This window comes from Podarcis raffonei, chromosome 5, assembly GCF_027172205.1.
Source record: "Podarcis raffonei isolate rPodRaf1 chromosome 5, rPodRaf1.pri, whole genome shotgun sequence".
In the NCBI taxonomy this organism is placed as follows: Eukaryota; Metazoa; Chordata; class Lepidosauria; order Squamata; family Lacertidae; genus Podarcis; species Podarcis raffonei.
In genome coordinates, this window is record NC_070606.1 from 16,275,825 (window position 1) to 16,379,289 (window position 103,465).

The 103,465-nt window shown below is 44.1% G+C and overlaps 2 protein-coding genes and 1 long non-coding RNA gene across 4 annotated transcripts; all 3 read right to left on the reverse strand.

Moving 5' to 3' along the window:
* Nucleotides 1–19,357: 19,357 nt before the first annotated feature.
* MYOZ1 (myozenin 1) lies at nt 19,358–48,499 on the reverse strand. 2 transcript variants are annotated; one of them, XM_053388004.1, is made up of 6 exons: nt 48,281–48,499; nt 41,243–41,325; nt 35,936–36,117; nt 25,220–25,490; nt 24,049–24,214; nt 19,358–19,957 (listed from the first exon to the last, which is right to left on the reverse strand). In XM_053388004.1, exons 2-6 carry the CDS (start codon nt 41,316–41,318, stop codon nt 19,726–19,728), a joined length of 927 nt encoding a protein of 308 aa, XP_053243979.1. In that variant the 5' UTR covers nt 41,319–41,325; nt 48,281–48,499; the 3' UTR covers nt 19,358–19,725. The 2 variants fall into 2 exon arrangements, with proteins under 2 accessions (XP_053243979.1, XP_053243981.1); XM_053388006.1 differs by lacking the exon at nt 41,243–41,325.
* A 2,034-nt stretch (nt 48,500–50,533) lies between these two features.
* Nucleotides 50,534–58,229, reverse strand: LOC128413693 (uncharacterized). The gene is made up of 3 exons (XR_008330404.1): nt 57,341–58,229; nt 55,514–55,673; nt 50,534–51,626 (listed from the first exon to the last, which is right to left on the reverse strand). It is a non-coding gene; the product is annotated as an uncharacterized LOC128413693 (long non-coding RNA).
* Nucleotides 58,230–59,283: 1,054 nt separating this feature from the next.
* On the reverse strand, nt 59,284–99,821 carry SYNPO2L (synaptopodin 2 like). The gene is made up of 4 exons (XM_053388007.1): nt 99,124–99,821; nt 83,649–83,800; nt 78,573–79,240; nt 59,284–63,781 (listed from the first exon to the last, which is right to left on the reverse strand). Exons 1-4 carry the CDS (start codon nt 99,229–99,231, stop codon nt 61,446–61,448), a joined length of 3,264 nt encoding a protein of 1,087 aa, XP_053243982.1. The 5' UTR covers nt 99,232–99,821; the 3' UTR covers nt 59,284–61,445.
* Nucleotides 99,822–103,465: the final 3,644 nt, after the last annotated feature.

The window sequence follows — 103,465 nt, forward strand, 5'->3', positions numbered from 1 at the left end:
ATTGCTTGACAGTCCGAAGAGCCTAATGGATAAGATTATACCAACAGCTAAACGGAGAACCTGAAGTATGTACCTGAACAACTCTACACTTTTCACTCTCATTTGAGTGTGCTGATCTTGTTTCTGAGCGAGCATTAGAATTCTCGGTTTCAACTGTATTAACTGGTCTGACCTTTGCCTTACTTGAACTTTGATGGAAGTAATGAAGGGAGGGTTACTACACCGGCTTCATGAATCGGCTTATTGAATTACTGTTTCTGTCAAACTGTTTTCCATCTAAACTAAATAATTCAATAAGTGGCATACTCCTTGCTTAAACTAACTGTACTATCTATCTATCTATAGGTTTAAAAGCAAATCAATTTGTTCATTTTATCCCTTTCATCTGCGCAAGCTTTCCTGATGAATAACCGAAATGGCTCCTGATACAAGAAAGTTATTTAGACTAAACATTAAGAAGAACTTCCTTATTGTACAAGCCGTTTGACACAGGAGCCAACTCCTAGGGGCCAAGATCCCTTCGCCCCCCTAAAATATTTGAGGGGGGCCCCAAAGTTGATGGTCATTGCCCTTCAAACGGTGTGCATGCACCACATCATGTGATCGATTATGAGGGTGGGACTTACCTGCCCCTCCTTGAACATTTTATTCAAGTTGGCACCCTTGTTGTTTGATCAGCAAGGAAATATGCTGTAGTGTATTGGAATATGGTGGACTTTCCTTTGTTAGAAATTTTTATGCAAAGGCTGGATGGCCACCTTTCAAGGATGCTGCAGGAGCACATTTACTACATTGTCAGGGTAGGAGATAGACCACATGACTTCTGAGGTCCCTTCCCACTCTGATCCTACCATTAGCTACAGTGTATGTTTGCCTAATTCAGTTTTGACTTTGCTACAAGGGTTTACGCTAGGGACCATATTACAGTGTTTCAGAAACAAGGCGAGAAATCTTATTTGCGTGAGCATTTAATTTTAAGGGATAATCAGAAGATTCTGGAGACAAACTGTTATTACCTATCTCCAGTGCTATTTTTCTATAAAAAGTGGTGCCGGAACTCACCATGAACGTCTCCCTCGTTCTCTTAGAACGGCAACAGCACCCACCTGAGAAGTGCAGGAACTGAGTTTCCCTGAGCTCCTGCTGAAAAAAAAGCCCTGCCTATCTGATCTTTTGAGGATACATAAAGTAAAAAAATTAAAATCTGAAAATTAAATTATGCATACATTTTCTGTACTAACAATACTGAAAGCAATCACTTTATTATACCCATGATGCCCATAGCAATTCTCTTTTCACTGATTTACTGATCCAACAAAAGGAGTGTAGTACCTGCAAAATTTTAAGAGCTTTGTTTTGGTTTATTTTTAGGACTCTAATCCTTGGTTACAGAACAGCAGCCATAATCATTCCTCAGAACAGGAGACTAAAACCTTTAACAATGGAACCATGTAGCTGTATTCTAAAAGAGAAAGTGCCCTCCCTTTTGTGCGTTTGCAGGGAATTATGCTGTAAAGGGGAAATAATGTTTAGTTTCTATTACAGTTACATAAGTGATCCAAGAGTATTCATTTATCAGTATGATATTACAGTACTTAAGAGTATTTTTCCTGTTACTGAATAGTTTGAATATTGATGACATTTTCAAAACTTCCCTGCTTAGGTGGGCATCAGACACATGTTCTACCCTAATACAACAACATACTCTATATGATTAGGCCAATTAAAACCAGCATCCAGATTTTATGTTCATGCAATTCTGCTACAGTGAAGAATACATTATCTACTAGCAAAACAGACTGTCTTGGGCAGGCAGAATATGTAGCCCTGTTAAAGAACTCATTATCAGCCCAGCAAGAATACAGTACTACAGAGCTATCATCACTGAATCTCCTGAATAACATTTTTAGTTGCAAATTTCCAAAATAGTATTCAGACTTCAGTTTTAGTAATTAATACTGCTGTACTGAAATAACTAAGAAACAAGTTTTAAAGTAGCTATTCAAAATTATATTCCTGCAGAAAGCATCCTTAGCTGCTGTTAACAACACAGAAGCAACACAGTTTCCTCCCCTAACAAGCAGTCTTATTATTCCCTCATTAATCACATCCTGGATTTCAAGTATGTAAGAACATGTTGATTTTCCTCCTTTTAAACGGATACAACAGGCTTTCAAAAAAGAATAAGCCTGTCTGCTCAACCATACCTAGTTATTTGTGATCCATTGTCAGTCATGCAGCACAATCCTATGCATATTTGTTCAGAAAAAAGTCCCACTGTGTTAGCGGATGAGTCCCTAGTATCCATGAAGACTGAAAGAAAAACAACAATCTTGTCCATTTAAAAAGCTCTTTACATCCCTGATGTGTATAACCTCTGATTACATGAATCAGGCCAATTTTGTGCCAATACAAATACGGTAGCTTTTTATGTCAGGTGCATGCTTACACATAGTAAATGGCAAAGTTAGGTTCCAAGACAGCAGTTGGTTGTTCAGTGGAGAACAGTAATTAATAATTCACCCACATGATTTCTCCTGTATATCAGAAAAACTGTACAGGGTTGGATGATCTGGCAGTGCTGTCATTAGCACACTGTTCCTACTTGTGTGTGCCCACTGGTTAACTTCCAAGAAGGATGGGAAAGCAACAATCTTTCTCAAGATTGCCCCTGCTTAGCCTTATGACTTCCTGTCCTGTTGGTTGCATGCATGGATTTCACACCTGCAAACAACAGCACAGGAAACAACTAGTAAGCGGGCTGATAAGAAAGGGTTCTAACATGCTCCATCTCACAGCAAGCTGATGGGGAATCTGTCACGAAGGAGGAGGCTTCATTGTAAGGAAGAGCAAAACCCTCCCACCTTCTCCAGCCCCATGGCAGTGGTCTGACTTGCAAGAAGAGTGGAGCCCACTTTGTGATACAGCAGGAGTTGGAGCTGTTCTGGTGTCCTTCCTCAGAAAACAGTGTCTTGGGAAACATTGCTGAGGAAAAGCAACTCGCTTTCCTGCAGCCAAACTCAAAAGAGGAACCTGATTCAGCAACTCCAGCTGGTATTAGGAAACATTCCAGGAAAAAAAGCTGGTGTGAAAGCAACATAACTTGTAATGCAACAGGGTGCCACAACACCTCTTCCTTTGTTGAACCTGTGGGAGGGAGCAGACATAATCTCAGGCAGAGCTGAATCCGCCTACATCAGAGCTCCTTTCATACTAGGACTGTACTGTACTGAAGAATGACGTTTTACTGTCTAACAGTTTATTCAGCAGCTTTATGAAAATGTTTTGACACTGGTAAATCAAAACTCTTCACACGCGAGTCATTTAACTTCCTTCTAAATTCTGTATCTTGATCTTATTTGTCACTTGTCTCTTACATGCCATTTTATGTGTGCCCCAGATTTCTCTTTCCTTTTAACTCTGTTACAAAGATACTCTCCCACATGTGCCCACAGGCATTCTGGAGAAACCAAGGTAGAAGTTGCTGTGAAGTTTCTCTTCCCATCATCACATTCTGCCCCATCACAGTCCTGGCAACCCTATGGGAGACAGACAGTGAGGCAGGCAGCACTGGACAGTGGTGGCTCACAGCAGCAGGATGATGGTGCTCAGCCCAGCACTAAGAGAAGCGAAGCACTTGGCAAAACTCCTGCAGCAGCCACCATCATCTTCATTTTCCAGGGAGCAGAGGACTCTTTGCCAAACCTCTCTCAAGCCCAGCAGAAGTCCTGTCCTTATTGAATATTAAGAGATACGATTGAGCTGCTATCCTAGCAAGTATTTTTTTAAAAAGAGGATAGGTTTCTGTAGATAGTTGGAACAGATGAGACTAAATTGCTCACCCTCTGCATGCTTTTTATTGTATAAAAGCAATCAGTACATTTAACTAAGAATAAAATACAGCTCAGGGGAAAATTTTCTCTTTGGCTAAATAATACAAAAGTTGTCTAATGTACCATTTCCCCTGTTTAAATTCATGAAATTTGAAGCTGCATTCAATGGAAGATGGCTGTTGTTTTTATACATAGAAGGAATCTAACTTTCTGAAGTTTTCATGGGGACCTCTCCTGACCAAAAAGACTTTTTATACAAGGTGTATAATGTTTGATGGAAACTGGCAAAATAGAATCTACTCCTAAATTACAATGACAAAGATCTCTAAACATTCAAACTATGCTTCAGTCCATGGACAGGCATTATGAACCAGGCCCATGCAGAGCTTGACTGAAGCAAGAGTCCCCAGTCAGCTATGAGGCCCAGGGTGTTCTTGGCATGACAGCGTAAGTCCAGTAGGCCCTTGGTGAGGGCCCCTGGCCAGCTTAGCCCACCACGGCCCAAGACAAGTGTACCCAGCTGCCCCCCGCTCTTCATGGGCAGGTAATGAACCACATCAAATTGCACTGCATAAATATTCACAGTATTTTAGATGTGATATTATATACTACTTACATTACAGAGAAGATATAGTGATTTAATTGGTGCATATCTAGTGAGACTATGAGGTCACTCAAAACTAATGGAATTTTTTTCCTATGTGTCAAGGATATTATTGAATACGAGATTCCATTCATGCCTATACTGGAGTCAGTTTGAATGGGTGTGCTAAACATCATGTTAGATGAGGACAGAGGAAGCTAGTTGGTACTGTAATAATAAATGCAGGTAGACTTCTTTAATTTTTAAATTCTGAATTCAAGATACTGTAATTTGTCAATGCCTTCAGAAAATGCTCAGCTTGAAATACCAGCTATAGTTTAAGATGGATTTGAAATGAATTACACACTGATAAATACAGTACCTGATTTCCCACAACCCTTCAAAAAAATGTTTCTCCAGGGTCCCTTCAAGAACCACAAAACCAGTGCAGTGGTACCTTGGGTTAAGAACTTAATTCGTTCTGGAGGTCTGTTCTTAACCTGAAGCACCACTTTAGCTAATGTGGCCTCCTGCTGCTGCTGCGACACCGCGGTACGATTTCTGCTCTCATCCTGAAGCAAAGTTCTTAACCCGAGGTAATATTTCTGGGTTAGCAGAGTCTGTAACCTGAAGTGTATGTAACCTGTAGCGTATGTAACCCGAGGTGCCACTGTACTAATAAAATGCAGTAGTCAGCCCCACTATGTCACTATGTTCAGTTGGACTTGTTTCCAGATAAGTGTGCCTAGGACTACAGTGAGAGAATTTCTGCAAGTTTAATCTTGAAAAGGGATACTAGAGGCATTGTGTTTCTTTGCACGTGTATGTAGATGTGACTACACAGTAACAAGAAATACAGCTATTTTATATGCTAGGGTGGCTTTCGTTGAGCTGTTTATATAGCATATTGCAAGACAATAATGTATTTAAACTACAGTTTTTTAAGTGGGAACAGAACTGCAGTAAAACAGCGTCCCTAACCCAGACAATGAATCAAAAAGATACCACAGTTGATCGTATGAAAACCCACTGAGAGGTCTGGGGAAATAAACTGGGTCCCCCTGTCAGGGGAATGAAATTTTAGAACTTAAATCAGACCTGAGATCAAACTCATCCAAAAGATCCTGGAGTTGCACAATACATTTCAGAGTGCACACACACACACAAGGTGTTCATCACTGCTCTTTCTGAATAGAGAATACTGTACATGATACTCTCTTGCAGCTACAAATCATGAGGGAGATGAGATTTCATTGTATGGAAGAGCAAAACCCTCCCACCTTCTGCAGCCCACTGGCAATGGAACTACTTGCAGGAAAAGACTAGAGCCTGCTTTGCAGAAACTTAAGGAACCCTGGTTGCCATTACTCATTTTCCCATTGAGAAAACCCTGATAAACTTGTAAATAACTCAACAATCTGCATAATAGTTTGGAAGCCAATGCCATACAGTATGATGAACAGCCTTTATTTCAAAATACCCCTGCCTTGTTATTAGGAAGATGAGGAAAGTGAATAGCTCAATACTGTCTATATATTGTAATTTCAGCCTTAATCCACGGTTTTCAAATTATAAGATTCCTAAAGGTTACCAGGCATTTCTAGTAATGCATAACGTGAAGCAGGAAACCATGAAAGAAGCATGATCCTTCAGAATGGAGCAAAAGAGATCTGTGGAACCTTAAAAACAGGTTTATTGTCGCATAAGCATTGTAGACCGCAGTAGGCTTTCAGATGCCACAAAGATAATCTATTCTTGCCAGATAACACACACACACTCATATAGAATTGTGGGAGGTATTTTAAAAAGTTAGGTTCAGGCTGCAGGAGGCCTTAAAATGTTAAGTAGCAGTAGCTGGCCTGCTGAAGCCCAAATTTATACAAACAAGGATAACGAAATAGCCCATACCAACAGAGCCAATGTTTTGCCGGAACCCATATGAACATGCCTGACAAAATGAGGATAACACTTTTCTGCATCTGATGAATCCGAGTCCTTAAGATTATTCAACAGGATGTGTTTTGTTGCAGTTTCGGGGTGTGGGTATGTGTCTGTGTGTGACAACTGCATTCTCCAGCTATGCTGTGCCCATTTAACACCTGTAGCGTGACAAAGCAACAACAACAAAAAGGTGCCCACACCGGGATGGGGGGGGGAATGGGATTAAGAGTCTAGTTCAGCATTTACACGATATTGGGGGGGGGTGCCCTGAAACGACGGGGGTGGGATCAATGCCCCCCAAAAATGTGAGTGAAAATGGAGGGGGATTTACCTTCCCCATATTTCGAGGGAATTGGAGGGGGGAGCTTATCCCCCCCCAAAAAAAACCCTCCTCAAAGCCAGGGTCTCGCGCCGCCTTACTCCCCGCCCCCCCCCCCGAGGTCTCTGGGCTCCCCGGCTTCGAGGCACCCGGCTTCGAGGCGGGCTCAGGACCCGGCCCAGCTTGAAGCAAGGCCCTCTCGCCGGCCCGCTCCGAGGAGTTTCAACGGGGTCTACCAACTTATGCCTACTCACCGCCGGCCAACCCTGCCCGTTCCCCCTCAGGAACGTCTCTCGCGAAGAGCATCGCCTCGCCTCGCCTCCTCGGCGGCTTTGCCTCCTTCCCCGCCCCCCTCGCCCTTCGGGCCGCTGTGTCACTACTGCTATAGCTACCGGGAGCCAAGGCAACCGCTTCTCGCGATAGCTCAGGCGCGAGGGGACGCGGCCCGAGAGAGAGAGAGAGAGAGAGAGAGAGAGAGAGAGAGAGACTGTTGCCTCGGCTCGCGGACGGGGCGGGGGGGGGGAAATGTGGCGGCGGGAATAAAGGAACCCAAGTATCGCGAGAGCGAACGAGGCCCACCGCCGCTACTGCGGAGCGTACATAAATGATAAAGAGTTGTGGGGTTGGAAGGGATATTAAACAGCTGGTTAATAGCCAGATGCGCTGGCCCATTACGCCCCTGGGGGCGGGGTGTTTGTGGTTTGGCTGCTCGGGAGCGCCCTGTGACAATATTCAATATTCAATAACAATATTCTTTTCCTTTTCTTGTGGGGGCGATCTGATTGCATCCGCCTGATGCAATTAGCCAGCAAAGAGCTTCTCTCCTTAGCTATTGTTTTCATTTATTATTGAATTTATATACCGCCCTATACGGGGCAGTCTCAGGGCGGTTCACAGAAAAGATCACAATACTGTATATAAAATCAAAATAACATCCGCTCCAAAAGAGCCATATTTTAAAAGGGTATATAATATGTCAATCAGGTCAACCAAAGGCTTGGTTAAAAAGGAACATGTTTGCCTGGCGCCTAAAGGTATACATATAATGAATGAATAAAAGACTGAATAACTGCAACATAGGATTCTACCTCAAACATCATTTCCACCTTTGCTTTCTTCAGGCTGGCGGCGAAAGCTTGCTCTCTAATGTGCAGGTGGTCCTTGAGATGAGATTATTTTTAAATTCTGTATATGTCTTAGGATTCTATCTCAGAAATGTATACTGGCAACATCTGTCTCCAGCAGGCCTGGTGCCCAGGGCTGAGCTGCATACAGCAGGGATGGCGGATGATGCAGCAGCAGAACTTTGCACCTGCAAACCCAAAATGCTCTGGCACTGCCATCTTACTTGTATCAGCCCCTACACCAAATGTGTGTACGTCGGGGAGAACAAGTAGATAGATGGTCAGGCCAGGAAATTCAGACGTGGGCATAGAGCTTCATTCAGCAGCAGCACACACAGACTGACCGTGATTCAGACTAGGGAGGGCAGTCTGGCAACAGTAATGGCCTGCACATCTCAACTTGGCAGCATCCACCATGCCATCTCTGTTCCCAGAATGTATTCATCACACGCCTCTCCCGGTATGCCCCACGAAGAGCCTCAAGGTCCATAAATAGCAACACCCTAGTGGTCCCGGGCCCTAAGGAAGTTAGATTAGCTTCAACCAGAGCCAGGGCCTTTTCAACACCGGCTCTGCCTCATGAGACCAGGGCCCTGCAGGATCTGATTTCTTTCCGCAGGGCCTGTAAGACAGAGTTGTTCTGCCTGGCCTTTGGCTTGGAGCCAATTTGATTCCCTCCCCCTCTTTCTTTTTCCTTTTTCCTTTCTCCTCCTGTGATGAGGCTGCATTTTAATATTTTAATGTTTCAATATTTTAATGTATTTTAATCTTGTTTTTAAGTTGTATTCATTCAACTTGTTTTTATTATTGCTTGTTAACCGCCCTGAGCCCGGCCTTGGCTAGGGAGGGCGGGGTATAAATAAAAATTATTCTTATTCTTATTCTTATTATTATTATTAGGGGCAAGTTCTGTATTATTAAGACGGGTGAGGCTTTAGCAGTGCTATTTTTCTAGAAAAAAAGGTGCCAGAACTCACCATGTCATGGTGCCCACCCTGAAAAGTGCCAGAACTGAGTTTTGGTGAGTTCCAGATGAAAAAAAAAGCCATGGGTTTTAGGTGTGTAGGCTGGAGCTCTGCTCAGCACTGCCACCATGGACAGACAGGCCACCCAACCTGCTTTCCTGCCCCTGATCTAATAAACCAGGAGAACTGGGCCCACTATCCAGTCGTAACCTGCCTTGTTGTAAACTGCCCTGTGATGTGTGCAAAGGGCGGCATATAACTCATCTAAATAAATAAACAAACGGTGCATTATGCTTCCCACAACTGAGTGCATCAACATGCTTCAGGCTGAAAGACACATTTGCTAGAAGAATGCCAGGTGTGTTCTCTTGTTGACCTCTGAAGAGGATTGCTGTAGTTATGAGACTGATAACCTTAAATCTGTAGAGGAAACAAAAATATTATACATACAGTGGGAAATTTGATTAAAATCTCATTTGCTCACTCCCCCCCTAAAATGGTATGTCTTTAACAAGACGTCTATATTGCAGATTTGTTTTGTTCCCTTGATGAGTCTCCCCTGTTCTTGATGTATTTCCCACCCATATTTTTTGAACTGTGGATTATTCCTCAGGTTGAGAAATTTAAAATGGAAGGAAATAAAACACCAGAAGGTGAAAAAGCATATAACTTCAAGTACCTGGTGGTACTCATAATTTATTTACAAAATGCACTATGTTGAATACATTTCAATTTTTAAAATTTTCAGGAGCACTTATCCAAATGTTTTTACCGAGTGAAGCAGTTTTAAGATCCTTTCATCACCAAGTAGTGTTACCTCAGGATTGTGGGCTTTTCTTTGGCTTGGGTACTTTAATACATCTCTGTGGCAGCTAGGCCCACACAGTATCAGAAGAACAAGAAACAAATTAAATAGCTTCTAGAAAGGGCCATGGCACCTTTCATCTCACTTGTGGCCTCCCAGTGTGCAGTTTGTATACCGCATGAGGTGTCACATGGCTGGGTGTGGGTCCACACATTATCCTGTTCTCTTTCATTTCCACATTGGCATGGCAAGAGGCAGGAAGACAGCTTTTTAATTTTAATTTTTCTTTGTTGACTTCAAAGGGAGGAAAAATATTTACACCCGCCTTTGATCTGGCCTGAAGTTGTGTCATCGTTGTCAGTAAAAATGAAGGAGCTTAGGATAAAATTGTAGCTCTGCCACATCCCCATCCTGTTTTCACCTGTTCTGCTGGTGTAACTTGGCTAGTGGGATATTATCTAGGTGGATCATATTTTTATTTCATCACCATCACACACATGAGCAACCTCTCACTTATTCATTCATACAGGCATGCAACCCATTCATTCATTCATTCATTCATTCATTCATTCATTCTCTCTCCCTCTCTCCCACACATACCGCCACCAGATCCTGACGGCAATCAATAAGTTCGTCCCAAATTAATTTCCTACCTGGAGATTGCCCCGAGTCAATTTTTCCCACCTCAAAAATATTCGCCTAGATCCCTTCAATAAATTTGTTCCTCTTGGGCATATTTTACTCAGAAATAAATCACACACACAATCAGTCCTTCATGTGTGAATCTGTGCAGCAGTCGTTCCATCGGTCCCTGTTCTCGCTCTTGATCGTCTGGGGAATGAAGGGCAGCTTAATCTTTCTTCCTCCTCTGCCTTCTCCTAGGCAGTGTTCAGACAGGATGATGGACCGGAAGCAGCATGTGAGCTGGGAGAAGAGCCAGATACAGCCTGGAGCCCAGTGGAGTCCTGTATTAGAGGACTGATCTATCAACGACTATTAGTTATGACAAGTGAGGCCTTGTGTGTATGTGCGGAAGACATTGTGCCTCCAGATTCTTCTCTACCAGCTATCTCTCCAAGACCCTTTATTTCTCTCTGCTGTTGCACCATGTCTCTTGGGTGCCGCTGCTGCACTTGTTATCCTTCCCTCTCCCTCGCTTCTTCCTGGATCCTCACTCACCCCACCGCTTCCTTGCCCTAATTTCTCCTACCTCCAAGATCCAGCACAATTGCTTTCTCTTCCATTGTGATTAAAAGGTGGCTTGTGCTATGTGCGGACAGCTTAGCTGACTGCCCCGCCACTTCTGCATTTGTTCCAAGCTCTCCTTTTATGCACCGTCCTAGACCAGGCATAGGCAAACTCCAGCCCTCCAGATGTTTGGGACTACGATTCCCATCATCCCTGACCACTGGTCCTGTTAGTTGGGATGATGGGAATTGTAGTCCCAAACATCTGGAGGGCTGGAGTTTGCCTATGCCTGTCTTAGATCCACCTAGTGGCCGTTTCATGTGCAGTCTGGGTGGGCTGTTTGTTTCTGTTAGGGCCATGTGGCTTTCTCACTTTCGTTTTTTGTATTTTGTGAAACCGCAGAGTTTTGAACATGCAGAGTTCCCTCTCCTGTTCACAGCTGAGGCCATTTTGCCTAGCATGCCATCAGTACATTCTGCCCAAGGTCAGTACTAGTGAAAGTGATGGCTATAGTGAATCATCCTGGTTCAGAGGCAGTACAGTACAACATTAAATATCACTTGATGAGGAGAAACAGCAGAAAAGGTCTAATCCCCTTAATCCCTGCTTGTGAATTTCCTGGAGGCCTCTAGTTTGGCCACTGTGGAAAGCAGGATCATGAACTTTGGTCTGATCCTGTAGAGGTCTTCTTTTTTCACCCTCTGTGAAAAGGCTCGGGTTTCTAACATTCCATTTAATTTTATTACGCTATGTTTAAAACTGTTGATTCAGCTGCCTTGGGTTCCTGTGTGGGGCTGAAAAGCAGGATAAAAATTATTTTATAAATAAATAGGGAGATCCTGTATCTTTTGTAGCCACAGTGAATCAGCAGAGCATGAATGGTTAGGTGACATCCATTCTTCATCACCTCCAGCCCACAGAGGAAGATTGCAACTTTTTTAAAAAATGGAGGAGAGGGATTGAAGTCCATATCACATGCACTGCTTAATGTCACTGCTTAATTCTAGCTTTGTGCATGTAATTGCTCTTAACCAGTCTTCCCATATCTGGTTCCCTCCAGATGTTTCAGGCTTCAGGTCCCATCAGTTCCAACCAATACAGCTGTATGTGTCTCAGCCCACGTTTGTGTCCAGAGTGTTTGGGATCTTTTGCTAGAGTTAGGATGTCCGTTGGTTATGAATATTTGTATACCTTTAACCTGTTGTAAACGAAATCTGCCCTTATTCCCTTATGGGGTACACAAGAGCCCTTACAGAGTCCTTTGTAGGTTCTCCATCGGTAGGAGAAAATAACAGAGGCCAAGCAGAGAATATTGAGAAGCAAAGCAGCTAGTAAGCCTGATCTTTATTAAAGCTGTTGCAACAGGGAGCTCCCCTCACACGCAGGAGAGAGGAGGAGGACCCAGAACAAAGGTGTGCCCGCCCTTATATAGACTTTTTAAATTGCCCACCCTCAAACTCCAGACCACCCCCAGAAATATCATACATACATCACAGAAGGGGTGTAGCCCAGGACCACCTCCCCCAATATATCACACATACATCATAGGGCGCAGTCTAAAACAGAATCCTGAGTATGTTGTTTATCTCCTGTCTGGCAGGTTACCTGATTGCATTATCTGGGTTTTGGCCACTCTTTTGTTATTATAACAACTTAATTCCTGAATCAGAATTAAGTGCCTGGCGTGCTCTGGTCCATGGGGTCACGAAGAGTCGGACACGACTAAACAACAACAACAACAATTCCTGAATCCAGGTCACAGGTCACAGGCTCACCCTATTCACACCTTAAATGTGCCCTTAAGGCAGGATTTCTGAGCACAGAGACAATGGAGAGGTTTTTTTCATTTCCTCTCTCCTTGCAGAGAAACATTTGGTCAGTTTGGGAGAGTCAAAATGGTTTCAGGACTGTCTTCCTGTACTGTTTCAGGCATGTAGTTTATGTATTTATGTATGTGTTTGCTTTGTACATTTAATTTATATATCTGTGTCCTTAAATTCTTATAACAAACCTTACGCCCACAATAAGTCCTTACACAAAATGAATAAAGAAAGCTTGGTTAATAAACCATTTGATATAATAATATCAAATGAAAGGGACAGAATATATAAATGCTGCTTCAGACAGCAAAATTACAAAGTAAGCAGGCAGCAAATCCTATAATATAGACACACCTTGAGCTAAAGAGTGAAAGAATCTGTACTATTCTCGTAAGCCTACAGAAGTGAGTGTGGCAATTTTGCTACAGAACTCACGCTAATAGAAAGATGAGAAGAAGAGGAAGGAAAGGGTATATCTGTCCTTAAGCGGGTGTTGGGATTCCTTGAGAATCCTGCATAAATTCTTTGTGGGAGCTAGGAGAGCTAACTAAGCATTCAAAATCTAGTGTTTTTTGTACTGTTTTTAGTTGGTGCATTCCAAAGGAGAATGCAGTGGGCTTTGAGATTAGCAAATCCTATAATTTCCACAGCTTTACACTGCTATTGAAACTTATCCCAGAGTTTCCTGCTTCCTTCCCAACTTTGCCCATCTTGCTTAATTAGCAGTTGAAAGAACAGGGTTCTAGCGATGGATTGACAAAACTGGCCATTCCTGTCCGCCTCCTGTCTCAAAATTATCCCACTATGATCTTGATAGGTATCCATTCAAGTGGTAAATAAATTTTAATGGTAGCTAGATTTACATGTGCTGACCTTTATGCAAAGTATTAGAAGCTCAGGGTGTTTCTAAATGCCTTCCAGGACATGTTTTTGAAATCAGGCTGGTTGCCTGAGTCAGGAAGGTTCTCCTGTCATACTAAGTTATGTCAACCTTTTTACTTATGCAATGACCTACAGCGGTGCTTTTTTCTGGGGTAAGCATACCCCTAAACATTTTGTGAATCTAAGTTTAGCCTCATTGAGGGGCAGTATTTCAATATGAGTAGGAAAATGAGAGTACTGATAAACATTTTTTAGGAAAAAAGCACTGATCTAGAGTAATAAACCATAGAAAAAGTTCAGATTGACACACACACATATTCACAGAAGTCCATGTGGAGGCCACCAGTTTCAGGAAGGTTGCCCATGGTAGAGCCTCTCAATGCAGAGCGGCAATGGTTGTTTTCAGAAGTAATGATTAAATGGGTTTTGCATTTATCCTCATACGCAATTAGAATATATAATCTCAAATAGATGATTTAAATGTAGCTGCCATCTACTTTCAACCTTGCATGCAGGACTAAAGAGGCTCAGTGGCGCTTGTGAGATTGCTATAGGAGTCTTCTCCAGCACAAGCTGCCTCTGTTCTGCTGGCCTAGGCAGATCTTTCAAAACCCCAGGACTGGTATGTTACTTCCCCAAGGAAGGATTCCTCGCCTGCCTCACAGGTGAACCCAGATCAGAGTGCAATCGTGGATCACTTCTGCTTTTGAGCTTCCCCTGTACACAAATGTACAAGAACGTTGCTGCAGATGGAGTTGGATTGAAGGATAACTTACCAAAAGTTCTGTTGTTGTTTAGTCGTTTAGTCGTGTCCGACTCTTCGTGACCCCATGGACCAGAGCACGCCAGGCACTCCTATCTTCCACTGCCTCCCGCAGTTTGGTCAGGCTCATGTTTGTAGCTTCGAGAACACTGTCCAACCATCTCGTCTTCTGTTGTCCCCTTCTCCTTGTGCCCTCCATCTTTCCCAACATCAGGGTCTTTTCCAGGGAGTCTTCTCTTCTCTTGAGGTGGCCAAAGTATTGGATCCTCAGCTTCAGGATCTGTCCTTCCAGTGAGCACTCAGGGCTGATTTCCTTCAGAATGGAGAGGTTTGATCTTCTTGCAGTCCATGGGACTCTCAAGAGTCTCCTCCAGCACCATAATTCAAAAGCATCAATTCTTCAGCGATCAGCCTTCTTTATGGTCCAGCTCTCACTTCCATACATCACTACTGGGAAAACCATGGCTTTAACTATTCGGACCTTTGTTGGCAAAAGTTCTGTATATGCATGCAATGCTTAAATTAGAAGGATATGCAGATCTCAAGAATGACCAGAGGTAGATCAGCTTGAAGAATGGCATTTTATTTATTTTTCTTCTGTTTCAGCTGTTTATGAAATACTATCATGAAAACAAGAATTAAATTCTAGAAATTCTAGAATATTTCTATTGTGGCTGCTGGACTTGCTGGGCATGGTTTGGATTGATTTGGGTAGTGCTGCAAAGTATTCTGTTTTGTATTGTGTTTATTAGTTAAAAAATAATCAGTGAAGCCTATAGGGGGCAGTCTAAGCCTCATCCAGCTATCTTTTGCTTACTGCTTTTGATAGGGCTGGGATTTTTAGTATCCGCAATATGTTTTAACTGCAACACCAAGTTTTTTGTTTTTTTTTTAAGTATATATGTTTATCTGAAAACTACAAGGAGATGCACATATTTTTCAAAAGATTTGCCTCTTCACCACAAGAGTCACTCATTTCTCTAAGTCATCGTGTTTGTGTACTGACCCGTTCAGAAACTGAAGCTGCCGTGAAGGCGATGCCTTGAGATTCTCTGCGGGACCCAAAATAATTAAGGCAAACACTTAACAAGAAGAAATAGAATAAAGCCCCGAGTCTGCACTTGCTTCAGGGCTACTGGAAGATGCTTGTGTGCTTCCAGTAGAATGTGGAAGTAATTACTCATCCAATATGCACTGTGGAATTTGGCTGAGGTGCTGTGTAACTGAATTTGTGTGGCAACTGTGAGCAGTCTGACTTGTTCTGCTAAAATCCTTTCCAGAGCTTGTGGGTGTTCCGTACTCCACAGGTCTACCAAAATAAACACTCTTTTTGCCTACCTTTGCCTTCTTACACATTAATAAGAAGTAAAACGTAAAAAGGTAAAGGACCCCTGGATGGTTACGGTAAGTCCAGTCAAAGCCGACTATGGGGTTGTGGCGCTCATCTCGGTTACAGGCCGAGGGAGCTGGCATTTGTTCACAGATAGCTTTCCTGGTCATGTGGCCAGCGTGACTAAACCTCTTCTGGCACAACAGAACACTGTGACAGAAGCCAGAGTGCACGGAAACAGCATTTACCTTCCCACCACAGCGCTACCTATTTATCTACTTGCACTGGTGTGCTTTCGAAATGCTAGGTTGGCAGAAGCTGGGACAGAGCAACAAGAGCTCACCCCACCGCGGGGATTCAAACCGTCGACCTTCCGATCGGCAAGCCCAATAGGCTCAATGGCTTAGACCACAGCGCCACCCGAATCACGACGTTTCTGTGCTTTGAAGTTTCAATGCATGGAAGACATTAGCTCAATCCCTGTTTCTGTGTAAGGCAAACACAGCAGGCCTTTCAGATATAATTGATGAAAGGTGCTTTCAAGCTGCCCAACTCCTTTCAAGGAACAGAACTAGCTTCAAGAGTAAGGATATAAGAATTTAAGAAGGACCCTGCTGGATCAGACCAAAGACCCATCTGGACCAGCATTCTGTGACCAACCTGATGCTTATGGGGAGCCCACAAGCAGGACTGAGGGAAACATCACTTTCCCTGCTCATAATTTCCGGCAACTGATATTCAGAAGAGGTACAACATAGTCACAATGACAAGAAATCCCACGCTGAGAATCTGCTTTAACAGGGTCACTGTAACATGATGCAGTTTGCTAAATAAAACAGTTTTCTTGACTTAATGTGTATACCATGCCTCAGCAAAGCTCACAGGGTGGTTTACAAAAGCACAAAACATTGAAATAAAATAAATTGCATGTTAAAATCCCAAAACACACTTGATTGGTCTGAATTTCTTACATAAGTAGTTTAGAAACCCATTTTGGGGAGAACTATGCATTATCTAATTTATGCTCTGTGTCTTCCCTATAAGTTCGGTTTAATGACAGTACTGAACTTTTCCAACCCATCTTCCAGCACGAATTGTCTCACATGCCCACCTCTCTGTTTCTTTGTGCAATGCCTCTGGACTCATTGATAAATAACACAAGATATTCTCTCTTCAGCCGTAGGACCAAGCAGGCAGCGTGGCTTCTTAGGATACCATTCTTCTCCAGTACTGCACTTTCACACTCTAGCAGAGAAGGTACTGCCGTACATGCAGACTTGGCAAGCATACTGCATTGGGCAGTAGCCAGTGCATAATAGATCTAATTTACCACCCTGTTACCTTTGAATCCTATGAGTAAGCATACTGCTTAGGCACCTTAGTAATTGCCAACTGATGTTTTTTTCCAACATATAAGATTCTGAAGCTTATGGGACTAGCAACTTAGTCCTAACTATGTCTACACAGAATTGAATCCAGCCAAATTCACTGGAACTTACTCCCAGTTACATGTGTCGATACTGAGTGACTCCTTGAGTTTTTAGGCAACAACACAGGGATGGAAGAATAAGGGTCCTAATAGATGAAAAACGAAATAGGGTGTTGGGAGGGTAAGCAAAAACAGGCTGCTTTCTCTTTCTTTGGAGAAGGCAAAGCATGCAACATCGCATTATTGCAATGTCTTCCTTCTTCTTTGGCGATCACTCGTTGTTATGTACTGAAGTTCTCACCCTGGGCCAGCAGGGGGATACTGTAGATAGTTATGCAAATGAAGGATAGAAAGTGACGTTCAGTGATTGGATAGTGTTAGAAAGTTGCTACAGTTACGTTGTTCTGGAGCTCTATATAAGCAGGCTGACTGAGCTCTTCAATTCAGTTCTGTTCCAGCTTACAAATAAAGAGCTGCTTTGGAAGAATCGCTGTGTCGTCTGATATGTTCGCCCACAACTTAACACTCGTAGCCGAGTAAGATGGTCTTCCATGAATATGGTCTTAACAGTGTGTCCGTAGATGACTGTGGAGGCCAGTTCTGGATCTGCACGTCCTTCCACAATGGGGACATAGGTTTCTGGGCAGGAGTTGATCATGGTGAGGGTTTGCCAAATGTGGGGTAGTGATGGCTGCTTAATAGACAAATGCTGCTTAATATTCACTTACATCTGACTGCACTAAGCACGGGATTCCATGAAAAAAGTCAATGAATTTGTAACGTTTTGAAGTGCAGCCAGCATACCTGGGGAATTTCCAGTCTCCCATCTCAGTGTGATTTTTATATCATTCACAGGAAGTGAGGCTCCAAGGCAAGTGGTTGCATGCTATTACCATTGAACAGGAACTGAGAGGTGTATTGAGTAAAATCTGAAATCCCAGCTAGGATACGATGACTCTTGGTCAGATCCAAATTTGCACTCTGCCTCGGTACTGTATTGTGTTTCTGGCTTGCTTGTGAGGTACATGACACAGGCCCCCAACCTGAAGTAATACTGCAACTACTGACCCTTTATTTCAGGATTCTGCAGCCTACTTTTATGGTGACTTTGTTGAGTTGTTGCTTTTTCCTTCTGCAGTTCAGGTCACGTCAACCACCTGCATGACATTAATACGGACAGGAGTGGTGTCAGTCCTGCAAAACCAGCTAGGTACCCTTTTTCCTCACCTTCTGCCCCCACACCATATTTGGGTTCCTGTTTCTTGGGCATGCTTCCTGCTGTGCTTGCACACAGCTTATGTGGCAGTTAGGTGATGTCAGGATTCCCCCCCTCCCCATGTTCCTTCTGATTTGTTTGCAGGTTGACTATATGACAATGAAGATTCATCCTGATTTCCTTTCATAAGTGGTTATACATCTTCTCATTAATCAATCATTTCCCCCACACTTTTTAGTGCATTATCCATCACTTTCCTAACAGCAAAAAGTTTGGCGCTATTTAAAGTAGATTTCTTGTGTCAGACTACTTTAGTTTTTTTGGGAGGGGATAAATCCCCAGTACAGTGGTACCTCTGGTTACATACTTAATTCGTTCCGGAGGTTCGTTCTTAATCTGAAACTGTTCTTAACCTGAAGCACCATTTTAGCTAATGGGGCCTCCCACTGCTGCCGTGCGATTTCTGTTCTCATCCTGAAGCAAAGTTCTTAACCTGAGGTACTATTTCTGGCCTAGCGGAGTCTGTAACCTCAAGCGTATGTAACCCGAGGTACCACTGTATTCAACCAATTTCCTTTTTGCAAAATAGGCAGCTTGAAATTGACTTTTAACCTTTCATCTCAGCTGAATAGTTCTAGGAATGAAGTTTTATTCTCCATTTTATTCTCAATACCAAATGGCTATATATTTTTTTTAAATGAGCGGCAATTGCATTTGTAAAAAACAACAACAACAACAACCTAGTACAGCAATACCTTGCAACTGTAAGGGGCTGCAGTGTGGATCCAGCCATTACGTGGAAGAGGGAAGAGCCTTTAGACTGTGGCTGGTCAAACAGGAAGTTGATGAGTAAAAGGTTTAAATTTCTTCTTGGACTGCTAAGCAGATGAGCAGCATAATTCCACAAGACCTGCACAACTTCAAAAGCTACCTATTGGCAGTTGATGCGCAACTGAACCGGTTGTTGGTGCCAGTCCCATTGGTGCATCCTGACATGCCAGAGCCACAAATATATTTGGCAACCTTGGATCATGGCAAAGCTGAATGGTAGTTCTTTGTGCCCTGTTAGATTCCCCCCACCCTCACAATGTAAAGTAGGATGTGGATGTTTTAAATAAACTGTGAACATGAAACAAAGATTAGAGAATCTTGTCTTCTTTCTTTCTAGATGCTTTATTTGTTTTTGCCAAATGATAAAACAGGATCAAACCCGGTACAGAGCAGGCAGGCGGCTTAAACATTCCAAGACTGTCCCTTTGTTTTGTTTTGGAGGGCAGATATATAAGTCATTTATCTCCCCCTCCCCACACCATCTCTCTTTCTTCTTTCCTACTTTAGTACTTTCCTTCTTCTACCTCTGATATGGATAAATACCACAGCAAAGATACGTTTGAGAACCTAGTGGGAACTTGGCTGTTCTAAGGACAAAGATTAGGAATCTCTGGGACTGGAAGTGCATTTTTCAGCTCCTTGTAACAGACTTGCATGTGGGCAGATGCAGAAAAGAGGGGGCAGGGAAGGAAGGTTCTATAATTCTTCTGTTTCACCTGCAACTGGCACGTTCACTTCAATGGTGTATTCAGTAGGCTCTCCAGACCCCAGCCAGGGTACCGGGGTTCTGTTGAAAGACGGTCTATTGGTGACTTCTTGGTTGCACACAATGATAGGTTCGGGTACCAAAGGGCCAGCATCAAATTCGGGCATTTGGAAGGTCATCAGCTTGGCTGCCTTCTCATATCCCCCATACGGCATTGCAGTCCTAGGGAGAAGTAGAATTGGCAATCAAGGTTTTGGCCTCAGCACCAGGGACAGTTCAGTGCATAGGGAAGCCGTAGCTCAGGCATAGGCAAACTCCAGCCCTCCAGATGTTTGGGACTACAATTCCCATCACCCCTAGCTAACAGGGCCAGTGGTCAGGGATGATGGGAATTGCAATCCCAAACAACTGGAGGGCCGGAGTTTGCCTATGCCTGCCCTAGCTATACGTGACCCAGGGACAAAGCCAACCCAGCCACTACTTTGATAATGAAGATGCTTAGCTTTGTTTCCCAGCTATCCAAAGCAAAACATGTCTGAAACCTGGAAATAAAAGGAAGGGCACATAATCAGGTGATTTGGAATGGAGACACGGTGGGCAGAAAAACCCCTTCTCTGTTCCACACTACCAAAAAAAAAAAAAGACAAGGACAATATGAAATTATACAATTGAATATAAATATAGATGGGAAACGGCTATGTATAGTGAATACTTATCTACTTTTAAAATTTTTCACCTATGATCCTTTTCTTTTACTTCTTTATTTTTTCTTTGTTCTTTTTTTCTTTTTTCTGATATCTTATCTTTCATTTTACTCCTTTATTGTGAATAGCATTTTATAGAGGTATAAATAACTGTAAATATGAAAAGAGGCAAAGTATTCTCTAATTTTTTTCCTTGGTTATATGTATTTTCTTTTTCCTTTGTATTTTCTTTTGTATGTTTTCTAATTTGTACTTAATAAAAAATATTATTATTTTTTAAAAAAAGAAATTCCAAAATAGGGAAGTATGAACAAATCAACATGGAGACAAAATCTTTGTTAATAAATGTATTGAGACCGGGTTTGCAGGCCTCATCTCAAAGTGTTGAAGAAAACAATAATCAGAAAATAATAATGTCACAATACAGATTGTGTTTGATCATAATGTTAAACAATCAGAATTTTATTTAAAAGAGAAGGTGGTTGTGCCCAGTAGAACACCAGTCTGGCTTACCCCATGTCTTCTACATGACTGCATCCTAGAAGACCAGAGCTTTGTAACAAATATAAACTGATTTGCCCCTTCATCCACTCACCTTTTACAGAGAAGTCTGATGATGCTCTTGTCAACCCTTAGCAGTGGCGTAGCGTGGGTTGTCAGCACCCGGGGCAAGGCAAGTAATTTGCGCCCCCTAACCCGTGGATTTTAGCACTCGAGTGCGAGCGCGCCCCCCCCATGTTGCGCCAGTGCGGCCGACCCCCCCTGCACACCCCCACGCTACGCCACTGGGGCTGGGGGCGAGCGAAGGAGCCAAGGACCCCCCCCCAAAGGCTCAGTAGGAATTTATTAAATTTATTATTTGCGGAGCCCCCGCGGGCCGAGGCAGCCGAAGCCCCCTCCCCTCGGGCGCCTCCCCGCCCCCTCCTCTCCTTGGGCTGTAAGTGGAGCCCGCGCTCCGAGGCGCTCCAGATCCGGGCTTGGCGAGCGCCTCTCCTCCTCCCGGCCGGATCCGGGGGCTTCCAGCCGCGCTCCGTCCTCCCCCCCCCCGCGGCTGAGACTTGCACTGAGAGCCGGAGCCAGCGGCGCCCCCTTCCGCCGGGAGACCCTCGTCCGCCCGCCGGCTTCCTCTCGGAGGGTTTTGGGGAGCGCAGGGCACAGCGAGGCCCCTCGGAGCTCTTCGTCCCTCCCAGGCGGCAGAAGCAGCCGCCGCCTGTGGCTGGGCCGAGGGGATGGCGGCGGCGGGGTGCGGAGGCTGCCCGTGCCCGGCCAGGCATCGGTGGCGGCGTCGGCGCTGCTGCAGCGGCTGCTCCTCCTGCGAGCAGTGAGTGGAGCGCAGCTGCAGCGGCGGCGGGGGGGCGCGCGCGCGCAAGGCTGGCGGTTGCGGCGGGGAGCCCGGCGGAGAAAGGAACTTGTCCCTTCCCTCTGGACTCGCGCCCCCCCCAGATGTTGCGCCCGGTGCGGCCGGCACCCCTGGCACCCCCCACGCTACGCCACTGACCCTTAGCATTCCAGTCTTTTTGTGTGTCTCTCTCTGTGTGTGTGGTCCTGCTATCTTTTTACAGACCCAATTTGTGGCAAACTTCCCCCCACTTAAAATGCAGTTGCGGCACCAGCTGGTCTAGTCTGAATTGGCAAAGTGCTGTTGAGGCCTTTCAGGGCTACTGTACCTTTCATTAGAAGTGTCCTCATTGAGTTCCCCTCTCTCTCATTGCTTTCTAGGTCACTCAAGATGTGTGCAGTGATGAGCTTCCCCTTAATAACATGGAAATGAAAGCCTCCCTTGTCCCCATGAAAAAGGGAAACAAATGCTTTGTGGGACAATTAATTACTACTGCTGTATGGTGCTGAACAGAAAGCAACTAGAGGTTGAAACTGGAAGGAAGAAGCAGAGGACTTCTTCTGAATTGGAATGACTTCTGAGTACACATGATAGAAGGATCTTGGCCAAGGGGACAAGCCTTGGCAGATAATATAACATGGTATCGTGCCCTGTGGAATCATTGTTTTAATTCTGCTTCCGGTTAATTGAGGAAAAGCAATGCTCTCCCAAGGGAGAGTTGCTTGGCGCCTTTGTTACATGTTTTTTTTTGGGGGGACTTCATCTTCCCCTTTGTCTAATTAAACTGTTTGTGGTGGTTGAGCGTCGCAACCCCAGAGTCAGTCACGACTGGACCTAATGGTCAGGGGTTCCTTTATGTTGGGACGCAGGTGGCATTGTGGGTTAAAGCACAGAGCCTAGGGCTTGCCGATCAGAAGGTCAGCGGTTAGAATCCCTGCGACGGAGTGAGCTCCCGTTGCTCAGTCCCTGCTCCTGCCAACCTAGCAGTTTGAAAGCAGGTCAAAGTGCAAGTAGATAAATAGGTACCGCTCTGGCGGGAAGGTAAACGGCGTTTCCGTGCGCTGCTCTGGTTCGCCAGAAGCAGCTTTGTCATGCTGGCCACATGACCCGTAAGCTGTACGCCGGCCAATAAAGCGAGATGAGCGCTGCAACCCCAGAGTCGGCCACAACTGGACCTAATGGTCAGGGGTCCCTTTACCTTTACGTTATGTATTTTTGCATTTTTATACTGTTAACCACCAGAGGTGTACCTAGGGTCCTTTGCAACCTTGGCAATGGGCTGTATCAGCACTCTCTCCCTTAAAAAAAATCACTTTACCACACGCCTTTGTGCCACAGTGTGAGATGGACGGGAACCTTATCTTATGTTTGTGTGCCACAACAGCACACACACATATGTGTCACACTCTCCACAGTCTGATAGGTGACTCCTTGGAGGGAGGCCTGGGCCTACGCCCCGAGTGGAGGCCAGTTTCGCGTGCGCCCCCTGAAGTATGCCTCTGTAATCAGCCCTGTGATCCCCAGATGAAAGGCAGTATAGAAACTGAATAAACAAACAATCAAATATCTTTCCCTGCTGTCGTACTGTCCACATTCAACATACCCTCCCCTCCCCTGCCACTTTGTCGCGCAGTTTTCCTCGTAACAACTCCCTGTCATTTTCCATCTTTCCTCCTGCGATGAGGCTACATCTTAATATTTTAATGTTCCATTATTTTAATGTTGTATTTTATTTTTGTTTTTAAGTTGTAATCATTCATCTTGTTTTTATTATTGCTTGTAAGCCGCTCTGAGCCCGGCCTTGGCTGGGGAGGGCAGGGTATAAATAAAAAATTATTATTATTATTATTATTATTATTATTATTATTATTATTATGTGTACTCTCTGCATCTTCTCTGCTCAGCCCTTCACAGTTTATAGGATCATCAATTTGGAAGAAACCAAAATGCCATTTTGCATGGGGTTCAGGTCTACCCCTTGGCTTCACACAATGGGTGGAACCAGAGCCTGTTTCAGTCCCAGCAGAGAACAGGGATTTCCAGTATCAACAGACCTTGGCTATTTTGTCTTGTACTCGCAGTATTATTTCCCTAATTACCAAACAGCTCATTTCCCTTGCATTTAAGGGGAAAGGGTCTTTTTCCTAATACGAGAGTCTTACTTCCTTTTGCTGAAGCTCCAGATCAAATCCATTTTCCGTTTAACTCACAATAATCTTACTTACCATCCACTGTCAGCCTCCACCAATATATCAAAAGTTTCCCCTTACCTGTTGAAAGATTTATAATGGCAGAGGTCTGCTTTGGAGCCATAAGAAAGGAGGTCAATTGTGAATTCACTTTTCTCTTGTGGGGTCATGCCTAGAGCTCTTTCCCATGGAGAGATGTAGGTTTTAAAAATGGAGACATGTTTCCCACTTCCACCTTTGCTGTCACCTGAAATATAACAACAACAACAGATGATTTAGGTCATTTTTTAAAGGCAAAACAGAGGAACACATAAAAGAATGCCAGTGGGGCAGATAAATGTTATGAATTATAAAGTCAAAAGGTGGTAGTAGGTTGCTTCAAACAAAATCCAAATTCTGTACCAAAGAATCAGAAAGCCTCCATTCAGAATAAATTACGCAAGTTGTGCCATTCTGCGTGAATTTACCATAGTGCCACATTATCATTTATTTGGATGCAGCTGGAATAAGTTAGTAGTAGAAATAATAATGCTGTAATAATAATAAATAATAATAATAATAATAATAATAATAATAATAATAATAATAATTTTATTTTTTATACCCAACCCCTCTTTCAGTGGTGCCGAAATGTCTGCAAACTTGTCCTTTTCCTGGACCAGGAAACATAAACAATTGAATGTTTTATGACTTTCAGGGGTATCCAGATTTTGGGAAAGATACCGCAGGATGTGGATTGCTTCTCGCTCAACTGAAACACGTATTTTGATCTCTGGAGCAATCGCCCCCAAACCCTGGCATCTTTCCTCACTTAAACTTGTATGTGTGTGTGTATGTGCCTAAAAGGTAAAGGTACCCCTGCCGGTAGGGGCCAGTCTTGCCAGACTCTAGGGTTGTGCGCTCATCTCACTCTATAGGCCGGGAGCCAGCGCTGTCCGCAGACACTTCTGGGTCACGTGGCCAGCGTGACAAGCTGCATCTGGCGAGCCAGCGCAGCACACGGAACGCCGTTTACCTTCCCGCTGGTAAGCGGTCCCTATTTATCTACTTGCACCCGGGGGTGCTTTCGAACTGCTAGGTTGGCAGGCGCTGGGACCAAACGACGGGAGCGCACCCCGCCGCGGGGATTCGAACCACCGACCATGCGATCGGCAAGTCCTAGGCGCTGAGGTTTTACCCACAGCGCCACCCGCGTCCCCATGTGTGTGTGTGTATATATATATAAATATACCATATGCTCACAGATACTTGCCTTTCCCGCCAGTGGTGTCACTTCCTCCACTACCATCCCCGCCTCCTCCTGTGCCGGCAGATCCCTCGGTGTGGCCTCCTCCTGTTCCTCCTGTTCCTCCAGCTCCACCTTTGCTCCCAGGTTTTGGAGGAGGAGCAGGAGGGTATTGCAGTTTACTGGATCCATACTGCCCTACAGTTACACCGCCCACCATCCTCCCACTGCTGTGTGAATAACCGTGAGAATCAACTCCGTAGTGTCCCCCAGATGGGATGAATCTCTGAAAATGATCCTGGAAGGGAGGAGGGAGAGAGAAAGAGAAAGAGAGAGGGAAAGAGAGAGAGAGAGAGAGAGAGAGAGAGAGAGAGAGAGAGAAAGAAAGAAAGAAAGAAAGAAAGAAAGAAAGAAAGAAAGAAAGAAAGAAGTGTGAACATCAAGGTGCAGATTCATTACACCTATTCCCAGCTAACAAAATTCTTAGTGGGCCCTATTGCTGTTGGCAGGGTGGATAAAAATCAATCCAATTTTTTTTAATGTACTGTATTTTTTGCTCCATAAGATGCACCAAACCATAAGATGCACCTAGTTTTTGGAGGAGGAAAACAATAAAAAAAAAAATTCTGAATCCCAGAAGCCAGAACAGCAAGAGGGCACAGCAAAAGCAGTGATCCCTCTTGCTGTTCTGGCTTCTGAGATAGCCGCTCAGCGTGCATTCGCTCCATAAGATGCACACACATTTCCCTTTACTTTTTAGGAGGGAAAGGTGAGTCTTATAGAGCAAAAAATACGGTAAATTGGATTTTTAAAATAAAATGCTTTTGGAGGAAAAATCTTTCTAAAGAAAGTTTTCTATTTAAGTTACATTATAGTCCAAATACAAATCATCAGGAAAGAAGGATTTGTTCATGTTTTTCATATGTGCTAAAACTCAGTCTAGGTTTTGTTTTTGTTTTTTTAATTGCTTAACCACATCAGTTAACAAACATGGATACATATGCTATAATGTTATTGTTTTAGTTAAATAAATTGTTTAAATTTTTATTAAGGAAATGATTGTTTTTCTCCTTCCAATGAAGTACAGCAGAAAAGTTGTTCAATGATAAACAGTTAACTTATTAAACCTCCCAATAATTTCATAATTATCGGTCTATGTATTTCTAATAGTATAACCAAATTTTTGATATAACTGTAAAAAGTACTCTGAAAATGCATTATTCCAAAAATGAAACCTTAATCTGGTTGTAAATATCAAGATTATACCAGAAAGAATTTTTCTGTAAAAAATTATTTAAATCAAGTCTTACTAGCTAGTGATTTAAATCGTGATTTAAATTGATTTGATTTAAATCAAATCCACCCTGTGAGCAGTTATGCCATAGGTGTAAATGCATTGGCCTCAAGGTTATCTTTGTAAACCGCTTAGAGAGTGTTGTAGTTAAGCAGCATATAAATTCTTTAGATAAAATAAAATATTAGAAAGGAGCAACAGTGAGAATTGCCACTGGTAAGAGTCTCTGTATCTTTGCTAGGTTTACTTACATCGTGAACCACCCTGTGATATTCAGATGATACAAATTTAATTGATAATAATAACGATAATTAAGAAATAATAATAATTTAGGTGTTACGACAAAGTGTCCCTTGTTGCAATACTAGGGCAGCACTCAAGATGTAACGGGCGGTAAAAGGCACAACCAAGACACAACAATGCATAGCAGCAGGAGGAGACCTGCTAGAAAAGGAACAAAAATTACCAAGCCTACCTGAAATTTTAAACTTGACTTAGTCAAGTTTACCTACAAACTTAGAGTTGGGTGTGGGAAGAAAATCCATATATGTGTATGACATTGATTGGTTGGCAGCTTAATTGATATCTAAGGGAACCTCCTCCACCAATTCTGAAAATTGTAGAAATAGCATGGAGAGAGGTTGATCAGCAGGGTGCCCTTCTTCACCCCATGATTAAAAACAAACACCTCTGCTATGCCATCTGTGTGCAGATTTGTTGGGTGTTTTTTCCTGCAGGTTTTTTCCTTCTCCATGTAGCTAATCCCAGCAAGTCATTTTGACTTTTGCCAACAACAGGCAATCTGTGCACTAACTAGATGATGTTCATATTATCCTGCTACAGTGGTACCTCGGGTTAAGTACTTAATTCGTTCTGGAGGTCCGTACTTAACCTGAAACTGTTCTTAACCTGAAGCACCACTATAGCTAATGGGGCCTCCTGCTGCCGCTGCGCCGCCGGAGCCCGATTTCTGTTCTTATCCTGAAGCAAAGTTCTTAACCTGAAGCACTATTTCTAGGTTAGCGGAGTGTGTAACCTGAAGTGTGTGTAAGCTGAAGCGTATGTAACCCGAGGTACCACTGCATTTGCCTTCACTAAATACATTTTGCAGGAAAAAAATTAAGGAATCACATAGGCAGCCTGTGCAAATCATGAAACAGAGAGATAACAGCAACTACACAGGTTCTGTTGAGCAAAGGCACACAATTGCAGAATTGCAAGGCCCGCTGGGTCCACCTGCAAAATCACCTCTGAGGGATCCTAGCAAAACCCCACATTGGTTTTTTTTTTTAAGGGTCAAGCACTTTGCTTGCCTGTTACATGCAGCACTGTTTAGTGATGAGAAGCTTTCCAGGCTGTAAACAGGCTTCCAAGGCCAGCTGTTCGGTCAGCTAAATATAGGAGAGAAGAAGTGAAAACCCCACAAGGCTGAGTGTAGAATTATCTAACACTCCACTCCATGTATTCAGCTGCAGTCGCCAGGGCTTCACGGCAGGTCATCCAATCTGCAGTCTGGGCACAGAGCCATCAAGCAAACTAAACTGACAGAGCTCTGGGGAATCTCCCTCCCTTGCCTATATAAATTTTCCATTTTAAGAACAAGGAGAATGAATTCCCTCTGAATGTTAGGAAATATGGGATTGGGGGTTGAGAGGGGGAGAGAGGAAGGGAATCTGAGTCATGGAAGGTTTCATCTCTGATGTTGCCTGGAGCTGGAGGCTGTGGCTGGTAGGGCTGTCTGTTCCCGTACTAAACAGGGAAGCACGGAGCGGCACAAATGCGAACTGAAATCCGCAACTGGTTTCTGAGTTCAGGAGGCCAGACTGCTTGAAGGGTGAGCATGTGACGATGATGCCTACGTCTGCAGGTGGGCAATTCCTCAACACAGCTTCACACTAAACTCCAGCCGCCAACAACCATCTGGGCTGCTTCCCTCCCTCGCATCTATTTCCCCTTCTGCCAGGCTAAAGTCCCTGTGAGCGCTTACCAAAATTGTGGGCGCCCCAGCCTTGTTTTTATCCAGCAAAGGTAAAGGTAAAGGGACCCCTGACCATTAGGTCCAGTCGTGACCGACTCTGGGGTTGCGGCGCTCATCTCGCTTTAGTGGCCGAGGGAGCCGGCATACAGCTTCCGGGTCATGGGGCCAGCATGACTGAGCCACTTCTGGTGAACCAGAGCAGCGCACGAAACACCGTTTACCTTCCTGCAGGAGTGGTACCTATTTATCTACTTGCACTTTAACGTGCTTTTGAACTGCTAGGTTGGCAGGAGTAGGGACCGAGCAACGGGAGCTCACCCTGTTGCGGGGATTTGAATCTCCGACCTTCTGATCGGCAAACCCTAGGCTCTGTGGTTTAACCCACAGCGCCACCCGCGTCCCATTATCCAGCAAAAGGAGCTAGCAAAAAGCACCCACTCTTAACAAAGCCACAATTGATCCTCTGAAATGCCGAGCTGTTCTAAGAATGGCTACGCCCACAATTTGAAACAATCTCATGCACGTAATCTGCATATTTAGTGGTATTTAGTGGTGCTTGCAGTACAAAATAAAAAGTGCACCTGCAGTGAAATGCATCCAGTGCATTTCAGTTACTGAGATCCAATCATGCACCACCTGGATTTTCTACAGACAGCTCAAAAGTTTGGTGGTTGCCTTCAGCAAGGAGAATGGAAAGCCGGACTGAGCAGGGGATGTGGGTAGATGAGAGTGAAGAAGATGAAATCCCTGGGCACTGATCTAACTTAGCTGCACAATAACATCAATACTGTAGCCTCTGTCTAGCCCAATCACAAAAACGTCCCATACACAACAATCCTAATTCCTAGGCACATAGTAAAGAAACTCTTTTTAGCACATATTCCTACCAAAAGAGGGCACAGAGCAGCATCAGTCAGCATGGCCAGTGGTCAAGGAGGATGGAAGGTGAAGTCTATTTGAAGGGTGACAAGTTTACCAGCCTTGTCACAAGAAGATCAAGATATACGGAAGGATGGAGGTGATCAAACAAATGGAGATGCCCACATAATTCTGCTCCTAAGTCATTGGGTATATCATATGGTAGATGGAGGTCTCATTCAGTGAGATATACTGTATATGGCTTGGTAAACAACTTCCTTAATTTTGTTCTCTGCATCTTTGTACGGATGCAGTCCTGTTCACCCTTGAAACAGTTGTTTAATTTCTGGCCTGTGTGATATTTAAAAGAACATATTCTTTGTTTGCACACCCTCCAGCATTTCTCCAATGAAAATAGTGATGGTTGATTCAATAATAGTTGTTTTTTTTTATTATTATTATTATTATTATTATTATTATTATTATTATTATTACCTCTGCCGCCCATCAGGCTGCCCCAGCCACTCTGGGGGGGGGACTTCCAACAGATATAAAAACATAATGAATAATTAAACATTAAAAAAATCGTACTTCCTTATACAGGGTTGCCTTCAGATGTCTTCATACCCTCCAACATTTCTCTGATTAAAATAGGGACATCCTAAGGGAAAGCGGGACATTCCGGGATCATATCAGAAACTGGCTTCTGTAAATCCAGGACTGCCCCTGGAAAATAGGGACACTTGGAGGGTCTACAAACTACTATGTTAGTAGGATAGTCTGAGAGCTGGTGACTGCCCCAGAGTTTCATAATTGAGCAGGGATTTAAACGTGGGTCTTCCTGCTCGAAATCTGACACGCTTATCTGGTACACTAAACTGGAACATTCCCTTCTACTGGGGCCTTCCTACAGCTGCGTACACACACACACCCCATCCATTCGAAGCACGCCCCAGAAAGAATCCTGGGAACTGTAGTTTGTTAAGCAACGTGTTGTGCTTTAAATAGCTAGTGTGGATGTGACCCAAGAGCTGCTGTTCAGGAAAAAACCAAGTGTTCTGGGGACAGATGTGCTCCACCTGAGTACAATTAGGAAGGGAATCTTTGGATTTCGAAAAGGCCTAGCGAAGAAGGGTTAACAAAACCAAACACCAGGCTTGGTGGAAGGGAGAGACAAAAGTCCAAAGCGGAGTCTTCTCTGTGCTTTAGGCAAAGTCTGCAAAATCATGAGCGAACGATGCCAATCAGAAAACAGCCAAAGGGAAAAAGGGGTATTGATGCATCAGGTTGTTTTAGATGTTTGTACATAGAAAAATGCATTTATTATGAAAAATGATTGGGAGAGACTGGGGACACCAGCAGGATTATGACCTATATTGGCATTATGAAGACATATGGGGTGAGACATATGAATGTGTGTTGTCTGCAATAGCTATAGGTATGTTTTGTTCAGAGGCAACAGAAAAGGGATAAAATGATGGGCTGTTCACCAAGATATCCACTGAAGGACCAATTGATCATGGATACAACAGCTGTTGCGAGACTTATCTTGCACAAATTTATATAATAATAATTAAAGTCACCCAAACTAGTGGCTATTCACTACATCTTGGGACAATGGATCGCATACATTGATTGTGGAAAGAAGTCCTTATTTTTGTCTTTCCTGAATTTACACCCTGCCGACTAACACTCCTAGCCATCGTGTCAGGGCTCCCGCCACATTTTGGAACCTAGAGTTCCAGGTTTGCCCACCCACTCAAAGCGAGTTATGGGGAGAGTGATGCAGGTGCAGACAATGTGCTGGTTCCCAAGGCTCCCCCTTGCATGTTTATTTAAACCTAATATGAAGTGGCTCTTGAGTTCTAGCATTGTGTGAGGGCAAGGGAAAATGTTACCTATTTCTTCTTTCCACACTGTTCATCATCTTACACAGAGCTCTCATTCCCCCAACAATCCAATAACACCTGGTTCTAGTTCTGGAACAGACAGGTGAACAGAAACCCTATTTAAAGTGTTCTTTCTTTGAAAGCCAAAAAGTCAGTTCTTAGGGTTAATACCGGCAGTGCAATTGGTGACCCCATTAATAAATATCTGGGTATAATAATAAGAGATACTGATGAATCTTAAAAGGTTCTCCCCTTCATAATATCTTGAATACAGGCAAATGGTATGGAAATGAGCAAATGAGTACTTCCACCCACAGAACATGAAACCAAGGGGAGAAATGTATGCAACGCATACACACAAAACAATATATGTGCAAAACTATATTTCTGCAAGCTTGGGAGGCTGGTGAATGATGGAATAGTAGAGATGAGATATATCTAGTGAAGAAGAGAAGTGAGAAGGTAGATGTGTGCACATTCTATTTACACACACACACACACACACACACACACACACACACACACAAAGGTAGAAGAGATGGGGAGGGCAACGGTTTGGTGGGGGCATTAGAAAAATGTTTGTGGGACACAGGACCGAGTGTGGTGCAGCTCATGTAAAAAGTATCTGCTTCAGACATCAGGAAAGGGCATTTTCATACATTTCACTTTTGTTTTTGTTGTTACTTTCAATGCCATTTTAATATAGGACCAAAATAACCCCAAGGCACAGGAGCTGCATGTCTACTGCACACTAAAGGCTGGCATGCTGATGTCCTTTGGACATTTGCCCAAAGTGGCTTGAGTTGGTCACCAAATAGCCTGGCTAGCCCAGAGGGCACCTTCAAGTTTGGTGCAGGCCAAGCCTTCTGTTTCAACGAGACAGAGAACTCCACTTGTGTGCCCTTCAGCTGCCTCACATGGAAGTCCCAACAGTGGCAACTTTCCTGATGCCGCAAGGCACTTTGGCTGTCTTTAGTTCCAGCATTTCTATATGTGCTTCAGGAGAACTAGGCAATGAAAAACGATCCACCTCAGGGAGATGGAACTGCTAGGCATCTCAAGGTCCTGACGTCACTGGGGGAGGAGGCCTGCTGAGTTGGGGAGATGCCACGAAGCTCTTTTCAGTGTGCCCTAAAGGGAATGATTGAGACCACCATGTGTGTTTCTATTTCCACCTCCCTGATGAAGAGCTTCCCAAACTGCTTACAGTCTATGTTATTAACAACACGTCTGGAGTTACAGTCACTCGCCTTCAGTCACTGTCCTCAGCCCTTGTAGAAAGGAGCCTTTAGTTTGAAACGGGGGAAGTTAAGACCTCTCCAAATCCATGTTGCGTTGTACATGGAAGCTGAAATCCTCTGTAATTAGTCAGTTGTTATACGGGAGTCAAACGCCTTTCCTCAAATAGCCTGTCAGATTGTTTGGGAACTACATTTCCCCAGTACTCAAACCACTATTCACAGTTGCTGGCAAAGTAATGAAAACCCCAATATATCCATGACAAGCAATGAATGCTGTAAGGATCTGGTTTTTTTTGCATGTCACGGGTCGCTAACGGCTGGAATCTGCGATACTGCTGATGATGAGCAACCCTGCGCTTACCTGTGCAGGTAATATTTCTATAAAAAGTTAAAATAATACCTGTGAGGTGTTTCGTTGCAATTCTGTACATGTTTATTTAGAAGTAAATCTCCCTATGCCCATTGGGACAGAATTGCTGCCTGTATCTCCTATGTCAGGAGTGAGAGGCTACCTAAGATTCTGAACCCTGAACCCTTCCCCACACCCTCCAAGTGTCCCTGTTTTCCAGGGACAGTCTTTACAGAAGCTGCCCTGGTTTCTGATTTGATCCCGGAAAGTCCTGCTTTTCCTTAGAATGTTCCTATTTTCATTGGAGAAATATTGGAAAGCTATGGTAGGACATCTCTATTTTCATTGGAGAAATGTGGGAGGGTATGGAGTTATGTGACCCCTGAACCAAGGAGATAAGTACAGATAAGATAAGGAGATAAATACAGCCTTTAGAAGACATCTGAAGGCAGCCCTGTATTGTGAAGTTTTTTAATCTGATGTTTTATTATGTTTTTATATAAGTTGAAAGCCACCCAGAGTGGCTGGGGCAACCCAGCGGGGTATTATTATTATTATTATTATTATTATTATTATTATATAGAATGTACCTATTTTTATTGGAGAAATGTTGGAGGGTATGCACCCCAACATTGCTAAAAACAACAGCCATTGAAAATAAAGCCAATCAGTGATCATGTCTGCGACCTACATGCACCGCTAATGGTGTCTGCATGGTGTTGGGGATCCTGAATTAGGAACTCCAGCCTCTGGCACTGTCCTGGACCCATAAGTCCTGTGGGAGTCTAGGGGCGGTCTGCAGCATATCGTGGGTTGCCAGCATCCGGGGCCTTGCTGGTGTGGAGGGGGGATGGGAGGGAAGGAAATGGACAGGGTATGCATGTGCATTTAACTGCCTAACAGCATCTGTGTTACCCAGGAGATAAGAGATCTGTTGTCTGGAAAGGCCACTTCCTGGTTCGCATGGAGAAGCTGTTTACAACAGAGTCCAGCGACGGAAGCGCACAGCTGTTTTGAGGCAGCACCGCGTGCTGACATTTTGCGCCCCTAACAATGTTGCACACAAGGCAATTGCCCCTGTGCCTCTGCACACTACACCACTGACCTGTTTTTGGACATGCAATTATGTGCAATTATTGGACCACACATAGCTTGAAAAAGCTGCCCTTGTCCAAGGCCCAGTACTTAGATATGGAGGAAAGACTAGGACCTTCTTTGCTTGCCACGTGGAAGTCAGTGGCCTGAGAAGAAGCAGTGAAGCTCTGCCTCTGCCTGCCACTATCTCTTGCTTCTTTAGTTTGACTGCAAAACTTAGGGAGGGTCTAGGAAATATAATGAGATACCACACTATGCAGAACAGGGCAACATGTGAATCCAGGACATGCTTTGGATTTCCCCCTGGCATGCAGCCCCTGGAAGGCTCCCCACGAGGAATGACAGCCCTTTGGGTTGAAAAACAGACCCCAGGTCTATTAAACTATTTCAGCTATATTTAAAGTGGTAGGAAGGGTCATTTGCTTCATTATAACCTATGTGCTTCTCTTTGTACGCTTCGAAAAGCAACTTCGAACACAGTGAGTCAAATTCAAGAATAAAAGCAATATTTTATAGCATCACGTATATTAACAATGTATAATAAAATATATATGTATGATGTAAATTTTTCCTCTTATTGTTCTTAAGTGATGTGGCTTATAATAATAATAATAATTTATTATTTATACCCCGCCCATCTGGCTGGGCCTCCCCAGCCACTCTGGGTGGCTTCCATAGAAACCAAAAATACATTAAAATATCACATGTTAAAAACTTCCCTGAACAGGGCTGCCTTAAGATGTCTTCTGAATGTCAGGTAGTTGTTTATCGCTTTGACATCTGATGGGAGGGCGTTCCACAGGGAAGGCGCCACTACCAAGAAGGCCCTCTGCCTGGTTCCCTGTAGCTTTGCTTCTCGCAATGAGGGAACCGCCAGAAGGCCCTCGGCGCTGGACCTCAGCGTCCGGGCAGAATGATGGGGGTGGAGACGCTCCTTCAGGTATACTGGACCGAGGCCGTTTAGGGCTTTAAAGGTCAGCACCAACACTTTGAATTGTGCTCGGAAACGTACTGGCTTTCTTGCTTCTGGATGGTAATCATCCTCTGCAGTTGCAGTGCCAGCCCTAACATTTGGCAGAGTGGGGCAACTAATTTTGAGAGTCAGCAAATTGTTCCTGTTGTTGTATTTCTACTCCCAAGGAGAAACACTCGCAGGATTTTCTGCCTCAGATGCTAAAATAACTTGCCTAGCCTTAGGCTCTATGCACCTTGCCTGAGAGCAAGGGGAATCATTTGTAGTTCAGCTACAGGCAGCAATCTGGGTCTGTTCTTAGCAGGGGCAGGGCAGCAGGTAGATTATATTTGCTTTTGCACTGTTTTAGACTCCCATGTGGGAACACAGTTGTCAGATCTCTATGCACAATTTGTATATTTATAAACAAACATATATCACCAAAAAAATGCCACACATCTCCAGAACTTTCTCCTCACAAGGAAATAGCTCCTGTAGCGACTGCCACTAGAACTTCAAACAATTTGCAGAAGTGGGTGAAATAATATTATTGGAACATTAATGTACAAGGGAGATAGTATGGTGACCTGCTTTTCTGCCTCATCCTCTAGACAAGAGGTCCTTGTTCCATTTTATCCTCAAAAGATCAGGTACCGTAGGCTAGGATGAGAGGGACAGACCAGCTTGAGTCTGTTCAAATGAGCTTAACAGCAGGAATTTGAATGTCTTATATCTCAATCCAACCTGCTAACCCAAAACCACTCTGGTGAGCTGTGGGCCTCATCTTGCTTCCCAAATGATTTCAAATGCCCCCTCCCGAATATATCCAACCATTCAGCAACAGTGCTGCCAAAAAAAGAGAGTTATTATTAACTACTATGCATTTGTATGGAGGTATACACCTAATTTGAAGATCAGTATTTGTATTAGGGCCAGCTTTTATATAGGCACAAAAACAAACTTCACCAGGAACCACAGCCGGTCCTGCCTTTGGGCGCTTTTGACAGCGTGCAACCATCTAGGTATCCTTTTGATCACCATGGACAAATGCAATTGACCACACATTTCTATACTTTCCTATACTTACCACAGAATTGTCGGTGAACACATCTGGGTTGTTCTCATATATGAATTTCTCTACCCTTAGCTGACGAAGTTTGAACATCTTGGATCCCTTGTTGGTGAGGAGAGAGAGTTCTTCTAGCATCACATCCCTGGGGATGCTGATCTTCTTCCCCAGGTTCAGCTTGGACCCTTCTTGTGGCATGACTGAAGGTGTACAACAAGGACAACGTTACAACTACAAGAAACCTACATTTTGACCTCTTTCTTCATTCCTCCAAACCAGTGCAACCAGAGCAGTTAAAAAACAAAAAGCCTATAAAGTATAACTGGTGGAGCTGGCCTTCTCTGAAAGGAAATTATGGGCCCTTGATAATTTAATAATAGGTAAGAAGAACTTAAATGACCTGGGATTGTAAGAGAGAATCTACATGTGCTGGTGGGGGTAAGCACCCTTCTTTCCTTTCTGTAAATATTGTGTAATTGATTCCATTCCCATTATATTGGCAAAATGTAGGCTTGGGAACACACATTTGCACAGTGCCAAGCAGCTGACCTTTTTCAGAGTGGTGAAGGTTTTATTGCAGCCAAGCCCAAGGGAGCAGCTGATGGAGCTATCAGTGGCCTGTTGTGACAGGTTTTCGATACTTTTTGCAGATAAAAAAATTCGAGTCCACTCTGACTTTGATTTCACCTGTATCACGAGTGTATATGGTATACTGCCCAGTTAGGTTTCAAGCGTTCGCTTCCTGAGGAGACTGCTTGAAGGTTTGCGGCCTACCAACTGCGTTGTTGCCCTAACCTGTGTTGTTTCTAACAGGGTATGATCCCCACAGCCTTTTAAAGAAATCTGCAGTAGGTGGAACCAGAGCCAATGACAGTCAAGATTTAGTCACCTTACTCCTCCTTGTTGAGTTACATAAAGGTGGTACTGAGACTAAGGAGGAGCAGGAAGCAGACAGGCAGTGCCATCCCTTGGAGTGGTTGGAAGAAACAGGTAGCAGCTGGCTGAGGGCAAGACTGATGGAGCAGTGCCCTCATTCACCCAAATGGACCAGCCTCCACAGTGCACAGGTTACATCTAGACTGGGCTACAATTATGCTTTCCAAGTGGAGCTGCTTTTAAAGACAGTTCGGAGAGTGCAGTTGGTTTAAACTCTGGCTCTCCAAATTGCTGAGATGAACAAGGCAGTTATTGATTCTGTACCACAACTATGCTGGTTAACAACGAGCCATTTCAGTGCTGGTTTTAACCTTTCAAAGGTTATTTGAAGGATCTCCTCCACAAATACAAACTTACCTCAGCCATTAAAATCAGCTGCTGAGGCCTTGCTCTCTGACCCATTTTTAGCAAAGATTAGATGAATGGACACAGGGGCAAGGATTTTTCAGGAGCAGCTCTGCTATGGTTGAATCCCCTTCTGTGAGAACTCTCATTGCTTTTAAATAGATTCTGAATAGGTTATTAATGACTTTTTTCCAGACGGAACTCTCCACAACTCAGTTCTGGCACCTGTCAGGTGGGCGCCATTGCCATTATGAGAGAATGAGGGAAGTGTTCATTGTGAGTTTCAACACCTCTTTTTCTAGAAAAATAACACTGATGTCATCTATTTTACAATACTTTTGTGCATGTTTTCTCCTGACTCAAGTATATATTACTATGCAGGTATGTATCTTTTGATTAATTTGATTTCAATTATAGTTTTATTGTTATTTTATTGGTAGCATTGTTATTTTGGTTTGTAGACTACCTTGCAAGTATTATTGCTAAAGGAAATGAGTGAAATAAGTAAATAAATGAAGAAACAAATAGTGGTCTTGAATGGCCACCATCTTGTTACTAATCACCAAAAAGACACACACAAAAAGCTTCAATCTTGCCCTGTAAAAATTCCTACATTATTGACATCAAATTGTGTGTCATTGCAAACAGTTTGTTACTGTACATGTAATGCACACAATGGTACCTTTTCTAGTCATGTTTCTTTCATGTAAGAAGTATGACCAGAAAAGCCACACGTTGCCATATCAAAAGCAATTGTTATGATCTTCCAACGAAGAGGGAAATAACAGACAAGGTTTTGTTATCCGCTATTTCCTCAGCAACTGTGTGCTGTTTTCTCCCTGTGGAAGACCGGGGGGTGCTGGCCATGGTTGTGTTCCAGAAGCAGTGGGGTTGGGGCGCAAGTGGAGGACCACAAGGAGTCAAGACGAGGGATAGACCAAGCCAGGAGAGAGCAGGGAAGCCCAGAGCCAAGGGGATGAGGGACCCTGGCAGGCCCAGAACAGCTGGAGTGACAGGAATACCAAACAGTTGACTGAGGAGAGAGCAAGGGTAGAACCTCTGGATCCAGGCTATCAGAATTAATGGGAGTGTAAGGGACAAAGGACATAAAGGGAATGAGGCTGAGAAAATTTTGCAGGAGGAAGAAGTAGAAATGGAGTGAGATTACCTGAGAGCTAGAGAGGAGGAGGAAGAGCAGCAGCAAAGAAGCCATCGCCAGCCAAGCTTAAGCAATAAGTTTGACGTGGTAGGAAGGGGCTGTGTAATGGGTGGTATTATGTGGAGAGCAGAGATGGCCCCACAATGGAAGAAAGCATCTATACAATGTGACATTTCCTCTGGCTATCCCGGAAGTGACATTTAGAGTCTTAACCATGTTTACTTCTATCTGTCCTGCTTAGCAAGCACCACTGAGTTTTGAACATGTTCAGTTTTTTGTTCTACTCACCCTGCAACTTAACCCATCTTTACACACTACCAGCTATCACAGACAAATGGTTCTTTCTCAGTTAATGGCAATATCACTCAGGTGGCATCAAGCAGGGTTGGCGGTACCTTTGAGAAGCAATAACACTAGCCTACAAACTAAAATTACTTCATGCCAACCTGTCATCTTCAGTTGCTTATTCTATGAAGTGGAGATCTGAACTCTCTTGCCATGTCCGCTTCCACCATTTACAGCAGATATCGGGTGTCAAAAGACAGAGCAAAAGGACTGATCTCTATGGGTCATTGTCAGAACAGATGTTTGACTCAGGCAAGTAAAAATGGGCATAGCATTTGCAGATCTGACAGCAAAATTCTTAGTCTCTCTATCTCTGTTTTTTTTTACTTTTGATAATTTCCATCCTAATCCAAACAGAAATTGGCAGATTATGCTCATTAGAAATTCTAATGTGCGCTAGCCCTGACACCAAGGAAGCCAGCAAAAGCCAATTTTTGGTCTTCGTCATTTTTTAAAAGGAAATATTTTTATTTAATTTTCCCAACTACATACAAACATAAACAAACAAAACAGGCTGTTAACATTTAATTTCTAAGGTAGCAATCCTGGTTGCCTCTCATGGATTCAATTGTTGCTTCCTCAGCAGGAGTCCACCATGAGAACTGTAACAATGGAACCTCTGTGATTTTGTTGATGTTTCCACAGTACAGAGCTGGGATGAGCCCAGTTATACGCCACACAATTGGAGCAACACCATTTTGCTCACGTTGCAGGGTCTGAGCTCTGCATATGTTTGAGGCCCTAAACTTGAAGGCCACCAGGTCCTAAAATTTCTGCCACCGTTAACATCCCTCATGGTTCTTAGGTCACAGCTGTTCATATCCCAACCGCAGCAGTCACTTGCTGTGGCTGCTGTGCTGATAAACTATGTGCACAGCATGCTGGAGGCCATGCGACAAGGTTTCAAGCAATACTGAAGCATTTCAGCCAAGGCGCTGCCATTCATTTACTATACTGAATCAGAGCTTCGTGTGGCTTGCTTGTGCAAGTATATTTATGCACCCCCCCATCAACAAATCAAATAACTAGCGATTCAGAATCAAGCCATGCCTGTTTTCCAGTCAAAGCAAAATAATTAAGCAATTAACTTCTTTCCTGACTTTTTACCACCCTGTCTGTACTGTACCTCTAATGCAGTACAGTGGTACCTCAGGTTACAGACGCTTCAGGTTACAGACTCCACTAACCCAGAAATATTACCTCGGGTTAAGAACTTTGCTTCAGGTTACAGACGCTTCAGGTTACAGACTCCGCTAACCCAGAAATAGTACCTCAGGTTAAGAACTTTGCTTCAGGATGAGAACAGAAATCATGCAGCAGTGGCGTGGCGACAGCGGGAGGCCCCATTAGCTAAAGTGATGTTTCAGGTTAAGAACAGTTTCAGGTTAAGAACGGACCTCCAGAACAAATTAAGTTCTTAACCTGAGGTACCACTGTACGTATTATGACTTTAAACAGTCATGGATGCCCTCAAAGGATCCTGGGGATTGTAGTTTGTTAACAATGCTGAGCATTGTGAGGAGACCACTACTCCCCTTACAGAACTATAGTTCCCAGAGTTCTCGTGAGCTGCAATCCTGAGAGTGGCTTAACACTCAATCCCTCTTCCCAGTGAACTCTGGGAATTGTGGTTCTGTGAGGTAAATAAGGAGTCTCCTTTCAACTCTCAAAACCCTTAAGCAACTACAGTTCCCAGGATTCTTTGTGGCGAGACACGACTGTTTAAAGTGGCATAATACTGTTTTCAATGTGTAGCGCAGGAGGGGCACATATGCCAGTGTCAGGGCCGGATTTTGGTTTTATGAGGCCCTAAACCACTGAAGGTAATGGGGCCCTTTATATGTCCAGCTGTCCTTTGTCAACAACAAATCGTCACTGTTTTTTGTGTTGAATATATGCTATATGGTAATTTATGGACCTAATAGGTATCTAAAGCCATTTGCACATAACAAAATACGTAATTTATCAGAGTTATTGTTGAACTGAATACAATTAAGAAGAAGTATATTAATAGTGAACTTTGTGGGAGAGCCCAAGAGAGTGGGATCCTAAGCTATAGCTTGTTTAGCTTATACATAAATCCAGCACTGGTCAGTGTATATCTAAATAACCTTTGCTGCTGCAGTGCTACTTGAAATCTAAGGACTTAACATCAGTGACAGTGAGAGATTGAAATAAATATCCATATTTTCTCCTCAGCTGGGAAAATATGGGTAGCCATTGTGTCCCTCACTGTGCCATTCTTCTGCTTGTGGGTTCCATCTTGTAAAAGAAAAAGAAAAAACTTGAGACGAACTGCGTGTGACTAAACATCATCACATGCAGTTTGGCTCTTTGGGGTGAGCCGTTTGGCTCTGTAAATGTTCTAGAAAGCAGGAGACTGTTGTGGTCCTTCTACATAAGCCGTAACCTAACCACTCATGACTTCATTTTCATAGAAGCTTCTATGCTTGTTCTCTGTTTGGCACTCCACAGATACTCTAGGGAGGAAGTGCTCAGAGAGGATTTTATGTCTGCGTTCAGGTGCACATATATCTTACCTTCTTGGGTTAGTTCTAAAATGAGTTTAGTAGGCTTTCTCTTCTTATTGGGAGCCGGGGTTCCTGCAAGAGGCATGCTGTTTCTGTACGAGAATAGAATAGTGTAAATGAACTTCTCATTCGTGTTAGGTTAAATACAGAGCTGTTGCCTCTTTCCCGATGGAGTTTTCTTTCGTTTGCTAATCCCTTCCCCCTTCTGGCATATATAGAAAAGGTGTCTACCAACTTCCTCTCTCAAGACAAAAGGGGCCAGTCCACACAGATGCTTCTGGAATCTTTCCTAGCCCTAGCAAACCCTAAGGAACAGTGATGGCACATGACCTGTTTTTCATTCTGGCGGCATATTTTGCAGTTTTGGCCAATTTCAGTAATCTCTTCTGCCAGTTCCTCAACTGTGAGAAGTGAAGTTTCAGGGAACCAGGCAGAGAGCCTTCCCAGTAGTGTCACCTGTCCTGTGGAACGTCCTCCCATCAGATATCAGACAGATAAATAGCTATATGACTTTTGGAAGACATTTGAAGGCAGTTAATGGTTATTATTTTATTGCATTTTTAATATTTTGTTAGGAGTCACCCAGAGTGGCTGGGGCAACCCAGTCAGATGGATGACTAATAATAATAATAATAATAAGCGCCAACAGGAATTTCATGACCTGGTACCCAGCTGCTCGGTATGTTTGAGGTTCATTAAGGTTCTGAGTTCTCTGGTCTACAGACGAGTCACCTCAGTACAGAGAACTATATTTGTTAATTATGATAATATACAGAAGGATGTAGCAAAACAACAATTGAAATTGAGTGATGAATAAGCTATGCGGGAGATTTTATTCAGTAAGATAACTGTGTAGGCTGCAGATTTGGAAACAAATAATTTGATAATGTGGCATGTCCCTGAGCAGGACAGAAAGGACCAGGAAGCCTCTTTATTAATTTCTAGGCTGAAGAAGCTAAGGAAGATTCTCTGCTAACACTGGACCATATAAATGTTCCAGATATATTATTAGAAACCTGTTCAACAATGTTTAATAGAAGTTGATACAACATGCTGTATGGCAGAAACGTAATCTGATGATTAGTTTACATATTATCAGATTACTTAAATCTATTACTTAAAAGCATAGCTTTTTTTTAAAGGTCACATCTACACTGCAACAGAATGACATTAGTTATTCATAGTGCTTTTCTCTGAGGTGTTTTGTTTTGTTTTTAACAATGGGAGTATCTACCGGTATATTGTGCTCATGAAAATGTATGTTGGTAAATGGGCAGATTTGACTTGAGCAAAAAAAATAGTTCTGCCACTAACGATTTCTGGCTGTTTCAGGTATTCCAGAGATGCAGGTTTGTCTGCAATATGTGTCCCCATCTGTTTCTTGCTTAAGTTATCAATGTTCTATTCTTCCTGGTTTCAGTTATCAATAACGATGCAATTTGTAATGTTGTCTTATTTCATTCATTTTTCTCACGTTATTGAACCCATCCCACTTTACACCTTGTTCTCTTTCATAAATGTGATACATCTGATGTAAAAAGAGTAAAAAAAATATTGTACAAAATTCATAATTGTTTTCAAAAACTTTGACAGACTGTTTGCTTCTCAACATGAATTCCAGCCACAAATTCTAGCATGGTTTTGGTTTACGTAATCTTGCATATTTTTTGGGCTGCTATATCCCCCAAAGTGGAAATCCAGACAAAGTTGGGGGTCAAAGTTGTTTAGCTTTCTTTGGGAACACCCTCCCCAAAATGGGGGGGGAGCTTTTCTGGGAATTTTAACAGGTTTTCTTTAAAATTAATAATAATAACCACCCTACTTGCCATATATCCAGGAGATTACTTGTACAACGGGAAGCTAGAAGAGCAGAATTTATTATGGAAAAAAAGATTTTTCATTTTAAAAAGCACCACTACCACGCAGAACACTGTAATCCTGCGATTGCTCGAAGAATCTCACTCACTGTGCTTGGGGGCACAAAACAGCGAATTGCGTGACATTTTGTAAGCGATTTCAAAAAGTGCAAACTCTGTCCACATCCCCAGTCAAAGGCACAGCTGGCAGCTGGTAAGACATATACCCTCCCTACCCTCAAAATACCCTTAGCTGAGGCCAAGACAAATAAAGATGAACATGGGGCAGGATTAGCCCCCTACTGCAACAGTTAAGTGATTTCCATTCTTCCATTGGACTGCCTATGCGTAGCCATATGTGTAGATTACACAAGAGGGAAATGAGTGAAATCTGCTCCTTACAAGTGGAGCTACAAGGGGAAAATATATATTGGGGTGGCAAAGTGCACGGGTGTGTGTATATGTCTAGCATGTTAAATTTATGATTAGGTTGTGCTTAAAAAGGTAAAGGTAAAGGTACCCCTGACCGTTAGGACCAGTCGCGGACGACTCTGGGGTTGCGGTACTCATCTAGCTCTATAGGCCGAGGGAGCTGGCATTCGTCCACAGACAGCTTCTGGGTCATGTGGCCAGCGTGACTAAGCCACTTCTGGTGAACCAGAGCAGAACACGGAAACGCCATTTACCTTCCCGCCAGAGCGGTACCTATTTATCTACTTGCACTTTGACGTGCTTTCGAACTGCTAGGTTGGCAGGAGCTGGGACCGAATAACAGGAGCTCACTCTATCGCGGGGATTCGAACGAGCTGACCTTCCGATCAGCAAGCTCTAGGCTCAGTGGTTTACACTACAGTGCCACCCGCGTCCCGTTAGGTTGTGCTTAGGGGAAAGCAAATGGAAGCAAGGGTGTGGCAAAAGGGACCACCCACTGAAATTTCACCACACACATGACAAGCCACCCACCAGAAAAAAAATGCACCAATAAACTTCCACATTTAGTAGCCCAATGGCAAAGGTCCAGCATATGTCCACAACAACAGCACATAGAGCTTCTTTTGGCTAGGCCTATTCCTCATAATCACCTCACTAACATTTGGGTACCCTATTAAGACTACATTAGTTACGCCTCAGTTTTTGACAGTTGTCAAACTTCTGCGTTGGCATCACAATCCTATATTTCTACTCAAATGTAATTTTGCTTGTTTTCCACTGAAATACTCTTTGCCTGCATTGCTATAGCGGACCCACTCACAGTGACCCCCGACCCAGGCAGCAAAGGCCTAGGCAATGTTTATGTGTAACAAACCGAACAAGAAAACATTCTGGGATTTTAAAACTGGCCACAGCTTTTAGGTAGGCTATGGCTCAGCCATTGGGTACATATCCAATTTCAGCCTCCAGGTGGGTTGCAGATGTTTGAATGGGGTTGTGCCTGAGATTATGGAACTTCCTCAAAACATGGGTCTACATAGGTGGCCCATGCTTGGCTTCTGGACAGAGTTCTCACTAGACCCCTCTAATGGAGTACCCTGCGATCACTCCAGTTTGGATTAGAGGTGATGCACCACTTCACACCAACCCGATATTAGACTAAAGGATTCCACCCAATGCCTTATCTGCCAAAAGTCGAGACTATTTGTTATCAGGAAGGCAAAACCTCCAAAAAGGGTCAATCTTGTTTGCAGGAAATTCCTTCTCGGATCTGAATATGGTCCGAAACTTGGATGCAACTGACCTTTATAGCTGGGCCCTCTGGCCACCTGATGGCCAATTTGAAATCTAGGGGTGGTGGATTATCCCACCATTCTTTGCAGCTGGCAGAGGGAATTCCACAACTGCTGCCCACCCAGAGACTGAGTAAGCGGCCATTTTCTTACACTTGCATTTTACCCATTCTTCTGTAATGGAACCCGAAGTGTCATACATGTGGTTCCCCAGGAGGTTAGACCTGCTTAACTTCAGGAAAGTAGTGGCCTTATAGAATAGACAGAGAAGGTGATCATTTGACCAGGAGTCCCCAGTGAGTTTAATTGTTAAGAGACATTTTTAATCAAATTAGGTTTGACTAATTTGATTGAATAGAACCATAATTTAGATCTACCCCCTTCCCCCCCCCAACTTCAAGGCAGCTATAGGGGGCTGCCAATTTATTCAAGGAAATGGCACTGTGGAATTTTTGTGTGACCTCCAGGGCCTGCTTAGATTTTAGCAATTTGGTCGGGAGTCCCCCCCCCCCCCGCAAAATCTGTTCATGTCCACACCACTCTCTAATTTGCAACTACTTCTTCAAGTGTTTCTGTATCATAATGCCCAGTTCCGTTCTGTTTTAGTTCTAAATTCATTGCTGGCTTGTAATCTCTTTCCTGCACAGAATATTCCTTTGTTAATAGCGGGGGGAAATGTACTTGTTAGAACTACTGGTTTCTTGTTAATCCGTTGATCATCAGAACCTCTGCTTGCCCTACTGCTCCTATTTGGGAACAGGAGGTCTATTTAGAGAAAGCCACCATGGAGGTCCCAAATTTCTTACCGAACAGCCTAAATTTAGCACCCAGGTCATCCCTCTGACATTTCCCTATGCCAACGGTACCCACACTTCTACAGGCCTATTCCTGCTGCTCCCTATATGGCTGCCTAAAGAGACTGGCCAACTTCATACCTGGGCAAACAACTCTTCTTGTGATCCTCCCAGCCATCACACTCCTTCCTATATTTTTCACATCCTTTCAGAAATTGTGTCTCATCTCCCATGAAGCAAGCAGCCACCATATTAGCCAAAGGTTTTGTGCAGGGGTTCCTCCATTAAAGTAAGCAAATCACTGCCCCCAAATCATGAGCATCACAAGCATTCGCTGGAAATTTAAATTTTCTTATATGTTTCCCAGAATCTCACCAATCAGTGTTCTCTGGTTTCTTTAGCAGCCGCTCTGGTCTTTGAATACTGCATTTTGCCTTTGAGAACCTCAACATTTTTGAAAGACTGTGTAGAAATGGATCTATTTACGTATGTGCCACATTCCCAAAAGGTAGGCATAGGTTCAATTCAGTTTACAAACAAAGGTGAATCTGCCTAATTCACATTTTACGAAACAATATGTGAACAGAAATGCAACTGTTCAAAATTCACACGTCTCTGAATTTTGCAGTGCAGTTCGCCAGCCAAGCAATGTGTACAAAAGTGCACATACTGAGATAAAATATGTATGAAAATAGAAAAATAACATTCAAAAATGCATTATTTTTGGAGAAATAGAACTATTAGAGAAAATAAAATGCTTCGCAAAAATGCGTTAGGCAAAAATTGCATACAAAAATGTGTATACGAGGAGAAATTTGCACTAAAATGCTGATGAATGTTCATGAGATTTTTTAAAAAATTGAAACTGATGTGGAAATGTCGAGAACTGTGCTCAGATTGGAAAAATGAGAAACTGACATAAACCAAAATGGAATTATTCACCCATTCCTAGTCATAATCGATCAATGCAATAAAATGATAATTAATCTGCCGTTGTATTTTGTTGTACACTTCAAAGGTTGAATATAGATATAGGACAATCTCTTGAAACTTAGAAAGTTATTTTCTCAAAAAACCGATTGCATAGGAAAACCCCTTCCATTACTTTTGTTTTTGCTAATGCAGAAGTTATTAACACCAGTAGGAACAAAAGCACAGGGATATTATTTCACCACACAATCCTAATTCACCCTTTTGTCTTCCAGTTTTTCCCTTGGCAAGATGAGGAATGTCTGAGACAAGGAATTCAACAGATGAATTTGTTACATTCATTTGCTATCCATCATTAAAATTAAGGTTATGGAAGTGGTTAAAAATAAAACAAGACCACCTTTGGACTTCCAGTTTTGCTTCTACAATTATGTGGGAGAGTTCTGGCAATTGCACCCCAAACTCTCAGCCATGACAAAATAGGTAGGACTTCTTTGACAGATGGCATAACTGGTAGAATCTAGCTGTCCAGGGAGCTGATTGCACCTTCTATTTAAAGCAGAAGAAGAAATCAGCTAGCTGGACATCTAAATTCTGCTGTTTCTGCCATCTGTTCTCCAGTCTCTGATTAAAAGTACAGAATTGCAGGCATTAAACTGAGAGGATTTGTGAAATGTATCCATTGCAAGCAAGGTTTTTCATTCATTATTCTTAGATTTCAAGGGCAAAGGACAGCATTACTCTTGTCTCAAAAGACAAAACACATTTCACCCTCATTTGAGCCCAAGAGCTCAGGCTGGGCTAGAGCTCCTTCATCTTAAAACTGTTTTTACTGTGTATTTTTTTTATTCCATTTTGAACAGTTTGAGGTGAGAAGTGAAGGCTGATTGTTGCTGTGTAGCACCTTGGCCAGAGCAAATGAGAACCCTACAGGTCAACAAAATGTCTTCTGGAATGGAGTTATTTACTGATTTCCACACTCTTCTTTCTAACTGGGATCCATCCAACAAGTGTGAACTCCATGTCATGTAGTAGCCAAATGTGTATGTCTCCAAATCAAGGGCAGCAGATGTGCCAATTAAATGCCCCATATGAATACTTCGGCAAGATCCTGGACAGCTGCTCTGGTGATAGAAAAAAGGAGCTGGCAAGGCATTGGTGCTACTACCTGACCTCATGGGGAATGGGAAAGAACTTCTGCTGTAGTATTACTTAGTGAGATAAGTTAGTAAGTGGGGAAACATGGGAGGAAACACCCTTATGTGCAGTATACTGAGATACATCCAAGAGAAAGATCTGATCTATTTTGACATTTAGTAAGGCCACGAAAGGAACGGGAGAGTTGGCAGCCTTCCCAAATGTCCTGGATGGTAACTTAAGACTGCTGAAGCTGCCAGTGCCGGCGGTGACAATTTTGAGTGGATCGCTTCAAGAAAAAGGGATCTCTGTAATGGTCATTGTCCCCAAGAGAGGGACTTCAGCAGGACTTTGCTTTCCTAGTGTAGGAAAGAGGGTCCGCTGGATTTAGTGGTTTCGGGAGCGTTTCGGGAGGAAAGGGGTCTCAGGCACACAGGTGCAAGTACTTCTTTCTGCCTGCTTTGCCTGTTAACCCCCTACCCCACTGCCAGGCAGTGCACTGCAATGCAATGCAGACTTTCCACCATTTGTTCCGCCCCCTCTCTTGATGTCCCGTCCCTCCTAGCTACCTTTCCCGGCTCACCATCACCTTGTGCAGGCACTCACCTCAGGCACGCATGCACAGGCCACTCCACAGAGCCTCCAGCAGCAAGAGCAGACCTTGGTGTGTCTGGCGTTCTTCGCTTGCTTGGTCTTGCAGGAGCCTTAGTAGCTCTTCTTGACCCCCCTGGGTATCCGGGGGCCCACACGCTCCCTGCTCAGGGTCTGCACGGCACAAAGTGCTGATGTGGAGTGCTGCGAATTTGACTCTTGGAGACACTGCTCACACAGACATCCTGGGGTTATTAATAGTCAACGGGATCTCGGAGTCCAAGAGTCTCAGATAGCACCAGCCCAGGCAAGGCTGGGAAGAGAGAAAAGTGCACCTCAGCACTCCCACGGCAGCTACCTCAACCTGGGGCCAGATACCAAGCAGGGGACCAGCTCTGCACATCACTCTCCTTCCTCTGGGTTGTAAGCACTGCTGCTACCTGCATAAAAAGCTATATGAATTATATGCTTGAAATCGCGCATTTAAGGGCAATCGGCTGTAAGCTGATAAGAGATGGGTCCGTTGGGGCATGCAGTTCTGCAGAACTTGGCAGGCAGCTCTGTGAGATGAATGGGCGTGGAAAGGTTCTGGGGCTCGGAGGGGAACACAGATGAGCAATATGATCACAGCCCCTCTATGTCGTGCCACGTGTCACTTCTGCTGCCATTGGCATGGTGGTGACTCAGTGTACTTGTTTCAACTCTCCAGTGTGCAAAGCAGGAAGAAAATAGACACTTTGCATTTCAGTTCACATACTTTTACCAACAGAAGTATGAGTACTTGCAGCAGACGGGGAAATTATTTACCTTCTAAATTTACTTTTAACATTTATAAGTTGCCTCTCCATTTAGAAAGCCTCAGAGCAGGGAAGCAAGGCATGAAGCAATCCTGACTCCTTGAGAGGAATGTGTGTCAGGAAATCTGGAGAAAAGCAGGACTGTGGGAATAGAGGGCTCCCCCGGATGACCTATTTATTTAACATTCATCCTGGTTTGCTTGCACAAAGCATACACAGAAGTTAGTTTATATCCGGTCTTTATTGAGCATTCATTCTGATTTGTTTGCATGGAGGTGGGTTATGCAAGAACAATGAGCATTTATGTCCTGTCCTGCTCATCATTCATTTATCTTGTGCCTTTCAAAGTGTTTCCCCATCACTTTCCACATTCCATTTCTATTTTTAAGATGGATTTGTTGTGCTAGAGGGTAGACGGCTTCAATTTTTGCAACCTAAATATCTCACAAAATATTAAGCAGTCTGGAGGCGCCCTAGGAGAAACACAGGGAAGCAAGGGACTGGAAGCACAAGGCATGCCAAGCAAGAGCTGCAAGTGTGAAAGCCATGGTGAAGGTCCTGGGTGAGTGCCTGGAGGCGTTTGGAGGATGGATGGTGGCTAACAGATTGGGGTTGAATCCTGACAAGATGGAAGTACTGTTTGGGGGCGGGCAGGTGTGGAGGGCTCCCTGGTCTTGAATGGGGTAACTGTGCCCCTGAAGGACCAGGTGCGCAGCCTGGGAGTCATTTTGGACTCACAGCTATCCATGGAGGTGCAGGTCAACTCTGTGTCCTGGGCAACTGTCTACCAGCTCCATCTGGTACGCAGGCTGAGACCCTTCCTGCTTGTGGACTGTCTCGCCAGAGTGGTGCATGCTCTAGTGATCTCCCACTTGGACTACTGCAATGCGCTCTACGTGGGGCTACCCTTGAGGGTGACCCGGAAACTACAACTAATCCAGAATGCGGCAGCTAGACTGCTGACTGGGAGTGGCCTACATAACACCAGTCCTGAAAGACCTACATTGTCTCCCAGTACATTTCCAAGCACAATTCAAAGTGTTGGTGCTGACCTTTAAAGCCCTAAACAGCCTCGGCTCAGTATACCTTAAGGAGCATCTCCACCACCACCATTCAGCCTGGACACTGAGGTCCAGCTCCGAGGGCTTTCTGGCGGTTCCCTCACTGCGAGAAGCGAAGTTATAGGGAACCAGGCAGAGGGCCTTCTTGGTAGTGGCACCCGCCCTGTGGAACACCCTCCCATCAGATGTCAAGGAAATAAACAACTATCTGACTTTTAGAAGACATCTGAAGGCAGCCCCGTTGAGGGAAGTTTTTAATGTTCGATGTTTTATTGTATTTTTAATGTTTTGTTGGAAGCCACCCAGAGTGGCTGGGGAAAGCCAGCCAGATGGGCGGTGTGTGTGTGTATTATTATTATTATTATTATTATTATTATTATTATTATTAATTATTATTATTGAACTGGGTGCAGTGTAGGGTGCAGTGTAGAGGAATTGCTGACCGCAAGATGCAGTCAAGTAAGGTGGTCATATTCAAGGTGTTTCTTCCCAAACACCAAGTGCTGTCAGATTCTGCATTGGTAACTGCTGCAATTCCAGCTTGGGTTATGTGACACCAGGAGCTTTTATGCTTACCCTCAGCACTGTTGTGACCCAGCCCCTGACCCCTCAGTTATTGAAACCCCCTAACACAATCTCAGAGTCCCTGAATCCATCAGAAATAGAATTTGAAAGGAAAAGGCCTTTCCGAAGAAGAGGATGCTGCACTCACACTCTGAACCACTGTGGCCGGTTGCAAAAGACGGCAGGGCTCTTGCGCTGTTAATAATCGTGCGGAAGAGGGAATGACAGCTTGTTGTGCAAACTACACCTGCTGAATTTTCCTCTTTCACATAACTACTGTCAATTGTGGGACAGTGCTCTGGGAGTCATCAAGACTTGGGATTTGGCTGGCTATTGATGGATCTCAATTCTTTGAAAGTTTCCTTGGATCCTGTGCTGCTGGGGTCTTGCCAGCTGCTTGTAAGCAGGCTCTCCATGGCTTGGTTCATACATTCAGCATTCTCCCCTGCAAGTAACGTCGTTCCCATAGCTTTGTGCAAGAACGTATGAGTCGTTTCACGTCAGTGCCTGATCTTGCAGAGCAACCACTCTTTGGATTCCCTTTCTTTTTTGAAAGAGAAACCCTTCCCAAGCAGGGCCACAGTCTCTTGCAATCAGCTATCAGGCCAGAGCACCCTTCTCACACAGGGGCTATCCCATGGGGGCCTCTCCATGTGGGTGCCAGGAGTCGTTAGGGCTACAAATTGAAAAGTTATGTTATTGCACACCCCACCCCCAGATGGTATGCTGTTGAGGTTCCAGGTTGAATGGCTTGCTGAGCTATGGTGTCCCTTTAGGCTCTATATTTAAGATAGCTTTACCCACCCAGGCAGTCCATTGGCCTCTCCTCCATGTTGAAGAACTATATGAAGTTCCAGGTCTGGCTGTATTGTGATCCGCAGGGATGTCCACCACAAATAGGGCTGATAGTCCACAAAACCGGAGGTCAGAAGTCCCTGGCTGTACAGGCAAAAGGACCCAAGTTGTGAGTTCAGCATCATAGATAAAGCTGCTAAAGCAACACATCCAAGTGGTAGCAAGAGCCTAGAGCAACTGGCTGAGTTTTATAGCAGGTCTACATAGTAGTTATTGACTGGAAGCCCCACCCACTAAGTTCTGTCTCCTGTAGTTAAAGGGCCAGACTCTCCTGCTGCAGCCAAGATTCCCAGCTGTGGGGATCTCTCTTCAAGGTTCTCTCACCTTGATCCACTAGGGTGACTATGGACCAGCCGTCATTCCAAGTGGACTCTGCTTCTGTGGAGTCCTCATGCTGTAGGATCACAGCAGGCTGGGACTATGCCTGAGTGAAAGTACTTTCCACTATGCCTGCTTGACTGAAAAGTCTTCATCCTGACTCTTAGTTCTTTGCTTTGCATGGCCAGTAGTGATAATTTTAAATGTACGGACCACGTCCTGTCCATGCTTCTCACTATCACATTATATGAAACCTACATTAAAGGTTACATGCAGTTTATTATATTTAAATATGTTTTTTTTTAATCTCATGACTGTAAGAAAGAAAGGATGTTTGATGTTTTGTTTCATTTCCTTAGAGTGTTAGCATTGAAAGGATGCTCTGACAAAACCGAAGAAAGAATTGGGGAAACCTGAGATTCTTTGGTGCTCTGAAATGAGGGTCCAGGAATAAGCAAATCCCTGCTGAGCAGTGAGGGGCACTGTTTTGGCAAAAGGGTCTCTTGTCATTCCTAAAGGTAAAGGTACCCCTGACCGTTAGGTCCAGTCGCGGCCAACTCTGGGGTTGTGGCGCTCATCTCACTCTATAGGCCGAGGGAGCCAGCATTTGTCTGCAGACAGCTTCCAGGTCATGTGGCCAGCATGACTAAGCCGCTTCTGATGAACCAGAGCAGTGCATGGAAACGCCGTTTACCTTCCCACCGGAGCGGTACCTATCTACTTGCACTTGACATGCTTTTGAACTGCTAGGTTGGCAGGAGCAGGGACTGAGCAATGGGAGCTCACCCCATTGCGGGGATTCGAACCACCGACCTTCTGATCAGAAGGCCTAGGCTCTGTGGTTTAGACCACAGCACCACCCGTGTCATTCCTACCAAGTTCTAATTTGATAGAATGCAGTGGAGAGCATGAGACTCATGTTTCTCACCCCAGTTTCTCTGTGGGAGCCTTTCCTGGTTTGTATCACCACACATTGCAGAAGTGTCACATTCAGGTCCCTAACATCGTTTTCTGAGTTTGGCTTGCGGTGCCCCTCATTATGAAAGCTGATATGGCAACTCTGTTGCTCTGCATACAAATCTATGTACTCTCCAGTCCTGCAGAAGCTATTTTGACCCTCCTTGTCTATATATACAAAAGTCAAAGGAACACACGTTGTTGGCAGTGTGTGTCACTCCTCTTGTAAGTCCACAGCACTTAGAGTTGTGTGTGTCGAGAGAGAGCTTCAGAAGACACAACTTCCCTGAATATTCAAAGCCAGTGGCATGTGCAGCTCTACTGAAAGGTATAGCAGGCAAAATTCTTGGCTCTTCCTCGTGTGTACACACATATAGCTATCGACACTCCCAGCCCTAGACATTTGTGTCATCTTACATTCTTGCAAGATTGAATTAAGGTCACGGATAACAAGCTGCGGTTGCTGGTGCATCTTGTCCATTTCATTGCTGTTGCCAGTTGTCATGTGGTCAGCTCGTAAGGCTGCAGGCTCAACGTGTTTAAAAAGGAGATTCTATCACAGCAGCCAACAAACTCAAGTAAGCAGCGTATTGGCATGCAAATTAACACAATTTTCTTCAGGGACCTGGTCAGGTGTTTGGGTCTTCTTGCTGTTAAAGCTATGAACACAGCCAGAAGAAATGTGACTACAAGGTGAACTTTATTTCATTTGCTATCTTTATATTCAGGCTTTCCTCCAAGGGGCCCAATGTATTGTATATGATCCCCACTCCACATTTCATTCACAACAACCCTGTGAGGTAGATTAAGCTGAAAGGAGGCTTGAGGTCACTTAGTAGGCCTTTGTTACCCTGTAGTAAGGTAAAGGTAAAGGGACCCCTGACCGTTAGGTCCAGTCGCTGACGACTCTGGGGTTGCGGCGCTCATCTCGCTTTATTGGCCAAGGGAGCCGGCGTACAGCTTCCAGGTCATGTGGCCAGCATGACTAAGCCGCTTCTGGCAAACCAAAGCAGCGCACGGAAACACCGTTTACCTTCCCGCTGGAGCGGTACCTATTTATCTACTTGCACTTTGACGTGCTTTCGAACTGCTAGGTTGGCAGGAGCAGGGACCGAGCAACGGGAGCTCACCCCGTTGCGGGGATTCGAACCGCCGACCTTCTGATCGGCAAGCCCTAGGCTCTGTGGTTTAGACCACAGCGCCACCCGCATCCCTGTAGTAGAATTGCCTGAATGCTTCTAGTTTAAATGTGTGCTTTGTAGTGTATGTCATTTATCCCAATCCAATCATTGTAAGCTGCCTCAACAAGTCCTTAAATTTCACAACAGAGTCCTAATAGTTCTTCTGCTGTTTGCAGCCAGGTGCTAAACTTTAGCACAATGGAATACCGAAGCAGAAACTGGAACATTGTGAGAAGGGCAAGATGGCTTTAGAGTGGTCACTGCACTGAGCCGAAGTAAGGCAGATACTCTCTTTTCTGGAGCTGGTTCTCTGCTTGGAGGGTTGGTTCCCTTTCGTCCCATTTCTGGAAGGTGCTCTCTTATGACGTACTTATGAGAAGTACTTTTGATTTTTGTCTTTAAAACAGAATGCGGAGCTTTGGTTCATGTGCTTTGCTTCAAAAGCACACAACAAACCCTCCTCTTCCTCTTGGTGATTACGCTTGTCTTCTCATATTATTCATATTCTAAAAGGTAAGCGGCGTTTCCATGCGCTCTGGCTTTCGTCACGGTGTTCCGTGCGCCAGAAGCGGTTTAGTCATCCTGGCCACATGACCCAGAAAGCTGTCTGTGGACAAATGCCAGCTCCCTCGGCCTGAAAGGGAGATGAGCGCCGCAAGCCCAGTCGCCTTTGACTGGACTTAACCGTCCAGGGGTCCTTTACCTTTATTCATATTTTAACCTAAGTAATTGACACCCCCCTTTCTTCTTTCTGTTCATCTTCTTTGTTTCAGTATACCTGAAGGAGCGTCTCCACCTCCATCATTCTGCCCGGACACTGAGGTCCAGCACTGAGGGCCTTCTAGTGGTTCCCTTGCTGCGAGAAGCCAAGTTACAGGGAACCAGGCAGAGGGCCTTCTCGGTAGTGGCACCCACCCTGTGGAACGCCCTCCCACCAGATGTCAAAGAGAAAAATAACTACCAAACTTTTGGAAGACATCTGAAGGCAGCCCTGTTTAGGGAAGCTTTTAATGTTTAATAGGTTATTGTGTTTTAGTGTTTTGTTGAAAACCGCCCAGAGTGGCTGAGGAAGCCCAGCCAGATGGGCGGGGTATAAATAAATAAAAATAATAATTATTATTAGTTAGTATTATAGATTGAATATTGTGGGCTAGGGTTAGATTCACCCTTTTATTCTGTTGTTGGATGAACTGGTTTAGAAAATTATGCTCTGTTGTATTTCTATTCTGTGTATTTGGTTTTAAACCACTGATGATTTTGTTGCATCTGACGTAGGGAATGCAAAACCTCTAGGCTTTTACAAACCCAGCTATGTGGCCACATGCACAACACACATGTAAATCACATGACTTCCCCCCAAATAATCCTGAACTGAAGTCTGTGAAGGGTGCAGGAATTTGTGGCTCTGTGGGGATCAAACTAGTTCCCAGGATTCTTCTAGAGAAGCCATGTGCTTTAAATATATGGTGTTGATGATGTGACCATATTTTCCTACCACTAAATGCAAAATCATACCTCTAAATGAGACCTCATACATGATGCTTCCATGCTGAGTTGTTATATTTCTGTTTTCCGCAGACCTTTGTTTTTCCTGTAGTTCAGTGGTGTGTGACGCATCTCACCCTTGCAGAGAGCCTAAGGCAGCAGCAAACAGCAAGCCCTTACTAGTTGTAACCTGCACAAGCAACAAAAGGTTAGCATCATTAGACCACAGCTGCCTGCTGGGCGAAGTGGAAGAATTGTGACGCGGCCTGTGATCCTAACAGCGCAGGTGGAGCGAAATAGATTTTTTTGGAAGCCATCCGTTTGCAGAGCCAAGAATGTGCGATCGGTTTGCAACCCTGCAAATATGTGGCACAGAGTAATTGCCAGATGTGATTCTCTGTGAAGTCCAAAGGGCAAAAGATTAAGTGGAGAGGATTTGTAAGTCTGCCATAAGATTTTAAATCCTCCCAACTTATCACTACAGCAGGTGAATGCAGAACCCTGCTAAGCTATGGAAGCACAAGACCACCATCTAGTGGCCGTGTGTGCCTGCCTTATATCCTCTTTGTAAAGGAGGAAGGAATTAAAATCTGGTCACATCCACACCATACATTCAAAGCACATGATTTCTCCCAAAGAATCATGGGGACTTTAGTTTGTTGAGGGTGCTGGGAATTATAGCTTTGTGGGGGTAAACTACAATTCCCAGGATTCTTTGGGGAAAGCCATGAATAGTGTGGATTTGACCTTTCAGTGAAGACATTTGCAAGATACACAGTGGGCCTAATACATGATAGCAGAAAAGGCACATATTTGCACTGGTTTTTAAAAACCTGCTATATTGTAAACAACTTGCAGAAGGGACCTTGTTTAGGAGCACAATGGAGGTGACTGTAAGAGCTTTTCCTCATTCCCTGCCTTAAAACTCACGCCGAAACTGCAAAGGGCAGCCTCAAAAGGGCAAAGACCACTGAGAACTCTCCAGGGGGAGATTTGGGGATTTGAGAGGCATCCATCATTTCCTCTGATTGTGAGGGAAGAAGATAGAAGCGTCTTAATGGGATGAGAGGAACAGAGAGACACTTTTTCAAGGGGGGAGGGGCAAATGGTGCTGGAGAATCCCACAATTTTCACAGATGAGAGCAAGGATGTGGAGTATGGGATCCTGATTTTTTCTTGGCTGTTAGGGAGTTTCAGGTTTGGTTCTGATTCTCCAACGTTTTCTGTGTATTTGTTTCCCACTGAATCTGTTTGCCACTACCAGGATATGTACCAGGAGAAAGGACTGGATTGCAGGAGTGTGGGAAATATAAGGCAGTCAAGATGTGCACATTATGTGTGTGAGGAGGGGGAGCAATACATTTCTCAGAATCCAACAGGTGAGAGGTTGAAGTCCGTCATTAGAGTTCCCTCCCCATCTCAGGATACACTATGTTTCATTCACTTGCCTTGAAGATTTTGCATCACACAGATATACTGAAACTGTGGCTGTCCAGTCATTGGTGGACTAAAATGCTCATCATCCCTGACCAGCGGTTCCCTATGCCTAATAAAGCAGCTTATTACATGAGCAGAATCAATGCTACTTAAATGCCGCCTTCTCTCATTATCTTAGACCTGCAGCTTAGCGCAATGCAGAGTCACTTTGACTGAATGTAACAGCATTGGTTCAAGTGTGAAGATGTTTTGGGATCACACTGTGAAAGCAACTGAAAATGAAAGAGGCAAATGGAGGCAACGGTTAAAGTGCGTATCAGAAATTTATTCCTCAGCACAAGCAGTTGTAAAGTGACTTTTAACTTCAAAAATAAAATGAAATAAAAATATTTCCAAAAGAACAGAACAAAGTTTTCTTACTGCTTGAGATGTACAGCCCTGTGTATTTCAGGATGCTGCTGGCAGGTTTGTTTATTGGATGTGGAATTTGAACACCCTCCTGGAGAAGCAAGAGAGCTGCCGGTCTAAATAGCAAACAATGACAAGGTATCTGACAAAGGGTAATGTGAAAATTTCACTGATGTGGTTTCCAGCTGGGTTGTGTGTGACCGTGAAAATGACAGAAGCCTCATCAAGAGCTCCTCCAAATTCCTTGCTCCCAACTCTTGTTCTGTATTCTAGCTCCCGGTATTGCTTCCTAAGCTGTTCTGAATTCTAGCTCCTGGTTTCACTTCCTAAGCTGTAAGATTGGACTTGGAACCTTTCTAGAGCATAGACTGGCTTGGCAGGGGCTGTCATGCAGAACAGAGCCACTGGATCCCTTCCTCTAGTGCGCTCTCTTCTCAGGCTTCTTGCAAAGAGGCTGCCTCCCTCCACCATTTCACACCTCTTCTTAAACTATGAAAACCTGTGTCAGGAAGAAGGAATGGGAAGAGCCTATCTTCTACATTCTCATGGTGCCCAGCACCCGTTTTCAAAGGTAAGCATATCACTACCCTGATCCGTACTTCCTGCCTGCACTAAGCCTTTCCAGGAAGGCTCTTAGTGAAAGGGCACCAAGAGAGCTTTTTCACCTTTGCTTGCTACAGAGCAAGCCATGCCAGGCCAGGGAGGTTCTGCTACCATCACTACAGGGCTTCTCGCAGACAGTCAAACAGCTGTAAAACACACAGGAGGCTCAAAAGTGTCGGAAACTGGCAACCTGCATTTCACGGCACAGCAACTTCGAGAAGTATGTCCCAGTGATCAACCCTACCTCCCCAGGCCAGATTTTGCTAGGTCTCAACACTCAAACTTGGCTGCATAAGGTCAGCAGCTGAGGCCTGCCAAACTTATTTGACCTTGGGCCTAAGTACATATCTGGATGTGGAAACCGCACATTACAAACCACCCTTGTGCTCCATCTGTCTCCCTCTTGAATGACAGGTTTAGATTCTTCAGACTTAGTATTCTTCAGACAATGTTAACCAGTATTTCATATCTACTCTTCCTTGAACCTATCCACCCTCTTGCACTTGGAGCCCTACCTCAAACACCATCGCCTGCTGAAAGGATAACTTCCTGCAACAGACAGCTGAGATCAGGCCTGTGTTCTTCAACATTGCGTCTCAAGATGTTGTTGGCCTCCTACACCCATCATCTCTTACAGCTGGCTGTGGTGGCTGGGAATGGTGGGAGTTTGTAGTTCAACAATATCTAGACTCCATCTACAATAAGATAAGAGTGCACCAAACTGTTACAATAACAGGCAGTGACAGGGGATTGGCTCTTTGGGATCACCTGACTCACAGGATCAGGAGCATTCTCATATATACAGTATATATGTATTTGTGTGTGTGTATCTTCTCCAACCAGCAGGGAGTAAGGAATCAACATCTCAGCTGCTTTTTGAGCCTCATGATAACTGGCCAAAACATATGCTTTTCTCCATGCTACAAGCCTTATTCAGCTGCTCAGTCTCCTCATGTGCAAACGCATAGGGCTCTAAATCACATGGGGAGTCTCCCCACTTCAGAACTTCACCCCCAAACTCACGAATGGCTCTAAACTGTGCAGCAATGATGCACCACAGAAGGTCGTGGCCACCCTTGCTCAGTGCTGTTTTTCTAGAAAAAGAGGTGCTGGAACTCACCTCCCTTGCTCTCTTATAATGAGCATGGCACCCACCTGAGAGGTGCCAGAATGGAGTTTCAGTGAGCTGGGGAAAAAACCCTGCCCTCACTTCTCTCTGAGTAGAGACTGAATGCCCCAAGAGTACAAACAATTAATTAGGCCCCTGTTTCTGCGGGTAAACAGTGGCCTATCCCTTGTACTTTGGTGTTTTACCTGGGCCTCCATCCAAATAATGCATTGTGAACTGGCCAAGATAAGCCAGGCAAGGTCAAGTTTGTGTGGGAATCAGATATACACTGTACAGCATTTTGTTAAAACGCATCTCCCTACCATCATATTAAATATTTGGGGGACAGGGGCTGGGTTTGCTTCATATCTTACATAGTTATTTTCTCATGCAAATAGGTAAAGAGGCCGAACTCAGAAGCTTCAAGTTATGCTGACAGAAATTAAAGATATTACATTGATTAACGCCATCTCTCCTCTCCCCCCCCCCCGCCACTTTCTTGGTTTTAGTATGGCCACCACCTGCTTCTGAGGATGCAAAAGACACCCCAAGCATATCCAGGGCAGTTCTTCCAGCAAGCTGCCTGTTCTATCCCTTCCTGGCTTTGAGTACTGGTAGATATACAACTCCTAGCCATCCCTTTTCCCCCTGCTAGCTTTCATTGACCTGGGAGAGTCTACAAAAACTGGCCCTGGACTTGAATTTCCAGTTGCTAGCTTGTCAGTCATTGGAACAAGCATCTGAGATACAGGAACGCCTTAAAACTCTGCCCTGTGGACTCTGAAAACCACTCCCACACTTGCTCACATATTCCTCCCTCCCACTTACAGTGTCCTATTCTAGCAAGAGATTAATGTCAAACCTTGCACTCCAAAATTCCACACTTGGTCTTCCTTTCATTTTTCTGAAAGGGTTCTCCTTCTCTGGTGCTTCGACACACAACACTGTCCGGTTTCTGACCAACGCAAATTGGCTACTAAGCAGAGAGAGATGGAGAGAAGATCTTCCCTGCATTTTCACACACCTTCACCCCACTACTGCCATAAAGAAGTAGTCATTTGACTGCCTTGCTGCCTCTGTGCCTCTTCCACCTCGAATTCTCATCTCATGCTGCTTTTCAGCCCTTGCAGTCCTGCACAGCCTCTCGTTCAGCTGTTCAGAGGAGGACCAGGAAACTTTGAGGAATTTGTGTCTCCTGTCTCATTTAATTACGTAGCAAATGGCACACACATCTGTGTCAACCAGTTGCTTTCAAACTTTCTATCTGACTTATCTGTTGAAGAAGCAGATGATTCTGGGGCATAGTCTTGGGGCATTTCAAGAGAGAACGGCATGTTACAAGGCAAATGCCATGCCTGGCAGTCGCCATATTTGCTTTGTAATGCTAATGTGGAGACAGAGACATAACACAGGGATACTGAGGAAATGCATGCCAAGCCTTTCCTGTAAATGCAAAAGAGAAAGTGATTTTCTGTTGTGAGCCACCTTGGGATCTTCAGATGAATGGCCGTATACAAATTTAAGAAATATTAACAGCAATTTGCATTTCCTTGGAAAACTTTGGCTGTGCTACAGCATTGCTCTCAGTTAAGGCAGGGCAAAGACTAGGTATCTTACACCTAGCATGAGCGGAAACTTGTAATACATCACTGGCTGCCTCCCCAAGGAACTCACAAAAGGCTTCCAAGACAATCCTGTTTGGAAGAGAGTGATGAAAACTTTGAATTTGTGGGTTTTAGCAGGCAGATGTTGAGAGACAATTAGGAGGGTCCATCTATGCCTCTGCGACTGCTTCTCTTCCACCTTACCACCACGTTCACACTACACGGGGCTTCCGGATGGTGAGGCGAGGAGCTGTTCTCAGAGATAAAAATGCACTTGCTTACAGCTGCACAGCACTGCTTTTCCTAGGGCGGTTATGAATCTTGCTGCTACGTGAATGGCAAACCCTTCTATCGTTGCTACTTTTCTCTTGCTCCGGCCACACACAGTTAAATCCCTTGGAAACGTCGCAAGTCCAAAAAGTGGATAGTTCAGTGATTCGGAAAAGGAGGCTGCTTGCCTCCCATTTGGCTTCATTGTCCTAATTTACAGGAACTCAACTTAAACAGAAAAGGGAGGGGAGGAGCTAAAGGTAACTATTCTGTCCAAACGCCTGCCTTGCACGTGTGGGCCATCTCAACACATTACTACACGGCAGCAAACCTGGGTTTGCCACAAAGTGGGAACTCAGCAGTGAGCTGCAGCCAATCGTAGCTCTCTGGTGGGTGCACTTTTAGGATAAACTGCTGCATTTACACTTTAAATTTGAAGATGTACGCCCCCCCCAACCCTTAGGTGTACACCTAAAAAACCACAATGTGTGAAGAAGCCCACTGATGGGGATGGGGAAGCATTATTTCTCTTTCACTGGTGACCAGAACCTGGTCTCCAGATGTGTGCCTGCATCCCAGTTTGCGCAGCTGAGAACCTGGGTCTCGCTACCTGGAAACTGGAGGATGAGGAGGGTCGGCTTGGGGAAGGCCCCCTGCCTGGCTGGCTGAGGTCAGGGGAGCTTAGATACTGTGGGGGAGCCACCTGGAAGGGCCCTGGGGAAGCGGGTGCAGAGATGGAGGTCATTTCTGTCCTCCACACAGGCTCATCCAAGGTGGTGGCAGAGCGGGGGGCCAGCACTGTAGGGGCCAGGCTGCTGGAAGCCGGCGCTGGAGCAGGTGTGGAAAAGCGGCGGATCTCATAGGTCCGGGCTGTTTTCACGGGCACTTGCTTGGCCGGGGTGAAAGACAGGCTGGACTGCTGGGCTGCCTGGCTTGCGGAGGAGGCCTGGACGTCAGAGCCTGCCACATCCCCGAAGCAGAACATGGCGGACTTCAGCTGGTACGGCTGGTGCCGCATGAAGTCGATGGCCTTGATCCCCGATTTCTGGCTGGGCCCCTTTTTCACTTTGCTCTCTGCCTTGCTAGCCTGCGACCTGCTGGCTGCCAGGGGATAAAACGGAGAGAGAAGTGGGTTGTAACCGATGGGGGGTGGGGCGCGGATGTTGGGGGAGTACTTCCAGGAGGAAGGCAGGGAAGGGGTCGGGGATGGGGTTCTGGCCTTTGGGGCCGGTGTGAGAGCAGACTCCACGACAAACTTGTCCATGCGGCTCTGTCGCTTGGCAAAGAGCTCTGCCCCTTTCCCCTTCAAATGGGCTATGTCGTTGGCAGAGGAGGAGCCATTCACCAGTCCACCAGAGGCCTTTGACTGCTGGGGCTTAGGAGCTACTGGGGGTGGGGTCTTGAATTTCCGGCCTGAGGCTTGCATGAAGTTGCAGGCTTCGGCCCCCAGGCTGAGAAAGTCCTCCTCGGGCCCAGACTCAAAGCCTGCTCCGTGGTGGTCTCCTTTGGGCTTTTCGTCCAGGTTCTGCACTAGAGACAGCAACTCGGGGTTGGGGGAATTCTTCTTCTTCTCCTCCGCAGTCTTGAACATGGGCTTCTTGCTGCTCCGCCGGCGAGCTTCCTGCAAGATACCCGTTCTGGGAGCTGGAACTGCAACTCTCTGTTCCCTGGAGGCAAAGGGCTCAGAAGCAGGCCGTGAGATGGCCGGCGCTACAGCAGTGAAGGGCTGGGAGAGGGGCTGCTGTTGGACGGGGCTGATGTACAAAGTCGAAGAAGCCGTCTCTTGGCCTTGGGAAGGCAGCAATGGCGGGGGTGTAGCAGCGACAGCCTCTGCAGCTGGCTTAGAAGGTGCTGATAGGTATATGGAAGCTGTGGAGGTTCGGGGTGTGTTGGAAGGTGGCTTGGCCTCCGCAGAATTTCCAGGCCCTGAGAGTTGCACCAACGATGGAGGGGTTGGGATATACAGAGACACAGAGGCACTTGCTGGGCCACTAGGCTGCACTGCCATGGGAGCGGCAGGAAGCTGAGTGGTCCCTGGAGTGACAGGGGAGAAAGGAGGCGCCGCTGTTCTCTGTCCACCAAAACTCTCACTGCCTTTCCTTGGTGCAGATGGTCTGAACACGACAGAGGAAGTCATAGGACGTTGCCCGGGAAAACCTGGAGTGAAAGGTCGGGCGGATCTGTTGAAGATGCTGGTGGCACTTGGCGAGTTCGGGGAGCCCACACCTCCTCCTCCGAAGATGCCTGATGGAGACTGGAGTTGAGCAGGACTTGGTGATGGCAGCTGGCTAGAGACCTGTACAGCTTCTAATTGGACACTCAGAGGGGCCCTTTCTGCCTTCTGTGGAGTGGGGGCTTCATTGTGTAACACGTTATGCACTTGAAGGACAGGTGGAGGTGGGGGCTGTTCTTCTGGCTCATGAGTAGGGACTCTCTCCACAGTATGTTCACCAGCCTTCTGCCTTTGCTGCTCAAACAACTGCGCCCCCCTGCCTGATACTCCACTGAGGCCTTGTTGAGCCTGATCCTGCTCGTGGGCAGGAGGCCCCTTGGGCTTCTCAATGTCAAGGTAAGTATTGTCCCAGTCTGAGTGGTTTGTTAGGCTCCGGGCATCAGAGAAGCCTTCCTCGTCAAACTCGGATTCGCTGGTTGGGAAGACGCCGTCCTCTTCGTCATAGCAGCGGTCTTCATCAACACTTCCAAAGCTGACCAAGGTGTACTTCTTTGCCCTCTGGCGGCGCTTTTTGAACATCAGGACACCCTTGGAATGGGGGTTGGGCGCATCTGTCAGCAGGGATGCTATGGTTCGGCATTTGGTTTTGGCTTCTTTCACATTCTTTTCCTGCATACTCTCACTGCGATGAAGCTCTGCAAGGAAGAGTGACAAAAAGAGAGGCACAGTCAGGCTACTGCGGGGAATCTGGTTGGAAAGCCAAGCCTGCCTTATGTTCATATGGGTAAAATACAGTACTTATTCACTGTAGTAAACCATGGAACTCTCTCCCACAGAAGGCAGTGGTGTCTACCAGCTTGGATGGCTTTAGAAGAGGATTAGACAAATTTGTGGAGAAGGTTATCAACAGCTACTACCATGATGGTTATGCTTTGCCTCCACAGCCGGAGATCGTATCCTTCTGTATATCAGTTGCTGGAAACTGCAGGAGGGGAAAGTGCTCTTACACTCAGGACCTGCTTGCGGACTTCTCACAGGCATCTAGCTGGCCACTGTGAGAGCAGGATGCAGACCTAGATGGCCCGCTGGCCTGATTCAGCAACCTCTTCTTATGTTCTTAAGAGTTACCTATCAACATGAGGAATGTTCTTGCCCCTCCTGCTAACTATTACCAGTACTGTGCCAGGCATTCAGGTAATGTGGGGATATCAGAGCTGGCTGGATAGGGGAAAATAATAAACTTCTGACATTGGCTCTTCCAGTTTGGATCTGAGGTTTGGACAAAAATCAAGGTCACAATTTCCCACTGCCTGTGGTAGCCCAAGACAGGTTTCATAGGACTGAGGCTGGGTCTACGCATGCAGAGTTGAGTAGGGTGTACCATGTCAGGCTCCAGGTGGGCGACTTTTGAGATGATCCCCCACAAATAGCTTCCAGGAAGAGGAAACACCTCCTCCCCTGGCAGACCAAAGTGAAAGGTCCCTTTCAACTCTACAATTCTATGATTTTTTGCTCAAGTAGCCCCCTTCCTGCGCTGTGCTAGTTTTCTATTAGAATGTAAACCACTTTGACTCTTTCCCTCCTACAATCAAGCAGTATATAAATTCAAATAAATAAACAAACAAATAAATAAATGTAAAGCAGCATGTAAAAATATGATCTTCCATTTGCAGATATCTGAAACGGTATTTTTCTGCCACCTCATTTTGTTGGATGTGCTGCTCGAGCACACGTGTCCTCTACTCCAGCACAGAGAAGCATAGTATGTGTGTTTGTAACAGAGAGAATTTAAGTGGGGATGAGTGGGGGGGGGGGGAGAGGTCAGTAGACAACAAGCCAAGGGCGTGCTGCAAGGAGAGAGCACATGATGTGAGCCACAAGCGGATACACGATTCCAAACACATTTCATCACCTTAAAGAAGAAAATGATGCCTTGTCAATTGCAGTCAAGGCTATCATCCATCTCCATTTCTCTGCTGAAGAGTTTCTGGAATCTGAGGGGGTAACTTGATGGAAAACATTTAAAATAAAAACGGGGGAAAATATTTTTCCGATGGATTTTTCTTGACATTTAATCAATGGTCCAAGATAACCATAGTGAAACATTTTCACGTGCGAGACTTAAATTGACTGTAAAACGATTCTTAATGAAAATTAACTCCAGTGTAGTCGGCGTGTACATTCCGTTTCTTGTCTCTCCCTCATCACGCATGAACAGTATTCATAGGAGACATTAAAAAAATAAATAGGAAGGAGTCTCAAACACATTTTTAATGCCATGTTTAAAATGCCCTAAGAGAAAAGGCAGCACTTCCTGCTTCAGCCTCCTCTCATTTTCCCCCTCCTTCTCCTGCCTTTGCTGCTCCATCCATTCTAGAGGCACAACCACTGAGATACAGGCTGTTCTGGAATGTTATCCATTCCACTGTTGGGCACACTGAAGGTCAAGACGAGTGACAGACAAATCTGTGGGAACAGAAGGTGCTGAAGATACCGACAGGGCTCTATACACCTCATAAAAAATAACGGAATGTACAAAGTACAATGGAAACAATAGCTGAAATTCCAATAAACTTGAAATCTTCTGCGTTTAATAATCATGTAAGATCAGACCAAGGATCCATCTAGTTCAGCATCCTTTTTCCAAAGGTAGCTGTTTCCAAGAAGCTCAGGGATGGAGACAGCATTGTCTGCCCTCCTCACCTCTGCATGTGGAGATCCCCAGTAGCCATCAATACTAATAGCCAATGAGTTCTCTCTCGCCCATGAGTCACCCTCTCTAGTCACCCTCCAGAGCAAGCCTCCCCAAGGGGTCACCCCTATATTTTGTGGGAGCGGATGCCATAAAATCACTGTGCATCTTTTTTGAAGGCATGCTTCCTTTTCCTTGTCCTGAATCAACCACCAATTCTTTTCATCGGCACTGTTTTACCTTCTTTACGGCCATTATAATTTAGTGATCGCATCAGGCAACTAGTCACTGCACAACTGACAGGAGGTTTAAAGCCCCTTCCAGCTGGTTCTCTTCATTCCACTTCCTACTGTCCAAAAATTCAGCTACCTTTCATCTACAGCTTCCTTCCACAAACCATCTGAAAGCAAAGCCCCTTATGCCAAGTGGAGCCTCTGTCTGTGAGGAGGCTTGCAAAAGTTTGGCATGCAAAATAAACTGGTACCTGCATATGGTTGGTCCAAGCTCTTGAAAGCAACATCCAGTCCCGGAGAGAAGGGCATGTCACACACCCTTAACTCACAGCTCTCCATAAACAGAGGGAGAAGCAGAACAGCTCCCTTCTGGAGCAGAACCAAAACCTTAAAAGAGCCCAGGCCCTTTGCCTGCAGCTCCACTAGCCTTTTAAAGCCTCTCTTTTGTCTCCTCGACATTGCTGCTGAAAGCCATGAGGTAACTCTCTCTATTTTTACCCCCCAGGCATCATCACTAAACAGTGTGATGGACATTGTCAACTGTCAAACACTTGCTCCACTTCCCATCCTCCTCCCATAGATGGGGTTTAAAATAGGACATGTCCCTTGCCACAAATGTTTCCACACTTGCGCTCAGGATAGGGGACTCTTTGAGTCACTGAGCATGAAGGCACTAAATCCAAAAACACTGTCATCTTTCCTGATTCTCAGGCATGCTTCACAAATGGCATTTTTCTGATACAGTCATTTACAAAGGATAACATCGGTGTAAAAGTAAAGGTAAAGGTACCCCTGCCCGTATGGGCCAGTCTTGACATACTCTAGGGTTGTGCGCTCATCTCACTCTAGAGGCCGGGAGCCAGCGCTGTCCACAGACACTTCCGGGTCACGTGGCCAGCGTGACGAAGCTGCTCTGGCAAACCGGCACCAGAGCAGCACACGGAACGCCGTTTACCTTCCCGCTATAAAGCGGTACCTATTTATCTACTTGCACTTAAGGGTGCTTTCGAACTGCTAGGTGGGCAGGAGCTGAGACCGAACGACGGGAGCTCACCCCGCCGCGGGGATTCGAACCGCCGACCATGCGATCGGCAAGTCCTAGGCGCTGAGGTTTTACCCACAGCGCCACCCGCGTCCCAACATCGGTGTAGATTTCTCCAAATGGAGATGGGCCATTCATCACCATTTAAAAGTATAAAACAGGCATCAATTGACCATTGCGGAAGGATGCCTGCATAGGCCCGGCAGAACAGAAAAGTTTTCAGCAGGCGTTCAAAAGTTGAAACGGCTGAACCCTGTTCAATCTCTTTTGGCAAAGGACTGGGCTGATCACTAAAGATTTGGTTTCTTGTTGTTTCCAAATGAGCCTCATCAACTCGGGGAACAACCAGAGATGCTGATCTCAGTGACTGAGCTGGGATATAAGGGTTCAGGTGATCCCTGGGGTAGCTTGGACCTAAATTGTAGCTGGCAAACCAGCCAGAGCTGGAAAAAGGCACTCTGAGCCACTGAGGCCACCTGAGCCTCCACTGACACTGTTGAATCCAGCAGCATCCGCAAGCTGTGAACCTGCTCTTTTCTGTAGAATGCAATTCCATCCAGGTAGGAACAGAAAACTGAAGACAGTTTTCCCAATGCCCATTCTACAGATCAGAAGGATGCCATGGTCAATCGTACAGAAAGCCATGGGGAGATCAAGCAGGAGAAGCAAGGTCACAGTCTGCTTGCCCTTCTCACAACAGGTAACATCCCCTCAGAGCAACCAAGACTGACTCTGGCCTGAAACCATGTCTAAATAATTAGTCAGAAATGAAGCAGACATGTGAATAAAACAAACAAACATGACTGCCTTCATATCTTAGTTGGACCCTGGGCAACTGGCCTACTGGAGTTAAAAGAGGATTGTATCCCATCTTGGAGTTATGTTTCCTTTGTTTTAAAACATCAGGAGGTGGCCACAACGGAATGTGGGATCCCAGGCTATTCCTAAACTGCTAAGAAGAATGTCCCAGTCTGCCCCAGGAAAACCCACAATCTGCTTCTGAATTGGAGCAAATGACAATCCATGGAAAACCTGGTTGCAACTTGCTCTGATCAGTGGTAAAACATGGCTTTCCCCAGGGAAAGCATGCCAGGGGAAGAAGAAAGATAAACCACACACACACACACCTGCTTGGACCTGGACGTGGAAAGCCCGGATCTGTGCCTAGATAAGTGGCAAAAAAGTAAGCATGGATGAGCCCTTAGTGGTGCTTCACTTTCCAGATGTTACACAATTATCAACATGCTCCCTGTTCTAACAGCTGTAGCTGAGTATGAGATTTTTAAGGAGAGATAAATTTGAATTGGCAAAGTAACATGGAATCACCAAGGAAGAACCCAGCTGATGGGAGAATTATAAGACTGAAATTTATCAGCAAAGGTAAAATGTATATAGCCCCAGCTCTTCCTGCTACAATGTGCTGCCGGAACAATGCAAGGATCCATTGTGAGATCAGGATAAGGAAAGGGTGTAATAGGTGTTTTCCTCTCTCTGGAACAGGTAGTTCCTCCACTATTTCCCATCATGAACTTTGCAGGGGGAGAAGGTGTAAGGGTGTCTACTGCACTGTTTGTCACAAAAATGTCTGCATGCATTACTGTGTGATATTGGCTGGACATACACTGCCTCCCAAAAGCACCAAATTCTTCTTACTGGTGTATTTCTGACTACTGCCAAAGTGACACATGCTGCCATATACATCAGGGCCTCCATTTAACACAGCTACTCAAAACAAGCAGCTTTGATTTTATAAAGAACACCTGAAATTACTGCAATGTGAACCAGGAGCACATCATGGCCTCATTTCCCTTCCAGTTTCATATGAAAGCAAGTGGAGCAGCATCATGGGATGGTTTTGGACTGCCTAATATCTCCAATACTTTCCAGCATGTTACTGGAGTTCATAGAAACCCCTTGTCCTAGTATAAGATCTAGACCGTGCCAATGCCTGAGAAGGGGAGGTCCATGCAAGCAGCAGTTTATTTAACCATGTAACTAAGTTCTCTGCAGCTCAATCTCACTCCCCATTGAAAATAAAGAACAAATAACCTTTACAGAATGACATAGTCATATGAACCACTTTTTACATCAGCCAGAGATTAAGCAACATTGCAGTACAACCTCAAAGCAAACAACTCCAAAGGCTGGGCTATTTATAGTACAGGACGAATTGTGAAAGTCTGTCCATACCAACAGAAATTCACTGCAATAGCAGATCAACAGGTATTTGATAAAGGCAAAGGTTCTCTGATAAAGGCTGAAAGAGAGTGATCTGTATGTTTTCATGAAGTATATATAGCAGTGTGTGAATCAGTGTATGTAGTAGACACAGGAGTGAAAAACATATTGAGCCTGTAGAATATGATGAGTGTTATCAAGTTTTAACCCAGTCAGTAGATTTCTATTGGTGAGATATTTGAATTTGAAGTGAAAAAGATTGAAATGTTTTACAGAACAGATGATGTCCTGTGCTTTGCTGAATTTTTAACTCCTACAAAACACTATGCGCATGATCCAGCAAAGCTAAGAACTTGGTTGTCTCATGCATTTCAGCTGCAGAGTTAATCACATGTGCTTACATCATTTCAATCAAAATCTATTGGATTTAAACGTGCTTAAGGTTGGCTAGATCATGCTCTATTCATTTTGACCCTGTTCAGATCCTTACATATGATCCATAAAGAGTAACTGATGCAGTATAGCAAGAACACATTCTCAATATAGCCAAAGTTGAGTGAACTTTGGCAGGCAAAACAATTTTTCCACGGCAGTTGTCACAGTGAACACAGAGAGCCAAATATAAGAGGTTAGAGAATAAGAGCAGCTGCATGTCCTTTATATGTGCAAGGTAGAGTGAGTGTGTGTTTAAAAACAACAAGAAGAAGCTACCACGAAGGTCCTTTGGACCCCAAAGCATCCCCCAGCCTGTTCAAAAACAGCAGATGTGTTCCGGGGCACATTCTATGTCCTGCCCATAAAAGGCCAGGTGTGCCATCCAGCAAGGGCAAGGCCTCCCATGCCCCCAACTGTTTCAGGATGTAGTTTCTCAGGGAAAAGCCAGCTTGAACACACTCCTTCAAATAAGCAGCGGTTCAAATGGATGTGGCGAACTGAACTTAAGATGGGAAAGATGAGAAACCGAAATCAACAGATTTGCCCATTTCTAGTCCTGAGGCACCAAGTACAGTGGTACCTCAGGTTAAGTACTTAATTAGTTCCAGAGGTCCGTTCTTAACCTGAAACTGTTCTTAACTTGAAGCACCACTTTAGCTAATGGGGGCTCCTGCTGCTGCCATGCCACTGGAGCACGATTTCTGTTCTCATCCTGAAGCAAAGTTCTTAACCTGAAGCACTATTTCTGGGTTAGCGGAGTCTGTAACATGAAGCGTATGTAACCTGAAGAGTATGTAACCCGAGGTACCACTGTATACTACTACTACCACTACTACTACTACTACTACTACTAATAATAATAATTTTATTATTTATACCCCGCCCATCTGGCTGGGTTTCACCAGCCACTCTGGGCAGCTCCCAACAGAACACTAAACTTCAAACATTAAAAACTTCCCTAAACAGGGCTGCCTTCAGATGTCTTCTAAGTAAATGGAAGATGAACCAGAGAACACCATTTCACACTCTGTGACACATAAGACATGCTGTACTGCATGGTTAGGCAAACTAAGGCCCGGGGGCCAGATCCGGCCCAATCGCCTTCTAAATCCAGCCCGCGAACAGTCCAGGAATCAGCATGTTTTTACATGAGTAGAATGTGTGCTTTTATTTAAAATGCATCTCTGGGTTATTTGTGGGGCATAGGAATTTGTTCATTTTCTTTTTTATAAAAGACAGTCCGGCCCCCCCAGAAGGTCTGAGTGGACCAGCCCCCTGCTGGAAAGGTTTGCTGGCCCCTGCGTGCACTGTGTGTGCAGCTTCACCATAGCTGCCCTCCACAAGTTCCGCAGAGCTCAAGAAGGCATGGCAGCAGAAGAAAGATCAGATGAAAGAGGAAGTAGCTACAGCAGCAGTAGAGACTGCCCTCACACCCACTTTCCCTGCTCAGCTCCTCAATGCCATGCTAAAAACTGCAGAAGAATGCAGTCCGGTGTGACTTTATTGATTACACAAATAATGAGGTATATGGTGGAACAGTACCCAGAGTTTACAGCACAGTCGAGTGAAGGAAATACATATTTTATACATATTTCCTCCCCCCCCCCCATAAATTCAAATCATTATTGATACAAAATACTTTTACTTATGGTCACCAATCTAACCAATAAACATTACTACAGATCGTTTCATATCTGTAATAATTATAATGATTTTGGTATATAAACTTCAATGCAACTATGTTTATATATTCCGAAATGTTTATTTGAGTGTTTTTTGTTGTTTTATTTTTACGTAATTGTTGCATGTCATATGTCTAATGTAGACAATGATCTATCTTGACGCAACCATTTAAGCAGTTTAAAGATGAAAATGAACATAAACTATGTTACAAAAAAATAAATAGGAAGCTATTGTTATTCTCTTGGACCCAGCAAATCTTCTAAGCTCTACTGGCCCAACCCTGACTTCAGCCAGGTCCCAGAATTTTTGAAATCAAAAGCTGGCAACCCTGTAAACAGACTGCTTATTATTACTTGTTTATCATTATGCCTGAATAGCTAGTCACTGGATGTTGTACAAATAGAATTAATTGGAGAGAATGATTAAGGAAGGGGATGGATTCACTTTGGATGGAAAGAAGATAAAATGATTTGGGGTTTCATAAAGAGAAGAGTTTGTTGATGGAAAGAAGAGATAGAGATAAATGGGGTTTTTTTGGGGGGGACAATTAAACGAAGGGAAGGATTTGGACGGAAGCAGGGAGTTAAATAAACAACAAAGAAATAAAATAAATATGCAATGGGAATTCTGGGGAAGTTATTAAAAGGGCTTTAATTTTCTACTTCAGCCATACCTACATTTTTGCTTTGGTCACACTCAATTTACCATGTGGCCCTTGCCTGAAAATGGTTAGCCACCCCTGCGATTCAGTGTGTATATGAAATAGAACAGATAAAAAAAGATACCGCTATAAGGAGAGGGGAAGGGGCACAGAAGGCAGAATGAAGGGAGAAGAGTGAGATTCTTTTGGAATGTGGTCTAAGCCCTGTTTCAAGGGGGAGAGATGGCTGAATGTCAGGAGGTCTGGATTTTTAGAGACAAGGGACAGCAAAGTGGAGTGATGTCAAACAGAGGAAGTACTCAAGGTTTAGCAGAGGAACATATTGACAGAAAGATGTAGGGCAAAAGAGAAAGATGGGGAAGAGTGAAGGGATTTAAAAGCAAAAAGTAGTATTGTAGCTTAAATTGAATCCAGTAAAGAAAAAAGCAGTCAATGAAGAAAGGGTTAAACAAAGATGAAATGTAGGCAAGCCAGCAAATAAACCATTAAGTAGTATTCAAAAAGAGGGAACAAAAAGAGAATGTTAGCAATATTTAAAAAGTCAAAAATGGCAGTAACTTATATACAATATTTTTTAAAAAATAAAGAGAGGAATGAAATAAGACTCCAAAGTTTCATGCTTGGGAAGAAGGAACTGTAGAAGAATTACCCAGAATGATGAGAGAAAAAGATAGATGCAGAAGGAGGGCAGGCCAATAGCTGATTTATAGACTGTTTTTCAATAAAGCTCCTTTAGTGTCTCCTCTGGCTACAAGTACCATAGGTCTCTGGATACAAAACACAGACTTTGCATACACTGACTAGTCTGTAGAACAAAAATTGAGTTTTTCCCAATCCAGAATTATTCATGCTCATCCTTAGCACGTTGCTTTTAATCTAGATTGTTTCTAGATCCTGCTGTCCACAAGGCTGGGTGGGGTTGCTTGATATGCTAGTGGGGTGGAAGAGCTGGGAGGTTGGGAATCATATCTGGCAACCAATGTGCCACTTTGGTTCCAGATAGTACATAGGTAGATGAGTCTAATAAGCCCATTTTCATGGCCCTCTAGTGGTTGTGGTAGCCCATTTAACAAAAGTATTGTATTTTTCATTATCTCTGCAGGTTTATACTCGATTCTGACCAAACCAAGCCTCCTTGAGCAAAATAAACATCAAGATTAGCTCCCCCTGCCCAAATATCATAGAACCGTAGAATTGTAGAGTTGGAAGGGACACCCAAAGGTCATCTAGTCCAACCCCTGCAGATATGACCATAAAACCTTCATCCCCCAATTTGATTTAACGACATCAAACATGAAAGAAAAGCAAATACTCAGAGTGTACTTTATGTTTCAGAGAGGGAAACAACCCTCCCACTGTATATAGTTCTCATGATTCAGACTGCCATTAATGAAAAAAAATCATAAATAAACTGTCTCATCTAGGCCTGAGTGTTACATATAATTGAGTGCATGAAGTATCAGCCACAGTAACAAATGTACTGTGTGAACAATACAGGGAAAACAGTGTGTGCCCACCTAAGCTGTGTCCTAGTAGAAAAATGAATGAATGAATGAATGAATGAATGAATGTATACTCCACCCATCTGACCGGGCTGCCCCAGCCACTCTTGGTGACTCCCAACAAAAAAGTATCAGACACTAAAACAGGATCAGACACTAAAAACTTCCCTGAACAGAGCTGCCTTCAGATGTTTTCTAAAAGTTGTGTAGTTCTTTATCTCCTTGACATCTGACAGGAGGGCATTCCACAGGGAAGGTGCCACTACCGAGAAGGCCATCTGCCTGGTTCCCTGTAACCACATTGCCATGAGGGAACCACCAGAAGGCCCTCAGAGCTGGATCTCTATGTCTGGGCTGAAAAATGGGGATGGAGATGCTCCTTCAGGTATACAGGGCCGAGCTGTTTAGGGATTTAAAGGTCAGCACCAACACTTTGAATGATGCTCGGAAACAAACTGGGAGCCAATGTAGATGTTTTAGGACCAGTGTTATAGGCTCCCGGGGGCCGCTCCCAGTCACCAGTCTAGCTGGATTAGTTGTAGTTTCTGAGCTATCTTCAAAGGTAGCCCCACCTAGTGCATGTTGCTGTAGTCTAAACAGGAGATAACCAGGGCATGTGCCACTCTGGTGAGACAGTGTGCAGACAGGTATGGTCTCAGCCGGCATACCAGATGCAGCTGATAGACAGCTACCCTGGACCTGTGCCTTCATGGACAGCTGTGAGTACAGAATTACTCCTAGGCTTCATACCTGGTGCTTCAGAGGCAGAGTTACCCCGTTCAGGACCAAGGAGTCCCCCACACCCTGCCCCCCAGAAACAGGTTTTTTCCCCCGGGATTCAACCTCAGTCCAGAATGAATCAACAGTAGTTGGGTGTTTTTTCTCCCTACTCCTGCTGAGGGATTGTTTCTGCATTACAGCTCAGGACTGGAGGAGTGGGGAATGAATGGTGCGCTCTTCAAAGTATAACTACAGATAAGTATTATATGTGTAACCCATGTGCCAAAAACATGCAGGCACACTTCAATTGCAAAAATTCCCAGATCACTAGTAGCACAAAAGCAGATTGTGTTGTGTTTGTAAAACCTCAATAAATATCTTATAAAAAACAAAAAAACAAAAGCAGATTGTGTTGTATGTTCACTGGTCCTCTTCTTTACAGACAGCCTAGGAAGGCTAGATTGGCTGAGGCTTCCTCAGAGTTGTACACATAGGAAAGTAAAGGTGTGTGTGAAAATGTGTGTGTACACATTTTTTTAAAGAAAAAAAGTAACTGATTTCAGATTATTGTTCCTACATGCAAATGCTAATTGTTTAGGAGGAGGAAGTGTGTCACATTAGGAGCTGCCCTCACTGTAAAGGGACCCCTGACCATTAGGTCCAGTTGTGACCGACTCTGGGGTTGCGGCGCTAATCTCGCTTTATTGGCCGAGGGAGCCGGCGTACAGCTTCTGGGTCATGTGGCCAGCATGACTGAGCCGCTTTTGGCGAACCAGAGCAGCGCACGGAAACGCCGTTTACCTTCCTGCCAGAGCGGTACCTATTTATCTACTTGCACTTCGACGTGCTTTCAAACTGCTAGGTTGGTAGGAGCAAGGACTGAGCAACGGGAGCTCACCCTGTCACGGGGATTCAAACTGCCAACCTTCTGATCGGCAAGTCCTAGGCTTTGTGGTTTAACCCACAGCGCCACCTGCGTCCCGCCCTCACTGTAGCAACCAAATTTTTTTTAAAAAAAGTCATAGCACCACCTGCCTTGGGATTGCCCCACAACACAGAATACTTTAGTTATAGCACCCTCAGAAATGCTCCATAGGAAATAATCTGGCCTTCCTAGGACCCTTCTGACTCTGCCTATGAAAATAAGCCATGATGCAAGACATTGCTCACCCACTGCTAGGACTATCAAATAGCAGAGAACAGCTGGGCATGCCGTGCCTTGCTCAGCATTGGCCTCATGGCTGTGCATTATTCAAAAGAGAAAAATCCTCCATCTAAGGTGGCTAAAGCTCCTGGGCTGGCAATTTAGGTTTGCCTGACTTACCTATTAGTAAGTCCCACAGAACTTACTTCTGACTAAACATACATATGTATGTTTAGGATTGCAGTGTAGATCACTCAGCTCTTGACTCTGAAATTTGATTCATAATAAAATAAAATAAAATAAAATCTCCCCCACTTTGACAAGTGTTAAAGTGAAGTCAGGTGATTGGCAGCTGGGCTGTCCCACTCAAGTGATGCACACAGGGTTCAATCCTACTTTCTACAAGGTTTGGTAGTGCTGGTTAGTTTCCCTTCCAAAACATCCAAACCAAACAGAATTGAACTGCTGGTGAATCAGCTGGTGTGCTTGGGGGAGGTCCAGTCCTGCTGTCTGCAGCTACATCTCTACCTGCTGTACACCTGATGTCACATATGATGTCAGGTGTGGGCTGGTGGGCATTGTTTGGGGGAAATGGCCTTGCAAATAGGGAAACTTGGTAGGCCTCCACACAGTTTAAAGGCTTGGGGTGGCAACTGTGTAAAGCAAGGGTGGCAGGTCAGGGGCTAGCAATGAGCCCTCCCAAGCTGCAAATACTTAAAAGGTGAAGGAGCTACTGCTACTGCTGTATAAAAGTTCATCCACAAAATAAGGGGAAAAGGTGAATAAATCAACACTAGAATTGCAGGCTGTGTATACCAGTAAACCAAACATTGAAAAACGCAAGAAAGGCTGCTGTGAATTGCATGTAACAGTTCAAAACCGACTATTTTTCCATCTATAAGACGCCCCCAATGTATAAGACACCCCCTATTTTTGTAGCAACAACCAATCGCCAGTCCACGCTCAGTACTATCCCTGTACAAGATGCCCCCTAATTTTTGACTATTTTTTAGGGAAAAACCTAGTCTTATACATGGGAAAATATGGTAAACAACAGTATCATTTCTGAAATCTAGCATCAATGATCAACAGTGCATGTACAGATATCACTCAGATGACAATTTAACTGATATAACTCATTGACTGGATTCGGACATAACACTAAACTATGGTCTAGTGTTACATGAGTGAACCTTGGGTTCCTTCTCATTTTCTCCTTCTCTGGCACAGTGATTAAAATATCAGAAGCTTTTACTTCCATTTTTTAATAACTGACGGTTATCTCTTGTTTAGAGAAACAAGTCAAATTCATAAACCACTGTGTTTTTTGGGGGGTGGGGATGGATTGTTCTACTAAACCAGACGTCAGCAAACTTTTTTCAGCAGGGGGCCGGTCCACTGTCCCTCAGACCTTGTGGGGGGGCCAGACTATTTTTTGGCAGGGGGGAATGAATGAATTCCTATGCACCACAAATAACCCAGAGATGCATTTTAAATAAAATCACACATTCTACTCATGTAAAAACACGCTGATTCCTGGACCATCCGCGGGCCGAATTTAGAAGGTGATTGGGCCGGATCCAGCCCCTGGGCCATAGTTTGCCTACCTGTGTACTAAACCATAGGTTGAGACTAATCACAGTTTGCCTAGATTTGGTAACCACATAGAATTTTAAAAAACTGGAATTGAAAGCTTCTGGTCACCACCTCACAGCTGCACCACAGGAGGAGGGAAAGGGGAGCATGTGAGCATGAGGATCATTCACATAATGCCAAACCATCGTTTAGTGTTATATCTGAACAAAGTGGATTCTGGACTAGATATGATCTACACCTGATATAAAATTGTATTGTAAAGCATGCATATCGTCACATTTTCTTTGATTTTTATTGTTTTATCAGGGGAACTGCATTAAGTTCATTACGCCCCACCCAAACAAATGAAGTCAATGCTGTCATCTTGCTGAGTCACTGCTTGGGCTCACTTACTGAGCAGAAATCACCACTGATCCAGAGCCCCTTTGCTGACATCATTTACCCGATTCAAGGCATTGTATCATTGAGCAGCAAGCTAAATGAGTCAGGCCAGCTGCAATCTACGAGGAGTACCACTTGCAACTTGGAGGTCATCCCAGAAGCAGGGCCATAACATCATTTGGCAGCGAAAGCAGCAGCCCCCAGGAAGATTCTGAAGAAGACTCAAAGATCTAAATTTTCAACAGTAAACTAGACTTTGGGCGAGGCTTTTTTTGACATGTGGTTGACCATTGTTTGTGCCTGACAAAGGTAGTTTTGAAAGCTAGTTCTCATACTGTTGTCCCTTTCCATGTGTAGGAATACACAAACATTTATATATTTAGCAAAATGTATAAAACACACCTCTAAGTGGTTAGAACAATATCAAGTAAAACATTAAAAAATATTGCTATAAAGCAGTTATAAACGAGTATTGGAATAGTCAAAATATGATTAAGATCAACAATAGCTAAAATGAAATATGGCATGTAAATTCTGCATGTCTGGATAGGATAGCCCAGACAACTGACATCAGCACCAACCTGATGTCAATAAGCAAGGAGTTCCCAAGTATACGTGCCACCACAATAAAAGATGGATTTCTTACAGGTGTGGAACAAGTACCGTACTGGCCTGAATATAAGCCTCACTTTCCCCCCGAATTCCGACCACGAAAAGTGCGGCTTAAAATCGCAACCTTACAAAAATTGACTTTTATGATATCACTGCTGAAACAGACATACGGTTAAACAGAATGGGTGTGAGTGCCTGCGGAAATTTAAGGGAGTGGCTTATATTCAGGTGTGGCTTATATTCGGGCCAATACAGTATTATGTGGCAGCTGTAACAATCCCAGTTCCACAGACTGAAGAAGTCGAGTGGACATAAATGTAGTAAAGCAAGGATCAGGGTCTGTTGCACTTCAGGTGGAGAAGCAGTTAACAGAGCTCTCAGGTTTCCTGAGTTGTAACTTGAGCCAATACAATTATCAAAAGAAGATAATAGTAAGGTAATAGTGACCAATGCGGAATTATAACTGGAGCTGTGTGTACTCCTTAAAATTCTGCACTAAGGAAATCCAAATTATGCATGAAGAAAAGCTGAAATTTGCAAAAAGGAGAGGGGCGGGGAGGGAAGAGGTGAGAGGGGAAAGGGAAGCAGGTCTGCCAGGAACACTTACTGGCTTGTTTGGCTTTCTCTGCATAGGTGGTGGTCAGGTCTTCATCGACGGGGTGCTCCACAGGCCCTATCATGGGGATGAGGTGCCGCTCTGCTCGAATGTTCTTAGTTGCATGTGGGAGGAGCATAGCTTCTGGGGAAGGCTCTCTGTCTTCAGGTAAGGGTGGCTGCAGTAGCAAAGCTTCACTCTCTGAGAAGGGGGTGTCAGTGCGGCTTCCTGGCTGGCACACTATCTCCCTCTTGGCCACGCCGCTGAGGTTTTCTCCACGTTCTGCAGCTTGCGCTGTTGCCTCGGGGGTGCTGTCATACCCGCTCAGCTCGGAAAGGGACACTTCGTCCTGCGGCTCGCCTGCTTTATTGTTTGCTCCCCCTGGGGGAGAACGGGGGCTCTTCTTGCGAGCTCTCCGGTGCTTTTCCTGGGCAATGTTGTCAGCGTCGCTGTCGGTCTCGGCATAGTACGCTTCGCTATCAGGGGGTGAGGTTATGTTCTCCAGGGGCTGCTGCCGTCGGGGCTGCTGCTCAGGTTCCAGGGCAGCAGGGGGAACGGCCGGTTCAGGACTGCGCAACTGGGAGGCCCGGCTGAGCGGTGAAGTTGGAGAGGGCACTTGCAGCTGCCTGGGGGAAGGGGAACGCAGGAGCCCCTCAACGGATGGGTTCCCACTAAGCACCCTGTAGGAAAGAAGAATAAAATAAAATAAGAGATTCTGGGTCAGTTACACACAAAGCAGCAGATGACTATTTCATGCAGTTATGTGGATCCCGTGCAGAATCTCCAATATAGCTCTTTTGAGAACCAAAGTCAATTTATGGTTAGGAAATTATGAAAATGTGTCACACAATGGCTAATGAAGATACAGAGAGTGAATCCCCAACCTCCTATATATTGCAGTCAGAAGGCCACTCATACAAATTAAGCAAAAATCGGAAAGGTATCTAGTTATGCATCCATTGGTCTCTCATGAAGAAGTTTAACCTCTTAGTATGAAATATGGCTTGTTAGGGAAGCGTTTAATGTTTAATAAACTATTGTATTTTAATAGTCTGTTGGAAGCTGCCCAGAGTGGCTGGGGAAACCCAGCCAGATGGACAAGGTATAAATAAATAAATATATTATTATTATTATTATTATTATTATTATTATTAGTTAATAGTACTGGGTAAATCTGTTAGTTTCAGTTTCTCTCTGTTTCTCCTTTTTCTAATCTTAAGTTCAATTTTCCACACTGATTCGCAAAAGAATAAAAATACTGTATTTTTCCGTGTATAAGACGCCCCCAATGTATAAGGTGCCCCCTATTTTGGGGGACTCAAATTTAAGAAAATGGGGGGGGGAGATGGTTCAGGGTTGTTGAGCTTTTTTTAGGGGGGATTGCTGATAATCACTCACCCACACGTGGCGTGAAATCCGCCTCTCATCTGTCCCCTTACCGGCAGAAGCTGCCAATCGCCTGCCCAACTGCTGCAGCAGCAGCCAATCAACACAAGCCCTTGATACAGAAACCAATAACACGCCAAATAGCCACTGACAGCCAAGGCAGCAACCAATCAAATGCCCACCCTATGCACTATCCATGTATAAGATGACTCCCACGTTTTAGCATAATTTTTAAAGAAAAAAATCTAGTTTTATACATGGAAAACTACGGTAAATAAAGTCCTCATAAAAATTCATCACCTGGAACAACACCTAATATACACATGTAATCTGCACATTTTTGCATGGCATTTTTCAATAATATAATGCATTTTTGTATCTTATTTTCACTATATTTCATAAAATTTTGACACTGTTTGATTGTCCATAAAGGCCCCCTAAAAGCCCTCAAAACAGTATACCAATAAGATTAATTTGTCACAGGATTTGGTTCTAGTAAGTTGAGAAGGGGGGGGGGATCTTTCTATCAACTTTCACTACCCCGTTCATAATTTTATACCCCTCTATCATCTCTCCACTTGCTCACTCCCCCCCCAAACTAAAACACCCCAAATGATATAACCTTTCCTCACGGGGGAGTTGCGCTAACCCCTTGTTCATTTTGGTTGCCGTCTTCTGAATCTTTTCCAGCTCCTTTTTTAGGTTAAGCAATTGCAACTGTGCATATTATTTAGAGTGTGGTCTCAACATAATTATCCATCATTTGTTAGCTTCAGTTATCAGAAAAGTGAGATATAAATTTATTCGTTTGTTGATTTTGATATTTATCAGTCTTCTATAAAATAGTTTTTAAGAAAAATAAACCCGGCAAGAATGGTGTTGAATGGGAAACAAAGAAAATGCACAATGCCCTTGGATGCTTGGAGAATAGCTAGTTCTTAACGAAAGAGAAATATGAAGCTGCCTTATACTGTGCATAATAAGTGTGCCCACACAGAAAAGAAACAAAACAAAACAAAAAACTACAACTACATAACAGTTATAGCAGGGGTGGCCAACTCCTGAGAGACTGTGATCTACTTTCAAAATTAAAATCTGGCAGTGATCTACCCCTGTTTTTTAGGGGTTCAAAATTGTTCACCTTTTTGGGGGGGAGGGGAAATGTCCCATTTTTTAGGGGGGCAGGGACTTTTTTGCAGCTCTTCTGAGGGAGGGAGCAACAGAAGCAGCCACTAATCTTATGATCGCTGGCCAGATAACTGCCTCCGTTTCTAAACTCCAGCTTCCCTTCTGCAACAATAGACGCTGGTGCAGGGAGAGGGGCCGGGGCCGTAAGGGGGCCAGCGATCGACCGTGATCTAGCAAAACCTCGCAGGGATGGACCAGTAGATCGCGATTGACGGGTTGGACACCCGTGATTTATAGAATACTTCAATTAACAAAACACCATACAAACAGTAAACACACAATATACATACTCTGACAGAAAAACCGATTAAAAGCGCATCTCAACTTGATAAAGTCTCTGTCAAGTTCGTATAGTGAATCCTAATTTCTTGAGAAAATTCTTTTAAAGTTAGAAGTCCAACTTGAAATGAAATTTCTCAAGGAATTAGGATGCAAGTTTGGGGTCTGGTAGATTGTATTATCTACCAGGCCATCTAGTCAGGCCATTGGTCACTCTAGCTAATAGTTTCCTTTGATTTGCAGTACTCTCCAATGTCTCAAGGCTGAAATACAGATGACATGGGAGAGAAGAACTGGATTTCCCAACATTTTCTTTCTCTTTAAAGCAGCAACCAGGGCCTCCAGTTTTGACCTAAGAAGTGACACTGATAGCACCCAGGAAAATGTGTCAACGCCTCCTTTCTAAGCACTGTGATTCCAATCCAAAAGACAGCACCCTCCTTCCCCACTGCTGCTTAAAGAAAGTAATCAGGAAATCTGATCCTGGGTCACATCTGTTTTGGCAAACAACCAGAGGTCTTTCCCAGCCTTGCTATCCACAGTCCTTTTCACGGGAGAGCCAGGGGACTAAACATGGCCTCTCGTGTGTGCAAAATCTGACATTCACCACTGAGATACATGCAAGTAACAGGAGGGGCAAGTACCAGATGATCTAGGATCAGATCAATGCATTTTAAAAATAAATAGTGCCACCTTATGTGAAAATGGTCAAAATTGCCTAAGCCTACAGTGTTATGCTTTATCGTTGTTGTGACACACTTAAAGAAGCTGCTAACTGCATACAATTGATAAATGAGAAAATTGTTAACTACCTTGATTTTTATACAAATGAGCATGCATGGCAGTGTCCCATGGGTCCAACTTATCCTTTAATTAACGTTGACCTTGTGTCAGAATAAAATTCTTTACACATTGGACATCTTTCTTAATAGAGGGCCCACAAGCATACTCCAGCCCAGAGAAAGCTGCCAAAAGGCCATACAGGCTGCACTGGCACTGCTAGTGATGATGTAGGCACTGTTGCCAGGAATACAACTTTAAACTAAGGCTCAGTTGACAGCCATGAGTTTTTCCAGTGGGGCTCATGCTGACTGAGCCGAGTGGCTGGGATCTAAAGAGCTGCTCTGGTTCACTCAAGCGTTTGCATTAGCTCAGCGGAATTTTTTCTTTTTTTTGTTGAACAGCTTATCTCCATGCTTCCAGAGGGCAGCCATGGTGGCCTGTTTATCAGCAAAACAACAAGGAGCTGCATTCAAAGAAGACGACTCAAGCCCACAGGGGTTCTCTCCTCACTCACTGTCCACGTCTTACTCCTGATATATAAGTTAAATAGCAACAGTCTTGGTACAGGTTATTTGGGTATAGCATTGCTAACTTTCCTGAAATATGAAAACTGTTTAACCTAACCTTTTGCCTTTTGTTTTATAACTGCTTAACAATCTCCACAAGAGTGTCTATCTTATTTTCCCACATTTTCATATAAGTCTTTGGCGTGGTGTTGATCAATGTATCTATTTATTTATTTATTTAACTACCTACCTACCTACCTGGCTCACATATTCTTGATATCTACCCTCCAATGCAGTTATAAAAAATATAACAGTAAAGTAACCATAAGCCTTCAGAATGAGAACTCAGATACATGATGCTATTACACTGATCCTATTTACACTAAGTGCTGAGCAAGCAAGAATTTACCCATGCAGCATTCCATGTAGCTGGCTTCAAATTTAAACCAGGCTCTCAGCTACTGAATGTGCAATAATAGCATGTCAAAGCAACACCCGCTCAGGCCTCTAGGATCACTAGTGTCCTAATGCTGTATTAGAAGGCAAGACAGCTGTGGCTTAAAAGAGACATCAGGCACTTGGAATACGGTGCAGGAAAGCTTTTCTTACACATCTGACATCTTCTTTTAAACAGGCCAGCCTGGTCACACTCTGAATGTCCAACATGTCCAGAAGCTTAATATGAGTCATTCTGAGGTTTTTAAAAAAACAGACTACATATAATGAAAATGAGTCCCTGTACTGTTAGTGGGGGGAGTAATTTTCGTATGACATTTGCATGCATTCTGGATTGAAGTAGGAGCACAGGACAGGCATAGCTGGGAAGGTATATCAAGCCACATATATAATTACATTGATCATTTAATCAAAATCAGTTTGTGCTACCTTAACAGCATTTTTCACCGAGCTCAGCTGACACCAAAAGCCAACAGCTGTTATCATTTACCTTTTAACAACAATGTTGAGGATGCCATTTGAGGAGTCGATGATCTGCATGGCACTGGCATGTGAGAGGCCAGCACATGATTTCCCATTGATGGTTACCAGTTCATCATTTTCCCATAAGCCCCCACGGCATGCTTTGCTTCTTTTACGGATCTAAAAAGGGAAAAGCAGAGAAGAGAGAGTGAAGGAGAAAGTTCCCTCCTGGGCTATTGATAGGGATACCAACAGCATGACAGTTACCATCATGGAAAAGCTGAAAAGGGGGTTTGGTCAGCACACGAAAGGGGCACACTTATGCCACATCCTATATCCCTTCAGCCCATGGCCACAACCCCATTGTTGATGCGAACCCCACATAGGGAGACCATAACTCAGATGACAGCTGCTTAGTGTGTGTCCTCTCTCTCGTCTCATGGCATTCACACCTAGCCCTCACAAGGGGCAACTCCAGTAACGTGAAACGACGTAGAAAGGACATATTGCACACAAAGGGACTACTCTGCAAAGAACGTCCTAAGCTTGAGCACAGTACCAAGACTTATCTCCTTACAACCCTAAATGGGTACGTCAAATTGGGATAGGTAACAACAGCCTCCACTCAAATAACTGGAGTGAGTGTGGGGCTGATATATCCAAAGGACCTGCTGCAAATACCCCAAGTCTTTTCCTTCCCCCGCATTGCCATACATGAGAACCGTCTTCCCTTGCCGAACTGTATTGCTCCAGCAATTCCCCAACCACAACAGTGGGGGGCAGTGTTCTCAATGCAAGGGAAATACTCATCCCCCATTGGCCAAAAGCCAGGCACTCCACTTCCTGCCAGCTGGCAGTTAATAGCAACAAATGGGGTCCTTTCATCAGGACCTAGGTGACATAGGGAGGATAGGGTTAACCTTTCCCTCCCAGTGTGCTGTGGTCCCAATGAAAACAAACCCCTTCCCCCAGGGTACCCCTACTTTTTAAAAACTGCATAGTTGCTAATGGTGAGTCTAGCATAACATCCTCGTCTTCCGTGTCTCCCCTGCAAAGTGGAGGAGCAGGGAAAAGGAAGAAATGCCTATCTTTTTTGGGGAGGTATGAGCTGTCTAGACACTTGTTGGACCTTTATCAGCCTCTGGGGATCAGCTCCAAGCTTTTCCTGCAATCTTAAAATAGAAATTGCTCATTCCATCTGCCACATTCATCAGCACAAATGCCATCATCCTGGCCTTCCAGAGACTTTGCCCTTCCTCTGCCTCTAACATTTGGAAAAGAAAAAAAAAATCTGGAATGAGAACATGAAACCTAGTAATAGAGCAACAGAGCAAACAGGCTCTCCTGCTCCTATCAAACTGAGCAGTTTCCATCTGGTTTCCTTCCCTCATTTCACCAAGTTTTCTGGGGTACAGTTTGTAGGCAAATAACAAAATAAAGAACTATGTACACTCATGTGAGATGCTATCGTTGGGAGAAGCTGGAGCGAGGGTATCTGCTTGTATTTGAAGAACGTAATTGACTGAGAAAAAGGTGCCTCAAGCCCAATATTTGGAGAGAAACAACTCTTTCATGGAGACATTTCTCCACAAAGAATGCTGCATGCACCATACATTTAAAGCACAAACACCAAATCATCCTAGGAACCACAGCTTATCCTTCAAAGAGCTACAATTTCCAGCACTCTTAATGAACTACAGAAGGATTCTTTGGGGTGAAATGATGTCCTTTAAATGTATGGAGGATGTACACAGCCATAGACTATCAGCTTTTCATTTGCATATTGAGGCTCCATGACCACCCTGTTCCCTAAGGTGCAAATAACTAGACACCACACAGGATATTGATTTAGAATAAAAAAAAGGCCACAACTCTATTGGTTACAGATGTGAGGTTTGGACATAGGCAGTGTGGTAAGCAACTGCACATGTCACTCATGCCCATCTGCTGGGAGTGTTTCTAAGGATGAAGATGGCAGGGCCGGGGGGGGGGACACACACCCTACGTCAAATCGGGGCATCCCACAAGTGGTCCCCATTGAAGGAGTAGTATGGCCCCAGCCCGCGTCTGGGTGTCGGACAGGAGCCACTCCTCCTGGATTCTTTTAACAGGATACCCTTACCCATGGAGGGGCAGGCAGAGGCTACCACCTCACCTCCAACCAAGACTAGGCTTACCCAATGCCTATCTGCCTTACAAAGTTGTGACGATTGCTACGAGGTAGGCGATAACCCAAGTGGTGGTGCCAATTAATCAAGTGGAAAAAATTCTTGCCTGGCCTCTGAAAATTTAGGTGGCTGACATTGTCCATAGCAAGGTCAAACCATCCATGAAAAACCCTAATCTGAGGGAGGGTGGGTGGGTGGGAGAACGGGCGCAGCGAAAGAAAGGCAGAAAAGCCCTGCCAGCCAGGCATTTAAACTTCCCCTGAGCGTGGCGCCAAGGGCCGCAATTGGTTGGTTGGTCCCACTAACTCCAGCCGCCATTGGCCCATTTGGCAGCAGAAATACGATCCGGCCTGCGATAGGCCAGTTTACCAGGGAGGCCCAGGTCCTGCCCGCAAAGCCACCTGCCCAAAAAGGGGGAGAACAGACTTCTCTGGATGATACCCAATGTTACATGAATGGGATTCCACTTACACAATAGTACTTCTCCTTCCTCTTCTCTCCCCTCCAACCTTCAAACCCCCATTTACTCTGGAAGGTCCCACACAATTTAAGGGTGCAGGTGGAAGAGAGGAAGGGGAAATCCTGCTGTGCAAGTAGATGGACACATTTAGATGTCACCCCCTGAAAATGGCAGCATTCTAATAGGTGTGTGCATATGCATGCCAATGAGTTCTAAGGGGGAATTCTTAGCACCTTGCTAAAATTAAAATCCTCCCAAACCCGATTCCCCCCCAACACTCTCATGCAATCTGGTAATTGTCAGATTTGGGGGTTTGGCAATGAGTTTTCCACCACAGAGCCTAGGGTTTGTTGATCGCAATGTTGGCGGTTCGAATCCCTGCGACGGGGTGAGCTCCTGTTGTTCGGTCCCAGCTCCTGCCAACCTAGAAGTTGGAAAGCATGTCAAAGTGCCAGTAGATAAATAGGAAACGCTCCAGCAGGAAGGTAAATGGCGTTTCCGTGTGCTGCTCTGGTTCACCAGAAGCGGCATAGTCATGCTGGCCACATGACCCGGAAGCTGTACGCCAGCTCCCTTGGCCAGTAAAGCAAGATGAGCGCTGCAACCCCAGAGTCGTCTGCGACTGGACCTAATGGTCAGGGGCCCCTTTACCTTTACCTTTTTCCTCCCACTCAGTCCTGAACCTGAGGAGTGGAGTGCTCTACCACACTAATACAGTTTTTTAAGCTATAGAGCAGAAAGAGGAATTGATTATTTATCTTTACCTCTCGCTCCACTATCAGAACAGATCATTGTTATTATTTTATATGTTTAGGTTTTGTATACCCTGCTTTTAGTTGGATATATTATTGATTTTTTTGTTATTGTTTACATGTTTCTGTGGTTCCATAATATTCTGAACATTAATAAAAATAAATGGGGGGCGGGTTTCATGTGGAACTAAAGATCATGCTAACAACTTTCTATCCCATCATGGTAGGGAAGGACCAGCCTGCACTAGCTGCAGAGTTCCAAGTGCTTCTCCAGACAACCTATTTATTAAGCAGTCATCCTGCTTTGTTTGCACAAAATCTGTGTGGAGATTATATGACACTGTTGTTTGTTGAGTTTTCATTCCAATTTGTTTGCACAGACGTTGTATGGTATTGCCCACCATTGCCCTTATTCCACATTTTCCAGTGCACATTCCCATCACTTTTCTTACCACATACATTCTGTGAATTTTGGGGGGTGCGGGGTTTTTGTGTGTGTGCAAAAGCACCAAATCCACTTTAATTGTGCAACCTAAATTGTTGGTATACAGCTGTATCAGACTCACAAAATAGTGACAGTCTGGATTTTGGAAGCTGGGAGTAAGAACCCAGCAGGGCTTACTTCTGAGTAAACATTGCATAGGATTACACTGTCAGTCCATTTCTAAAACCCTTACAGCAAAAGCCATTCTTAGCCTCAATTCTGTTAAATTACAATTCTGCAAAAACAAATATATTTTTAATTTTAAAAATAGACCAAGCAAACTGCTTTTAAATTTTGTACGATAACTAGGGGAGGAATGATTGAGAGGACAGAAAAATCCCAAACATACCCAGGATATTTCTACCAAACTCCACCCAGTGGTATGGATGACAAGAAGCAGCAAAGCAACGAAATGGTGAGTGAAAAAACAGAAGTGTGTGGATCCTCATGTGCCAATCACACACACTGACAAATTGGATCTACACAACCCTTTTGCAAGGCCTTCCCAAGAGTAAAAGCAGCCTAAAATCACAAAACCATTGAAAGTGTCTGAACCTTCTCTCTCTCAATAATTCTTCCACCCCAAGAAACATAGTTTAAAGATGTTTCCTCCTAGAATTACTTCAACTCATTGTATCTCACCAGCGGAAAGATGATATTGAAAGGCTGTTTCAGAGGGTCAGGAAAAATGAAGCGAGTGGATTCAGCTCCTGCCTGTAACCTACCCATGTTGTGGTTTAAGCCTTAACGCCACTTGACAGGAAATCAATGGCAAACCCAATTTTGCTGAAGGGGCAATGGCAACCATCACATACAATTTGTCTCTTAAGAATCTTGCACTCCTGGAGTGTACTCGTAAGCAACTCTCAGCCTCCATGGCTATGAAATCTGGAGCTTGGAGCCAGATCAGAGTGCTCTGGCCTAACCACAGCTTGGTCCATGCCAGGATTTATGGTAATTCGGGAACTCCAGTTTGTACGGAACTGAGCAAGGAAAAAACTCTGCAGCAAAGCTCTTCATTTACCAAGCAGTGTCCAACTACGTTGTGTGTCCCGGGCATCTAAAATCAACAAAGTCCACTCTCAGTCTTCACAGCCAGCTCCCCACACAGAGGGAGAAACTCTAAAAATAGGATGAAAGACTTCCCAACTGTTCTTGTTCCCAGAGGCAGCTTTTCAAAAACTCATAAATCCCTCTTGGAGCATAACATTGCCAACACAACTTGACTGACTAGTTCTCAGTTTCTTTGCAACTATAGCCTGGGCTGGTATCAGTGAAAAAGATGATCTGGGAAGAGAGGACGAAAGTACACACTGTATTTAAAAGTATAATGTGTACCTTAAACTTTCAAAGCAACCCATACATCTTGGGCTTTGCACATATTACACCTCCAGATGTTTTTGGCTACTCCAATCAATCCCAGTCAGCATGGTGACTCCAAGCCACGGGTGTCAAACACAAGGCCCGTGGGCCGAATCCGGCCCGCCAGACCTCGTCATGTGGCCCGTGTAGCTGCCGCCGGCCGCCAGCCTTCACCTTTTATTCTTGCTTTTTTTTTTTTTGACACAAGAACGCCGCCTCTTCAGCGCATGTGCGGCAGCCTACAAGCCAGAGAACGTCTGCCCTCTAGCGGCGCCGGCCGTTCTACACAGGAAACCTCCACTTTACATGCATTCAGGAAACCTCCACTTGTTTTTATATTGAGCGCATGCCATCCTGTGATGTGACAGATCCAACGGCTGCCTGAACCTTTCTCTCCTGTACTGTAAGTCCTACAGATACAACCGGCCCTTTGAGGGTGACCAAACTGCTGAAGCGGCCCCCGATGAATTTGAGTTTGACACCCCTGCTCCAAGCGATGCAAAAAACATATTCCTAGATATAAACCATGAAACAAACAGTAAGGACCCACTTAAACTCACTAAGTGCAGCACTATAAAGTACTTTTCAAAGTGTGCCCCAATAAACCTTGTGGCTGACTTTACATGTGACTTCGTAATCACATACTGTGTAATCACACACAAGAAACTGAACTGATCCAAAATGCCTTCTGCTATCCCCTCTACTATTTGCTGCGTGCTGTTTGAAAAGTTCAGCTGCTGCTGTTTGTAATTCAGAAGAGTGAACCAGCCTCTTCTCATTGTCCCATCTAAAGAATAATAATAATAAATAATAATAATAATAAATTTATACCCCGCTCATCTGGCAGGGTTCACCCAGCCACTCTGGGTGGCTCCCAACAGAATACTAAAAACACGATCAAACATTAAAAACTTCCCTAAACATCACAAGCAGTGGAAAATAAGTCATCCTAATAGAAACAAATATACTATGTGAGAGAATAATTGGATTTCCCCAGTGGAGGAGGGATGCAAATTGCAGGGCTGGCATACCCTTCAATATTTCTCCAATAAAAATAGGGACGTCCTATTCCAAAATGGCAATTTTACTATTTATAACCCACACATCTTACTGGGTTGCCCCAGCCACTCTGGGCAGCTTCCAACATATATAAAAACACAATAAAACATTAAACAGTAAAAAAAACTTCCCTATATGGGATTGGCTCAGGGGTTAGATAACTCCATACCCTCCAACATTTCTCCAATGAAAATAGGGACATCCTAAGGAAAAGTGGGACATTCTGGGATCAAATCAGAAACCGGGATGGCGTCTCTAAATCAGGGATGTCCCTGGAAAATAGGAACACATGGAAGGTCTGGGGTGGGGGTGATACCACTATCTTCACAACAGATGCTCAACCAGTGTATGGACTGTGCATTACAAATGAGAAACAAATACTATTTATTGCCAGAAATCCTGATATATAGAAACATCCTAATTCTTCCTACAGGAAGACCAGAGAGCAGCAACATAATTAAACAGGGAAGGATGAATACATGTGTCCGTAATGCACTGATGAGGAGAAAAGGTATTAAGCAACAGCTGTTCCACTGGAATGGAAAGGATATGTCAAGTATCATAACCCGACTCCTCCAAAAGGCTAATTCAGCAGAACCAGCAGCTGCCACAATGAGTGGAGTTTAAAAATCCATTCACTCACGGCAAGTTTGTATGTCCCATTTCCAACTGGAGTTTCTGTTGGTTTCACAAAACAGCTCACAGTCTTGTAGTTACGATCACATTAAGTGTCCAGTTTTAAGCAGAAAAGCAATCTAGTATTATTTAACAATCCAATTTAATCCAATCATCCTGGAAATTTCTGATAAAAGAGATCCATAAAAATCTTATGTATATCATGATAAGACGTGCAGTACGTAAGATGTGAGTTACAGATACTACCTCACCGGACTGATTCACAGAGACAATTATGTTGACAATAAAGGATTTTCTGGAACCTCCCTTTCAGAACTGCTGATGGGAGAAAATTTAAATACACCAGATGAAAGGCTTTTGAGAATACATCATTGGGTTCTCTGTGACAGGATAACAAAATCATAGAATCATAGAACTGTAGAGATGGAAGGGACCTTAGATCAACAACCTACAATGAAGGAATCCTACCCACAGCTGTCCTTAGGTGGGCTCAAACCACCGCTTGGTTAGTTGGCATCCGTCTGTCTCAGGAGACAATGGAAGAGTGTGCCTTCAGAGGTCAAGTCAAACCATTGGAGAGTTATAGTGCCTGCTGTGGCTGTAAAGACTTGTTATGGCAGAAATGTTTTGCTGCAGTTGGGGCAGATGAAGGCATCCGGTTTTGCTGCTGTAGATGCACCATAGTTTCTTCTTTCTGTGCTCCTCCCAGTGGTCATTCCTTCTCTAGTCACTTTTGTGGATACACAACCTGACTGTTTCCAGGCACTGCGGTCGTCTGCAAGGTATTCCTCCATGATGGGGTTAATGTTGCCAATCTTCATGTTCTGTTTGTAGACATCTTTGTAACGCAGAGTTGGTGCCTGAAGCCAGCTCCCCATAGCCTTGGGGAGCCTGCCATCCCAATGTTCTCCAACTCTGGCATCAAAATCTCCCAGCAGGAATAGGTGTTCACAGACTGGGACCCTCCTAATAGCTTGGTCTAATCTTCTGGTTAACAGCCATATGTTTTTGAACAGAGAGCAAGTAAAGGCAGCTTGCTGGTTTATAGGGTCGAAGTGCTCTGTTGATTAGCATGTTATCTGAGGTTAAGCCCAGAGCCTTTTTTTTGTTTTGTTTTTCTCCTGTCTGCCAGGATATCTTTTTTTTAATATATTTTTTATTAAGGATTTTCTTGTTTTACAGAAGTGTAGTGCCTCGTATTTTTTCTTCTTCTTCCATGTAACATTTTTACAAATCATCTTCCAAGAGAACAATGCCCATTTACACCACAAAGAACTCATAACCCACCTGCTCTCAGCAGCCAGAAACACCATAACCAGACACTGGAGAGACCTGTCAGGAGTAAGCATGGACCAATGGTACCAAATAGTATGGGAAACAGCCCTACTAGAAAAATTAACTAATAAACTGAAACTGACACGGGGACAAACAGAAGAAGACGCCTTCACCCCTGTATGGCTCCCCTTTATCACATACACAACCCAACAGGACAATGACAATAATCCACCAACAGCATACCAATCAATATGGCTAACCTGATCCAAAACACACACACACCTCACTCACACACGAAAACAAAGATCACCACAGCCAATCACAAGCAAACAAGCCCAGAGCCATTTAACATCTGTATGAAGCTGCTGGGAGTGGTTATCTGGAGATTTGGACTGAGGTGTCAACAGTATGCTGATGATATCCAATTCTTTCTCCGTAGTGTCTGAATTGAGAATGGCTGAGAAAGGTCTAGACCAGTGTCTGGATGCAGTGGTGAATTGAATGAGGACTAATAAATTGAGTCTGACTCCTGGCAAGGCAGAGGCTCTGTGGGTGAGTGGTTCCCAAAACCAGGAAGTCAGCAAGTTGCCTGCTCTTGGTCACACTCTTTTTGAAAAGGCAGGTGCATAGTTTGGGAGTGCTTGTGGTTCCTGCTCTGTCATTAAGAGGCACAGGTGTCTTCAGTGGCTAGGAGTGCCTATTACCAGCTTGGGCTGGTAAAACAGATGTGGCCGTTCCTGGGCTGGGATAGCTTGACCAATGCAGTTGTTCATGCATTGGTATCCTCAAAGTTGGAGTAGTGCAATGCAGTCTATATGGGGCTACCTTTGAGGTTGGTCAAAAAGTTGCAGGAGTACAAAACTACTCAATTGCTTATGTGGACAAACTACTGCCAGCATATAGCACCTTGTTTGTAGAATTTACACTGGCTGCCAATCTGTTACTGAACAAAGTTCACAGGATGGTATTCAACAACTGTGTCCCACCAACACTAGAATTTCCACTTGTTCACATGTAAAAGATGATTTATACATACATACATCACAATGGGGCTTACATAGAAATTCATAGTGTATTGTGCCCTTAGAAATTTGTTTGTGGCACAAATCTGTATAAATGCCCTGTTTGGTACTTAACTGGCGTAACAGAACCAACAAATTAGAAAAAGGGAAAGTCTCTTGGTATGAATGGGGGAAACTGAAGTTGCTTCTGATAAACAAATTCAAATATGTGTGGGTGTTGACTGCTTTGGTCCAATTTGAAGGCAGGCGGGCAGAGTGGATTACAAGCTAAATAATGCTCAAATTTGGACAGACCACAGTGACTCCATGTGCTCTTTGATGAGATGGATTATTTGGACCCAAAGCAATCAGGCATGGTTTCAGTATTGGTATATAAACTGCTCAGTTTCTCCATTGCTTTTAAGAATGCTATCCCGAAGCATTTTGCTGCCTTGGGCAAAACAACATATGCTACCTTGCCTCCCAAATATGCACCCCAATACAGCAAATACCTCTGAGTCTCCCTGTGAGTAAAATACAATAAATAACTAATGTTTGCTGCCTTTCAGTGACATTTCAAACCCTGTGAGTAAAATACAATAAATAACTAATGTTTGCTGCCTTTCAGTGACATTTCAAATCCACTGCCTGAGGCCTAACGGAAGAGACCAACCCTAGTCTTCAGTTACACAGGGTTCAACATCACCCCAACATAAAATACAAAACACTAGATATTGACAAAAGGACTTGACGTTAGTAGCAGCCCAACTTGTGTGCAGACTTTTCCATTTCCCCCAATTCCACAGAGTTGCACTCTTTGAGAAGACATGAGCACCTCTCCGCTCATGGCTATGCTTCTAGGGAGGAAGTAACCCCACATCTAGGGTATTTTCTCAACCACATAAAACTGTGATGCTGCAGCTGGCTAGATCATTAAGAAAAAAGAATTGACGCTGCTACTTCACAAGCTTTCTTTTCTGCTCCAGGGAATCCTGCAGTTACAATTCCCAGGGTTCCCTGGGAAGAGGGATTGACTGTTAAACCATTCTGGGAACTGTAACTCTGTGAGGGGAATAAAAAGGTAAAGGTAAAGGTACCCCTGCCCGTACGGGCCAGTCTTGACAGACTCTGGGGTTGTGCGCCCATCTCACTCAAGAGGCCGGGGGCCAGCGCTGTCCGGAGACACTTCCGGGTCACGTGGCCAGCGTGACAAGCTGCATCTGGTGAGCCAGCGCAGCACACGGAAACGCCGTTTACCTTCCCGCTGGTAAGCGGTCCCTATTTATCTACTTGCACCCGGGGGTGCTTTCGAACTGCTAGGTTGGCAGGCGCTGGGACCAAGCAACGGGAGCGCACCCCGCCGCGGGGATTCGAACCGCCGACCTTTCGATCGGCAAGCCCTAGGCGCTGAGGCTTTTACCCACAGCGCCACCCGCGTCCCAGATGTGAGGGTGAATAGGGGCCTGCAAACAACTCTCAGGACACTTAACAAGCTGTAGTTCCCACAATGATTTGGGGGAAGCCATGACTGTTAAAGTGGTACAACTATACAGTGCAGATGAGTTTCTACATACTCACACACTCCTCTCTCTTGCCCAAGGCAAGCAAGAGTGTTCAAGGATACATTATGTCCTGGCAAAAAGACGCAAGGGGTTTTTGTGTGCAGCATGTGGTCTAGGGAGAATCCCAAAGGCAATACAGAAAGACCTGTTTAAGTTTGTGGTGCACATATGCTCTTCAGCCTGCATGTAGTATCCCATCACTAGTCACCAAAGCTTCAAAGACTGACAAAGGTCTCATTCCCTTTAACAGCTTACTTCTACCAAAGCATTTAGGTCTGGAACCTAATCCCATTTTCCAGTAACACAGGTATTTCTGGAAGCTGCATAGAGGCTACAATTGCAATAGCATGATGGCAGGAGCTAAACGATTCATCCAAGAATGTTGAATTTCTGATAGCTACTGATCTGGGGGCGACAACCCTTTCCTGAAGATCTGGCAGATGAAGGGCTGGAGCATTTGGCAGAAGCCCTACTACCCCGGTGGAACTCCGGATAAAGCAGCAGATCATCTTGGATGCAGTGGCAGCTAGCGTTGGCTGAACCCTTCTCCAGCTGAGCTGCTGCACTGGCAAAAGATGTGTTGGCAGAATGGCTGAAATAGGGTAGACACGTTGGCAGCATGAGGGAGTAGCACCCTGCTGTGTTCTTTTTCCCATTAATTCACAGCCACATAGCCATCAACAGCACAACCTTATACCAGTTCATTTTCCCTCCCAGGACTTCACTACTGACTTTCCCTCCCATTGCTCCTGGCATCTGAATGCTATCTGCTGCTGTGGCTGAGTGGTTAGGCATCTGCTCTGTAGAGCTTGAGTCCTCAACTCCCCCCCCCCCTGCATGAGAAATATGTAAATGTTCCTCCCTTCTCCCTATTGGGGCTTAAACTGCCACCCGCTGCTTCTCAACACTATGCCCACTGCTAGTGTGAACCACTGGAAGTTGCTGCCAGTATGCAGCTGTGGCTGCCCTTGTTGCGTGTCCCGTCACCCCTTCCCTTGGGTGCTTGGGGAAAGGTTCTTTCCCATCCCCGAGCAGCTCTTGAACCCATATCCCAGAGACGATATGTGCCCATTAAGCTATGTGAGTGCTGTGTTGCAAGTCTTCCTTTCGGTTGTGTACTGTCCTCAAAAACAGTGGCTGCGAAGAGCATAAAGGGGTTTGGACCCCTGTATGGAAACCGACAGGGGCTGTGTCAGTGGGGTCATTGGAGGGAGAATGGTGTCATCTTGCATGTTTTTTGTAGTGAAGCATGGGTGTGTGCTGTGGAAATACTCTCATCGTGACTTCATTGGCTTCCTTCATGCGTCAGTGGCACATGGGTGCTGTCACAGCCCCCAACTGTGAGCACTGGTGAACTGTCTAGGGATGCTGGGTGCATGTCTGTCATTTTTACACTGCTTTTTGTACTATCCCTTCCCCCCCCCCCATTGCCCTGCACTGCAAGCTTAGCACCCATTCAATGTGGTGGCCATCTGAACAGCACAGCAGTAACCTAATTCCAGTCCTGTGATAATATGAGGATTGGTTTGCTTGGTTAATTTCTTAAAGTTTGTACAGTGCAGGAAGTTTTGAACAATCAACAAAGATGAATTAATGTTCTATTGTTCCTCTCTTGCTTGCTCCCATATAGGCCCACCTGGGACTGAATATTAACTCTAGAGGTCCTGTTCTAGGCGTGCTATCTTGGGACATTCATCAAGTGTGTAAAATAGATGAGGCTTTTTTCTGTGGCAGGGTGCAACTCTAGAATGCTCTCCCTATCGAAATTGCACAGGCTTCTGCTTTGTGTGTCTGTTTTGATAGAAACTGAAGATGCATTTATTTCAACAGCCTTTTAAACTGCAACACCTAGTTTTATTACTGCCAGTTTTAAGGTGCAAAACTGTTCAGCCTTGTTACTTTTACTTTAGTGTTGTTTGTATTTGCTTTTAGATATTGCAAACTGTATTTTTAATTATTTTATTGAATGGCTTGTTTGGTTATGCTGTATATGAGTACATTTGTTTATTTTGATAATTTTCTATTCCAATCTTCCTCCCAAAGGAGCCCAGAGCAACAAACATCAAAAAATTAAAACAACTCAGTTTGGTAGAACAGTGGCATATAAAAAATAAACTATGCTACTATTGCTGCTGCTGCTGCTGCTACTACATTAGCTATTACATTTTGCTGCTCAGTGGGAGATAGCAAGGTACCAAGTGTCCAGTTAACACTCATGACTAGGCATGATTGTTATGCAACTTACATAAAACAAGATTAATATATTCCATTAGTTTCAATATGAATCACTGCTACCTTTAGCAGTATTGCAGCATATGCATACAGATTAGATAGGTAGAAATTGATAGCTTGCACACAAGAAAGACTATAAGGCTTTACTTCAGCAGCCTGCATTTAGGAACCCTCCCCTCTTGCTGGGCATGATCAGATCATTCCATCGAAACTGTTGTTTCATGTATGATAGGTCAATACAGCATTTCTTAAAGACAGAGAGGCAGCTGACTTTCCAGAAGTTCATGAAATTTGTTCCAAACCAGAGAAGAATTTATGTGACTATTTTCATGGGACAAAGCCCCACAATCAATTAATCTACAAGGGACAAATAACAATTGAGAGATACATGCACCTGCCTTGTTTAAACAAACCTCAGATCTGAAAAAGCATTGTATCTAGAGAGTTGTATGTATGTAATCTTTATTAATTAATTTAATTGTTGAATAAATGTGCATATGGAGTAGAACAATAGTTCCGAAGCAAAATATATACTTTTGTTTTCACATGATGTGTGCACACATTAGACATTTTCTCATGTGAGAAAAGGGTGAAACATTTTAAGACAAACCATATTGTCAGAAAAGCACTATTAAATGTCTGGGTCAGATATAAAGATTTGCTGGAAAACAAAACCCCAAGGTGGTTGTCGCCAATGGAAGCTAAAGCAGTTAAAAAGTTAAATATGGAGTCGAAGTGGCCAAGATATTGGGAAATTCTGGAAAAGGAAGGGGACAAACTGAGATTGCAGAGTTTTGAGAAATTAAAAGAGAAGGTGAGAGATTGGTTGCACTATCACCAAATAAATGAAGTGTTTAAATTGGACAGTAAAATTGGCTTCCAGGTGGAAAAATCAAAATTGGAGACTGAATTGTTAGAATCCAGTACTAAGAATCTGTCAAAAATGTACAATTTGCTGCTGAAATGGAATACACAAGATGAAACGGTTAAATCAACTATGATTAAATGGGCTCAGGACATTGGTCATAATATTTTGTTTGCTGACTGGGAAAAGTTGTGGACCACCGGGATGAAATTCACGGCATGTAATGCCTTAAGAGAAAATATTATGAAAATGATTTATAGGTGGTACATAACCCCAGTCAAGCTTGCAAAGATTTACCATTTGCCTGATAATAAATGTTGGAAATGTAAAGAAAAGGAAGGTACATTTTTTCACCTTTGGTGGACGTGCCCGAAGATCAAGGCATTCTGGGAAATGATCTATAATGAACTTAAAAAGGTATTTAAATATACCTTCACTAAGAAACCAGAGGCCTTTCTCTTGGGCATTGTCGGCCAAGGGGTGTTAAAGACGGATATAACTTTTTTTATGTATGCTACAACAGCAGCTAGAATACTTATTGCGAAGTACTGGAAGACACAAGATCTACCCACACTGGAAGAATGGCAGATGAAGGTGATTGACTACATGGGCTTGGCAGAAATGACGAGCAGAATCCGAAACCAGGGAAGAGAAGCAGCGGAAGAAGAATGGAAAAAGTTTAAGGACTATTTAAAGAAATACTACAAAATTAATGAAAGTTAGAATGATGTTGGACTGGAAAGTAAATGGTTACTATTAGCAATGGTTAAGACAAGGAGAATAAGGAAGATTAGCTTAAATTTAAAGTAAAAGAAGGGAAGATTTGCTGAGTAATTGATTAGAATTTGGAATACAGAAAAGGGAGGCATGAGGAAGTCGAGGAAGAAAGGTTTAAGAAATAAGGATATGAAATGATACTTGGTTTTTTTTGTTGTTTTTTTTTTGTTATTGCTTGTTTATGTATTTGTCGTTGTTATGTTTTGTTAGTGTGACTATAAAAACTGTTTAATAAAAATATTTTTTAAAAAAAGAAACATTTTAAGACAGTGCTTGTCATTAAAAAATATTTTTTAACAAAGATGGTGCTTGTCATTTTCACTTTTTACAAGTACTTGCCCAACTAATCAGGAACACTGTTTTAGTCAACAGAAAATTTGTAAATAGATTAATCTGATTAACCATTTAAATGTTGCATCCATACTTGAAACCATATTGAATCTAGGCTTCATTTTACTGAGTGCCTCATTTTCAATCCATGAGTTGCATTTTAAAATGTGCCACTGTTAACCATTGCATTAGAAGCTTACCTTAAAAATAAGGATGCTAACAAAAACACTGGCTGCACAAACCAGCCCACAATACTATATGAACCTCACAAGTTATATGTTGCCTAATACTATCCTGAAGTCCAATTCCATGCATGCTTCCTTGGAAATAAGCCTTGCTACTGTATATTAAAACGGGTAACTACACAGTCCAAGGATGAAGACTGGCATTCCAATTCTGGTGGAAGTAGTTTGAATGCATGCTTTCTGCTCTGAGAATAAACTTATTTAAATGCAGCGAAGCAGTCAAACAAGTTTCACCACATATTAAACCGTTGGCCTTTCTTCACCTTTAGACGGTTAGAATATATTCCTTTCCTACCTTTGACACTTGAAGGGGTCTTTTCTGTTCAGAGCCCCCCTGCAAACGGAAGCCCCAGGGTGCCCCTCCAGAGAGAGTGACAACGACCTCTTCTTCTTCAGCTCCCATGCTTTCAGCACAGTCTTTTTCCTTTGGCGACAATGTCCTTTTCGAAAATAAAAATAAACCTTTTTTTACTCTTAAGGTATGGTGCTTTCCTCTTCCATTGCGGCAAGGAGCATCAACCTTCTCAAGTCCGTCCTAAAGCCCACTACTTCCTTTCCCCCCTCCTCCTTAGAGGTTAGTCCTGCAAGACCAATGCTCCATACCCTTCTAGATCTCCAGCTGCTGAGCAGACTATCACCAGCCGTTTTGACTCCACTTTTGGTAAGAGGCCAGAGTCATTTTGCACATGCATCTTGTCAATCTCACCCTCTGTGCTCCCCCCACCTCCTGGCCCGCAATAGACTCTGGATGTTTCACTAAAGCATGGCTGAAAATAGCTCTCCTCCTGTCTCTTTCCAGAGCTTTGTCTCACACTTTTCCAGCTGGGAAGGATTTGATTTAAGCTTTGCAATAAAACTTGGTATTTCCAAAGCTCCTGAAGGCTGCCCTTTGTGTTTTTCAACATGCACACAAAACCATTCAGATGTTTATGCCACCTTAGCCAAAGCAACCTTCATTTCTTTCATGCAAAGCAATGAATACCATCCAATGAAACGTTCTCCTGTGCAAGCCTGTTAAATGAAAGGGAGCTGCCATTTATTTCAGTTGGGCCTGTGCACAAGAATTTCCCATTTGGATTATGCTTAAAGGGTCAATAACTACTGATAGCACAATCCAGGCCTATCATTATGTAGTAATAGGTTGAAATGCCTGAATCAATATCAGAATTATAAAATTTCAGAGAAGCAGCCGCAAATTGATCTTTAACAAATTCCTTCATGATGACTGGACGACATGACAAACATGTTGGAAATGGAAAGTCAATTATTGCAAAGCATTGGAAGACACAAGATTTACCCACTCTGGAAGAATGGCAGATGAAGGTGATGGACTATATGGAATTGGCGGAAATGACTGGCAGAATCCGAGACCAGGGAGAAGAGTCGGTAGAAGAGGATTGGAAGAAATTTAAAGACTATCTACAGAAACACTGTAAAATTAAGGAATGTTAGAAGGATGCTGGAATGAAGTTACCGTATTTTTCGCTCGATAACATGCACCTGACCATAACACGCACATAGTTTTTAGAGGAGGAAAACAAGAAAAAAAAATTCTGAATGAAACAGTGGATGTATCATTTTTGTGCTTCATGCTGCGGCCACAGACATGTGATTTGACGGTGAGTTTGGGGTAGCCCAATGCAAAGATCCTGAGGATCCATGTGGATCCATGCTTTGTAACCACGTTTTTGCACCATTGCAGCCCCAGGCAACAGTGGGTGCATGATTTTTTTGGTGCAGGCTGTAGCCATGGACATGCTGTGTGATCTGATGGTGAATTTGGGGTGACCTAATGCAAAGATCCTGAGGATCCATGTGGATCCGTGCTTTGTAACCACGTTTTTGTACCATTGCAGCCCCAGGCAACAGTGGGTGCGTGATTTTTTTGGTGCAGGCTGTAGCCATGGACATGCTATGTGATCTGATGGTGAATTTGGGGTGACCCAATGCAAAGATCCTGAGAATCCATGTGGATCCGTGCTTTGTAACCACGTTTTTGCACCACTGCAGCCCCAGGCAACAGTGGGTGCGTGATTTTTTTGGTGCAGGCTGTAGCCATGGACATGCTATGTGATCTGATGGTGAATTTGGGGTGACCCAATGCAAAGATCCTGAGGATCCATGTGGATCCATGCTTTGTAACCACGTTTTTGCACCATTGCAGCCCCAGGCAACAGTGGGTGCGTGATTTTTTTGGTGCAGGCTGTAGCCATGGACATGCTATGTGATCTGATGGTGAATTTGGGGTGACCCAATGCAAAGATCCTGAGGATCCATGTGGATCCGTGCTTTGTAACCATGTTTTTGCACCATTGCAGCCCTGTTTTTGCATCAGATCATTGCTATGTGATCTGATGGTGAATTTGGGGTGACTCAATGCAAAGATCCTGAGGATCCATGTGGATCCGTGATTGGAACCACGTTTTAAGTAGGGAGGGAAGGAAAAACATAGAAGCGACAAGGAGAGGGGTGTGCAGAGAAGCAGCTGGCTAAGAATGCAGGAGAGGGGTTTTACCGGAGGGAGGAAAGGAAGGCAAAAGTCCCCCCCCCCACAAGCCAGCCAGCTCTCTCTCTCTCCCCCCCCCCCAACCTGCATGTTGCCTTCGAGTCCCAGACGCACGGAGAGGAGCTTTCCACTCTGCTTGCCTGGAGGGGAGGGGTTTTCTCTGCTCTTTGTTCCGTTTGAGCAAACACAGTAAGGAAACAGAAGCGGGTGGGCAGTAAGACCCTGAGGCAGAATGCAGGAAAGCAGCAACTTCCTCCTTTCCTCCCTTCTCTGGACGATTTGATATTTGCCTGATTTTTGCCTTCACTCGCGCTTGTCAGCTCCAGGGACCACACATTCGCTCAATAACACGCACAGACATTTCCCCTTACTTTTTAGGAGAAAAAATCTGCGTGTAATAGAGGGAAAAATACGGTATGTGGTTTTAGCAGTAATGCTACAAAGGGGTATGTAAAAATGGATTGTTAACAGGTGAGAATGTAAAGTTACAATATATTAAGATAAATTATTAAGATAAAAGCAAAAATGGTAAGGATTTGCTGAAACAACTATTGAACTAGAATACAAAAAAGGGAGGTGTGAGGAGGTCAGGGAAACAAGTAAATGAAAGACAAGATATGGAAAGACTGATTTGTTTTTAATTGTTTCTATTTTTTGTATTTTGTATTTTTTGTTTTTTGTTTGTTTTTTCTTTTCTCATTTTTTCATTTTTGTAACTTTTTTGAAACTTTAATAAATATTATTTTTTTAAAAAAGGAAATGGAAAGTCAATACCCGCCCCCCCAACTAGCAAAGCAAACCTATAAACACATTATAACTAGAGATATGCCTCTTCTGTGCTTGTGGAGCAACTACCATATTGTTATGTACTGAGTTGAATAGTAAAATCATGGCCGAGTTTGAAATCCGATGAAAGCTTCGCAACCCAGGTTCACCTGTTATTTACTCAGACCAAACTGGATATACTTGTTCATGCATTGAAGAGAACTTAAAACATTATTACAATGTTTTATAAGTGATTTGCATGTGCGAATGAGCTATTGGGAATTAAACATTACAGAGATAACATCTGTATCATATTCCTCCCCTCCCTCCCTCTTTCCCACAGCCAGAATTTATACTGTTAGGTTCTCTAGCCATAAACCCATATTTTTTGTTTACTTTAGTGTGTAATTCACAATTGAGCTTAATGCACTATAATTAAAAAATAAATAAATTCCTGTGCATCAAGACTTCTGGTAGAGTAAAAATAAATGAATACATTCAGCTGCAAATCATCATAGGCATTACACAATCAGGGGACGGGAAATCAAGTGTTACTCATCTGTGTATTAATGATGAATTTAAACAGATTTATAGCACACTAGGAGAGGAAGAAGCCTTATGACCTGTAGAATTGGTGGCCCCATGCACAAATTCACTTGATGGGATAACCTTTGGGGCAGCTGTACCATTTCAGAGTCAGATGTGGATTCCGATTATGATACACTTCTGAATAAGATTCCTGTATGTATGCAATAGGCAGCCCCAACAACTGCAACCTGTTAAATCACCTTTGGCACTGGCCAGCTACAAAACTTGCCTTTTTTCTTTTCTAATGTGGTCTTGAAAGTGAAACACACCAGATCTCTCTGCTGGACAGGCAGCACAGCATCAAAATAGCACAGATCAGCAGGAAAGCTGGGCCACTGCTGCCACAGCAGAATTCTTAACCTAGCTTTAACCATTCACAATTGTCCCTCCAGCATCAATCTTTGTTGTCAACAAACTTAACTTTGAAGGCTTTGAAAGGATAGTCCACAGACTCACTCTTTGCCAGGTATGTCTGAAGATGTAGGGATGCTTAACTCTTCCCAGGGAGGCTCACTTGGCACCTTCATTATGTATCTCTCAGTGCCAGGTGAAAACATTCTTCTCCCAGGCCATTGGCTAATTAAACAATCTATGGCCTTTTAAACTATTTGTGTGGTGGGGTATGGTTATGATGCGACGTATATTTGTGGTTTTATATACTGTAAACTGATGAAGGGTGGCATATGAATTTAATAACTAAATAATGAAATAAAAAGGAATGAAGGTTCAAAGTTGGCTTCCTCTGCTACGTACAAAGTACAGGGGCTTTTGCAGGATG

Coding starts and splice junctions, on each gene's coding strand:
- MYOZ1 (XM_053388004.1), bottom strand. CDS start 41,318: ATGCCTCTTGCAGGAACCCCGGCTCCCAATAAGAAGAGAAAGCCTACT. Junction 36,118..41,242: donor TTTAGAACTAACCCAAGAAG/GTAAGATATATG, acceptor GTACACCTTCAG/TCATGCCACAAGAAGGGTCC. Junction 24,215..25,219: donor TGACACCACTGGCGGGAAAG/GCAAGTATCTGT, acceptor GTTATATTTCAG/GTGACAGCAAAGGTGGAAGT.
- SYNPO2L (XM_053388007.1), bottom strand. CDS start 99,231: ATGGGAGCTGAAGAAGAAGAGGTCGTTGTCACTCTCTCTGGAGGGGCA. Junction 83,801..99,123: donor GACCCCTTCAAGTGTCAAAG/GTAGGAAAGGAA, acceptor TTCCCTTTTTAG/ATCCGTAAAAGAAGCAAAGC. Junction 63,782..78,572: donor AGAGAAAGCCAAACAAGCCA/GTAAGTGTTCCT, acceptor TCTTCCTTGCAG/AGCTTCATCGCAGTGAGAGT.